The following is a 144,179-nucleotide window of genomic DNA, read 5'->3' as shown; positions in this document are numbered from 1 at the left end:
TTTAAAAAGCCAACACAGAATGAGTAGAATTTAATGAAAGAAAACATTTCTCTGGCTCTGATTCCCTGATGGAAATGATGGGGCTCTATTGTGGGAAAACATAGCTGCAACTCATTTATTAACATGTGTGTCCAAGGCCTAATTATGAGCATTCTCCTTTAATGTAGGGTAGTCGCCACTGGTGTTATTTATAAAGTGCCCATTGAGACAAGTTCAAAACCACAACCTTTATCTGCAGTCATCAGTGAATTTTCTCTGGCTTCTGTAACCACTGGTAACATATTATGACTCGAAAGCCCAAATTTTTGAGTATAAGTCTCCCCATGTAATATTGAAAATGCCTGTAATGACTTGATTAGCAATAAAGAAGAGATATTGAGAGAAAGGAAAAAAAAGAGTGTTTCTATTTTGAAAGATCTAAAAACAGGGTATGAAACAGCTAGCATTCCATTGCTGAAGTGCTTGCACAATATGCACACAGTTCTCTCTCTTGTTATGAGCTATAGTCATTCATAGGAAGCTTCGAATGGCTTAAATCAGAAAACTACCGCAGAAACTTTGAAGCAAGGGCCTGCAGTCAGGGCCACAGACATGGGTGCCTGAAGGCTGGGGGCACAGGGTAGGGGACACTGAGCTGTGGCAGGGATGCAGACATTGGGAAACTGCCTCTGAAGTTGCAAAGGCAACTCCCTGAAACAGAAGGAGGAGAGAAGGAAAAAGGAGAAGGAACCCCAGTGGGAGAAAGAAGCCCAGGGTTCCTCAGTGCTGCTAAACAGAAGAGCCACTTTGCCACCAGAAAAGGGGGTGAAGTATCCTGTCTCTATCAGGCACATAAATGTTCAGTAATTTCAGTAATTAAGGAATTTTTTCCTTAAAGATCACTAAAACTCCCCGTCAGAGTAATGAAAGATTTTTTATTTAAGCAAAAGAACAGTCAAAAACTTAGTAGATCATAAAATAATTAATTTTACCTATTATATCTTCTGACACTTTTCTTAGCATTGATTTTGCAGCATTAACATATTTGCCTAGTATTAAATAAGTTTAAAGGATTAAAATGTTAATTAAAAATATAAGTGCCATGTAAGTTGCTGGGAAGACCGGTGAGCATTGTTTTAACCCCCTCCCCCGCCCCTCTGAAAGAAACTGTTTTGAGGCAACAGTTCCCTAGGAAGAAAACGATAGAACCAGAAACAATTTGCTCCTTTAAGAATTTGAGAATGCTTATGTTGAAACCTCACAAAAGCGGCGTTATGTCCTTGAACATTCTAAAGATCATTGTTAATAGGATCAATTTTTGTGTGTTATTCAACTGGCTCCTTCCTAGCCGGTAAGAACCACATTTTAGTAGAGGGACATGGTGGTGATGGGGGTGGGGGTGAGGGGTAAAGGAAGGCCCAGCCAATTCTATGTGATCAGTTCAGCTGCAATAATCTCTTTTCTCCTTCTTGATGAAGCCACACATGAGAGCACTCTGGTGTCTTTCATCATTATTTGTCACCCTTTTGTGCAGAGCAACTTATATCCACAGCCATTCCAGCAATTAAAATGAAAAAGAACCAAACAGTATTCTCATTGAATACAGAGGCCAGTGCCACCAAATGCCATCCTGCCTATTGAATGTCGGGTATCTAATGCCATTAGAGCTCTGTAAGTATTCTGTGAAAAAAAAACAAAAAACAAATAAATTGTTACATGCAGAATGTAGATAATCATTTAAAAAGATAAAATCTTTTCATGCCTTGACAGTAGCTAGATCGCCTGTAACAGGCCCTCTCTCCCCTCTTGATAATGTGAAGGAGAAGGAGGAAATTGACAGGAATTCAGACTCACATGGAAAGATTTAGAACCTCACATTTTGGTAGACAAGTAGTTATAGAGTGAAAGTAATTCAACAAGAATAAGTCAATCTCGTTTCTATTGAAATACCTTCTGAAAATAACAATGAGCATTTTATTAGCCTGATTTTCATTCTTTAAACACTTCTCCAAAACTATAATGTGTCACCACATTCCTCAGAAAAGTGCATTTAAATTTCCTTTTCCAAAAAAAGGGAAAATTGAAAAGTGAAAGTAAACTAGCTTTCCAAGTCCATGGACAGAGTCGGGATTGGCGGATGATGGCACCCTACGCTGGTGCTGATTTGGATCACACATGCCAGCAAAAGCAGACTCACTTGAAAATTTCTACTTGAAAATTTTCAGGTCCCTCTGATATCATCCATTTTCAATCAATGTATTTGATCTGTTATTCAGGGCATAGCTCTTAAAAATAATATTCATAAAGTTTTCTGAAATACCAAGAATGCACTTTACCAGGTATTATAATACCAACTGTCTATAGGTCCTTGTTCTGTCTTACAATTTATTTGGGGAAATAAATTACGCCTAAAATGGTAATTAGCATCTGAAGTAACAAGTCAACAAGTCACTGAGATTCTGAGGAGGCATCAGGACTTGAATAGATGATAAAGAATCTTTAAGAGAATGTCCTGAGATCTGAAGGAAAAGAAGGAGAGCCCTGCTTGAGGAAAGGAGCAAGGGCATGCTTGCAAGTGGCAAAGGTAATTAAAATGTAGTAAGCACTCATATACAGACTCACCCAAGTGCGTGGGGCCCCCAGAAAGTGATTCATACTTTTACTGCAGTTTCAATGCTTTGTAAAACTGGTTGTCTGACACAGAAGGTCTGGAGCCAGAATTCCTAATAGTGATTTTGCTTTAATGCCAAGGGCAGTGGAAGGGCATCAGCAATGATGGGCTGGCTTTGGTTGCCTTTGACATGATCATAGAAAGTAATTCAGTGACTGAGGACAAAGGTAGGACATGCAGTTTTGTTCAATCTTGGAGGCAGAGAGTTAAGAATTGTCAATTATCCCAACAGGTGAGAGAAATACTAGAAAGAGCAGTTCCGCATCAGTGGCACTTAGGACCACATCAATGACTTTCAGGACCACATGGCCTCATGTGTGGCCTACAACTTGGGGTGGCTGGGGACTGGACAGGTTGTGATCCAGAAGGCAGCTTCCATGTAATACTCTTAGGATGCATTATGGCTGTGAAAAAAACAGGAAAGAAAGGATCTTTCTTCCTTTCTCCCAAAATGGGACCTGATGAAAATCTATTTACAACCCCCTTGGGAATGAAAACTCTAGAACTAGAAGAGTAACCTCTTATATTTAACATTCTCTGCTATAATCTCATAAAGAAAGCTGTGTGAGGATTCACTGTGATTTTTAAAGATCTCTTTAAAATAAATACATAACGTGTTGTAAATGACAACATTTTTTGGCAAAGCCTTGTTGAGTTTCCCCAAATGTGTTTGTTTCTAACAACAGCAACAATAAAGAAGAATTGTAATAAATCAAATAGTCAGCCTAGGTTGCTCCAGGTGGTTCTGCTGCTAAATAATAAGTGAGTTTGTCCCTTCAAAGTTACTATATTTCCTTGGTACAATTTTTGGCAAAATATGTGACTTTGAGATTATCAATAGGGAGTGGCTGGAAATTTGGCTTTAAATTCCGTAAATTTTTGTGAATGCTTAATTGTTTGCTAAGATGTCAGCTGCAAGATTAGTGGAGCTGGAAAAAAAAAGTATGCATTCACATTGGCCCTATGTCTATTTTCAGTGTGAAAGGAACTGGCTGGAGAGTGTTGCAAACACTTGAAGCTATGCATTCTGCATTACAATGAAGCGCTGCTGTATTACACAATACAGTGTTGTGTTTTTTTTTGTCTGTCTTTTTTTTTAAGGGCATCATATCCAAAACCCTTTGAATGCAAAGCAAGAGCAACAGATGACAAATACTAGGATATGCTAAACACTACAACAATTAAATTAAAATGGACTTCTTCCAGACTGAATCTCTGCAATTTCTACTTGGTAAACAATTAGCTTGAAAACTATACAAAGGCTGTTTAAAAAAATACTGGAAGGAAGCTGTCAGAATTTTAAAAACTAACTTATCTTTACATTAAGAACATAGCGTCTGGCAATAAATATACATGTCAATTGGGTATGGGTCTGGTGATATTTCAGAATGTGTCACTTGACTTAGTCTTCCACCTATCTGTGACAAAGAAAAATGTCATCTTGCACATTCACAGTTGGAATTCCTTTTCTGATTATGTTGATTATTACAAATATAGACCCTTTAGTTTTGTTGTACTGTAGAGGCTCCTAAAAATGATGCTATCACCTTCCCTCTCAATAATTCTCTTTTTAAAAGACCAATTAATGTCATTTTTAAAACAACAAATAAAATTTAGCTAAACCACTTGGCATTTTAGGGACAAATAACACTTACATTGGTGATGCAGTTTAAATTTCTGATAATATGTAATGCTAAGTTAAGTGAACCAAGTTAGAATTTAAACTCAGGCCTTTGGATTCCAGTTCTTTAGTGACAATTCCAAATTAACCGCAAACATATGTCTGCTATCTGACATATGGTAGAAAAGGGGCAAAGAGCTATTGAAATTTATATAGAACAGATTTCAATATTCATGGAGTTAGATCTACAGTTTCCCATGGTATCTTTTTTTCTCTTAAATTTAAAATCTCTTTTCTTCTGATCTCCCATAACATTCTGGTCTATGGGACATTTGGTAATCACTGTATTTTGCTGTGCTAGCTACTATATTTTAGTTGTTTTATTAGGGTAGAGTTTTTTTTATCATCTGACACAGAGCCTGATATATAGTAGGTGCCCAATAAATGTTTGTAGGGAGAAGGAATGAGCACAGAACAATATGTGTATATATTTGGTCTTCTAGATTAAGCTGTCAGCCCCTGAAGGACAGAGAAGACATGCTATGCTTTTGTTCTCTTGCTCCTTGTGCCTAGTACCTTGCTAGGACAAGTTATGTGGGACAGGGACAGGGAACATTGAATGGTGATGGTGACTACTATGGAGAGGAGTGACAGAGAGAATGAAGGAAACCAGGAGGGAAGAAAAGAGAAGAGGGAGAAAGAGATACAGAAAGGAAAAATTTAGAGTGGAGAACCAAACTCTGTCCCAGCTTCCTGCCTCAAATTACCTCATACTACTCCCTTGTTTTAGCCAAAGGGAAGACAGAAGGCATGAGAAGAGGGAGATTCAGAAACTAGAAAAGTATGTAATTGTGAGCAGCATTTCAAATTTACCAAGTCATTTGCTAACACAGTAAGTGTAACATTTTCTAAAAAGTTACTTGTTAGTGAATTTAGACTATTATGTTATAAAGTTATTGGAAAATTGGAGTTTAGAGGAAATGAGGAGAATTGCAAAAAAGTAATCCTTAAAACTTGGGAAATTATAATTACTTTTTCCTAATGAATTGTGGCTACAGACTCAAATGTGATACATTTGGCAAAGAATAGGCCTGGTCATAAAACCTGAAAGAAGTCTGTGCCATTATTAATCTGCTACCCAGGCAACACTTTTGGGGCCTTAATAAATAGCCTCTAATTGGCTGAGATTGGCCCACATACCCAGGAGCTGTTAACTGAATACATTTTTTTCAAGACTTTATATCTTTCGTGCATCTGCAATATAGGATTATCCTGCTCATATTATACTATATTTTTGCCAAATATCTCCATGACTCATGAATAATTACTCCATTAAGTTTTCAAAAATATATTTCTGATTATATATATATATATATAATATATATATATATTTCTGATTATATATATATATATATATACCCCCAAATATAAATGAAAACAATAGTTCCTGAATTAAAAATAACTGTTTGATAACAAAGAACCTCTGTGTTCAAAATATGTATTACTGATTCTTAGACTCTAAATAAGACAGCTACTCAGAAAAAAAATAGTACTTCTATTTTTATTGTTAGAAAACCAAGATGAGAGAAAATTTTATTTTTATGTGTTTAATAATTGACCACAGGGTCATGCAGGGGACCCTTTGATCTGTTCACCAGTGAGATTAGAAGCACCCCAAGGGCAAGGGCTGTGGCTTCCCCAGCTCCTTCTCTCTGGAGGCTGCCTTGCAATGCTGATTGCACTTCTAAGGACTCACCTTTCCCCCCCGCAAGGAGAGGTGGGTAAGGCAATGGGGCTCCACGGAGGAGAAGATGAACACCCTGACTCTCGCCTCAGCCCCATTCTTCAGGAGGCCATGGAGAAATTTCTTTTCACCTCAGTAATTAATCCCTCTTCTCCTCTCTTCAATATCTTAAAGGATTTTTTGAATAATGATGATAATTTTATTATTTGTTCATTTATTGCCTCTCATATGAATGGTTATAAAGTGTTTGAAGGCTTTAAAAAATAATCTGAGAGGAATGTAAGCACATTTGGGATGAATCTGTAGGAGTTTAAGTAGGGACATTTGGAAGAGGAAGCACAACTCCATGTTATAATCAATTCTCCACTGTCCTCCAACGGAAACAAAATTGTAATTCACTGACTTGGCCATTGTGCTTATTCCATGACCACAGTCCTCTCTGTGTGTGAGGACTTCCTCTATCTTAGCAGTATGGCTTTATTGCCAACCCAGAACCTCAAACCTGGGGTGTCCTGTTGGAGGACATCATTGAATCTGAGACAAAGATGGTGCTGCCTTAGAAAGAAGGGATGAGCAGAAAAAGACACTTTTGTGAGGAAGTGGAATACAAGATACAGAGGGGAAAGCCAAAGGGGTAAAGGAAAGGAAGGTAGGAGAAGGAGAGAACTGGGTGAGTGATGGTAGGAGACAAAAGTATCAAAATTAAGAATGGGTCATGGGGCAATCTGACTTTGTCAAAGATTTTGCATACAGGTGAATCACATGTAATCATCCTGGACAAAAAGGGGAAAATGAAAAAGGGTTTGTAGGCATAGAGTGAGGTGACATGAATCTACGAATAAAGTAAACATTGGATAAATGAAGATTCCATTCAACTTGATTATGATGAACTACCCAGTAAACTCAATTTCCTGTGATGCAGAGCCTGCTGAAAGTAGTTTTAATCCTTCTGAAGAAACTGGTAGCTGGATTCTCATTCATGGAGTACCATGGTTACCAAGTCTCAGAACTCCAGAAGGGTCTGATTTTGTAACTGCAGAATGCTCTGCCCCAAATGTCGAAAATTTAGAAAGGACGTCCTTCATTTTTGCAAACTCATAGGTGTTCCTAGTTTATCTGGGGAGAAAGTGAAATAACTAGACTTTTGCATCTATGTGTGAGTGGGAAATGTGGGGAAATGGGAGGGCAGTGAGGGGAGATCATGGTGCGAAGGTGGGGAAACAGCACAGAGTAATTTGTAGAAATCAGAAATCCACAGAGAAAGATGGGTCTGGCAGGAAAAGTTGGTGTCATCACTTCAGTGCATGACAAGACTGTAAAGTTGCTTAGTAGCTCTGCACCTGGCAGCCTACTACAGGCTTGTCTGTTATTTTTCTTGCTCCTTAAAATGTCACATCACTTATAGTATTTTTTAATTCTTTGTCAGTGGACAGGTAATTGGCAGAGAAAACCAAGAACAGAAATTTTCTCAGAACATTCTGGTTATGATTTACAAGCTCCTGATTTTTTCCTGTCATGGAGAAAAGTACCTGAGAGCAGGAGCTTTGAAATGCATAGCTGGTATCAGCATTTCTTTGTTTGTATTGAAAACTGCGGCATTCAATCATCCACAAGAATATGCAAGACAAAAATTGGCATAAAATTTAAAGTTGTTCCTATCTAAATGGGATATTTGGAATGTTACCTACAGATCAATCAAAATTCACCAATTCTAAATCTGTCAAACTCTCTTGCTTTGGGATATTATCACAGACCCACAATAGAGAGCAACTATTTTCTTTTAAAATTGTATTTATAGTAACATATTAAAAGTAACATATTATGTAACATATATAAAAGTAACATAGTAGCAACATAACATAGTAACATATATAAAAGTAACATATTATGATTATAACATGTAAAATACTACCAAGGTATATAATGAAAAAGTTATTACCCTCTGCCCACATTGCCATTTCAGTGAGAACAACTTTATAAATGCTGGGCATACATCTTTTCAGGCCTTTCTCCATGTTCATACTAGCATGCACAAACAGATCTATGCATACACATGTTTGTTTTCTACAAAAATGGTGCCATGTTGTATAAATTTCTCTGAGACATGGTTTGATTTTAACCTAATAGTAATATATCACGAATATCCCCCTTGGTTAGGTACACACCCAAATCATTCTTTTTGTAACAGCTGAATAGCAATATTCCACAGCATGAAATCTATCCAATCTTTCATCAGTTGTGGGCATTTAAGTTTCATACCATTTTTTCATCAAGTGTTTTAGGAAATCTCTCAAAATATTTCAAGCTATTTGCTATTTCTTCATAGTAGAAGACACAGCTGAAGTCAGCCAAGACTCAAGGGTTGTTCCCCTCAGTGCTTGGAGTAGGAATTTGAAAACCACATGTAAAAAGATGTGCAAGACCCTATGTAAAAAGAGGTACACACCTAAATATATATAGGTTTGTATTATCAAAATAGGATTTTCAGAGTCTCAGGAAACAAGTGGAAAAAAACCTAATAAGTAAACATGGTTTTGGATTTTTATGGTGCCTCCATTCAAGAAAAACCAAGTTCTTCGCAGTTATCATAGTTGCTGTGAGTTAGAGGAGGCAACTTGTACTTCAAAGAGAGTGGAGGAGAAAAGTATCAGAAACCAAGTCTTCTAACACTCAAAATAGAACAGGTTATATATACTGGTTGAAGAACAGTCAATACTCTAAGTTCCCAATATAGGCAAAGAATGAACTAAGAGGTGGCAATCTGTACCCACAAAAGATGCTGCAAAATGACTTAAGTTCCTGGAACAATCTCTGCACAGTGAGCAGCCCAGGAGGAGGGTTACATGGCTGTGTGTCTATGGCCTCAGGAGGGGCTGACCTACCCTACATCTTGGCATCCACAAACAAGCATGAAAATTGAGAATGAACAAACAATAACACTGACTCATCACTCTTGTGGCATATCCAATAATTCTCATAAATATAATTGTTTTAGAAAAAAGATTTGGGGCCAGGTGAGATATGTCTTTACTGTACATTATGGGCTTACTAGAATAAAAGAAGATTTCTCTGAAAAGGGGAAGCTCTAAATGTGGCAAATGACATAGAGTAATAAAATTAATAGTGGAGAGTATTCAGTTAAATAGCCTATGCTGGTCAACTAGAATTTCAATTTCAACTGTAGTTTGAAATGATAATCTTATTTTGGGCTGATTTCCCCCTTCTTTGTTTGCTTCCCAAATTTTGATAAGTGGGAGTAGGTATCAACTACTGCAAACCCCCTTTCTGTTTAATGATGAAATGTAATCTGGCTTGTATCTGGTGGTGGGGCTGAGGCTGGCTGAGCTATCCACAGGAAGGTGAGGCTACCTTGGATGATTCTGCATTCTGTAACTCTGCAGGAGCTGGGATGGAATAAGGAAGAGAAAAAGGGTCAAAGATCTACTCTGGAGCTCTTCATTGTTCTCCACTCAACTGGCTCTGCCTTTATCTTCCAAATAAATCCTTGGGCGCTTGAGGCTAGATGATGGGGGGTGGGGCAGGAACCCATGGGCAAGAGGAGCAGAGACCTGGCATCACTCTCACTTGCTGTTTTCTAGTCTTCATTTTCTTCTTTGTAATTATAAACTTGAAAATACTGTGTCTACTTCAGCCTTTCTGATGATGTTGAATCCAGCGCACTGCTGTTTCCCTGCTCTTCATGCTGTCCCACACCCCTTCTGTGAAGGAGGCACAGCACATGTTTATCCAATTTTCTTCCAGCTTCATCCAGGGTAGGCATATAGAGATGATGTTCCTGATGAGGCCTCTTTCCTGTGAGCCTCTCTTCCTATCGGAAACAGTGATAGTTCTATGTGTGAGGCAAGCATGATGAAAGAATGCATTTTTAAAAATTGTCCAGGCATTTTGCCTCTACTGTCTATCTAGTTAATGTTTCCTCTCCTCCATGAAACCTGCACTTTGGCTGTCTATTTGTTGTTTTCTGAATGTGTCTGGAGCATTATGAGGCCTTGGGTCTCTGCTTTATGCATCCCCATCTCTCACCCAGGTCAGTAGTTTCCAAGGGCTGGTCCATAGATTTAAGCCAGTCTTTGCTGAAATTTTATGAAGGGAAATGAAGACACACACACACACACACACACACACACACACACACACACACACACACACCAGGATGATTTATTTTTCATGTGGCTAAATCCATCCAGTTTAAAAAACTGTCATTTATTTTGAGATTTAAAAAATACTTTTACTTTTAAAAATACATAATTCTAAATAAAATAATGATTATTCCAGCTGGAATTATTTTTTGGCATTAATTACATTACTTGGAAAAATTAAGTGTTCTGTAAGTCTCCATTAAAAAGAAATCATCCCATGAAATCTTAATGTCTGGAAATTACTCTTCTAAATCTATTACGGTTTACAGTAACAACTGATGGTCTAGCTCCTTCAGCAGGAGAGGGCTGTCTCTCAATAACCACTTTCTATTCTGCTTTTCTTCTGTGTTTGCCACCTTTTTTACTCACTCATTCATTCAAACCTTGTGTCAAGAACTTACTAGAAGATAGGTTCCAAGCTGAGCACTCTGGATATAGTAGTAAGGAGAATAGACGTGATTCCTGCTCTCATAGAACTTAAAGTTTACTAGAAATTGGGAAATATGTGGAAGGAAAAGAATGCATGTTCCCATGAAAAAATATAACAGATGAAGCTGTTTTCATAAAGAGGAACAAGGGAGCCTTTGAAATATGAAGGGTGAGAGTGGGTTATTCAGTTGAGACATGGTGGCGTGGATGATCCTGAGAGGGGCAGAGGATGGCCCATAAGCGGGCACACTTGATGGACATTAGGATCAATAGATAAAAAATGGAGCTGCAGAGGGAGGCAGGGGCCAGATATGGCAGACCTTACAAGTTAAGTTTAGGACTTAATATTTTATTTCAAGTTCAGTTGACAGCCAATAAAGTGTTAAATAGGTGAGTGTTATAATGATCCAATTTGCATTTTAAAAATGAAGGTGAGCAGGATGGAAAGTAGGGTAGTAGTGAGGCTCCTCAGAATCTTTTCATTAATGGTTTTCAAAATGAAAAAAAATGGGTAATTTTAAGAAAAAATCCATGATATATTCTGTGGTGTTTTGTTTTGTTTTGTAAATACCATTAGTATTAAGGGTAGTTTTTAATGTCATAATATTTACAAAGAAGCTAATATATGAATTGCTGTTTTGTATTGGTTCTAGATGCTGAGAATGTATCTTTAGATAAGACATGCCAACTACTTGTGCTTTGGGGTTTATAGTGCATTGGGGGAGGTAGAGAGATAGGCCATTACATTATCTAGTAATAAGAGCTATAATAAAAAATAAGCACAGGGCACTAAGAAGAAAGGAGTGACAATTTACATAACTAATTAATGCAATGTTTGGGAGATAGGAAAGACTTTGAATTAAGTCATGTGTACATTGAAACTAAAAAGGAATTGTGAAATTAAATAAATTTTCACAATGGATAAATGTATATTTGAAAGAAACCCAAGCAGTGAGTAGTCAATATTAAGGAAAGGGTGATTGAGAATGCCAGGGTGCAATTGGTATATTCCAGATAGAGTGAACTGCATGTGCAAAGGCTTGGAAATGAGAGCGCTTGGTGCAGAATAAATGTCTTTAATTATGACAATCCACTGCTTGGTACTTCTCAAATCAATTTATTGTATTACATGATATGAAGATTTAGTGGTAAATCACACGTACACAACAAGTTAAATCACATGAAGTGAGGGAGGGTTAACTAGCTGTTGGGAACTATACATTTTGACCAGCCACTCCAGTAAATGACTTCTAATTGTTTTGCCACTGAGTCATGTAGGAACTGTTTTCTGGTTGACCCTCATAGAGTTGATGACTTGGTCGTACAATACTTTTGATATTCCACACTGACTTGTGTACAGTGTTGGAAACATCAGGTACATTGCTTGCACCCTATGAATTGCAAAGTGCTAACTCTGCAGTGGTGACAGGAAAAGGTAATTTGCTGAGGCTAGACATTCTTAGAAGTAGCCTACGATATTTGTAGTAGACTCCCCAAAGAGTGTCTTCCAAAGAGGGAGAGTTGCAGCAAATAAATAAACTGCCACAAGAGAGAGAGGCAAAGACATGGAGAACAGAGAATGGGGATCCCAACTAGAAATTAAAAGCATTCAAATGAAGAAACAAATAATTGGAATATCAAGCTGTTTTTATTATGGTAGATTTGTAATGTGTTTTAATAGCTAGTAAAATAGATTTGACCACTCTCATTTTTCAGAATTTCCCTGGTATTTTTCATAAAACCATGAAAATTCTTAAAATTAGGTGCTTTAATTTTTTGGTAATGACTCTTAAAGTATTTGTACAGTTTCCTATTTTATTTTTAAAACTGTTCTTGATAAAGACCTAGCATATATATATATATATATATATATATATATATATATATGTGTGTGTGTGTGTGTGTGTGTGTGTGTGTGTGTAATATATATACATCTATATTTATATCTATATCTATCTATCTATCTATCTATCTATCTATCTATCTATCTATCTAGTCTTTCCAGAAGGTATCCATTCATATAATATAAAAAATAGAAACATTTATTGAAGAAGAAGATACAAGATACAAGAAACATTGTACATAGGACAATGACATCTCAGTCCCCTTTAAAGTAGGCACCTTGGGACCTCACACAGTTCTCCCAATCATCATCAGCTGCCCTATCATATTTTCCTGAATCTCACTGACAGTCTGAAATTTCTTCCCTTTCAAAGGTGATTTTAGTTTGGATAAAAGCTGGAAGTTGCAGGGTGCCAAATCCAGGCTGTAGTCGGGATGAGTCACCTGGGTTATTTGATGTTTTGCCACAAAACTCATGAGACATGATACATGAGTGGGCATGTTGTGATGAAGCTGCCAATCACCATTTTCCCATAACTGCAGCCCTCTGAATCACCCAAATAGTTTTTGTGGAGGAATGTTCAAATTTACCACAAAATTTGATGCAGACTCGTTGTTCTACTTGCTCATTTTGAATGCCATGGCCACATAGTACACATGCTCACTCCAGGGTGTCTACCACCCCCACTGACTAGTACAGTGAAGTCATCATTGTTCATGCATGTGCATTCCAGTCCATTCTCCTTGGCTGCCAGTTTACATCAATGGCATGCAAACCATTCTTGTTATATTAACAATGGCTGGACTTTTTCCAGACAGGCTTCACATATACATATATTATATGTACTTTAAAAAATATATACATAACAGATATTTACTTACTCTGAAGATGGACAGACTCAATATTCATTAAATAAGCATTGTACAATTAGGTTACCACTTTTGGTTATTGCTTGTATTTAAAAAAGTAAAGTAAAACTTTAAAAATCAGTTAAATGCACTGACATGAAAACATTTTTGACACCTTTATCTTTCATATTTTAAACCACAGGAGACACAGTTTTTACATAGAATGGGGATGTAGGTGAGATCAAGAATATAAATTTTACTGTAAGAATCTGGGACATATTTGGATAGAGGGTACACATAACCTGCAATTGTCACACTTCACACTTTCTTTTTGAAATTGAGCTCCATTTTTGGTGGAAAACAAAACCTCTTTCTCCATCTCTATGCAATTTACACACTCCAATCTTCAGGAAGAAGCCAATTTAAACCAGCAACTTTGGAGTTATAATAAACTTTACAGATATGCTCAGTGAATAGGAACCTCAAATTTATCCCTAAATGTTTTCAGAGTGGATCACAGACTTTTCATCTTCCTTTTCTCAGTTAGTGCAGCAACATGATTCATTAGATGGTCTTTAGCTACTTGATTACTAGTGAAATGATGTTAGCCTTATTTTACCTGTCTACAAGGATAAAAAAAAATTGTATTAATTTTGAATAATACTTTAAAATTGTGGTTTACTAAAAAAAGCTATGCAAAAATGCTCCTTTTGATCCAGCATTTTCCTAAGATAAAGCTTTTTTTCTCTTAGGGTTCTAAATGTTAGAGGAGAAGTTTGACAATACCTTTGTCTGTGGGTAGTCCTCTCTTTTCTAGGCATTGAAATATAGCAGCTGTAGGTCTCCTAACAACTCTGAAAACCCAGGCTTACATCAGAAGCATTTTGGAGCACTTCCAGCCAAGATGGAGGCATAGGTAGATACACTGTGCCTCCTTACACAACCAAAAGAAAGACAACAACAAATTTAAAAACAAAAAACAATCAGGACTGACAGAAAATCAAACTGTATGGAAGTCCAACACCCAAGGCATTAAAGAAGAAACATTCATCTAGACTGGTAGAAGGGGTGGAGACAGGCAGCCTGAGCAGAGAACTCATAGCAAGGCAGTGGCTAGAGGACCCAGCAAGGTGGCAGATTGCAGACTGGGCAGTCCCACATTCATGTGAAGATAAACCTGGAGGAACAATTGGGGAGCAAGACCGTAAAACTCAGGGTCCCAGCATGGGGAAATAAAGTCTCAAACCTGTGACTGAAAACACCTGTGGGGGTTGAGGAGGCAGCAGGAGAAGCTCCCAGCCTCACAGGAGAGTTCATTGGAGAGACCCACAGGGTCCTAGACTGTACACAAGCTCATCCATCTGGGAATCAGCACCAGTAGGGCCCAATTTGATTGTGGGTGGCAGGGGAAGTGACTGGAAGCTGGCAGAGAGCAGAACAAGTGGCACTCTTCCCTCTCAGACCCCTCTCCCACATACAGTGTCACAGTGCAGTGACGTGTGTTGCCCCGTCCTGGTGAACACCTAAGGCTCTGCCCCTTACTATGTAACAGGCATGCTGAGACTAAAAAAATGGCCCAAATGAAAGAACAGATCAAAGCTCCAGAAAAAATACAACTAAGCAATGAAGACATAGCCAACCTATCAGATGCACAGTTCAAAACACTGGTAATCAGGATGCTCACAGAATTGGTTGAATATGGTTGCAAATTAGATGAAAAAAAATGAGACTATTCTAAGTGAAATAAAGGAAAATGTACAGGAAACAACAGTGACAGGAAGGAAACTTGGACTCAAATCAACAGTGTGGACCACAAGGAAGAAAGAAATATTCAACCAGAACAGAATGAAGAAACAAGACTTCAAAAAAATGAAGAGAGGCTTAGGAACCTCCAGAACATCTTCAAACATTCCAACATCTGAATCATGGGGGTCCCAGAAGGAGAAGAAGAACACCAAAAAATTGAAAATTTATTTGAATAGATAATGCAGGAGAACTTCCCCAATCTGACAAAGGAAATAGACTTCCAGGAAGTCTAGGAAGCTCAGAGAATCCCAAAGAAGTTGGACCTAAGGAGGAACACATCAAGGCACATCATAATTACATTACCCAAGGTTAAAGATAAAGACAGAATCTTAAAAGCAGCAGGAGAAAAGGAGTTACCTACAAAGGAGTTCCCATAATACTATCAGCTGATTTCTCAAAAGTAATCTTGCAGACAAGAAGGGGCTGGAAAGAAATATTGCAAGTCATGAAAGGCAAGGACCTACATCCAAGAATACTCTATTCAGCAAAGCTATCATTTATAACAGAAGGGCAGATATAGTGCCTCCCAGATAAGGTCAAGTTAAAGGAGTTCATCATCACCAAGCCCTTATTATATGAAATGTTAAAGGGACTTATCTAAGAAAAAGAAGATAAAAATATGAACAGTAAAATAACAACAAACTCACAGTTTTTAGCAACTACACCTAAAACAAAGCAAAAAAAAAAGCAAACAAAGGAAACAACTAGAACAGGAACAGAGTCACAGAAATGGAGATCACATGGAGGGTTATCAGCAGGGGAGTGGGAAGGGGAGAGAGGGGAAAAGGTACAGAGAATAAGAAACATAAATGATAGGTAGAAAATAGATGGGGGAGGTTAAAAATAGTATAGGAAATGTAGAAGCCAAAGAACTTATATGTATAACCCATGAACATGGACTAGAGTGGGGGAATGTGGGTGGCAAGGGGTGTGCAGGGTGGAGGGAAATAAAGAAGGGAAAATGCGACAATTGTAATAGCATCATCAATAAAATATATTTAAAAAAGAAAAAAATATGGCAGCTGTAGATGAAAGGTGGCATTTACTTGTGGATAGGACACTTGGACTATCCATGGTCCTTTCATCTGATATTGGTAACCTACAAGGGGCAATCAGTGTGGACATTTCATTTTCACATATAAAAAGTGTGTTTATGTGTTAGTGTGTGTGTTCATATGCCCACAAATGCACATGATTTTTCAAATATCACATTAAATTATTTCAAGGTTAGGATATTGACTTACACTGCATAACTATTTGGTGAAGCATATTTCCCACAGGGTCAGATTTCAATGGCTAAAGAAACTTGTGGTTTTTTAAAAAAATTATTATTATTATTATTATTATTTTTGTATAGTGTGGTCACTCTCTTTTTCATTGGATTACTAGGGGATTATTAACATTGCTCTCATTGAAGAAATGGGAACATAGCAGTCTTAAAATGTTGAGATACTACTAAATTGCCTAAGTTACAAAAATGTTTCTTTGTCCCTGTTTTTATTAGGCATGGATGTCACATGTTCAAAATTGTGTGTGTGTGTGTGTGTGTGTGTGTGTGTGTGTGTGTGTAGGTGGGGAGATTGCACAAAGAAAAGATTAAAAAATTGCTAAGCAGGCTACTTGGACAAATATTTACTTTCCCTACATCACTGACTGTTTCAAGAGTTTCTGAAGACCCCTTATTCTTCACGGAGCCTTTGCTGCTCTATCAAACCAGGCTTTACACAGAAAGCTGTCTTGGCACCCAGTCTACTAAGAGCTAAGGTAAGAATTTTGACTTATCACTGGGCAGAATCAAAGATTCTTATCCTATCCAGGTAACCAATCTCCTGCCTTTCAGTTAAAAAAAAACGAATCAATTATGCTGTAATATCAACAGTGTATCTAGGGGAAAGGGAGGAGGTCCTCCAGTGCAGCTTCCTCTCTCACTTTCTTTTCCCCTCATCCTCAGCCTGTTTTGGGCTTCTGCTACTGATGCATCTGGTCACCTCTGAATTTTAAAACAATCTCCTCCCTCAAAATGAGATTTGGGTTTCATCAAAGGGCTGACATGGGGAAGGCCATACTTTATTTCCCTTTCCTTTTTTCTTTTTTTTCTTTTTTTTTAAGATTTTATTTATTTATTTTTAGAGAGGGAAGGGAGGGAGATAGAGAGAGAGAGAAACATCAATGTGCAGTTGCTGGGGGTCATGGCCTGCAACCCAGGCATGTGGCCTGACTGGGAATCGAACCTGCGACACTTTGGTTCACAGCCCGCGCTCAATCCACTGAGCTACGCCAGCCAGGGCTTATTTCCTTTTCTTTAAAATTCCTCACTACACACTAGAGCAAAGATAGTGTCATCGTAAGAGTTTGGGAGGAAACTAGAGGTTATTCCATGGGGAGAGGAAAAAAATAATGGGAAAAAAACAAGCAGATTCATTGTGACTTTTTTTGGAGAAGAAGTACCAAAACCTTCACGGGTGTTTTTTAGAGGTGCTCTAATTCTTAGTCTGTTTCCCATCTGAAGGTCAATTTTGAGAGAAAGGAGAGAGAGGCAGAGGAGAGAGGAGAGAAGTCACATAGAGCTCTCAAGGCCAACAGAAGGGTCCTAGGTGAACCTAGGTGAGCCCAATCAGGTTCCTTTTCATTGTGTGAAGGGAAAATATGTCTTCATTTTTTTCTGTAGTTTAGGTGTGTTTAGGGTAAAACATATGCACAGGTGTACACAGACAGAAATATACACACAAAAACTCACACAGAGATGTCATGTGGTTATTGAGTGTATGAATTGTGGCTAGTTCTAATAGAAATATGTCATATGTATAAAAAAGCCATGTGCGATTTTGAATCATTGACATTAAAAATTAAAAAAATCTCATTACTAATATTTTTGTTATCTGCTAAAATAATATTTTGAATGTATTGAGTTAAATAAGAGATATTATTAAAATTAATTTCATTGTTTTAAGTAACTCTTTAACTTATCTTCTGGAAAGCATGAGATTACATAGATGGCTTACATTATATTTCTATTGGACAGTGCTGGCTTAGAGCTACATTATAGAAGAGATACATTTATTTTTTAAAAGATTTTATTTATTCGTTTTAGAGAGAAGTGAAGGGAAGGAGAATGAGAGGGAGAGGATTATCAGTGTGTGGTTGCCTCTTGTGTACCCTGTACCAGGGACCTGGCCCACAACCCAGGCATGCACCCTGACTGGGAATTGAACTGACGATCCCTCAGTTTGTAGCTTGTGCTCAGTCCACTGAGCCACACCAGCCAGAGCTAGAAGAGATACATTTTTTAACAGCAATGCAATTGGGAACGATCTCTCCTCTTTAACTTTATATGAAGTAGTTTTACTCTTTTCACATTCTTCTGCCTTCAGACTTTGGATGACGATGAACTTCAGACTAAGTTTTGAATTTACAGTTTTATCTTTACTTTGGATCAGATTAAATTTCTAGGTGGATAGACATTCTTCTAATATACTCCTATAAACAGAGGGGCACATATGTAATTTGTTTTCCCTTTCCCCAGTGTCAAAAAGAAAAAAAATGGGCCCACATTAAAATGGAGCCAGAGCTGCAGGCCAGAGGAACCTCCTTATGTGTCTTTGGTCTCAGATGTTTGGAATGTTAAAACAGGACAAAGTAACTTTCAGGCTGGGTCTAGAAAGGACACATTGTGCCCCAAAGAACTGTTTGCAAAGATAGTAAGACAACAGTTATTGTGGCTATTGGACTGAAATTTAAAAATACTATTTAGAATCAACATCACTATATTACACTATCTGCACCAATAGAAATGCCTTCCTTCTACTGATGTAACCATTTCACTTTTACTTCTTACAAATACCCATTGCCTTTTTCTCCTTATCAGAAGACTATTTGGGTGTCTGCCTGAATCAGTGTGTTCTGAATAGCTATTCCTATTGATCTCAAATAAATGCTTAGTGTTTTTCATTTTGAAAGGCCTTTTTATTTTCAAGTCAAGATCAGCAAATCTCTCCTTGTTGGGTAGGATGGGGATATGGAGAATTGTTGGCTTTTTGTCATCATTACCACTATTTATTTCATGCCAGCTCCTGATAACTTATCTCAAATTCTCCCACACACATTCAAAAAGGCCTTGCCAACTCTGTTTTAAGGCTGAAAATACTAAGGACGGGAGAAGTGACTTACCAAAGGCTAAGGGCTAGGGAGTACTGGAATTGCAATGTATGAGGCCTGTCCAGAAAGTATCCAGCCATGTACTATGACAAATAGAGACATTTCTTTAAGAAGATACAAGATAAAGAAACATTGTACATAGGACAATGAGCCTCAATCTCCTTCAAAGTAGGCACCATCGGGCATCACAGCATCTCTTCCACTGTTCAAAATACTCTGCAAAATCCCTTGTTTTAATCGCCATCAGTTGCCCTCTAGGATTTTCCTGAATCTCATTGACATTCTAAAATCTCTTCCCTTTCAAAGGTGATTTTAGTTTTGGGAAAAGCCAGAAGTCACAGGGTGCCAAATCTGGGCTTCAGGGAGCCTGAGTCACCTAGGTGGTTTGATGTTTCACTAAAAATCTGCACAGGACATGATAGATGAGCAGGCGCATTGTTGTGATTAAGCTGCCAATCACCAGTTGCCCATAGCTGCACCAGTTGTTCATAGCTATCCATAGCTTTGGTTGTACTGCATCTCTCAACTAATGAAGAACACTGAGGTAGTACTCCTTATTAATTGTTTGGCTTGAAGGGGCATACTTGTGATGGACAACACCTTCACAGTCAAAAAACACAAGATTGTGTTGATCTTTCAAGAACATGGTCTTGATATTTCTGTAAGTTTTGCCACACTTTCTTCAGGCATGGAGAACCAGGAGACTTCTGTTGAAAGGACTGGGCCTTTTTTCCCATATCATAGCTGTAGACCCATGATTCATCTCTGATTATGACCTTGAGAAAATCTGGTTCTTTGGCAGTGGCTTAAATTGCCATTAGCAACTGCAGAACTATGTTCCTTCTGCTCTGGTAGCAGAAGCAAGGGACAAATTCTGTCACAACACATTTCATGCTAAGATCCTGAGTCAAAATCTTGGACACAGTAGTTTTTGGAATCCCCAGATTAGCTTTTAGTTCTCACACTGTCAGTTACCAATCTTTGTTGATATCAGTCTGTACATGTTCAACATTCTCAGGTGTTCTGCTTGTTATAGGCATTCCAGAATGTGGATCACTTTCAACAGATTCTCTATCATATTTGAAGTGCTTATGTCACACTTTTATTTGTGCTATACTAGCTGCATTGTCCCCCAAAACATTTTGAATTATCTGAATAATTTCCGGGGAGGAATGTTCAAGCTCAACACAAAATTTGATGCAAATTCCTTGCTTTACTCACTCAGTCATTTTGAATGTGATGGCCACACAGTACACATGCTTACTTAATACTATCCCCCCACTCTCACTGACTAGTACAGTGAAGTTGTCATTGTTCACACATGTACCTTCCAATCCACTCTCCTTGGCTGCCAGGTTATAGCGGTGTCATGCAAACCATTCCCATTGTATTATCAATGGCTGGACTTTTTCTGTACAGGCTTCATAAGTGCCAAAGTCTCCATTTTTACTATTCTATGCACCTTCAAGTTAGAAGAACTGCATTACACATTTAACCTCATGCTCATAATATAAAGATCAATGAACTATTATTAATTTGTATGTATCTTGTGCATCATATGAACATTGGGCAATAGAGGGAAAACTAATTTCTCAGACCATGGAAATAAGGATGCAAAATGGAAAAGGATTCTTTGGGTTCAAAGGCAATAAGTATAAAAAGAAGTTCATACATTTTGAAACAATAATGATTTTATAAACAAGAAAATTAAAAATCTTCAAAGAAAAAATACTCTTATGTTTATTATCCTGTATTTAAAGTTACCCTTTCTTAACTTTCGAATTACTGAATTAGTTGCATCTTCCCGAACACCCTAGATAAGATTTTTATCCAAATTTGTACTTGCTCTATTTTCTAATATGCAAAATGTCTAATGTATACATACACATGACAAGAATACTTGGTAAACCCTTGGTGAACATCTACCTTATTCCAAGTTTTTAAAAGAAATTTTTTATTGTTGTTCAAGTACAGTTTTCTGCCTTTTTCCCCCATCCCTCCCCACTACCTCAGCCCTTCCCACCTCCCTTCCCCATTTCCACCCCCTCTTTATTGTTGTCCATATGTCCTTTATAATTGTTTCAGCAAACCCTTCCCCTTTTCCCCTGAAATTCCCTCCTCTCTCCTCTCTGGTCACTGTCAGCCTATTCTCAATGTCAATATCTTTGGCTATATTTTACTTGCTTGTTAGTTTTGTTGATTAGGTTCCTGTTAATGGTGAGATCATATGGTATTTGTCTTTTACCACCTGGCTTATTTCACTTAGCATAATGCTCTCCAGTTCCATCCATGCTGTCACAAAGGGTAGGAGTTTCTTATTCCAAGTTTTGAGTTATGTGCTGAAAAGATGTATATGACTGAGACATCGTTCCTTCCCTCCCAGGAGTCAATGTCTGGCAAAGTAGGACCAAAGCATTGTGGGAAGTGCTATGGTAATCAGAGGCACTTTGGGAACCAATCATAAGAGGGGCATTTGGTTGGCAGAATTGAAAGATGGCTTCCAAGATTTCTACCTTCTGGTGTACACACCTTGGGTAAGCTCTTCCTTTTAAAAGTATGCAGAACCTGTGAATATAATGAGATAGCTCTCTCATAGTTAATGTTACCAATCAGGTAACTTTGAATTAATCAAAGGGAGATTATCCAGGTGGCCCTGACCTAATTAAGAGAGCTCTTAACAGGAACTGGGCTCTTCCTGAAGTTAGCGATATTGAAAGTGTGAGAGGGCCTATGGAGGAGGCCACCTGGCCAGGACCTGAGAGCCTCCTCTAGAAGCTGATGACAGTCTGAATCCCAGCTTTCAAGACAACAGGAACCACAGTCTGAAAATACAAGGAAATGATTTCTGCCAACAAGGTGAGGGAGCTTGGGAATGGATCTCACCCTAACTGAGACTCCAGATGAGGACACAGCTGGTTGACACCTTAATTTCAGCCTGAATAGAGAACCCTGCCATGCCATGCTTAGACTTCTGACCTACAGAACTGTGAGCTAAGGAATAAGTGATTTTTTTAGCTCTTAAGCTTACGATTATTTATTATGCAGCTATAGAAAACTAATACACATCCCTAGGTCAGTCTAGAAAGTTGGTTGTGTCCAGGAAAGACTTTGCAGGAAGAAAGAATGTCTGAGCTGTGTCTCGCTGGATGAATAGAAGTTAGGCAACAAGTAAGTGAGTTATTAAGTATGGGTGGTACCCTTGGAGCAGAGAATCTCAAACTTGCTCACACATTGGAATTACCTAGAGAGATGAACGTAACTGATGCTTTGGTCCCACTCCCCTTGGGATTCTGATATAATTGGTCAGGGATGCAACCTGAGCATCAAGATTTAAAAAACCTATCCAGCTGATTCTAAAGTGCAACTCAATTTGAAGACTGTGTTTTAGATAAAGTAAAAAAGAGTGGAACTACAAGTAGCTTGGGATGGCAGAGTCAACGTGTAGGGTGGAATGGGGAGCTAGTTAAAAAATATAAGTAGAGGCAAGATAGTTAATTTAAAAAAAGATAAAATCTAACTTAAGCTTTTGATGAAAACCTTGAATAGAAACTTAACTTGGTTAGAAAATTATGGATATGTGTGGTGTGCTAGAGAATGGGAGTGCAAGTATTCTGTGGGAGTTGGGAATATTCATAATTTTCACAGCAAAATTTCAAACCTGTCTCATGGTATTGAACACAGTAGGTGTTCAATAAATATTTGTTGAATTAATGAAAAGATTGGGGGTCCTTGGGAGAGAAGCTAGAAGTATAATGTATAGTCTGGAAAAGCTTCATATCTATCTTATAATCTGTGTGATTGTACCCATAATGTTTTTTCTTTCAAGGCACAGTACTTTCCCCAAAGATGAATCATTCCTATTGTTTGCCTCATTGCTATCATCTGGGATGGGAGATGATCCTTCATTTTCATTACTACAGGCTTGATATGGCTAACAATGCCAACAAAAGAAAAGTAGATCATGAGTTGCTTCAATAGCTGTATAATGTTCAGTTCAAAAGACAGCCCTACAGTAAGATAGGTAGATGAGCTCAGGATATAAGAGGCATATTTGACAACAGATATTTAAACAAATTATGTCCAGGGTTGTTGAATGGCTGAGGTTAGTTGCATGAGCTCCATTCTCCTTTACTTAAATGTTTACTCTCCACCTAGTACTGGGCAACCGACTCTGCATCATTATTATACAACACTTCATTTAATCTTCACCAAACCTATTGAGATAAAGGCTAATATCTCCAATTTACATATTAAAAAGGAGAGATCACATGATTTCTCAGTGATAGAGCCAGGATCTAAAATGAAACCTGTCTGGTCACAAAATTGGGTTTGGCCATGATGTTAGGAGTAGTTCTGTTTGGGAAGGGTAGTGCCAAAAACCAGGGAATTCTTCCAATGCTACAAAACATGTTCAATCTTTAGATATACCACAGTAAAGGATTTTATTTCTAGAAATGGACTGACTCATTGGTTTCCATTTTGTGTAAAGTAATGATGTAAAATCTGTTTTGGAATTAATGAGTTAACATTTGGAGAATTTCTTGAGTTATATTAAAGTAATTGCAGTTTTTTTAATTTCTGAAACAAGAACAAACAGATAAGAGGTTCAAATGTGAATCATTCCAAAGTAAGTTAATTTTTCAGCTCAGATGGTGTCATATATAAATATATATGTATATATGATTTTATAAATACAAAGGATTATTAGATATGTCCATTAACTTTGCTCTATAAATAATGAGCAATGCTTTCTGTACATATTTTCATTGGTATTTAGACTATTCAATTATGATTGTTCATTAATAAAATGGGAAAAATAAGTTTAAAAAAAGGTTTTTGTCTGTCTGATCATCTCTTTTCAATGCAAACTCCCAAAGGCATCCTACCTTTTAAAGTGTTTGGCATTTAACTATTTGGGCATTACATGTGGCAATATGCTGAAAATAATGTTATGATTAGATTCACTGCTTAAAAATTTGGATCATTTTATGCATTTATAATAATGTATAGATCTAATAATTATGTGTAGCTCTAATAATTGTGGTGCATCTTAGAATTATAACCATGTGCTTATTATTTCCATGTAACTTTTAAAATTTATTTACAGTTTTATTTTTAGTTTGGATTTTGACACAAACATTCTTCTGTTTAATTCACCACAGGCTGTGAAGTTTTGTCTTAAAAAGTCACATGTGAATTGTGTTGAGGTGACTGGCAGAATATGATATTAATAGGTTATTGACTTGTTAGGTCTTAAAGAGCCAAAGGGAACATCCTTTGCAGCCCTTGCAATGCACTGGAGGTTTGTTTCATTGATTGGTCTGTTTAACCCATCATCTCCAGGCATTTAAACAATGATATACACTTGACAAACCTAATATTTCATTTTCTGTCTGGGGACCATGAAACAGAAATTAAAGGAAAGAAAGACAAATGGACAGATATACAAGCAGAAAATGATGATAAATGTGAGAGAGAAGGAAGAGACAAATACAACATAGACCAAAATTTGGATCAGTAAATGCTGGAATCAGTAAATGTATGACCTAACAGTAAATGTAATTCCCAGGAGGTGGGTAGGGAAAAGGATTGAACATTTCTTCTTTGAGCCCAGTTCAGACTTAGATATAGAATGGCCAACAAGCCAAATAAGAGATCAAATAAGTGGCTTTTGTGTGTGTGTGTCTCTGTGTCTGAGAGACAGAGAGAGGCTATTATTTCAAGTGTTATGAATATTTCTGTAAAGATCAAATCTAGGCCCCTTATTTTACCTAATCTTTGCTTTTTAAACCTCAAAGGAGGTGCTGTGGAGTGAAAAATACTGTTTTTTAAAAATTAGGTTTTTCTTTTGTCACCTACTGGAAAAGGAGATGCTTTACAACAACCTGCCTCTAGTCCTTTAAATCTCTGCCTGGTGTGATAGAGAATGGAGCAAATAAAAAATATATACAGAACAAAATATTTCCCAAAGACTGGTTATTCTGTGGACTTGGCCTGATTAAAATTCCATCCTGAATACTCAGTGTCCCTGGAAACAGGATAGTCATTCCTGGCCATGTCTTAGGAACACAGGATGAGGAGGTCTATTAGGTTAACTGACAACATGTTCGAGTCACTTAATCTTCTGGGAAATGCAGGATATTGAGGAATGAAAACTCTGTGGATCACATGAGCCACACCTTCATTCATACCCGCCAGTACCTGGAACTTTCTGTGATAAGTGACTTTTTAGCTTTTAAAGTGTATGTCTTATAAAAATATCTGCTTCTGTTAACAACTATAGAGCAACAGCATTAAAATACTGAAAGTATACTTACTCTTCCTGAGCTCCTGTAGGAACTTCAAATATATATATCATTCTATCACCAAATGGTTACTCCCTATTTCTGTATGCGTTAGCTGCTGGGTGTGGGGTGTGTGGAGAAGTGGGGGTGATGAGAGAGTTATCAGAAAAAAGCAGTTCCTTCTGGAGAAGTGAACAGAACTATTTAAGCAGGAATTACAGAGTGTGCATAGATTTTTCCTACTGTGTGACACAGGAGTCAGGGACGGTAAAAATCTGGTGGGAATGAGAGAAGTTTATGAGGGCTCCTAAGTGGTGGGATTTGGGTCACAGGGGAGGTAGAGGAAGCAGTTCCAGCTGGAAGAGATACCTGCAAAGGCAGAGAGATTGAAACTGTGTGAACTCTGGCAGCTTCATCCTTTGAAAGTCACTGAGCTTCAATGCAGGTCTGGTGTTGCCTTCAGGTTCAAATCCCTGCTTCACCAGCTGTCTAACCCTGGGAAAGCCTTTTCACAGGTGCAGGCACCAAAGGGTGACAATGAGAAGTACATCATCAGTAAATATTAGCTACTATTGCTGTCTTAGAAATCAATCATTTTAAGGTAGAGAAACACAATGGGGTACACAGTGATTGTAACTGCCTTCAGAATTTCTCATTTCTATAGCATAAAAGGAGCACACGGAAAACATAAGTTTCTAAGGCCATAAATCAACAAACTTGGAAGACTCCTCTCTGCCTACCTCCTGTCTTAATGTTACTGTTTCTTTGTCACCTCAGTTCACTTGATGGGGTTTACGTAAGTATAAACAGGCTTAAAGTCATAAGAGCAGGGGTTCTCTACTAAGATACATAAAATCATAATGTTTTATCCACATCAGTGTTCTGGGCCTTCATAATCTAGCACATCTAATCTGGGTACCAAAGTCACTAAAATGATTTATTAATTCAATGAAAAAATTAGATAAACAGCCCTGGCTGGTGTAGCTCAGTGGGTTGAGCACGGGCTGCAAACCAAAGCATTGCAGGTTTGATTCCCAGTCAGGGCACATGCCTGGGTTGCAGGCCACGACCCCCAGCAACCACACATTGATGTTTCTCTCTCTCTTTCTCTCTCCCTTCCCTCTCTAAAAATAAATAAATGAAATATATTAAAAAATTAGGCAAACATGTTTGACTTCATTTACTCACAGAAAATAAATTTAAATTTATAAACTATTATTCAACTAAATGAATAAACTATGTTTAATTAAATCAATAAACTATGCTTATTGTTTCAGTCACTTATTCAAAATATTTGTTGTGTTGTACCAAGTACTGTCTGAGAAGTTCAATTAGAAAATGCACTTTTATTTATTTATTTTCAGAGAGAGGGGAACAGAAGGAGAAAGAGAGGGAGAGAAACATCAATGTGTGGTTGCCTCTTGCATGACCCCTACTGGGGACCCAGCCTGCAATCCAGGCATGTGCCCTGACTGGAAATGGAACCAGTGATCCTTTAGTTTGCAGGCCGGCACTCAGTCCACTGAGCCACACCAGCCAGGGCAGAAAATGCACTTTTATGTTGAAGTCAAAATAACCAGAAAGAATTATGATTTTAGATAAATGTTTAAGTAGAGCGGTAAGATAACAAAGTTACCTTCCAAGGGTTTAACATAGAGAAATTAGTCCAATTTTCTTTATTAGAGCTCTATTAGACAAACATACATTTTGCTTCAATTTTTAAAATAAGGTTTGTGCAGTGTTCAGTAGAATATTAGGTCAGTTCTCATTTAGCTATGCAATGTCAGATAATGATAATAATATTGGAATACAAACTTTGACATCTGGAACTAAGTAGTAAAATCATTTGTTCTGAAGATAGAAACAAGGAGGGTATTAAGCCATAAGCTTCACCTGGTATCTTTCATTAGAGTCTGAATAAAATTCTTCATTGGAATTTGCAACACTGCTTGTAGTTCATCTTATTACTTTTACAGGGGACAAACAGCCATGTAATTAGAGTGTATTTGCAGTATTACACGCTTATTTGTAGCCTGAAGATTAGATACCAATTGGATGTTATCATTTAATGGCAAGTATAATTACCATGAAGCTTGTTCTCTGCATCTAAGAGTTTACATTTCAATGCTGCTACAACTATACAATTATTTTTCAGTTAGCTTATATCTGTTATTATTTAATAATTACATCCATACAAGATGTAATAAGATCATTTTAAGTCACTGTTTTAAAAAACAAATCAACTATTCACAAAAAGCACACAAAAATATTTAACATAGTGCTTTCTATTTTTATACTAATTTCCAATGCAAGTTATCACAACCATATATCTAGTTTCCTGGGAACAAGCATCAGTTGTGCCTTCAAGGATTTGAAGCTTACTATAATAATAGTAATACTGCCATATGTTTGCATGGCTGTGCTTGTTTTCAAAGTGCCTTTGTGAAGATTAAGTTTCACACTATCCTCAGGTGTTAGTGAGGAAGAGGGGATTAGGAGTTTTTTTTAACCAGAAGGCAGGAGAGTTATGTTCAGAATCCTGGGAGCAAAGTCAGTACTTATGGGTAATAAATAGTGTCCTTCCCATGTGGCTGTATGTTGTGGACGTTCAATAGTAGTATAAGCATAGCTTGGAAATGATCTCTGAAGCATTTATTCATTCATTCATTCACTCATCCATCCATCCATCCATGTATTCATTCTCATTATGAGTGCCAAGAGGTATGCAGAGAGGCTCACTCAGGACAAAGCTGGCTGTGCTGGGGAAACTGGGAAGTGAGGTTAAAGTCAGACAGAAGCAGAGATTTCAAAAGATTGGAGTCAAGACGGACTAGGAAAACATTTCTGAAGTCAATGAAAGGAGGTAAATGTGGACTTGATAAGCCACCTGCATGTCTCAACCACTGGTAAGTTGGTAAATGTTTAACCACCAGCTCTCCAGGGATTCAAAGCTATGGTTTGTAGCATTTGCTGATTTTCATGGTGTAAATTATCCCACCAGGGCTCATTTCAAGCTTGCAAAGTGATGTCCGTGATGGAGGAATTGGGCAGACCTGCAGTAGCACATAATTATGTTGTATTTCCATCACACAGATACAATAGATTTAAATAGCCTCAAAAGCACAGGTCCTAGTAGAATGTAAAATTATTAGTTGGTAATGGGTTTTGAGCATTGATTGTCTTTGTTTTATATAGCATCTTTAATTACCAGTTCATAAAATTTTATTTTGAATAATGGCTTTATCTGTTATCTTGCAAAATACCCGAAAATTTAACAACTGGTTCTCTCCAGCTGGTGCTAATTAGTCTAGCACACCATGTGGACCACCCCCTTTCTAAAATATAAGGGGAATCAGGTGCTTGGGACCCATATTAGTTTGCTAGGGCTCCCATAACAAACACCATAAATGGGGTGGCTTATATAACCAAAATTTATTGTCTCCCAGTTCTGGAGGCCAGATGTCTGAGATCAAGGTGTCAGCAGAGTTGGCTCCTTGTGCGGGCTCTGTTCTGTGTTGCTCTCTGAGGGTCTGGTGGTTTGCTGGCAATCTTTGGTGCTCCTTAGCCTACACATGCATCAGCCCGATTTCTGCTTTCATGTTCACGTGATATATCGCTGTGTACGTGTCAGTCCCTCTGTCCATATTACCCCTTCATGTAAAGACACAGTAATATAGGATGAGGGCCCATCCTAATGACATCATTTTAACTAATTATATCTGCAGTGTCCTAATTTCCAAATAAGGGCACATTCTGAGGTACTAGGGGTGAGGCTTCAATACATGAATTTTCATTGGACACAGTTCAACTCATAAAGGCCCTGGCTTTGAGCAGTTTCCCTTCTCTTTTCTTTTTTTTTAAAAGATTTATTTATTTATTTATTTTTTAGAGAGGGAAGGGAGAGAGAAAGAGAGAGAGAGAGAGAAACATCAATGTGCGGTTCCTGGGGGCTGTGGCCTGCAACCCAGGCATGTGCCCTGACTGGGAATTGAACCTGCGATGCTTTGGTTTGCAGCCCACACTCAATCCACTGAGCTACACCAGCCAGGGCACCTTCTCTTTTCTTAGAACATTATGACTTCCCTTAGAAAATAGATTGATCATTCTACTGACTCTGCTACCTGCAAACTGCTACCGACTCTGCAGAACCCAACTCAAATTGTGCCTCCTCTTTAAATCTTTCCTGGCCCTTTTCCTGTCCTCCCAACCCTCAAGCCACGGTGGCAGACTTGTGCTCGTATGTGCTATGGGTACCTGGTATAAACCTTCTGTTACAGTCGAGTGCACAGGCTACCCTTAAGTCAGAGCTAGGTTTGAATTAGTGTTGCATTCATTTCCTGGATGAGCTGTACAACATCTACACTTCTGCTTTCCCATCTATAACATTTGGGTATTAGATTTTCAGGGTTGTTTCGAGGATTTAATTAGAGAATGAATATAAAGATGGCACAAACCAAGTGCTCAATAAATGCTAGCTGTCACATCGCTAATGATCCCCGTCCTCTCCAAGGTACACATGCTATCTCTGAGGTTTGATGTGCTCTTTGTTTGCCACCAGGCGCTGAATTCCTGGGAGCCTGGGGCTAAGTTATGCTTGCCTTTATCTGCTCACAGACATGTGGCTGCTACTCAAAAAATGCTGGTTGAATGAAACTATATAATTTTAATAATATTTTGTCTGTTATTGATAATAAAAGTCTCATCTTCTGACTCATAGTTATCTCTTCATTATACCTCAACTTAACAAGGAAGTGTGTCTTTTAAAGCTGATCTGAGAGTTTAAATATTTCAGCTATATTTCTGTCATTATATCAATGTAAAGTCTAAACTATGACATGGTCTTGTGACATTTTTAAACTTGAGATAACTGGAGATTTACATAAAGTTATAAGAAATAACACAAGAGCTCCTGTGTGTGTGTATGTATGTGTACCTTTTAGTCACTTTCCAAAAATGGCAACATCTTGAAAAACTATGGTATAACATCATAACCAGGATACCCTTTTGATACAGTTAAGATATAGACCATTTCCATCACCATAGGGATCCTTCATGTAGTTATACTAGTCACACCCATTTGTCTGCCACCAAAATATTTTACACAATGTCTGTCCATTGTATATTCCCACCAGCAATGTGGAGATCCAGTTTCTCTGCATTCTCGCCGACATTTGCCATTGCTGGTGTTTTTCATTTCAGCTATTTTTGTAGGTAGGTAGAGATAGCTCATGTGGTTTTAATTTGCAATTCCATAATGGCTAATGATGTGTGATATATTTTCATGGCTTATTTGCCATTTTTGTACCTTCTTTAGTGAAATGAATCTTCGTCTTTTCTGCCCATTTTCTAATTGGTTTATTTTATTGCTGTTTTGTTCTGAGAGTTCCTTATGCATTCTAGCTACTAGTCCTTTTGTTGGATATATGCGTTACAAATACTTTCTCCCAGTTCACAGATTGTCTTTTCATCTTTCTAACAGGGTCTTAGGCAAAGCAAATGTTCTTAATTTTGATGAAGTTTAACTTATCAATTTTCCTTTTATGAATTTTACTTTTGTTAAAAATCTAATAATCATTGCTCTCACCCTTTCTTATATTCCAGTAGCCCTAATAATAAGTCTAATAATAATAAACCCTAATAGTAAGTCTAAGACTTTTGTTAAAAGTCTAATAACCCTTTCTTATATTCTGAAGGGTTTTCTCTTTTGTTTTTTAATGCAAGATTTATGCTTTACATTTAAGTCCATCATCCATTTTGAATAAATTTTTGTGTAAGATGTGAGATTTATTTTTAGGTATTTGTTTTTGTTTTTCCTATGGCTACTTTGTTGAAAAGGTTATCTTTTTGCCATGGAATCGCTTTTGAATCTTTGTCAAAAATCAGTTGTGGGAGTTTGTTTTTAGTTCTATGTTAATCTATGTGGCTATCCCTTGGCTAATACCACCCTGTCTTAGTTATTATGGCAATAAAATGAGCCTTGAAACTACTAAAACTGATTCTTCCTATTTTATTCTTTTTCAAACTATTTTTAGCTATTACAGTTCCTCTGTCTTTCTGTATAAATTTTTGGAATAATCTTTGTCTATATATAAAACTATTGCTGGAATTTTGATAGGAATTATATTAAATCTGTTTACCACATGGAAAGAATTGACATCTTTGTTAGGCCTTCTGACTCATGAACAAGGTATGTCTCTCTCGATTTATTTAGATCTTTTTGATGTACTTCATTAGCATATTTTTTTGTAGATTTCAACATACAAGTTCTGAACACTTTTTGTTAGATTTACACCTATTTCATTTTTTCAGTAATTAAAAATAGTATGATTTTTTTACTTTTGGTGTTCATGTTATAGTATATGGAAATATCATTGATTTGTGTATGTTTATTGTATATCTTGTTGCCTTGTCAAATTCATTTATTAATTCTGGGAGTTGTCTTTTGTAGACTCCTTGGGGTTTCCTGCAGACAGTCCTGTAATCTTCATAAAAGGACAGTTGTATTTATTTCTTTTCTTTTCTTTTATGTGTTTTATATAATTTTCTGGCATTATTACACTAACTAGAATTTATGGCCAGAATTTCCAGGCTCATCACATCATCTTTCTTAATACCAGGGGCAGAATTTATTTATACGGTGAGGAGGGGGAAATCTATATTTCCTCCTCAGCCTTTGTGAGTGTGGGTTGGGTGGAGCTATAGTAAGTTTTCAGTCTTGTTGGGCTGCCCCTTTCCTGGTCTTTCAGGTGAGATGCCAAGTGTTTCTTGTGCTTTTTCCTTCTACACCTGTGGATACTTTCAGACTGGTGAGCTCTCCAGCCTGGGATGTATAAATAGGCAAAACAAAAACCCAGTGAGCAACTAATGTGGTATTCCTTGGTTGTGGGGTTGCAAGTAAGACTTTCTTTTCTTTCTACCTATCAGAGACTCCCTATGTTGGCTTTAAATATATATATAAATATATATATATATTTATATATATACTTATATGTATAGTATATATATAATTTCCAGAGTTTTTCATTATACTTAGTGGGAGGAATAGAGAAAAGTATGTCCATTCCCTCTTCCTGAGAGTGGTAATCCACCCTCACAGTTTTAAAGATAATGTGCTGTGGATACATTTTTAAACATTTAAAAAATGTTTGCTTAATCTTCCTAAGTAGGTAATCTTTAATTCTTTTAATAAATGTGATAGCTTCAGAATTTTAAATTTTAATCAAAAGAGTAAGAAGCAACTACCCAGATTAATTCTAAGTTTCTATAGTAAAAAGTGTGAAATAATTAAGTGGCTAAAAGGATAGATAATTGTGTATAATGTTTTATCAGCTAGAGAGAGACACTCATCAAGTACTCACTAAATTCATTCTTTTGTGGGAGTATAAGAAAACCATTGCAGGAACGATAGCCTGGTTTTCATCCATACGTTTCTCATATTGCTTCTTTGGCGATATAGAAGCAAAACATTTGGGATGAGACAACTGGGTTTGAATTCTGAGTTCTGCTAATTATTAGCTTTTTAACCTCTGGAAAGTTTTTAAATCTTCATTTGTAAATCGAAATGAGGGTGGGTGTGAGGATTAATTGAGATAGTATGTATACAACTCCCAACAAATTTCAGCACAAAGCATCTCCTCTACAAAGGGTACATCTCTATGTTTACAGGATTAGGGGATCATGTTAATTCAGGTGAATTACATCCTCTAGACCTAAGCAAGAGTCTTTGTAATTTGTTATTTTAGAATAAAATGTACACTGAGGAAATACCAAAAGGAAATTGCTTTAAAGACTTGGAATCAGAAGTGTAGCCTACAGAGCAAAACAACCAGCCTGCGCCTCACTGCTTAAAAATCACATCTGCTCAGAGAAGATGAAAAGGGAGGCAGCGTTCTGTCGTTAGGTATCTGTGGAGCAGGCCATGTAGAAAACTTTAAAACCAACAACAGCAATTCTATTCCAACTTCCTTTTAAAACAATGGTAAAAATTCTTTACATTTGTATGCTGCTTTCCAGTTGACAAAGAGCTTTCACATACATTATCTTGTTTCAAAGAGACTGGAAGGCGCCTTTCCTGCCCTGATTGATGCTTATGAATGTACTACTTTCCCCTGGGCTGCAGTCATCAATAGTCAATGAGAAAAAAGGCTGGCATTTTTGGAAATGCTTTGCTGCCAGGTAACTGCATTAGCTCTGCTATTGTTGAATGGAGCCGCGTATTAACTGTGCCACAGGATATCATCCGTATCGACTAATGAATATTTGAATCCTTGTTCCTCGTGGAGCGGTGTCTGTGACCCACTCGTCTCTGCTCATCCTGAGCCCTCCCTCAGGACCCATATTCTCAATGAAGTTCTATCTGACGGTTCTAGCCATTTTGGAAAAACCTATACTGAATATACTTAAGTCCTAAAGAAAAAAAATGTGGAGGGTTTACCATAAACAGGTAAACTGTTGTATGGGATAAGAATTATACTGCTCTGAGGACAGAAAGTGATCCCATTTGTTGAGGTCATGGGAGGCATATTTTGTCTCCAAAGGACTTTCCATAACAAAAGTTATGGTGTGCCTAATGAGCTGTCTTTCCTTGGAAGTATTTAACTTAAGTCTGGGATGGGACAGAAATCTCTTAGAAGGGGTTCCTGCTGTGTTTGGAAGTCTGGGGCAGAGAATTTCTAAGTTGTCTTTTGGTTCTAGATTCTCTGCTCCTGAGGACCCTATTGGTTCTATTATTTCATGCTTTGAGAAACCAACCACTCCTTAGGTTCTCTATTTCTCTTGATGTCAAGCAGTGGTCACAGCCTGTTGATTGATAATGGAAACAAAACAAATAAGACAAAAACACATTATGCTCTATAGGAAAGTTAGTAGCAGATGTAGAATTGAAGTTTTCAAATCAGTCTCTCTGAACCAGGGATATTCTCAATTGTTCTTTGTTTTAGAGTTATGCAGGATTTTTTCCATCTTATCCACCATGTCTGACTTCTACATATCAGGGTGCTCTTGACATTTTTGCCACCAAAATTCCTAAAGCTTCAGCCTGAGTTCCAGATTCCAACAGGCTAGTTTCAACCAACTGTTTTAATAACACACCGTGAGTCAGCCAACTCCCCTTGTGAGGACAAAGGGACTCTCTCTGTGACTGAGCCACGTTCATCATGCCTTTGGATCTGTCACCTACATGGATGAAAAGTAGCCACATGCCAAACCTGAAGAGCTCAGAGAAGGCCTGCATGATGGCCTTACAAACTCAAAAACACAAAGTAACCACATAGGATGGTCTGAAATTAAAAACTATCCAACTAAAAGCTTTGAGTCATGGCAGGCAGTCATGTCTTAGACTAGAATTTTCCCCGAGAAAAGTCAACCTGTACCTTCACTGAGCCACTGAGCTCATCTATTGTCTTTCTGCATTTACAATAACATACCTTTGGAATGTCAAGATAACTTTCTTTTTCCAGGCCCCTCAAAGCCCAGGCACCGCATCAGGAGACCACAAATCCTGTCATTGTTATTGTTACCATGTTAATTGCTGATTGTTAATGATCCTATACCCACCTGTGTAAAAGGGGTATGTGTCCATCGTTTTACTTTTTATCCAGTCCCAGAACTACTCTGCACCCTCACTTTGCTTTTTCCTGCCTCCCTAATCTATCACCAGTGGACTGATGTAACCCACTTATGTCTTCTTTTTTATTGTAATGTAAAATAAGATGCAAAACTGCTATTTTCTGGAGCATTTTCTCAGTCCATTGAGGTTTTGCTTCCTGGCGATTGTTATCAGTTTGGCTCAAATTGACTCATACAAATTCTTAACAGGTTTGGACATTTCTTACATTGACACCTATAAAGGCCCATTTCCAGAAACTAGTTTTCTTATATTTGTTTTGGTGGCAAGTAGCAGTAACCCAACCCTAAACAGCTGAAAGCTAAAAAGATGTAATGGGGAAGTGGGGTGAAGGAGCTGACCTCAAGGATAGCTAGGTGAGTATCATGTCTAGACTGTAACTCAGTTTTTCGGAAACAGTGTAGGTAGAAGAATTAAAGATAAAGGGATTAGCAATAAAGGGATTATTTTTAATATTAAAAAACTAAGCCAAGTTAAAAATATTATTTCTATTTAGGGATAAGTATCATGATACATCAGTATGTTTATCTCTCATAACATACAGCTCAAGGCAATAAATATTCATCTCAGTTTATCTCACTTGTGATTGCCTGTTCAGTGTCTGCCTTCCTTGCTAGTCTGGAAGCTCCTTGAAGTCAAGGATTTGTCATTCACAGGTGTACCAATGACACTATTACAAAGCCCAGATATTTGTTGATAAAGATATTTGTTGAATGAATGCATGAATGGATGAATGAATGCATACATGAACCAAAAGTATAAAACCTAGCATAACATGGTTGAAAGAATTTGGATTATAGAATCAGATAGAGTTGCACTCAAATCTGAGTTCTGTCATCTTTTGTATGTTCTAGATTTAATGCACTGCTTAACTTTTAAGCCTTAGTTTCTCAACTGTAAAATTTGTATAACATTATCTGTGAGCATTTTGTGAGAATGGAAGATGATGTATTTAAGAGACCTGGTACTAATAGAGGCTCAATAAATGATAGTGTTATAGCGAAAGTCTCTGTGCAAATTGTTATAACTACAAGATCAAACTACTGAGAATGGAAGAAAGAAGCATGAACATATCACTTTACTGAAATGATAGGGTACATTTTAGAGGTGGGTACACTGTGCCATGGGAACATAGAGAAGGGCCACATAGTGAGCAGAGTCACCACATTGCACAACTTCAGAAATCGCATGCACATTGTAGTCTCTATGAGTGGAAGTTACTGCATAGCTGCCATTCACATAGCTAATTGATTGAACCATATGAAATTGCTGATATTCAACCATGTGACATCAAAAATACAAAAGAGAATGTGCTCCCTGAAACTGAGCCCCATGGAGGCCTTGAATGGGAAGGAGGAAGGAATTGGAAATTTCTTAGTGGTGGTCATATTCTGGAAGAGCCATGGAAGGCAAAGAGTAGCCACTGTGGTAAAGAAGTGGAGCCAACAGACACGAAGCAGCAGAGGCTTGACAGAGCACTGCGAGGAGCAAGAAACTCAGTGTTTCTGAGGCTGGAGGTTGAGGTAAGGTGAGAAGGGCATAGAGCTGGAGAGGTAGGCAAGGTTGGGTCATTTAAACTCTACAGAGACTATAGTTGTGGAGCAAAATTATAAAGTGTCTATTAGGAAAGATACTAATTCTAGAATCCCAAAGAATCCCACTGGTCACTAAATTAGAGATTCCATCCCCGCAACCCCTCAGTCTATGTGAGGCTGGCCCTACAAACCCTCTCATAGCAATGTATTCTTTTCTTGTATAGTGCTGGCCACATTTTGAGATTATAGAGTATATTTATTTGTTTACTTACTAGATTATAAACTAGTGTAGGAGGGCAGAGGCTTTATCCAATGTGTTTAAAATTACCTATCCTGTGCCTAGCACAGTGCCTGGAACTAAGTCAGAACTCAGTAAAGACTGGTTGGAGCAATTAGTTGGTAACAAATACAACTTTTTCCTGTTTTACAGTTTCTTCCTGCTAGAAGAACTTTAGGAAAGTCCATTTGAAGGAACCTATAGGAGCACCATTTCTAGCACTTGTCCCAATTAAGTAATTTGCACAATAGGGGGCTCTTTAGCCCAAGTACCAGATGTGTGACGAGATGGCTTCCTTCCCTCCCTGCTTCTGAGTGTTCTGGACCCATGCCTGTGTGACACCAGGTGACAAGTAAGGGTTGGCCAAATGCCAAGAAAAAGAAACGCACAGAGAACTGTGGCATATTTTTCTTAACACACTAACTCAAGGCCTCTTAACTGGAGATGAAGAGGTTTCAGTGTTAGGGATAATAAATGAAGAAAACATCTTCTTAAATTTTTACTAAACCGAAGGCCATTTGTCATAGGATGTCATCTGGGAGACACATCAGTTACCAGAATACAGTGTGTGATTCAATTTGGCAGGCATTTGGATATTGTAAGCACTTGAATTAGGTCTTATACTACGTGCGTAACCACCAAAGGGAGTGGTGATGCTTGTGTTGTTTGGCTCTGAGGCCAGAGATCTTTGATTAATATCAAAGATCGGCTGGCTATGTGACAGTGACTAGTTCTTCATTTTCAAACTGAAAGACAAGTCCAGAAAATTTCCCCTCACATCCAGTTTTGTAAATTATGTTCAATTTACTTCTTTGAAAAAGTGAAAACAGCTTAATAGATGTATAAAATGTGACCACAGAGACTCCTCTGAAATGCCTACCTCTCTGTAAACAGAACCTGGGTGCCTAGTCTTTCACAACATACACAAACTAGTGACTTGTACAACACAGCAACTGCATTTTGCTCCCTTTAAATGCAGAAGTCCACTTTCAACGGTAACATTTAATATTTGATATTGAATATGTGATGGAAAGAAGTGAAAGATAAACCACTTAGTTGTGGAGAGGTAATATTCATTCAAATGAAAACACTCTGAAAGCCTGCTGTTGGTAATTACTCAAGAGAATTTTGAATCTCATCCTTGAACATCTGCAATGTCTTCTTTTCTTCCTCAAAGACAAAGTCTACTTCTTGTCTTGGGTAGTTAAAACAAAACATGTAATGTTAACCTTAAAATGAGCAAAATTTTCATATTGAGAAAAGAGCTAGGAAAAGAACCTTGTATTTGAAACCTCTGATAGTCCTTAAATATTGCTGCTTGTAAGAGGCAGACCATCAGTGTTTTTTCTAAGGGGCTTCTTTTTTAGCGTTTCGGTGAAATAGAGTTGGATTAAGTTTGTTGCTGTAGGAAGATATAAAGTGGAAAGCCAACTAGACATGGGAATGAAATTTCTTAAAATTATTCCATACAGTGCTAATTTGTACCTATAGAGTCAGGGGTTGGGCAGTGGGGGAGCATTATTTTCAGTCAGTGAAACCAGAAATCCCTGTGGAAGATCCTACTGATGCAAATCCTACCTTGGGCCAGAGATTATTGTGAGATTTAAGTACCAAGGAAAAAAAGTAGTTGCTTTATCAGAAAGTCATTAGTGGTAGATGTTACTTTAGTCATTTGCAAGAATTAATTAGGCATCTGACATTGTAAACTGAGCAGTTGATAGTGATTTGTGCATCCAAAGCAGAAGTCCACTAAGTGATCATTTAAAAATCAGGCACTTTTCTCTAGGAATTCACAGATTACAGCCCCATCCACAGAGCTGGAATGATACATCACTGTCCTAGAGACTGCATGAGCAAAGGGTAAAATATCCAGTACCAGGGTGTATCTGTAGAATAGGAAACCCTGAGACACAAGACACATCTTATTAGGAAATTAACCAGTTAGCCCACACTGTACTTGCATTGCAATTCATTGCAAGGTGTGTTTCAACACAATACATGGAAATTTTTACTTTTTTTCTTTTCTTCTGAAAAGCTGCTGGTTTTAGAGCTAACTGCACCTGTTGAGAAAGGAAGAAGCCCAAACTAAAGACTTTGGCTTCCTGCAGATGGGTGGTAGGGATTCTGCAGTTTCTGCTTTACAAGAGGTTAAAAAATTGGCTGGGAGGTTTTAACTTTCATACTCTCTGAACTCAGCTGGGTGGATCTACAGAGGTAGGACCCTTCCTTTCTCCATAATAGTGATAACCCTTGGAGGTAAGAGAAAGAAGCCAGTGCTGATATGAGACAGGCAGGGTGGCGAGGGGCTTAGGGAGGGCAGAGCAATTAACTCCCATCCTCCAATGTAGAGAACCTGGTTTCCCTTGATCTCACAGTAGACATCAGCCAGTGGCCAGGATTCTTTACAGAGAATGACGCTGCAATACCAAAGAGGAGACCTGCCCTGGTCCGGCGTTCATAGTGAGAGAACTTTGATAATGAGGCCCGTGGATAAAGGACTGAGATCCTTTACAGCGGAGGGAAGTGCAAATAGGGTGCGTCTGAGCTGATCTCTCAGAGCCACTTCACCTCTGAACAGGTTCGGAGCTTTCAAGCCCCTTGAAGTTTTAAAAAGGCACTGATTTCAGCATGAGATGTTTGCTGCACTGTGCTCAGCTGGAATGAAACGAAGGGGAGGAAAAGTAGCTTCTTTCTTGCATTCAGAAAGCAGAGGCCAATTGAATGGATTCTACTTAAACTGATTGCGTTTGTAGTTTTTGAAAGAAAAAAAAAGAAGCCAAGAAGTTTAAATCCTATTCACTAAGTTCACAAAAACAAAACCCAGTTACAGAAGGATGCTGAGAAGTGCACACATCCTTACAAGAGATGGGCAATTTAAAACGAGCTTCATTAAATAAGTCCCTTTCAAACTGTCTTAGAATAATTCAGTAGCTCATACTTCTCTCCCTTGTTTTAAGGGCCTTCTTACCATAGGCTAGTTTAAGTCAAATGTTCTGCATGATTTTGTAAGTTTATAAGGGCTTATTGATTCAATGACTTAAAACCCAAAAGTCTTTTTTCAATTTTCTCCTTAATGAGTAGAATGTACTTCTATATGTCCCCTCCACTTGACAAATACCAGGTGCCCTGTAAGATGGAAGCCAACAAAGTGGTAAAAAGTGAAATCTGGTTACTTTTGATTTGTTTGCTCATCCTGCTCCTCTGACATCTCCACTCAGTCACAGAACACCAACAGGGGCTCTTCCCTCTCTTTCACTTACTTATCTTCTGCTTATGCAAAATGTTATACATTTATCCACTTGCTTAATTCATACAAAGCTTTAAAGCTTACTCAGCTACCTGAATCTCCTTTATATCTGTCTGCTTTAGCATTCTGGGCCTTGGTCTGAGGCCTCCAGAGGTCAGGAAATTGGATATTACCTCACTTTGTACAGGACCTGGGAGAGCACCATCTATAGTCCTGTGCTTAACAAATGCTTTTAGATGATGATGACAGTGATGAGCGGATGTCATCTTGCTGGTACGAGGACTCTTATAAAAGAGTGGGTCAAATGTGTATGCTATTGTCTGTTGGAATCTATATTTAGGGTGATGCACTGACTAGTTCAGGCTACTGAGGTCCTGTATGGTGTCTAAGAACAGGACTGCACTTAGTTAAGTGGTATGAAAGTGTCACTGGGTTACTTAATGAATGCACAGAGAAGAGTTTCCAGTTTTATGTAATTTTTAATCCATGTAAAATGAACTGGACATGGAATGGCACTTTATAATATTTGCAATATGTGAGAGGTTTATATTTTATAAATAACACTTAAGTTTTTCTACTCATAGTTCATGCTATTTGAGTGTATAGTGGTAGTGGTTATCCATTTTTATCTCTATTGCACAGATTAGGAAAATTGCTTCCAAGAAACTGAATGAAGTTGGAAACATCTCCTGCTAAAATCACCCAGTGAAGTGATATTAGAGGTGAGACAGGAGTTCACATTCCATAAATACTACGCCACTAGTTATATTATTGAACAGCAACCACGACACTTGGTGGCTTTAACTGTCTCTCCCCATTATCTCTACATTCTATTTAGGTCATAGTAATATCTAATAAGCAATTTTTTTAAAGCATGGGCAGTGAGCCAGCTTGAAGAAAATAACACAACTCTGCATAAGCAGTGGTATATGTCCCCTCTATGGTGCTTCAGGACATGTCTTTATATTAAGCAATGAATGGCTGGTGAAAATCACAGTCGTCGCAATATTATGCTACTGAAAGATGAGTAAGAGGGATATTGGCAATAGGCACCTGGTCCCTACCTGGGCCAAACTGGCTTTCATTTTCAAAATTTATGGAAATTGATTACCAATATAAGCTGCTGCTGCTTCCCTCTTTCTTCTCCTTTTCCTCTTGCTCCTCTTCCTCCTTTGTATTATTATTATTAAAGTGACTGAATTTCAAACCCAGTTTGGAAGAAAACTTGGATGTCTCCATCTCTAGGTCTTCCTTATCGAACTAGTTCTTTCTGCCTATATTCTGCATATTTCAAAAAAGTAGCCAAAATAATCCTTTTAGAATATTAGACCATGCCACTCCTTAGCTGAAACCATGAAACTCAGAGTAAAAGTCTTTATATGGCCCATAAAACCAAGAGTATCTGGCCCAGCATTAGCTCCCTGATCTTCGCACACACTGCTTCTTTGCTTCTCTGCCTCACTGCAGCCTTACTGCCTTCCTAGCTTACTGTTTCTTGGGTGCACCTGGGGGGCTGTCACCTCAGGGCCTGTGCATTGGCTGTTCCTTCTGGCTCTAACACTCTTCCCTAGAGAATCTGCAAGCCTCATTTCTTCAATTTATTGTTCAAATGTCTCCTTGTTTAAAACTGAACCTTGACCTTTCCACTCACTCTCTCATCCCTGTGCCCCCTCTTATCCCCATGACCCCACCTTCCTTACTCTGTCTTAGTTTTCCTTTTATCCCGGATAGCACTTGGCTCCTCTGTCACACCATGTTACTGTGTAATTTTCAAAAAAAGTTTGTTTAATTTTCTATATATCTTTTCCTGTTTCTCCCCAGTGTTATAATTGATTAAGCATATACCTAGCAATAAATTTCTCTAAGTGCTCTAACATACTATGTTTCAATTACATTTTTCTTCCCCCTCTCTTATGTACTTGTTTGTTTAACTGGAAGCTTTTATTCCTTAGTCCTCCAACTTCTTGCTTGAAGCTGGACTGTTTGTTCTTGAAAATTTTCATCATTGTTCTCCTGTGTTATATCTCTTCTTCCTGGCTCTTATATTATTACCTTTTCTTGGGGTACTCTTAAGCCTCATAAGTACTTACTTCAGTTACTTCCTGAGAAAGAGTAAAATTTTTGAGAGCTGACATGCTGCGATTGCCTTTAGTCTGCTTTCATGCTTGTTTACTAGTTTGTTTGGGTATGAGGTTCCAGAATAAAATAATTTGATTTAGACTTCTGAAGGTAAGGTGCCAATGTCTTCTGGTCTCCAGTGGTGATACTGAAAGTCAGGTGTGAGTCATGTGACCAATCTTTTACAGATTGCTATTTCTATCTCTTTAGATGATTTTAGGATCTTTGCTTTATTCTCATTCTTTTGAAATAGTATAATGATGCATTATGGTGTGGCTTCTTTATAATTCAGATATTATATACTTGTGGTGTCTCTCTTTGTTGGGAAAATGTCCTTGATTTTTCCTCCATTTCATTTTTTCTCTCTTTCTGGAACTCGTAGTTCCCCATGTTGGATGTTCTGAGTTAGTTGCCTAATTTTTTTCATCTTCTTCAATTGCTCAGGTGTTTTTTTCTTTGTGTGTTCATTCTATCCTCTGAAGGATTTTTTTAGTGTTATCTTGCATTCATTCAATTGAATGTCTGATTCTTCCACACATTTAATGTTCCACATGTTCCTGTTATTTTATTTTTCCTATAAAATGATATCACATTCTTGGTTCATAAATGTATATTAATTATATGTTTTAAAATATTCTTTCTTCCTATGTTATTTGATTCTTCTGAATTTCTCTTTTCTATTTCTGTGTTTTAGCATTTTCATTTTATTCTGACTTTCTCAAATGTTTGGTGATCCTTAGCTTTCTTAAATATTTAAAATTGAGACTTGAAAAGCTGATAACAGTCTCTAGATGTGTAAGTAAACTTTTTTTTTGTTAAATGTAGAATGGTCAGTTAGTGACTATTTTTTTTTATGTTGAATCCCAAACAGAAGTATCTGTAAGCCTTAAATATAAGTATCTTTTTCAAGGTCTTAGCTTCTCCAGAGGAAGTTGTTTTAGTTTCTGTGTAGATGATTATATACACCTGGCTACTGACAGGCTTGTGGAGAAGAAGGGAGCTGGAATTTGATCTTTTGGGATGCACACTTTCGTATACTCCTTTAGTTTATCATATGAGTCTCATTCCTGCCTTCCACTATACTCAGTATTTCCAAGTCCAGACCATGTGAGGGGCGATTTCTCTAGATAATATACTTCCAGGCTCCTGTGAGAGTAGGAGAGGTGTCTGGCTGCTCAGGAACCCTGAGGTCTACATATTCTTCACATGGATCTCCTTTGTCCTCTTTCCCTCAGCATCTGGTACCTCTACATCCTCGGATTTTCTGGGATACATGTGGAAAAATCTTGCTTCTCATAGACATTTTCTCCTTTAGCTCAAGATTTGGTTTTCCCCACTCAACTATGTCGATTTCCATTCCTTCTGCTTTTTCTATTCCACAATTTGTTAGATCTAGTCCCCTATAGTCTCCTTTCCCATTAGCTTTGCAACCCATGTGTTTAATGTTTATTTCTGTTCTGTGATTTTGTAATGTTTCTGAAGGGAATTTAGAACATTATATGAAACCCAAAGGTACCTATATGTGTTAATTTAAAAATGATTTACTGAGCTTCTATTTAATTCAAGGAGCCCTAATATTAATGCACAGTTACAATAAGATGAAAGAAAAGATTTATGTGTCCAAAGATAAGATCAAATATATCAAAAGGAAGAAGAAAAAGCAAAGCTGAGCTACTCTGGGTGAAGAAAGCTGTGGCAATTGACAAAATAACTAAGTTCCAGGCTGATATTAACCGGTGCAGAGAGAGAGAACTACATCACCATTTGCACCTCCTTCATTGTTCAAAGGAAGGAAGGACACCGCCACTAGGAGGTAAAACACTTCTAGCCTTGAACTTTGAGAGTAATTTGTTTATGTCCAATCTTTTCATTATTTTACTGGTAGAATGATCTTCCATCCCCACAAATCTATTTGTATCATCCTTTAGCTTAAACCCCTTCTGTAGCTCCCATTGCCTGGACATGATACCTAAGCAGCATATGCTGCCTGTGTATTTTCATGCCTACCTTTCTAGCTTCATCTCCTGCTACTTCCCTGGATTTAATCTATGAGCAATCGCACTGTGCTCTTGTCTCACAGTGAGTCAGGTGCACCCTCTCCTCCAGGCCTGTGAACATACCTTTCCTTCCCTTAGCTCATCCACCTGGCTAAATCTTTGCCTTTTAAAATTCACTTAAGATTTTATTCTTTTTTATGGCTGACTAATATTCCATTGTATATATGTACCAGAAAATAAATTGATGGTTTCCAGATGGAAGGGGATTTGGAGGCTGGGTGAAAAAGGTAAAGGAATTAAGTAGAAAGAGGAATTGACAGGGATATAATGTATAACATAGGAAATACATATATATAGAGAGAGAGTCAATAATATAATAATTATGTATGGTGTCAGATGGGCATTAGCCTTATTGGGATGGGCACTTTGTGAGTTATATAAATGTCTAATCACTATGTGTATACCTGAAAGTAATACAATATTGTATATCAACTGTAATTGAAAACAAGTTTAGAAAAAGCCTCACTTGAGCTTCTCCTCCTCTTCCCTTGCCTCCACTTCTCCCACGCAGGTCTGTGAGCCTCTTCACACTGATCCCCTGGCATCCCGTGCACACCTTGTCAGAGTTCCTGTCTGCTCTGCTAAAAACACTGGTTTGCTCCTCTCTGTCTTCTTCTCCTTGGTCCATAAACTCATTAAGTACAGACACTATGTTTTTTGATCTTAGAATTCCCATTATCTGCCAGAATTCCTTGCGGAACATACTAGACATTTAATAAATATATTTGAGTGAGTAAACAATAAATGAAATTAATTATGTAGCTTTCTGCAGTCTTACTACATGACTAAAGCTTAGACCTTCAGGGTAGAATAGGCAACCTCTCACAGAGAAACTGTCTCAATTATCAACTGTCTCAAACAGAACTCAGACAGCAACTAAAGAGCAGAGAATTGCAGGCTGAAGTTGCCAGCGAGAACCTGAAACGAAGGTGTTCAGCATTGTTGGCTGAAAGCAGAGCCCTGTGCTGAAGAGGCCAGCTCATGTTTTACTGTGGGAATCTAGGCCTTCCTAGACTCTGTGCTTGACTGAGAGCCCTGCGATTCTTATCTCAACAATCACCTCTTGTTCTTTACATCCTCAAGAACCTCTGAGTCGCCAGGCTCTGGGCTCTTCCTGCCACCCAGCACACCCGCCCCTTCTGCCCGTTCTCAGATTCTCTGATTCCCCCCTTTGAGTGAACAACTATTTGCATTTGTTATATATACGCTTCAGACACTTTTCTAAAGGAATAAAATATTTCAGATATGTCAGAAGCTTCTTTTGTAGCTATCCCAAATCCCATCTCCCTTTCTTCCTCTACCCACCCAGGGGTCCATTCAAAACAATTGTAATACTTTTGCAGATTGACAAGGTAGCAGGGAATTGGATTAAGAAAAAGTTTCTGTTCGACAGCACAAGACAGAGGGAACTAGGTGACTATCACAAAAACACCACTAGTTAAGATAGAGCAGATTTATGAGCATGAGTTTGTACCTTAGGCCTGTCATATTTTTTCACCTTTATGTTAGTTAATTGCAGAGTAACATAAATTAACTTTGGAACACAAGCAAAAATGGGAACTTTATTTATGAATTTCTTGGATTTCTTTACCTCAAGCCAAACAACTAAATTGCTACTTAGCATAAATTATTTATGGGCCCTGGCTCAATACCATCCAGCACCAGCCCCCGGAGGTATGGGAGATATAAAAGATTTAAAGCATCCCTGCGACAGTGTTCAGGCGGCCACAGAGCCGTGTTTCTTTCCAGAAGGGTCCACTTTATTTTGTTGTAAATAAATAGAGGCTGGGTTTCCAGGGAGGGAAGTTAGCTTCCAGCAGGACGAAGCTGGTGTTTTACATATGTTAATTACACACCCTTTTATGACAGATAGACACAGTGTTTGCATAGAGATTTCTCAAAAGACCAGTAGACGAAAATGGATCTTTTCATTTCCTCACACGGAGTCCTTTCTTTCATTTGATCTCACTTCAAAATATGAAGTTTTCAGAGCTTGCCTCCCATAACAAGTCAATAAAAAATAGCCCTATCAATACAATTTTAGCAAGAACAAATAAACATCTTCAGCAATCTTGATTCCATTTTCTTTTAAATTCAAACTCAGCAATGCTGCTCTGACACCTGTGACAAACCCATTGTCATTTCCTATGTTGTCTGTCCATAGCTCTAACCTTAGCATGTCACCCTGTGCTCCAAATGCCCTTATACACCTTGTTTCTCAGACTCAGTCTGTTTTTAAGACAAGGTCATTATCTTCTTCTTTATTAGGTCAGGCATATTTCATTTGGTTTACACAGTGTTGAAGAGGAGAAAATTTCACATAGAAATGTCAACTTTTAGCTTCTCATTCAAATTTCAAAATTAAAAAGTTTAGCAATTTTAGGTTATCTTCTCTACTGCACAGCTGTTTGCCTAACCTGAGTGGTTCCTGCCCCTTCTCCACTCCCCAGTTTGCCACAGTCCCCACTACTCCCCGGTGTCCACACCCAGAGTACTTCACCCAGTTAGGTTTTCAGTTATTTTCCTCACCCATGAAGACATTTGCATTTTTGATTCCCAGTTTGGGACCATGGCTGATATTTGATTAACTTTGTTTTTCTTGGGTAACATTATATATTATAAGTTACTAAATGCAAAAGAAAAGATGATCTTGACAAGCTATAGCAATAGGCTTATAGTTGTGACTACTGTTTTTTAGGATGCAGATATACAGATATACTTCCACTTAAAAGAAACACAGATTAGGCATATTTGCTCAATTTTTCGGAAACCACAGCATATGTAACCACATTCCTTAAACAACAGAAAATGCCTCAACAGCATTAGTTTTCCTAAACTCTTGGTATAATATTTAAAACGCCATTTGACTCAATCACTTTCTTAACCCCACCCCAGTTGGGTTGTTTGCTCTCAGGTGTTCGAAGCACAGGCATGCTTGGGCCCATGCCGCTGGGTCTGAATGGACCCGCTCTCCCTGGATTCCAGATCTGGAAGTGTTTCTTTCATCCCCCCAAGCATCGTCTCTAGAGTTCTCTTCAAAAGGCTTTGAATTTGGTGGCATCACTGTTTTCCTTTTACATATTCAGTGGTCTCTGCCTAAATTTCAGGTCAGAATCAGATCCTAGGTGTCCCCCAAAAAGATGGTGACCAGCTTAACCTGGAAAGCTTAACTCAACCCTCTTGCCTATTCTTTTATCTTAAGGGGAGTTTGCAGAAGGGTAGAGGGGAGTGAGTGGGGACTCTGAAATCAGACAGACCCAGATTCCGAACCTGAATTGGACCTGCCTTGTCCTCAGCTTTCTTATCTGTACAAAGGGGGAAATAGCACCTATTTTGAAGAGTCCTTGAAAATGTAACTGCTAATATATATTTTAAAGATATTCAGTGGAAAAATTTATTTCTATAGGTCAGCATCACATGCAGAAAAAATCCTCTGTTCCACTCCCTGCCTTCCATTGTCGATGAAGAGTCAGAGGAAGTCCTTTCTTCATCTTGCCATCTTTCTTTCTGCCACAATCTATGATGAAGGGTCATGTGTGCCCCAAATGCCTTGATTTTGTCCTATCCAAGTTCCACCACCAGGAGCTATTACACAGCAGGGAAAATATAAAGGTGCTTCTGCAGACCCGGGTTCCATCAGAGCCTGGGCCGAAGCCAAAGAAGAGACCATCTCTCTCATGAACACGGAGAGGCCCCTCTCTGTGAGGGCCGAGAAAGCTGCTCTCCCATCTCCCTTTTCCTTTCACCCCCAAGGAGAGGAGAATAAGATTCCATGTGAGTGATTTTTCCCTAAACTAGCCATATTGCACATTTTTATAACAAAATTGCCCGTGTAGATATTATAATAGATAATATGAATGTGTTGTACACATCTTACATAAAACATAAAGAGTTGCTGTCTCTGTCTCACATGCATTTAAAAAGCTCATTTTAATATTTAATGCTCCTAACAGTCATCTAAATCTCAAAAGGTAAAAGGAGAAATATCATATAAAAGACCCAGAGTCTAAAACAAATGTTATTGATATAATCTGGAATTTACCTCACTTCCCTCACACCCTAAACACACCAACTCTCATCATTCTATCTTCTGGAAAGCACAAATATAGCAAACATTTCATATGCCATTTCCTCCTTTAGAGCTCAATGAAATATTTTGAAATAGAAGTTATGAAAAATACAAGGGATAAGCACTCATATCACCCAGTATTCATACATAATTTTTAAAAATTCTACGTGTTGCACTTTTTAAGACTCTGTGTTGTGAATGTTAAAAAATATAATTAATGTCATAATGTATTAGACAATACTTATCACTCTGCCAGTCAGCCCCATGACTCTGGGACCTGGGTGACCACACACGTGGTAGCACTTAGGGATTGCTCTCTGCAGCAGCTGCTGTGCCGGGCGCTTCTTCCGCAACCTTCCTAAATCCATTGGCTGGCCCAGCTCTAGGCTTCACTTGTGTATTGGATGATTCCTTACAAAATGAGTAGAATCTTTATCAGTGGAGCCTAGGTCACTTAGGTCATTCATTTAAGCTTTAAATATCTGAAAATACTGGGACAATTTTTCTGTATTAATCATGATGAGTGTTATGGACTGAATGTTTTGCACCCCCACAAAATTCTGTTTCGAAGCCCCTAAACCCCAAAGTGGGGCCTTGGGGAGGTAATTCGATTTAGGTGCGGGCAGGAGGGAGAAGCCCCCACAATAGATTACTTTCCTTATAAGAAAAGGAAGAGAGTGGATCTCTCTCTTCTTTTTTCCCTCTCTCTCCCCCATGTGACAATTCAGCAAGAAGGCACTGTTGGCAAGGCAGGAAATGGGTCTCACTGGAACCTGACCATGGTAACACCCCAATCTTGCACTTGCAAGCCTGTCGAACTTCGAGAGACAAACACGTGTTAAGGCACCGAGTCTCGGTATTTTGTTACAGCAGCCTGAGCTGACTAACACAGTATTTCAGCATCTTTTACATGTGCGTGCATGTGTGTGTTCACGTGTATACATTCTGTCCCATTGGGCCCATGGAAACTTGCTTTGGTCTGCTTTCTTACTGTGTATGATACTATGGTTTCTGGGGGGAAAACCCTTCTCTTCCTCAATTGCAAAGTAGAACCAGAGAATGGGGAACAAGAGAAAGGAAGGGCAGCAGAACACTTTTTTAAAAGCAAGCAAAAAAAAAACAAACAAACAAAACAAACAACAAACAAACCCAGTAATTTTTCCTCTATTTAGTGAAGAATTAACCCTTAAAGATAACCAGGGATGCCAAAAGATTGCTTAAATTCTTTATGTTCACAGTTCAGAATTGGCCTCAATTTCTTTCAGCTTCTTCGAAAAGATTGTCTTTCCTTTGCTTAGCATCACATTGAGGCTGCTACAATCCGTCTGACTCAGTTTTAGCTGGAGTCTGTAGGTCAGCAGGTGACAACAGGATATGGTCAAGAGAAGTTTTGAAAAATGCACTTTTTTTTCTATTAAAGCAAATTCAAAAGCCCTGCCTCTTCTTCCCCCACACACCCCCAACCCTTGATTCAAAATGTATAAACTTTGCATTTAAACTTTGTATGTGCCTAGCACACATACAGCATGTAAAGGTCTCCTGGGTAATTTGGGGAAATATATGTATTAAAAATGAAGTTGTGAAAAATTGAAAATTGCTTTTGAACATCTATGGTATTAAAACCCATATATAGCTATTTTCTTACTATTTTAATATGGAATTTCTGCATGAGAGTTAACTAGCCATTCCTTTTAGCTTCTGAGTAGAAACAAATCATGCTGTCTATGGTTATTTGATTTTTGTACATAGGTGCTAGCTCTTTATAATTTGTGCTCTGATTTTTACTTTATTTTATTTAAAAGGCAAAAACATTTTTAAATGCTTTTTAAAGGGTCCTGGTATTTTAAAAACATACATATAAAGAAAGTCAGTTTTGAGGTTGTGAGTCTCAATTTCAGATGAAATTAATTCTACTTAGTAGCTGTGAAATTTGAATTTTTGCTGTGGGGTGAGGGGAGGCTGGGAAATATACAGTTTTTCCTGCCACTGTTCCCTTTTAGCAACAGCAAGAGATAGGTCTCCTGATTACTTGCCTTCATTCTTCATTTTGGCCAAATTGACTTTTCCATGTGACCTTCACATTGAGAGGTGGCCCCTAAAAGGTAGCTCCCTTCCTAGCCTCAGACACACAGGATCAGGCATGAGGCCAGAAACCCCTGTGAGAGGTGAGAGTTGTTTAGGAAAGGAATTTCGGGAGACTTGCCTTCCAACAACCAGGTGAGCTCTCATCTCAAGGTTTCTTCTCTCCACTTGTGTGCAGTTATGCAAGCCTTTCTTTTCTCTTCCAGAGTTTATCTAAAAAAGTGAAGCAAAACAAAACAGTGGGGAAAACAACAACAACAACAAAAAACTACCAGTTTTGATGACAGTGTTAACCATCTAATATTACATATATTCAGCTTCAGAGTTTTCTGAAATCACCTCCGTGTATGAAAGGTGAATGGATGATGTGACTTTCATAATTTTTTTTGACTGCTTGTTCCTGAAATGATATGGTAAGTGGAAGTAACAAGTTACCAGAGCAGCAGACTAAGTTCTCAGGAGCCTAAGCTCACCCTCTGAGTAGAGGGAGTAGAGGGGAGGAAGTGTACGCAGAGGAATGCTTCCTCCCAGTGAGGGGAAATCAGGGCAAGGGAAAAAGAAACACCATGGGAAAGACACAGTGTGGTGTAGGAGGAAGATTACTGGATTTAGAGTCTTAAAACCAGGGACTCAGCCTCTGCTCTGCCATTTACTGGTGGCACAATCTGGGGTTACTTGGGGTCTCCATTCTATGCTTTCTTGATTCCTTCAAGACAGGCGTATCACCTATAGGGGACTTCTGCTGTTCCCAGAGTACAGTGAGGGCTAAAACACTAACTAACGCAGCTGTTGGTCCATCTGGGCCAAGGTCCCCTTGGAATCCCAATGAACCCAGGCCACAGTTAACTGTTTTCCCTAGAGGGTTCAGTTTTCCCTAGTATTGGGGTTTGCACAACTAAGTCTATTGGAAACTTTGGGGCCAGGTAATGCCACCTTGCCTCACAGTCCTCAGCTTTGTCAGTGCCCTTTGGCCATCTGCCCACTACCACAAACTGGCTGCCCCCAGACAGCCACGCTTGCTCTCCAGCAGGGGCTGCTCATCTTTCTACGTTCGGGGTTGAGCTGGGAGGTAAAGTCTGTGTCCTCCTCATTCTCTAGTGTTGGTCCAGGTCATTACACCCCGACCCCTCGGCAAAAAACTACCCAATTCTTTGAGGCTTCATGCATCCCCTTCAAACAGCCTCAAATATCCACCAGCTGGTAACCTCAACAAATCTGGTCATGACTCTTCATTCACCAATGACTTTGGAGCCTGGTTCTCTTCCACACACTCCAGTTCTGACATGATCCTGGTACCTCTGTGCTGTGTGAATGTCCTGCAAGGCTAGATGACATTTTTTTCATTTCCTCATTAATTCAACTTCATATCTCCTTACTGTCTCTGACTTTTCTAGAACCGACTCCATCTGTGGACCTTTGAATTCAGCGCTCTAACCACAACCACCTCTTCTTCCATTACTTTTCATCTACTTTCCCATCAATCCTCAGGGTCATTTCCAAGTGTCAAACTAAAAATTATCTGGAATGAGGCTGGAGACCAGGCATAAGAGAAATGGGACTTTCCCCTTGATCCTGCAGTGAGAAAGGTTAGTAGTTTTTTATGAAGTCAGGGATGTGTGAGTATTTGTTTGTAAGAGTGGACACTGGAGAGTGGAAAAGGAGAATAGAGTTACATCTTGTTTATCAAGTGATTTCACAGTAAAAGTTTGAACAACAATTCTGAGGGAGGACTCAACATGGAGTGGTTTTGAAATGCCTAGTGAGTAAAATACATTGATATAATTTACTTCATAAGAAATTTAGTTCTGTAAAGTTTTAGGTTATCAGGTGTGATTTCTGGGATTTTGATGAATAATATATAGGACCACATATATAGGATTTTGATTTCTTTAAGACTTTTGACAATGTTTTTTATTATATGCTTGCAGAAAAGATGAAGATGAATGTATTGCTTTAATTTTTCAAGATTCCCCCTTCACGGTGTTCCATTTGATCACAAGTGACAAACTAAGTACATGTGGCTCACACATTCTTTCTCATCCATTCACTCATTAATTCAATGGATGTTCAGAAGATACCTATGCTGCACCTGGTATTAGATGGGGCTTATCTATGTCTGATCAATTCTTGACTTGCCTTGTTGACCATCTCATTGCTCACAAATCTAAGGAAGTGAAAAGGGAAATAGTGGCTCTGGTTGTAATTATTACCAATAAGGAAGGTTTTCTTAGTGGAAAGAACTATAGGATAAAGGTAGCTTATCATCATAGAGTCCACAAAGCCAAGGGAGAAATAATCATATGTGTGTCTTCAAAATTTGAAAAACAAATTTAATACCTCTTCAGAGAGTAGAGAGATATGCCCTCAGGGTTTGAGATCCTGATAGATAAGAGGGGTGGGGGGAAAGGGGTGGGGGGAAAGGTGTGTGGGGAGGAGAAGTAATCTGGCGGTAAATGGCGAGTGGCAATGATTGATATAAAAAAGGCACATTCTATGACTCCCGAGGAGCACCAGTAGAAACAGGAACATACCCAAAGATGAACACACCAAAACGCAGCCTCACTAAGGGAAAGCTCCTTGGAGGAAAGTTCCTTTATATTTTAATATACTTAGTAAGAAGCACAAGAAAGAAATTGGTCAACTACTTGGGAGTGGTGGTGTCAGCCTAACAAACAAGAGAGTAAAAGTAAAGATTTTTAGGCATAATTTCACCTTTTTATTATCTCAGAAAACAAGAGACTTTCAAATGAAGGTGTTTGGGAGATAACTAGATATACAGATCTGAAACTTAGAAAAAGTTCTGGTCCAGAAAGAAATATTTTAGAGTTTCTCTCCTGTAGTGACAGGAGATAATTGATAATTGTCAATTATCAATGAATAATTATTAATTGTCAATTATTATCAAGAGCTCAATATAGGTATTTGAATATCCATGTTAACTCTAACATTTATTTAACTCAAGTCTGCAGCTTGGTTTCAGTTTTTTAGCTTACCAGAGTTTACACCAATATACTAGGATGTTCACACATATATCTTCCCCCCATATCAATAATCAAATCATAAGCACCTCAAACACAAGGACTCTAATTTTTGCTTCTTGGGCTTTGGCATTGATTCAGTGATTGGCACAGAATGAGAACTCAATAAATGTTTGTTAAATCAATAAATGAATGTGCAGGACAGACATAACAACACATAATTATGATATACCATGCTGAATACTATAGTAATGATAGCATTAACGAAGTTCTCTGAGATTCTGAGGAGTGGATACTGCCTGGGCAATTCTAGAAAGGTATCATGAAGAGTTGATGTTGGATCTAATTATTTAAAGATGAATAATTTGCCACAGAGAGAAGATGGGGAAAGACACTCCAAGAATTGGGAGATCTGTACAAAAGGGAGGAAGAATAGAATGGCATTCCAAACATTTACTGTGGCTGGAGAATTCCACGCAAGGGTGTGTGTATGGATGAGTGGGGCTCATCCAGGGCTTTGGGCATCTTTGCAATCTGGAAGGGCAAGAAAATACAGGTTGGGCAGTGACAGAAGACATGTGGCCATTTGCTTTGCTCACAGTGGTCTGAATTAGGCCAGGTTAATTGAGGCACAAAGTGGCATTTGTCTGGAGACACAATGGTAGGTATTTTTAAAGTGTTAAAAAGGACTTGAATCAAATATGTACCTGTGATTTTAGGCTGGTGGAAAAGCCTTAATGCAGAGGTGGTGAAAGCAAAGTGCCCTGAGCAGGAGCTCAGGAGATGAGGAGTCTATTGATTCTATTCCCAGTTCTTGAGGCCCTAGCTGTAAAACCCTGGGCAAAGGCCTCCTCGTTCTGGATCTTAACTGAACACTCCTCTAGGGATCCCTGTTAATGAACTTTGTTTTCCATCTTCAGCACAGAGCCTGGCTCGTAGTAAAGTTCAATAAAGGATAGTTAACTAGAATAGGGCTCTTTCTCATTTATAAAATGAAACAATTAGATTAAAACAAGACAATCAACAATGAATATTGTAGTCTTGACATCTTATGACTTCATGGTTTTAATTTCTAATTTTTAATAGCATTAATAAACCCACAAACAATATCAACATATTTGTGTAATGCTTAACTATTCGCAAAACACTTTCACATATTTTATCTCAATAAAGTGAATAATCCTGAAAGCTAAGTTGAATTGCTCACATTTTAAGGAAGAAACTGAAACTAGTTAATTAATAAAATAACAGAGCCTGGATTTAAATCCAAACCACCTGATTGCAAATACCATGTATCTTATCCCACCATTTTGAGAGCCATGTTTTTCTTGTCTATGTCACATCTCTGTAGCATTTGCCCCTCTTCCCCCTGTAGTACGTGACATTGCAACATACCCTGCTATGGAATTTTAGATGAGAGAATGCAGCCTATTTGAAAAATCTGAGACATAGCCAACATGTCTAGTAATAAAAATAATAATGACATTTTGAAAACCTCTGGCCTTTTAATTATCAGCTGTGACACTGACTACACATTTGCAGCCGTCTGATCCTTTCCCTGAAGAGCATGATTAGCCCATTGCACAGAACTGCTTGCAGAGACAACCAGACATCCATTCTGCTTTCTACTGTGTCTGTCCTCAGTTCCTTGAGGACATTTAATGTTAACGCTGGCATCAGCTTTACAGACATGAGGCATTAAAAAATTCAGTGTCAGTGAATCCAAATTCTGAAAGTGCACAGGGAAGTCCAGTTTTAAACATTCCATCAGAGTTCTTGGGTAAAGGCTCAATTACATTAAATTAAGCCGCCAGCTTGCAAGGCTCAAAAGAGTTAGTAAGCAAATACAATGTGCTCTTTTACAATAGTTTCAAGAACTATAGGTCAGCTTCTACTTCTGTTGGGAAAATAACATTAGGGGAACATTTGTAAAGGGCCTATCATTGTCTTGATAAATTGATACTGAAACTGGTAATCAGTGAAATTGTAGGCATCCTATTTCCTGTTTGAAGAGAAGTGCGGCCAAGACACAAAGACAGAGTCCATCTCAATTTGTCCTAGTATTTCCTGATTCAGATCTCTCAGGCTAGTATCTCTTACTTAGTCATACCTTAGGTGTAGCTTCCAGGGAATGTCAATGATACAGTACACGATAAGAAGTAATTATAGGAGATTGGATTAGCTGATTTTCCCTTTATAAAAGCAGGCACACACAATGGAACTTCTTATTGCATAAACAAATGAAAAAATCTTTAAGTGGATTCCTGACATGCATCTTTAGAATAGGGAAATTTTGTTTGCAGGGCAGTGCAATATCTTTCAATTACTAAACCCACAGGTACTCTGCTGTGCGAGAGTTTCTAGAAGGGAAAAACTAAAATCTTCAGAATTGCATTGAATCCTTGATTTTTGACAGGAGAGGAGAAAACATTCATTATCCTGCACTGTCTGAGGTGTCAGGATATGCAAATACCCAGTTACAGAGACATTTTGGTTCACAGATAACTGGACACGCTTTTGTTAGGAATGAGCCTTAGGTGCCTTTCCCTTTGCCTCTCTGTAGTGAGTGAGTATTTCTGTGGTTAGAGTTGGGAACTCAGCACAGTCACCAATGCTACAATTAATTGTCTGACTCTAACACCATGAGCCACGATTGTCTCTGTTCTCCTGAGTAAAGGGCATACCCTGTCGTTAATTTTCCCCCTAGATTTCCTACTTATTGCAAAGGAAGTACTGCTCCCAAATTAATGGCAGAGACTGTCCCCTGGTACCTGAAGGTCTGCAAGTTGTGGTTCTCAAAGCAATGGATTAGGCAGCCACAATATATGAGCACAAGCAGTATTTGAAGGCATTTTAATTCTCTATATTCCAAAGTTATGGACAAAGATACCTCAAAGTGGTTATCATTTATTTTCAGCCTGAAATGTCTTCTTTCCTATAATATTGTGCTATTATGTTTCTGTGAGTATGTGCTGTATATACTATTGAATAACTATGAATATCATTGATTAGCTTCTGATTAGGCAATCATTTCTTTCTTACCTGCAGGTTTCACATACTACTTGGTTAGGCAGAAACCTGGGTGCCCCTCTTTCCCCCTGACCTGGCTTATCTGTAATACGTTGCAGCCCCAAATACCCAATACTTCAGATTCTTTGGCTAAAATCAGTGCTAAAGCAAATGATGATTTCTCATATTTATGTAGTTATTGAATCATTTTTACATCTCAGTCCTTCTCTGATTCTTACAGCAATCTTGATTGTGAGCTGGCCAAGTATTCTCAGTGATTTTCCATGGATGAGTAAATAATGTTTCCTCACGCTCATCGGGACACCTGCTAATCTCATAACGACTATTTTTTTTTAATGGTGTGTGTGAATTCTGGCTCTACCACTCAGAGTGATGTAACTAATATTACCCTCTGGTTTAAATAACTGGGAAAATGCTCCCTCTTGACTTATATCTGGATTCAAATTAGATTCAGTTTCATTGAAGAAAAAATTTCTAGTAACCAGAAACCCTGATAGCTGGTGATAAAACAATTGGCCTTATGTTACTTCAAAGGTTGGGTTTAGAAATCTTTTTATGTAGTTGGTGGCTATTTGGGTTTTTTTTTTAAACTCTCTGTTTAGGTCATTAGCCAATTTTCCTATTGGATTGTCTACTTTTTCTTTTTTTTTCTATTTAATTTGTAGTTTTCTTATGCCTGAAACTAATATAAGGTTATATGTCAATTATATCTTAACAAAAATATTTCCTAATAATCCTCATTAGATGAGACCTGTTATATAATATTTATGTATTAATTTATTAAAAATAATAGTGATAAACCCATACATGTTAACACAATCAATATATTTAATAAAATACATATATTTTCAAGAACAAAGATCAATATAAAGAATGGTATAGTTTTAGATTTTTACATCTTACATCTTTTGCAAATCTCTTTAACTCCTGGTATATGGAAGAAAACAGAGTACACCAGCTTCTTCATTCAATTTGTTGTGATATATATTTTTAATTTTAACTTAATGGTGTGAATATACCAGAGTTATATTCAGCTATTATCCCAGAGATGGGCATTTACTTTGTTTCTGGTTTGTGTTTTTGTTTTTGCAACCATAAATAATGCTGCAATAAATATCTTCATACATATTTTTTAAAGGATTAGACAAAAAACTTTCAGGATTTACTAATGTATCAAAAGTGTAGTGTAAATCAGATCTTTCCATATATGTTATCTCATTGGACCCCATGGTAAGCCATGAGAATGCTAGGCTCAGACAGTTTCACTCCTGATTACAATTTCAATTATAGACCAGGGAGGCAGAGGCAGGACTGCTGATTCAACCTTTGCTAAATACATCTGCTAGACAGGACCCAGGTAGGCATGTGCAGGAGCGACCCAGTTCACTTAATAGGAGCTGTTTTTCTGAACCACGCAGTTCTCTGTCCTACTCATGGCCATTGGCTGCTGGCTCCATGCCCACTGTAGGCCTGAACACCTTCCCTTTAAGACTGGAGGGGCAAGTTGTATGGCTGCAGCATCATGTGATAAAAACTAAGAAATTGTCCCTTCCTTCAATCTTAAGTCTACAGGGTTCTCCATTCCACAGATTTGTGATGGTATGTTCTCCCTAGGTCTCTGGCCCAGAATATGATGACTACTGCTGAGAAATTCTGGTCCATGCTTTATAAAAATCAAAATGACAACCCTGTGAAGTTGGCAAGGGAGCAGTCCTTTTCCTTTCATGGATGGCGAAATCAAGTCATGGAAACATTAAGCAAAATGCTTAAGATCACATAGTGTATGCTATTTGTGTGAATATGAAGGTATGTGGATTCAAAAGTGCCACTAACATTCCTGGGGCCATTTCTTTTATCTGCCTTGGCTTTTTAATTTTTTTTTTTTTGGTGGAATAGAGCATGTTACTGAAAATAGATTTTTATGTTCTGAGAGGTCTTAAAATGCAGATTTGATTAAAACTCTACTTTCATGCTGTTCAGAACTGCTCTGAAATTCTTTCAACTGAAATTTTGGTTTACATCATTTTATATTGTTTATACCCTTCAAATAGGATATAAGTCAGTTTACAAGAAATATCTTTATGTTATTGAAACTATTAAAATAAGAACAAAACCTACAATAAAGTCCAAGTAAGTGAACATGGCAATTTTTTCTTTCTACCTGTCTGTCTGCCTTCCTTCTTTGCCTCTTGAATAATTCAGTTCAAAATCTATCATGTGGGGCTGACCAAAGTAGATGTTCATGAGGGGCTGGGGGTTGGAAGGCCTTGGCAGAAGCAGCCTGGCCTGAGTTGTCAGGTTCTGCATGGATTGACAAAAGATGTCCCTTGGGTGGACGATGGCAGTGGCCCAGACTGAGGTAGTGGAATCTGGGTAAGAACATGTTTAGATACAAGACAGATTAGAGTAATAAATATACCAAGGATAACATATTAGTTATATTGACTAATATAATAAAGATAATAGAAAGTAGGTTTCTCATTATTGGGGAATAGAGTTAAATATTGGAAAGGGAGGTGACTAGAATAAACTCTGTGATATTAGATTAGATATATTATATGCATATATGTATATGTAAATATATGTATATGTGTATATGTGTGTGCATATTCTAGCAGAAGTGACACTTGCTTGAGTGTGCTTAGTAGGGTAATAATATGGTAATATTACATAATAACATGTAATAGTTTATCATTTTAATTTGAACATATCAACTAAAATGTCATATGGTGTGCTTGAGTGTGATATTGTTATGTTACAGAATTACATGTTTATGATTTTGTAATAAAAAGGGGACATTATTTGTGCCAGACCCATGCACACACACACACACATACACACACACATGTGTCTGTGGGCAATGACACCCCAACAAGAAGAACCATATTTAGTTCCCAGATCTTGGTTTCTTAAATATAGTTCTTCCCTAAAAGGAACAAGGTATCCTTGAGAAAAAAGGTTTTATGATTGGGTTTGAGCAAGTAAAACCTGTATGCCGGAAACTAAGGAGATGTTCTAACAATGATGAGCACATGACAAAAAGCCACAGGTGCCATTTGAAGGGGGTTTCACTGACCAAATCTGGGATAATTTGAGCTTCAAAATAACCAATACATATATAAATATATAAATGAATAAATGGTGAAAAGAGAGAGTTCATGACTATTAAATATAGGACTAATTGAATTCAATAATCACCATTTGTCAAACATCAATGGATAGTAACATCAGTAGGTAAAAGTGATGAAGTGATAAAGAGTGGAATGATTACCTCATCTCAGAATATCTTCTCCTAAATACTTCATCTATAAGTAAAAAATTCAAAATCATGTACCACCAGGTAAGATATAAAAAGAATATAACATACATTCTGTAACATTTATGCCCCAAATTTTAAAAACCTCAATCTAATCATGCATAAGTATCAGACAAACCCAACTTAGGCACATTCTAGAAACTGGCCCGTATTACTCACAAGTGCCAAGGTTATGCAAGGCAGTGAAGAAATGATGAGCTTTTTGAGACTAAAGGAGACTAAAGAGACACAACAGCCAATGTAATGCATGCTTGCGGACATCCTGTTGTTACTGAGGACATTGTGGGAACAAGTGGTGAAACTTCAGTGGCATCTGTGGACTTGATGATGATAATGTATCAATGTAATTTCCTGATTTTGATGGTTTTATTGAGGTTCCATAGGACAGTGTCATTTTTTGTAGGAATTACATACTAAAATATTCAGAAGTGATGGAGAATCATGTTGACAAACTTAGTCTCAAATGGCTCAGAGAGAAATGTTTATTTATTTATTTTTTGTATTATACTTACAAGTCTTCTATGGTTTAAAATTTTCCAAACAAAAAAGAATTTAAATTAAGGGGCAAGTAGAAAGTTGTGTCAAAGTGTCTTAGTTAAAAATACACTCACATTGAACATAATGGTTCACCTTCATGTTCCAGTCATCAATGCAACAAGACAAACAACAAAGTGCACGAGAAGTGGATGGTATGGAGTTTTACCTTGGTAATGCTCATTCGCTGTAATTTTTCTGCATGATGACTCGATTTGCACAAACAATTACTTACTGTTATTATACTTTCTTTTCAGTTAACTTTCCTGCTAGTTTTAGTCATATTCTGAAGTAATTTAAATTTCACATAAACTTTTTTTTTTACAGAAGGTTGAAGCCATTGCTTTTATATACCATGTCATGCAAGTTGGGATTGTTTCTTTCATTCTGGAGAGGGTTATTGATTGGTACCTGGGTATGTAGAGGGCAGACATTTAGATAAGACAGAACAATTCTTGGTATTTCTACTTAAAGATAATAAATATTTCTGATTGAAAGATACACTGTGCTATGACATGTATTTGGGGAACTGAATGATTATTTGTGGATAATTGTAAGGATGAAACAGTTATGTAGGGAGGATTGGTTATGCTATACAAATAGTAAGCCTTTTTCATGACATATCACACCCACATGTATCTAATTATCAATAAGAGATATTCTTTATCATGGGCACTCTACCAGCATTATCTCCAATCGTAGGCCAGCCCTATGAAGCAGGTGTAATCTGTGCCCTCTTTACAGCTGAGGGTCAGAGTGATTAAGCAATATGTCAAAGGCTATAGATAGTGTGCAGTGGAGCTGGGATTCGATCCCAAATCTGACATGATCCAAAGCCTGTTCTTTCCACTATGTCTGTGGTCTCTGTGATCACTTTCGTTTTACAAGCTCAAGGGAAATTAAGCCTAAGTCAGGTCCTGAAAATAAAGCTCAGTCTCTATAATGTTTTTAAGTTAAATATTAACAGTAAAGGATTGCTGTCAGTCTTTAGTGCTTGAGCACAAGAAATAAGATGTTCCAAGGACCCAAGCTAATTCCTATTTTGAAATAACACACAGAAATATCACATTAGCTTTTTCAATCCACCAATGCATTTTAAAGTAAGGTGTGCATAATGAAAATGTTTCTCACATGTAAACTTAAGTGCTGAAAGTATCATTATCCTTCCTCCTCATTAAAATTCTGTACTAGGTTCTTGACAGACCTAGAGGCATATGATTCATAGTGGGTTGTATTTCAGTCCTCACTGGGAATATGGCACAATCTTGGGGACCACGTGGAACTCGTGCAACAGAGAAATCTGTATCCTGAGATTTGGATCATCATCCTATCCTTGGCATTGTGCAAATAGCTGGCACTTTGCATTTGGACTTAGGCAGACTCAAATTTTAGCTCCATGTTTAAGTAATTATACATGCATGTATGCATGTGTGCATATTGTTCCTACCTCATTCAAAAATAACAATAAAGGAAAGAAAAAGAGAAAAGTTGCAGAAAGGAGATTCGAGGTGGCTGTCTCTGATTCTAGCCCTGTATGCCTTCCATTCTCTACTCCTTTTTATTCTCAGTTGTAAAAATCACAGGGCTCATATTAGTACTTAATATGTAGGATAGTTCTCGGGTTTCAATGAGTTAGTACATACACAATATTTGTAGCAGTGTCTGGCTCATCGTAGGTAGGCTCTATGTGTGTTAACACTGTTGATATATTTGAAGGGATTGACACATAACAGGTGTTTCTAAATGATAGTTTTACTTATATTTCTTTAAAAAATTAGAATGAGTATATGGAATTTTTATTTACCTTTGCTTCCAAGGACCAGTATAGGTGTTAGTGAGCAGAGATGTATCCACCAGCACTACTGCAGAAGATTGGAAGCTATACTGGACATTTATTTGCCTTCCACTTTCGGATGTTGCCAATAGTGACGTAAGGTACTGTTGATATACTGGTGAGGTGATCTTGAAAGCTGTGTTTGCAACATGGATTGTTTTCATCTTGTTATATTGTTTCTGTGCAAATAATATTTATCCCTCTGGATACAAAATCATCCATGTGGAATAAATAATACCTTGTCTGTGTAGGTGTACAATTATTTGAAATGTAAGCATCAAATGTTTGCTTGCTTGAGAGTTTTGCTGTAAACTGAGAGTTTGATATGTTTTTGAGATGATGTTGACCTCCTTTTATTTTTGGTTACCAGGAGTCTCTGGCATTAATGTTGGCCGTAGTCTGTGGAAGAGTGATTTGAAGTCATGATTAATCATAGCACCATCAAAGGTGGGCTCTAGGAGAAACCTTAGTCATCCTCTGACCCTGGGACCAGCAAACAATGGCCTGCAGGCCAAGACCAGCCTGCCACCTGCTTTGTGTGGCCTGTGAGCTAAGAATAAATTTTTACATATTTTGGGGGTAAAAAAGCAGAGAAGAATATGTGATAGAAATAATATTTACTGTATGGCTATTTTTTTCAGAAAAAAGAGTTTGCTGACACCTGATTTAATCCAACTCTGTCATTAAAAAATGAGGAAATTGAGGCTAAAGGAAGTTATGTAGCTTTATTCAAGGTAGTACAGCTATTGAAGACAGATCTGAAGCTTGGTCCAACTCTCCTGCCTCCCAGCCTCAAACTCCAGCAGTAACCCTGCTTTTTCAGTTAGCTCTTCTCTTCTCCAGGGTCTTTACCAAGCTAATTAGAATAATTGCATTTAAAGAGATAACACTCATATTTTAAACTTCTGTGACATCTCCTGCCTGAAGAGGTTCAGGCATCTTTACCTGGGTCGAATCAATTCTGCCAGTGTACGAATTGCTTCCGGGTGATCAACTGGCCCTTGGTAGAAAGAGCAATTATATATTATGTATTATGGTATTACACATTACTGGGGTTAATAAAATCTGCAAAAGGTAAGAAATAAATGCACTTAACCTATTTATGGGAAACAATAAGATACTTAATAAAAGAATGATGTTGTATCTTTATGCTCCCTATCGAATTATCAATGCCAGAGACTAAAGGATGTAGCACTTCCGTGTTAACTACAGTATGAGCTTTGCTAGATAATGGGGAAGGTGGTGGTGGTGCTCTCTCTGAAAGACTTGGGGATATACTCAAAGTTTCTGGCAAGTTGTCATGAAATTATTATCATTTCGAATTTAGACAATGGATATTTGGAAATCACTATAAGCATGACATATGGGGATATTATATACTCCTGAGAGATTGTCCAGGCTTGTCAGTTCCAAAATAAAAATTATCCCTTTGTGAGTTGAAGATAAATTTTCAGTGCATCCCCCCACCCCAAGATATTTGGGATAAAGCATACTTCAGAAAAGAATGCCCAGGAATTTAAGATTTGTCTCTTTAATTTAAACTTGTTCCAATTCTGTACCAAAATATCAAAGATCAATTTAATATGTGAATCATGTCTATAAATTTACAAAAGATTGCTAACTTATTTAGTTTATGTGTTCATCATCCAAGATGTTTACTCAAAGTCCAGTTTTTCTCCTAGTGGATGTTTTATTAATCCAAAAAGTGAGTCAGGAAGTTTTCTTTAAATCAAACCTCCAAACTAGATTCACTGTCAGTATTACTGCTGCTTCAATCAACACTTGCTCTTCGGAAATGATGCAAGTGGGAATGTCAATGTAATTGGCTGGCAGGCATTGGATGCTAACTGCGTGGAGATGCCCTGTTGAACTAGCAGGCAGATGGATTTCTTGGAGTGCCTTTTAGGTGTTTCTAGTATAAACATTTTTCAGATCAACTAATAGTTGATAAGGAGCTCTTTAACTACATAGGTTATAAGATATTGCTCAAAAGCTGAAAAACATATGCAGATTTGAGTACATAAAAATGCTCTTTAGATTTGATCCATTTCTGAAAAGAGTGACTTGAATTGACATGAATATTCTATATATGCTTATATATTATATCCCTATATATCCTTATACATTATAATAAAATCTTAAAAATATGGTTTTTCTTGTGATTTCACAACATCTATAGCTGAATACATTAAAGCTATATCTTATAGACATTTAATATATGTCTCCCCCCCCCAATTTCCAAATATAATGGGGGAAAAGCAGTAGAACATGACTTTCCAACTTACTATACAAGAGTCAGTGAGATGCATTTTACCAGACACGACATGTAACCTTTACAGAACAAAAATTACAGTCAATATTATTTAGGCATACAAATTCTGAAACTGCAAAGAACATAAGAAGTATGAGAACATGACTGCAAAGGTAACTGAGCAAATTTTTGGATATAGTGCATGTCTTGGTCACACCTAGGCCAGAAAGCTGTTTAGAGCCCCCTGTCTCAGCCACAGGCTGTTTGTGCCTCGCATGACGCCAGCCCCAGGGATTGTGCCTGTCTCTGTCATGTCTGGCAAAGCAGCTTGTAAAAAGTCAGCTCTGGCTGGGCCAGCCAGTCGGAGACACATGGGAGATGAAAAAGTCCAGTAAGCCAGGATGCCTCTTCCAGGCTCTTTATCATGGTTCTCAAAATGTTGGAGATACAAGTAAAATCAATGCTTGGGCATTGTTTGATAGTTGCCAATTTCAGTTTGATGTTTGGAAAAATGTTAAAACAAATGATTATTTTTATATTGCTTAAACACATTTCCTTTTTTTATTGGTTTTTCTCTTTGAGGTCACATTTTCAGCAAATCATACTCCTCAGAGAGATGGAACACATTTCACAGAGCTACAGAGTCAGTGCTCCTGGTGCTCCAGTCTCCGGGGCTGGTTTCGGGGAGGTCTTTCTTCCATCCTTCTCTCTCTGACTACTGTCCCACTTAGGAATGCTCTCTTAGGGCTTCAGGACAAGTTCACATGCACACGTAAGGAAGTTTCCTTAGCTCTAAGCCCACTCTGTAGCTAGAAAAGCCCTGGTGAAGCATTTCATTTCTGTGAAGTCATACAATGATGCACTTTGTGAGGAAAGATTACTATTTAGCATCAAACACCAAAGCATAAAGCAAATGCCTAAAATACTCATTTTGGGTGTTGTTGCTTCCTGAGGTGCTGCACTTGGAAGAGGCTTCCGAGTGAGGGGCACATTCACCCAGAACTGAATGTTTAATATTGTTTATTTAAGAATACAATTTGTTGCCAAATGAGTATATGAGAAATTCATAACAACCTAACTGTGTCAAAGTCAGTCTTAACCCCTTAGGAATTATTCCCATTTGGTTGACAGCTCTTGTAATGTTGCCTTTGCACTCAAGATCAGTATAGTTGTGGTGCCAGTTGAAGCACTTACAATCTATAGAATGTCACATTTTGAAGATTTTAATATTTTAAATGTCACATCTTGAAGATTTTTAGCAGACTTACTATTTTTAAATGATGATGTCTTTAATCTCAATCATATGACAGGGTATCTTTTGGTAATGAGTGACTAGAACATTTACATCTTAAAACACATTTCATGGTTCCATGCGCTGTTGCTGCAAAGCAAACGGACTGCTGCAGAATGGTTACCTAGTTTTCCTATTGATTTTTCTATCCAGTATGATACTGTGATTATATATTACTTGGTGTTTCCCTTTATTATTCCCCGGATATTAACTGTGTTATCTTAAAGCATTTAATTCTATGGTGCGAACCTTAGTCCCATTGCAGAGCGCTTGCCTATGTGTCATGTTGTCACAATTCACTCCCTGGTGTAAGTCTAGGGGGTAAGTTGCTTTTATTTAGGAAAATAACTGTGTGCTGAATTCATCACAAGTTGGAAAAACAGGTCCTATTTCATTCATTGAACAGACCATACGTATTTCCGTAAAACGTAGTGCCATGTAAGCCAAAGCTCTGTGTGATCAGCTATCTATTGTAAAGTGGTAGGATAATAACTGTGAACTTCTTTTCCAACCCAATAAAATTTAGGAGTGGCACATTGTAACTTGGTTTGAGATATTTCCCCCAATATTTTCTTAAAGCTTCATGTATGGAAAGTGTCTTTGTTTTCACTCCATTTTGCATTTTGCCAAGAAAAAGTGACAAAACAGTACTTATCATCTTCCTTCAAAACATATGGCATGTGCCCACGGAATATTAAATGATCTTTTACAATGACAACAAATGTTGTGATATTTCATCTGAAACTCCCAGAATGTAAGGTTTCTTGAAGCAGGCAGGAAAAGCAAAAAGATGGTTCAGGGGGATTGGTTTACTGGTAGAGATGGTAATAAAAACATCTGCTACTTCAAATCTGAAGGAGTACTGTGCATTATGTATGTATAAGTGAGTGTGGCAGAAAACATTGTTTGGACTTGGAGATGCTAAATAAGATTCTGTAGCTGGTTTGGTGTCCTCTTGTTTAAAAGAGATAAGAAACTGAATGCACACAATTAGTCTGTCTTTAATTATTTTTTTCTATTACCTCTCACTGTAGCAGAACAATTTTCCAATGATTTCAGGGTACTGGAAAAAGGGCTTCCTACCTTTCTCTTTTTCTCACAAGCCTCTGTCTAAGGAGGGAGGAGCCCTTTATTTGATCCCTGAGGTTAGGAGAGGGATCTGGTCATGTGTGACTTGGGCTTTCCCACCTGTCTTTGGAATCCACCTGCCCGGGTGTGAGTTGTGTTTTGTTCTGCTCCTGCCCTGATGTGAGAAGCACACCTTGTTGAGGTCCGCACCTGCTTTCAGGCCTAGTCTTGTCTTTTTTCACTATTGTGGCTCAGCAGAGGTTTCCATTTTAGTTGGCCTGGTAAAAATATCTATTTTGCAGGCCAAGTTTTTTCCTTAGTGGATGGTCCCAAGGTCTAGACTTGGTGGGGTGGGGGTGTCAGTGGAAGGATGTCTGACTTTAGCCACAGATTAAACCATATCCCCCTACTTTTTTTTACTAACAGTAAAACTGATATTTTGATCTCTATCTGTTCATATTCAGGATCTACCTCTTAGTTGGCTTAGAATTTAGGAGGGAAATGGACATTACTATTTATCACTTCTTAAGCCTAGCATTCACCATAAGGACGAAATGTTCTTTGATATTCATATTTGTATTGAGATCCTCAAGAATAGTGGCTATTAATAACAGATCCATGAGAGCAAATTTTTGTTTTTCTAACACCACCACACTCCTTCCATATTAATATTTATTTAGATATAAAGAAATTCTAAGTAATAGTTTGTGTTTTAGAATATACTACCTGTAAGTAAATGTTAAAATTGTAATTATAGCTGCTGACTCTCACTTCACTAATCCTACATTAAAACATATCAGTTGGGGGGTTTTTAATAAAAGACAGGAGAAAAATTTTAATGTTATATTAATAATATTTTTAATATGTTCATATTAATTTCTGTGGAGATCAATATTCCACACAGAAATCAGGGGTCTGTGGGATGCACATGATTGCTACTCCTGACTGACTATTTTTGACTCTTTGGGTTTAGCAGACTCAATATTTTCATTGCTAAGCAAATTATTTCAAAATGAAAAGAGATTCTTTTGTTTAGCATGTAAGGAGCAACTACCATGTGCTAAGTAGTGTTCTAGGTTTGGGGTTTACATACGTGAAAATATAGACCAAAATCCAGGGATTTTTGTTCCCAAGGAATCTCAGATTCTAGTGATGAGGAAGAGACATTAAATAGTAAGCATAATAAATAAGCATTTCTAGTATTTTGGAAGGTGTTAAATATTAAGGAAAATCAGCACAGCAGAGTGAGGTTAATGGGGAGGGGCAGCGAAGGGGTGGGAGCTGCAGTTTAGATCTAAGGTCAGTCAGAGTAGGCCTCATTGAGGGGGTGATGTCTGAGCAAACACTTAAAAGAGATGAGGAAGCAGACCACATGGATATCAGTGAAGAAGAATATTCTAGGTAGAGAAAACAGCCATTGCAAAGGCTCTGAGGAGGGGTGTATGTATGGAGAGGAGAGAAAGATGAAAGACAGGGAGGAAGGGAGTAGGGAAGGGGAGGGAATGGTGGTAGGGAATATGACCCGAAAGAAGTTAGGTAGTGAGTTGTTGTGCCTTGTAGGCATGGTGAGAAATTTGAAGTTTTCTTGAGAGAAATAGAAAGTCATTGGAAGATGTGATAGAGGAGTAATGCATTACTTAAGGTTCATAGGATCTTTCTAGCTGCTGTGTTGAGAATATACTTTTGGGGGACAAGACTGCAGAGGGAGACTAGTTAGGAGGCTCTTATTATCATTAAAGTGAGAAATAAGGTGGCTAGATCAGATGATAGCAGTGGAGGTGGAGAAGCGGTTGGGTTCTTGTTGTATTTGGAAGTGGAGCCAATAGGGTGTCCTGATGGAAAGGATGGAAAGTGTGAGAGAAGGGGATGAGTGGAGGACAGCCCCAGGTTTGGCTGTGCTGGAAGGGCAGATTTTCCGCTCACTGAGATGGGAAAAGTGGTGGGTAAAACAGATTGGGAAGGGATGAGGGTAGGAATTTAGTTTTCAACACCCTAAATTTGGAATGTTCATGGAAATCTAAGAGAAGGTGTTGAAGGCACTATTAGATATACGAGGTAGAGTTCAGGCGATGAATGCAGGCTGGGGATTGGGGTCTGGAAGTTGTCGATACAGAGACGGTGTTCAAAGCCTGAGCACATTCCCTGAGAGAACACTCTCGATACCTATAAAAAGGAGACTTTCTAAAGCCCCGTGGAAGGTTAGCTCTTCTTTTCAACCAAGTTTGAGGTGTATGAAGATTAGTATTTTAGAAGGGATCATTGAATGATGAAGACTTTCCTGCTGAAAATTGACATTAAAACAAACAAAAAATGCCTTCCATATTATGTGCATCTCACCTCTGCAATTAGAATGGAAAGGATTCAGAGAACCCAGTTAAATTAGAGAATGTGAGCCTAGTAGGCGCCAGCTTCCACCACCGGAAGTTCTCTTCGATGTTCTTAACCCTTTCGTACTTTTGCATCTTTGTTGCTTGTGGCCATGCCCTATACTGACTTGCTGCCAAGTAAAGAGGTCTCACAGGTCCAGGGGTCAGAGGAAATAATGACTGTTCTATTTAATAGTCAAGCCCCATCAATGTTTACAGTGCATTTATGTATTACACAAAAGTAGCTTAGATACAACACCACAGGTCTGAAAGAGTTAGTTCCTTCCTCCAAGAGAATACAATCTTAAGGAGTTTCCACATTGGGAGACTGGCTTAAAATAACAATCTACACAAGACTTTCTGAGTCAGAAAACTATTTAAAGAAGAGAGTGCTAAACAGTGTTTCCAATAAATCCTGGTAACTCTTTTGCATTTCAGCATATCACAATAGAAAGGGTGAAGTAGCTATCTTTAGATTACATGGCAAGATGGGTGCAGAGCAGGGTAAGACTGCAGAATTTCTCCCTTTCCGCTGTGTGGTCAGGCTCCAAGTGACAAGCCTCAAATGTCAACAACTGCATGACACTTGTTCTAACACTGTCAAGCTGACTTCCCTGAGATTTACCTTCTTGGCAGAGAGTCAGGTAATATTATTACTGAGAGAGTGGCCGCCATCAGGAGCCTTAGAAACAGTGCTTAAGTTTTCAGTGCCCAGCAGAAGAGAATGCCAATTTTAAAAAAATCAAAGAACAAGATTTTGCCAAGCCTAAACTTAACATAATTTTTCTTGGAGAAATTGTCCTTAAAACAGTCATGAAAATATTTCCTGTTATAGTGACTGCCCTCTTTCATGGAGATTTACAAATGGTATATAGAGAGGTGAATATAAAACTTGTTCTTCAGCACCTTGCCTGAGTCAAAGGCCAAAGGTCAACAGTTTGAAAGGGGTCAAGTGGTACCATTCACTATGAAAGGTGTAGAGAGAAACCTTGTCCATGCTTTCAGGATGTCCCTGGCTTTCCTCCCTTTATATTATAAATTGTAACCTATTGTTCTCCCCCTGTTCTTTTGAGCATCTTCTCCATAGGGGGTTTGATCTGAGCTCACTGGGGAAACTAAGGTCTTGGGATATAGGAACCAAGAGAGCACTGGTCATAAATGCTGGCAACGGATGGCCCTTCTCACTCAGTTTTTAGCCTTGCACATGTGTGCTATTTGAGTGCATATCACTGGTGAGAAGGGGATCTGTTCCTTCCGAGAGCACAATCTGGGAACAACTTTTCTCATTTACATAGAGTAAAGGGAATACTAGTCAAATCTTGTATCTGCTACATATCCATCTACCTTAATAGTCTAAGCTTTCACCAGGAAGGTGGGAGGAGGAGGGGTGGGAGGAGGAGAGGGTGCTGAGTCACAAGACTCCCTTCAGCTCATATACCTCTGGTTTTAAGAGGATAAAGACAGTGATTTTAGTTGACACACTTTCTCATTATTTAAAATGGGTTAGTCTGGGAGTAGGCACCTTTGTGCTTTAGGCCCCAAGTTAAAGTTAAGGAAATGATTTCTAACATCCATAGATCAACAGCCCGCTGAGGAGCTGTGCAAGAACAGACACATCGTCTTTATAGTCCAGTTTCTCAAACACTGTGTTGGGCTGGGATACACTTGATTAAATGTATCTTGTGGGCCATGCAGGTGCCTCTCAGGTTGTCTGGGGTAACACTAGGAATAGAGCAGCCTTTGGAAACTGCTGCCAAATGAAAAAGCTTGATGTGATATCCAAAAAAGCTCTCATTTGCTCTCTTCAGACCTCACATAAGCTTGTTAAATTGGGAAAGCTCAGCAGGTGGTGTGTCTGAAATATTTTTATTTTATTTTTTGATTTAATCTTTATTGTATTTTTTCCATTACCATTTAGTTCCCTTATACTCCTCTCCTTGCAGCATTCACCGGACTGTTGTCCATGTCCATGAGTCCTTTTTCCTTTTAGCTCAATCCCTCTACCCCCTAACCTCCCCATCACTAACTGTCATCTGCTCTTCATCTATGAGTCTGTTTGTTTTGCTTGTTAGTTCAGTTTGTTCATTAGATTTCACATATGAATGAAATCATATGGCATTTGTCTTTTTTTTCTTTTGCATTTGATTCTTGCTGCTCTTGCCAAGGCGTGATGCCTTGAAACTGACATAAAGACAACCGAAGCTGCTTGGTCAAATTGCTAGCCTGAAACAGAGGGCTGTGTGAAATGTTCGCCCTGGCTACACAGTAAATGTTTTCTAAGTAGTCCTACCCCCTCTCCTTGGGGGAGATTTTAGTTGAAGGGCCCTAAAGTCTGTACCTCCAGCTACTGAAGAACTCTTACCTACTTGTAGTATAAATGTTACCCACCCTGAAGGAAAACATAAAGTATTCTCATTAAAGATTGAATGCATGTTATGTCTACTTGCCTCTCTGTAGAGAGAGAATACACACTAGCCTTCCCACAGTGAGTGTTCACTCACATCTTTCCTCTGTGGAGCCAGCCCAAGGTCACCTCATTGCCTATCATCTGTATCAGCTGATAGACAGCTCTGTCTCATAACCAGGTTTTGAATAGTTTGGGGCTCCAACACTCCCAGTTTGGGTGATAAATGCTTGCATCTCTCCATACTTTGGTCTTGGTTTTGACTTTTGTGCAATCTCTTCAGGCGTACTTATCTGCCTCCTCTTCCCCAGACTGTCCTCAGGCTAAGCCATCTCGGGCTGTTAGTGCAGCTTGCTACCTGCCTCCAGGCTTTGGTCTACGTAATCCCCAACATTCAAATGAAAATGAAAACCAACCTTTTTCAAGGAGTCTCTAAAAAGAGCAAAGGTTCTTCCCACTAGTTAACTTGATCTTCCTATCTCAAGTCCATTGCAGCAAAGAACCCTGTCCATCTCCTGTCCTCTACTTGAATCCCAGAGGCCTCACCAGTGCCATTCTGACATTGCTGCTCTGGGAGACTGGGAGGGACTTAAAGCTGGTGACTTCATCTCATGTCTTTCTCCCCAAGACCCTGGCAATACAGTTTTCTGGACTAGATGCAAACACAAACGATCCATCTTTGTGTTTAGGTATTTAATCAGAGGATCCAGGCAGCTGATTTTTAGGGGAGGAGAGGGAACTGAAGCAAGGGGTTCTTCAACATGACTGCAAGTAACTGAGCACTGACAGATGAGAGCAGTGGTCTACAAACTTGGTTTACTATTTCCCTAGCCTTCGCTTGTCCACTTTTGTTCTGTCATTACACACACCACTGCAGACTGTCACTAAAGTTCCAGTTACCATTAGAAAGGAAGAGGGAAAATGTCAGGGAAATCTTGAAGGGAGACAATAGGAGAAGAGGATTTTTTGAGGCAGCTACTCAGGATGTATGGAAGGTACGTTTGCATCCTTTAGGAGCAGCTTGCTGATAGATGGCTCACAGATGGGAGGCCTGAATTCCACCCAATGCAAGCCATAGACCATTGCTGGGGGCCTCCTTCCCTTCTCACAGAGCTTGGCTCTGTGTGAGATTAACCCCATTTTCTGGACCTCCATTCTCTTCAAACAAAGCAGAAATTCCCTAAGCTAGGACAGATCTGGGATACAAATAACCTTTGACAACTGTCTCCTTTGGAGAGATTGCAGTGTTCTCCAAGTATTAACATATAATACTTAGGTTTTCTTTCTTTTTTTTAAAAAATATTTTATTTATTTATTTTCAGAGAGAGGGGAAGGGAGAGAGAAAGAAAGGGAGAGAAACATCAATGTGCGGTTGACTTCCACGTGCCCCCCACTGGGGACCTGGGCCTCAGCCCAGGCATGTGCCCTGACCGGGGATTGAATCAGCGACCCTCTGGTTCTCAGCCCACACTCAATCAACTGAGCAACACCAGCCAGGGTACGTAGACTTCTGAGCCTGGGAAATTTCCTAATCCAATGATCACCCTTGGGTGATCTTCAAGAGCCCCTCCCATTTGGGCCCACTGGGTTTCAGCAAATTCTAAGGGTGGGGCAAGAAGAAAGGCCAATGTGTTTTTAACTATAACTTTCTTTAGTTTGAACTTTTCATAAGAAAGAGAAAGAACTCATTGATTACTAAACGTGGAAGTCACTGGGGTCTTGGTTTTTGAATTCATTCAGTGAAAGTATTTACTTAAAAAATGAAAAAACACCAACTTACTACTTGATACAGCACTGCAAGAAGTCATTTCATGTTTATAATTGTTAAATTTTAAAAAATTGAATGAACCTTTCAAAGTGAGTAATTTTTTATTTGAATTCTACATCCTTATGTATTATGTAACAATTAGTAATGATGTGATGGATAATTTTCTTTGGAACAGTTCCTGATTCCATTACTCAACTACTCGATCGACCAGTAATTATGAATCATATCTTTAATTAGCTGCTGCTCTTCAGAAACATATGAAAGCCAAGGGCATAAAGTAATTGGCATAAAAGTTTTCCTAATTAATTTATCTGTCCGTGTAAGTAACCAGGGCTGGAGTCTGGGGATCATTTATAACTCCGGGAAGGCCAGCCCTAAAACTCACTGTCGAAGGAGATTTATATTTGTAAGTTATAAAAAGACAACAAGCCACAAAATTGCATTATCCCCAACTCTAACAATACAGCCCATAATGTGCCGTTCAGAGATGAGCAAAACGTTCCTATTGATCCAATTCATTTTCATCATATCCTCCAGTGAATCTTTCAAATCTCTCTTGCCTTTTCCTCATTCAACATTGTAACAGTAATCAAGCACATTAAGCAATTCATTAAACAACAGCCCCGCTGACCACAGGGAGTACTGCAGCTAACATTCATTAGGCAGCCAATAACTTTATTTAAGTAGCAAAGGGCTTGGGAGTAAAAACCAGCTCCTTTGTCTCTCTGTTCGGAAACGCACACTTCAGCAACGATCAAGGCACACAGGCTCTGGCGCACAAGGTGCTTTCAAATGAGGGTCTGTCTCTGCGCAAAGCGAATTGAGGGTAGGGCGGAGGTGTCCTGATTACGTTCTCTCCTTGCCAAAACGGCAGTCCAAGACTTAGCTCACTGCTGAGCGTGGCTGTGGAAGATTTATGTGTAGTCTGGAAACAGAATGTTCAAATATTGATATTTGGGTGCCAGATTTTCAGATCTGACTTTTAAAATGCTAAATGGAGGCTATATGGCTTCAGAGAACCCTGGCTAGCTTTGTGTGGTAATAAAAGTGATGGATGCATTTTCTCTCTTGACAACGGAAAGGGAGCTGGAAAAACAGAAGCAAATAGCACAAATTGCTTCTTCAAATGATAATTAGAGACATCCTAGAGAAGACCTACCTGTCTCTTTGGGATTTGGGAGGAGTCTTGGGGACAAATTAAAAGAAAAGGTGACCAAAAAAGTGAAACCGAGGTTATATTTTTCAGAGACAGGGCACCTTGCCAGTATCCCTTGGGGTTTGGGCTTCTAGTACTGCTGTCCTTGAGCATTTTTCTTTATCTGGCAAGCTATTTCTTTATGAAAAAAACTTGAAAATGTTATTATATAGGTTAAGTCTTCATAAATAACACCATCCATGGTTAGTTGAAACTATTTTCAGAAAGGATTTTTTTCCCTTGAGGGGACCAAAGGGAATCCCTTTTTCACAAGGTATTATTTTATTGCCTGAAGAGTCTCTAGAGGAAAGACATGAGAGTTGCATTTCTAAGACTTTCTCTCCTCCTACCTCTAAAGAGGGCGCTATGTCAAGATTAAACTTCAATTGATGTTTCTCCCTTAACATGCACTTTCTTCTAAACCTTTATTCTTATGGGTATGGTGTTGGCCATTCTTTCTAGCCTGTATCTATTGATTAAGCTACTGACATTGCACCATCAGTAAATAAAATAAAATTGTCCCGGTTTAGACTCTGCTCTGCAACACAGCTAATAAAAGGAGGCTTCGTGGCTGGACTGATGTGTGACTCTCTTCCCTGCCTGCCGTGGGGAAGACCTGTGGTCAGAATGGAGCTCATCCCATGCCTGCGTGATTTCTGAGATCATTCTCTGGGTTTCTGAGAAGGGGGTTATATGCGAGGCATGAAGTGGAACAAAATCCTGAGCTAGAGCAAAGGGAAGACCAAGATTCAAACTGGGAGACAATAAACCACCAGGTGCTTCCAGTAACCAGCAAGGATCTAAGATATCACCTTTAGAGAAAAGTGCTTTAAAAGAAAATTGACAACTGCAAGTTTTGCTTCCTCGTGGATTGATGAGGAAGTTGATTTTGTGTGTTTAAGAACATGCACTTTGTGTACATTTTGGAGCCACTGGATTGTACTTTTTGGTCACAATGATCACATAGAATTTCAGGTCTCTGAGGGAACACACCGTTGTGCCTCCTCAGTTGCGCCACTGCTGAAGTTCAGGTGGTGGCTGAGAGCAAGGAGTGGGGAGAAGAGACATTGTAGTGCCACCATGGCAGAACTGCAGAGGACTTAGAAGTCAGGGTAAACATGGCTTTGCCTTGAGATTTACATCCCCTTTAACCATGAATTGGTGTGGTCAAATTCACTTTTAATGTCAATATGCTGAATATAGTCATGATTTCTCTCTGGGTAATTTGATGGTGTTATGTCACTTTCTTGCCTTAATGTTTGGACATATTGTAGATAACCATTCAGGAGTCCTACTTAATAAAATTGTATAGGGATAGTCAAAAGTTCTTTAAAAAGAATAATTTTTTAACAGGAAATCTTTGGTGGCATCTGGCCTTAATAGTGCTTAATGATAAAAAAGGATAACATTGTTTGAGTGCATAACAAGTGTTATAAGTTCCAGGCACTGTAATAAGTTTTGCATACAGTAATTCATTTAATCCTCTCAATAACACCGTCAAGCGAGTACTATTAATTTTTGTATTTTGAAATATATGAATCTGGGAATTAGGTAATTTGTATGATTCACTCAAGATCCAGTAATGGCTGCAGCTGGCTAATATGAACTAGGGGAGCCGACTGTGCTTACCTTTTCCCTACTCCCATGTTCAGTGGCTTCATGGTAGTAACTTGAAATTGAACTTGGTAGGAGTATTTACAGCAGGGAAATGGGCAAGTGCTGCACATCAGGTCCTTCACTCCCCCAAATCCTGTTATTAAACATTTGTGAGAACACCATTCCTAAGATCAAGCAGTGAATTAACAGTAGGATCAGAATTTGAAAACCAAGTTCGTGTCTATTATACCACTTCACTAAATTATCACTCAGTTTGTTACATTTACTAAGCTTTTTTCCTACAAAATACCGCACTTGATGCTTTGGAGCAAATATTAATTTTTGTCAAAGTCTGCGTCTGTTTGGAAGACCAAATGCCAAGCTGGGAACACATCTAAGGACGTCCAGCCGCTGTCCGCTCGTGCAGTCTGGCCATATCAGCTGGAGGAGGAGACTGTTGAACAGCCCTCAGTTCCAGGCCATAGGCTCAGAGGCACAGATTATGTGGTTGTTTTCCCAGAACTCTCCACCTGAACGTTGACAGGCTAGGAACATTACAGAGGAAAGGTGCCAGATCTACTGCTGTGGGAAATAAGAAACGAAACAAGGCACAGGCAGAGACCGGCACGTCCTACGTGCAAGGATCAGTGTGAGTCACTGCAGGGTGAGAAACAGAAGAAGAAACTGAAATTTTTGTTCTGTAGATGTGTTGTAAGCATTACAGTATGTTTAAAAGGTTCTCTTTCTTTTAGACTCATTGGTACTGAAATATTTACAGACAAAAGGATCTGATGCCTGCAATTCATTCAAAATAATCTGAGGGTGGGGCAAGTCACGGACAGGTGGGAATGCAGATGAAACACGATTAGCCATAAATAAATTAAATCCTGTAGCTGAGTAACAGATGTATGAAAGTTCATTTTACTATTCTTTTTGTTGTTTTTTGTATTTGTTTGAAATGTTTATAATAAAAAGTAAAACAAAGCAACAGACCACTGGCCTACAAAGGTTCAATTTACTACTATAAAATCGAAGTACAAAATCTATGCCAAACCTATGCCAAAGCACATCTAAGTTTATAGATATTAAAATAAGGTAATGAAATCTTAAAGAGGACCTAAATAAGAAATGGTTCATCTAGACAGACATCATTTTATAGCCAAAAGGACTGAACGAAACAGTAACAGGGGTCCAAAATGGGAAAGGTCAGGATGTTAAATAGGTATTTATGTCCAATGGATTCATTTAAATAGAAGCAGTTTAACAAACAGCCTACTTATTGTTGTTTCAAGTTATGAATTAGGACTGCTGTATTTGTTTTTCTTTTACTAGTTTAATTTTCAAATTCCACTTCCTGATAAGAAAAGGAAGACAGTTAATTAGACACGCTAATAACTTTTTCCAAACATTGTTTATATAGCATCTTATATAGCTTTCTAAAAAAGAACACTGCATGCAAAAGGCTGGCCATTCATCATCCAAACACAATATATATCTTTTAAAATGGTGAGATTTTTAACAGTATTAACAGGTCACTACATTTAATACTAAAGCTTCATCGACAACTTTTCAAGTAAACTCTTAGAGAAATCTGAAGTATTTCTCCCTAATAATTATCTTTTTCCTTATTGATGAATTCTTACTCCTCCTTTATACCCAATCCTTGATAGCACTTTTCTTTTAAACTCACCAATTTTGTTCTTGTGAGTTAACTTGGAGCTCAAATGCCCTTGGAGCTCAGATTTTGATAGCCCTACATTTGAGGGGAACTAGGGGTTAAGGACCCAATCACTTTTTTCTCAGCTTCGGCGCTGACTTGTCTTGGTCTCAGCCATATAATCACCCAACCTAGGTTGCTAAAATTAATTGAAAGAAGGTCTTAATTTTCAGCACAACACCATCAATCAGCTGAAGAGGTTTGTTGTGCTGCTTCCCCAGTTTCTTTGCTTTGCTTTTCCCCATGAAGCAAGTTACATTCTTCCCCTTGGAACTTGGAACTGGCAACTATGTTGCCACAGTCTCCAGGACATTTTTCTTTTCTTTTCCTTCTCCCTGCTTCCTCTTCTTCCAACCCCCTTCCTCCCTTCTTCCTTCTTCCTCCTCCTCTTGTTCTTCTTGTGCATCCAGTACAACTTATCTCACTCATCAACCCTCAGAGAAATAAAAGAGGTATTTATTTTAAACTTGCAAACATTGTTTTCCTTTAAGAATCACCTATAACTTCAAATTATTTGGTGCTCTCTCTGGATCAGGCACTCTGCTGGATGATTTAAATGCGTTAGCATTTAGCGTTCAGTTATTATTTCCCTTCTTGATGTAAGGAGCCGGGGATTAGGGAGAGAAAGATGAAGTAAATTGCCCACCCAAGGTTACAGAATACTGGAGGCAGACTCCCTGACTTGCATGGGCTGTTTCCTGCTATCACTTAGAATAATTAAATGTTTCTCAGTTGTCCTCTTCAGCAACAGTTTTTACCTCTGTCCTTGCTTAGTCAATATGAATTACATCAGAATAGCAAAGTTTATTTACAATGAATCAGAAAAAACTGCTTTCTTGATAGGGATCATTATTTTACAGTACTCTTCAAATAGCAACTTTCTCCCAAGGTAGCACTCAGTTAATTATCAGCATGGTGGTTTGCTACCGAATTTCTCAGACTATAAGACGCACCCCCCCAATTTGGGAGGAAGGGGAGTGAGTCTTATAGTCAGAATGTAGCTTACCTGGTTCACCGTGGGGGTGGGGGGCGGTGGTGGAGTGGGGTCACAGGTTATTAAATATTTTACCACATTTTTTGCTTCAAAAAAGTTTTTCCTATTTTCCTCCTCTAAAACCTAGATGTGTCTTATGGTCTGGTGCTCCTTATAGTCCTAAAAACACGGAACTTGTTGAGCTGGCATGCTCCAACCTGGGTAACAAAACAAGGACATGCAGCACAGCGTTCTGCCTGCTGGTTGCTCCTAGGAACATGTGCAATCCGACATACTCCTCCACTCCCACAATGTTAGCTTCGTGCGATTAGCTCCTAAATTTTATCCCTGCTTTTTACTTTAAAAGAATCACTTAAAGACAAAGTGAAGGCGCTGGAGAATAGTAATTGTTAAATGAAGCCTTATGAGGCGAAGAACAACCTTCATTCCTGCTCCCTGGACTGGTGAGGTTGTCTGCATCGAGAAGAGGAGGAGGAGGAGCCCGGGCTTCTGTCTTTGGTGGAGTGTGGCCGAAGGTGCAGAGAATGGATATGCTCGTATGGGGCTGTGGCCTGCAGAGCAGGGGGTGGGAGAGCTTTGGAAACTAAACTGAACAAGTCGGAGGGTTTGGGAATAGAACCAAGCAGTCAAAGAAACATTTTAAACCAGGAGCTTGTCACAGATAGTAAATTTTTATAGTCCTTCAAAACTGCTCTTGGTTAAAAGAATAAAAGTAGTGAAGTCACTAAGAACAGGGATAGAGGGATAGAAATAAATCCAACTAGGGGGAAACACTCATTTGGAAGTAAGACCTTAGCAGGAAGTGTGACTTTTGAAAATACCTGTAGAAGAAATAGCAGAATTTGGGGACCACATGACTGTTGGTAAGAGAGGGACATATATGCGCAGTCCATGGGTGTGTGTGTGACAGTGTTGATCCTGAGACTGAGTGGAAGGACACAGTGAAAAAGAATTAAGAGAGAGACGAGAATTCAGTCTGCAAGCTACAAAGCTGGACAGGACAAGCAGACTTCCAGCCTTTGTATGGAAGACAAGAAGAGATATAGCATCAAAAAGCTAGGCAGAGGTGAATATTGGAAAGTATATCTAAAAGATAGAAGTATAAATCATCAAAAATAAAGTCTCTCAAATTGGTTTATAGCTTGCTTTAAGATGGACTTTGTCTACAACGCCTCACAAGTGGCTGACATGCTAACAGTTTCATCGCTTTATGGAGAACATAAAACGCTTTGTGTCCCTTCTTTCAATGAGATTTGGGATTAAAGACCAAACTGTCCAAGTAGAAAAACTATGGTGATTTTTTATTAGTGACAGTGAAAAAATATGATAAAAAAACATCTGGAATAAAACATGTCTTACTGATTAGCTATAATGCCGACTGCCATATGCACAGAAATACATGAATTACATGTGTATATAAAGCTGTGAATATATCTTGGCACATCTCCTGGAAGAGATGCCAAGTTTTATGTATCTATCTATACATATACTCATATAGACACACATATGTACAATCTGCACTGAGTTGTGTTATATGGCGCTCAAATGTTTGTTTAGTCCATTAGACACTAACAAGCTATTGAATAAGTAAAATCAGAAGACAGTGCCAATTGAACCTCATGTGCCTGCCATGGTGGATGTGCAGACCCGCCTCGAGGCAGGAGTTAGATTCCTGCTTAGTACCAAGCTGTGGACCCTGTGGCACTCGGTAAATATTTGTTAAATGACTGTCTGACTGATTAACTGTCTAGATGACTTCTCGCCATTCCTTCCAGCCCACCTGACACATGGCCAGGGCAGATTTTAATGTTCGAGAATGCCCAAATAAGGACTGGAGAATGACTGCACACATCTGTGTTGCTAACTGGAGATATAAAGGGACAGACGTTATCTGCATACTTTCCTCCTCAAATTGCTAATGCTGAATTAGATAAGACCCAGGACCCTGTCAGTTTAATTATTGGAAGGACCTAAAGGATTTTGTTATAAAACAATGATCCCTGTAACACAGCTTTGTGCTGAGGAATTGAGAATTGTATTAGCATGTTCGAGTACACAATTTCTATTTATTCAATGATCCTAAGAGTCAAGTCTGAGGCAAAGGCAAACAGCATTTAAAATAAGAGAAGATAGGAATTTGGTCTTATGGGCTCTTTCAAAATAAAATAAGACCTTTTGCTGAGATCCGAGATGATATGGTAAGGTATTCTCCCTCTCTCTCTCTCTCGTTCTCTCTCTCTTTCACTTTGGAGGCTCTTTATTGGTTCTAAGATTATTCAGGGATATCTAATATTTTCCACATCCAGTCTTTTTATTTCCTTTTGCTACCGTATTTTCCCATTTTTAATTAGTCCATTGATTTTTAAGAGCTACAAATGTCTTATAGGAAAACTTTCAATAACATTCTTCTTGGAAGCAATTCATTTTTGTGTCATTTATGTTCTACATTTCCAGTGCATTTTGCTGCTAAAATAATTCACATAAGGCACTGCTAAAGCATTTGTATTTCTGATTGCTTATTTCATCTTCGATGAGGGTTACTCCCAGCCAGAGATGTGTGTTTCTCTTCCAGATATCATAAGTAAATTCTTTGCTTTTACCCAGGGTTTGTTTTGCTGTTGAGAAAATATTCATCCGTAGACATTATTATTGGGGTATAGATGGAGGATTTTATCAGTTTAATTGATCGGCATACATTACTGCCCACACTTTGAGTATAATCACATAATTACACAAATTCCAGGAATAATTATGAATCAATAAATACGTTTCTGCATGTGTTTTCTGTTTTCTCTGAAGGAAGATGTGTGCTTACAGGTAATGCATATTTGCTGTGTTTATGACACACAGTGGCACATGAACACACATATTATCTTCTAAAATTGATATATATAAAAATTATTTCATGATACTGAAAAATTATATTCAGTATGAGGTTGAATAGTGGAAACTTAAAAATATTATTAAAGATATGCTCAAAAGCTCTTGTGTGAGCAAGAGATGGACCTAAGGCCAAGGTTTTCAACTCGTCAGTCTCCATTCCAAAGAATCGGGTCATGTATATATTTTTGTTGTTTAAAATTAAGTTGGAAGAGCAACACACTGCATAAACTTTCCAATATTTTTCTTAATGCAAAGTTCCTTTATAATTAAGAAATTTCATGTATTTGTTTCAAAATCATGGCAAGTTTCACCCTGGCTCGATACCTGAGTTTAGAGTTGCTTGAAGTTTGAATTCTGCTACCCTAAACTGAGGATGAAATTAGCTTGGGCTCTGTGAGTTTCCCATGATGCAGGGACTGCTTTAAAGCATGAAAGGCATGAGAAAGCCTGATAATTGTCCCACATAGGATTTATCATGTTTCTGTGGAGAAATATTTAGGAAGAGATATTTGTACCTATTCATGGGGACGATCCGGGCATTTTTGAGTTATGTCTGTCTGAAACTTACATAAAGGGACTTTGACAATGGCGATAAAACTAGTGGGACAGTCTATAGAGCTGGAGTATATAGACTGAAGAAACAAGTCAGTAATTAATTATCAGCACTCTTTCAAAATGAGTTTAAGCTAGTACATAAATAGCAATCTTTTATAGGTTGAGCAATAAAAACCAGAAAATATTGTTTTATACATAATATCAAAAGGAAAAAATCATGAAAACAGGCTTGGATATTGATAGTACAATGCAGTGACCTTTTCTGGATTTAACCCCCTTGCTTCACTCTTGGACAGCATGGTACAATCATAAAGAAGGTGTGTCTCTTTATACCAAGTTTTTGTTTCTCTCAGTCAGTTCAGGTAAACCCTCGGTTCTTCCCCCTCCCCCCCAAACTTTACACATACTCTAGTTCCTACATCAAAGCACCTTTGACTGAAACTATATAAAATCCTTGGCCTCCAACCAGAGAAGGCCTAAATGCAGGAAAGTAAGGATAAATTAAAGTGACAGGGTCTCAGCAGTGGAAATTAGTGCAACTCTTCTAATTGCATGTCTAGCCTGAATGATGGGATACTTAATTCTTACACATCCCAGACAATTGCTTTATACTAACATGAGCTCTGGGAAAAAGGCAGATTCCACAGACATATGGAGCAGTAGATGGAGTGGAAAAATAAATCAGAGGCTCTAGCCACTCTGGGAAAAAAATGTTTTATCTACATTGTTAATAAAGGTGTTGCCACAGTCAAGCAATGTTGGTACTGTCCTCTCGATCTATTCTTTCCGTAACAACTGAACATTAAATAATTAAATGGCAGAGCTCCAACCTGCCTGTGTTAACTCTTGCACCACAAAACAACAAGAGTAAGATGGGGAAAAGCATCATTCCTTTAGCAAAAAGCTAGGACACAAGCCTAAATATGAATCCCAAGGGACAAGTGGATCAGGAACAACAGCACCCCCTTCTTCCACTCCTCTGAGGACTGCTAATAAAAGCCTTCAAAACTAGCATGGGTTCTTATATCTATTTAACCTCTTGCCCCAAGAAGCAAAGAGCATCTGGTTAAGTGGAGAGTAAAAGCGCAGCAACTTTTCATTATCAGAGCTCACAGGCAGAGTGTGGGGACGCTGGAGCTGCCAAGCCTGGGTTAAATGCTTGTTGCCTTCACTGCCTGAGGCCATCTAGCGTGTTTAGAAATGATTAAGTACTGCAGCCTAGAAAGGACCTGTCCTGAGCGTTCATCTCTGACTTCCAGCAGAAAGGAGAGGCTGGCAATGACAGAGGCAGATGGATGAGTCTCATTAGTATGGCGAGGCAGCGAACCAGACTGCCTCACAGAGCTGTCCAAAAAGAGGGAGCAAATTAAAATAGGATCTGGGAAATCCAATGAGCAAGTGTTTTAACTCTCTGCTACCTGGTTTCTTCGGCTGGGTGGTTACACAGTTAACGTGGCTCCCTCTGAAACGCTGCTGCACCATGAAATGAGAGGATGGCTTTGCAGACTCACAGTTCCAGTCCGCTGTCTTTCTGCGTCCTTTAGAAAATGACTCTTGCATTTCCTACAGCAAACAACACAGATGATTTTATTCTTAAGCATCCGTTCCTGCTACAGAGCAGAGCAGGGTGAACAGAGGAGGGGGAAGAAGCTCCGTTTACAGAGAAGGTAAGAGGCCTTGCACTTGGCCAACTTGGAGGTTCAAAGGATCAAAATCCTGCCCCGGGAGCCAGGGTTCACAGGAACACTCCGAAGTCCCTACTGGAGAAGTGGCAGCTCTCTTTCAAGTTCTCAAGTGAAGGGACCTTTCAAAATGAAGGGACTTGGGTTGAGCTTGCATAGAGGGCTGCAACCTGAGCGCAGATTTTTAGGGACAGGAACTTAGCAAACACAGACCTGAGAGAACTGTTCCAGAGGGCAAGTGGCTTACAGGATTCTGCGATATTCTCTTTGTGTAGCTCTTACATCAGAGTGTTTGAGGGGACCCAGGGCACTGCAAAAGGTTTTGGAAAAAGTTGGTAGAAATTGTTTAGTCATTCAGTCATTCATTCAGCAAACATTTACTCTGTCCCTGGGGTGATATGAGGTCCCGGAATCAAAAGATAAAGAAGATACAATATATTCCCTGCTTTCCTCCAAAGATCTAAATCTAGTAGGATAAGGCAGAGAAACAATAACCATGTGGGAAGTATCTAGAAGAAGATGGCATTGCTCCAGGAGGTGAGTAAACCCTAACAGACAGATGCATAGAATTGACCACCAAGGAGCTTCTGGTTTAGGGTAAGAGCTAGACATGTGAACAATCAATTCTAGATGAAGGAGGAAGGAAGAAAGTGGCAACTAGAGGAACACCAACCCTGTGGTGAGAATCCTGATGCAGGAGCAATTAATTCTGCCTGGGTGCAGAGCAAAGGGCTCCCAGTGCAGCTGGCATTTAAGTTGTGCTTTGCAAGGTCCATGGGAGGCATACTCTTTAAAGAAAAGAGATTTATAAGTAAAGACCGTTTTTGTTCAAGAAGAGACATATATTCCTGTCCAAATATATTTTTGCTTGATCAAGTTTGCGTCAACATTAGGCCTTACTTCATCTCAGCTTGTTCCAGTTGATTGTGAGCCAAAAAAGGAAACAGTCTGAAGCTCCACGAGGAGAGGAGACTGGAACTGGCTGAACATCTTTCTGATGCTGTTTGAATTGTGTGCTCCTCTCATTGTAGCTCACGGAAGCTTCATTTGGAAAGAGCTGCTACTTTTCCTTCAAATGAATACCTCTGATTCATTTTCTAATTTTAAAAAAGCAAGAAAACAAACAAAAGTAAGTAAATTATAAATGATAATGAAACAAGACTGATGGGATTTTATCTAGCTTTGGGTAAAATAAGTTCCTCTACAAGTAAAGAAAACTTCAGATCACAGAATCCAAAAAATGTCCAGGTTAGGAATTTTTCCTGAGGAGTCCTCATTTTCAAAATTGAAACTCGAAATAGGTGAGTTTTCAGTTGGTGACCTAAAAGAGAAATCACAAATGAACTTGCTCCACATTTACAAAAGTATGCACTATTCATGGACAGTAAAACTGCTTTTGGACAGAAAGGATTACTGTCACTTACCAACCAAACTCAATAACCCAGCTGTAAACTTCACAGGTCGGCAGCCACCTTTCCCTGGAGTTAACATTAAACAGGAAAAGAGCAAACATCCACGTGGTGGTGTACAGAACTTCTAAAGCTGGGGCTGGCTGATAAATGGGAAGACACTGTGGGGGAGAGGGCTTAGTGAGTTCCTATGAAGGCAGAAATAATACATGCCCATGTGTGTGTGTACATATATATATATATGTATATATATATTAACATAGTTATGTATTGGCTTCAGGTCACTATTACCATTCAGTCAGACTTTCCTTGTACACACAAGTAACTCCTTTGATATCAGGGCTTGAGTGGCTGAGCCAATTGACTTTGTATTTTAGAGTTGCTTCCTTATCCCACTCAGCCTAAGAAGAAACCCTTGCTCATATTTATCCTCATGTAAAATGTACATGGATAAATCATTTAACTAAATGTAAGGTGTCAGAAAATGGTTCATACAAAGAAAATAATATTATGCAGTATAAACTCCCATTAAGTAGTAATGTGGCTGACATTGATGGAGAGAGATTAAGTCTAAGACTCTTTTGCTCCTGACATTTGTTCAAATAAATAAAGGCAACAGCAGGGAAAAGTTGATGCTTTCTTCTCATTTCGCATATAAATTTCACCCACGTGATTTTTTTCAGTCCCATTTATTCACAGTGCAGTATCACTGGATATATTACATGAATCCTGGAGAGCAGCGATAACTGTCAGTAAAGCGAGGTCATAATTGACCTTTATCACTGAAAAAAGGTTGGCTACCTAAAGATAAACTTTCATGTTGAATTTGGAATGTAAAGAGGAGGGTTGAGGCCATAGAAGGAGCACATCTGAATAGGAATCTATGAATATTTCATGTCTGTTAAGAGGTTGGAAACTAGGTATGACATTATCCTGACCCCTGTCCTGAAATATTTTCAAAAGAATATTCTGATTGGCAGCAGACTTCAGCAGAAATACTTTTTTTTACTTAGTAGAAAAATTGAATTGTGGTAGTAAAATTTCTGTTCTTAAAGCTTTTTCCCTCAATGAACATAAGCTGTGTGCTTATGTTCTGGAAGCACAAAGCCAATCAAATTACTCTCCAGGCTTCAGGGGTGTCCACCCTTTTGTCATCTCTGGGCCACACTGGTGGAAAAAGGGTTGTCTTGGGCCATACATTAAATACACTGTGACACGTAATCACAAAAAAATCTCATAATGTTTTAAGTAAATTTATGATGTTGTGTTGGGCCACATTCATAGCCATCTTGAGAAGCATGAAGCCTGTGGGCTGCAGGTTGGACACCCCTGCTCTAGAACGACCTTACCAACATGTCAGGTGTGGGCTCTGCTGCCTCTGACCCAGACCAGTGACTGAGATGTGGCACTTCTGCTCTAAACTCCCGCACGAAGCATTAATGAATATTAAGTGGACACTCATCTGATTAATTGAATGTGTTGTCCTTTCTACCCCAAAGTACCTAGGTTCTGTTGGGCCAGAAATTAGTTAATACAAAGTGATTTACTGTGAAATGAACAGGTGTCAAATGCTATGTGAGACCCTTTGAACACTTCAAATAATAATGTCAATAGCTAACATTAATAAAGTACTAAATAACTTGCCAGACATTTCATAAATTTCTTAAGCATACAACTTCACGTAGGTATCATTGTCATTTTCATTGTACAGATGAAGAAATTGAGGCACACAGAATTCCAGACATCTTTCTAAATTCACAGAGTTAGTAGGTGGTTGAAACTAGAGGTGACAGATTTCTTATCCTTATGGCTGCATTGAAGATCATCTCAGCAAGCATATAGGGAACAATAAAGAAGTTGTGTGAAGAGATCTGATTTCATGCATGTGATAAGAAATCCTAGAAACAAGAAAGAATAGTTTTTAGAAGGGAAAAGAAGGAATAGCAAATGCATTTGGATGTAGAGTGCAGTAATGAGCAATGATGTCTTGGTGGAAGCAAATAAAAATCAAGAAGGTGTTCATTTGATTGTGCTAAATAGTTGCTTGGTATACAGTTGTTTGTATGGAAAATAATACAATAATTAAATAACAATACAGGAATAAACTGTATTTGCCCCACCCTCTATCTTGCGTGTTGTAGGTTTTTTCTGATTCACAGCAGCCTTAAAAAATAGTATGTGCCAGGGGCAATCTGGACAGTCTTAAACTAAACTCTAACCTGAGATCACATGAGACTGAATCTGGAGCATTTATTTCAACCTGGAACCTGCTCAGCCTCCTGGATGTCCCAGCCTGGCATTTGGTCAGGCCAGACGTGCTCTTGGATTCCAAGGCAAGCCTGCATGGCTCTCTGCACTGAATGTGGTGGGGATGCCCTGGGCATTATTAGAAGCCTAAGAAGACAGGGAAGGATGAGGTGTGGGACCAGGAGTTGAGGGATAAGAGTGTTGGTGTCATGTTGCAGGACTATTTGGACCAAATTAATAAATAAAGCAAGCATAACATGCTTCTAATCAATAGCCTCGTTTCGAAGGTAGACATTTATACTTGGTGCGTAGTCTAGACGACGCTGCTTCCTTTAGGTTGAAAAATCTAACCAGGAAATCCAAACAATGAGAACTGCAAAGGCACAACATTGAAAGAAATAGATCCACTGGAGGTTTAAGAGGGCCTTTGCTGTCTACAGACAGTGTAAAAATGCCTTTAGGGTTATAAGGGTAAAATTAGACTCTTTCAGGAAACCCATAAACCTGCTCCGGGCTGAAATTCTCCAGTTGGGCATAAAAAAACCCACAGTTTGTGTATAGTTCTGGTTATGAGTTAACAGGTGTCTGGAAATGAAGAAATGAGTCACAGTTCTGTGATAGAGTGCCATAGAATTTCAGAGCCAATAAATTTTCTTTGAAAAAAAATTACACTGTTCTATCACTATTAGTTTATAATAAAACAGAGCTTAACCTGCAAGTTAATGAAGAAAGCATGTTTACTAATTAGGCTTTATTCTTGTCCCATGTTAATTGCAAAATATCCATCCATCTCATTTATGAATATGTTAATTTATGTCAGAGAGACACAAGTTTTGAGTATGCGAACTCTTCTTTTAATTAGATCAAAGGAAGGTCCATCTCAGTTTTGCAAGATGGATTCCAATTTTTAATCAGCCAAATAAGTTTGACTCCTAAAAGGCATCTTCTTTGACAGTTGGAAAGCACTAATTAACAGACGTAACTGTATTAATTGCATTATATCACTGAATTCTTATCAGTTAGCTTATGTTGCCTGCTTGCTAATGCAAACAGTTGTGGCTTTGGTGAAGTCAACTTGTAAACATCTTTCTAATGCTAACTAGCAATCAATGCATGTAAATTTTCTAATGTTTCTTTAGGGAATTCTACATAATAGATGTGGTCTCTCTTTTGAGTTATGCCCTGCTATTTAGTATAATTAATCCTTAAAGCTGCATCTATCATATTATCAACTTCCTAAGAGATAAAGAACACACTTTATTTGTTTAAGAACAAAGAATTGTAATAGTTTCCTTTAGGAGTCCTTCTGCAACAGGCTAAGTGGAAATCTGTGACCTATCAAATAACTTTAAAATCGTGACAATTAAAAATTTGTACCTTTAAAAGAATTTGTGAGAAGACTTTAACAGGGAGAGTGCTGTTGGCCTCAGAGACTATCAACTGTTTTTTATCACAAAACCACAAGGAGAGCAACAACCATTTCTCTGTGCAGGCCCAGCCTCACTGGACCACACACCAAGTACAACAGACCTGCCTCGGGCTCTAGCGGATAAAGGCTCATTTGCTATATGTCCTCCTTCTAGAGCCACAAGGAAGGCTATCACTGTGTGTTGATTATGAAAGTATTTTTGTGAATAGGGACATATTTGTTTCTTCTTTTTAGGTGTGTTGCTGAAATGGGTTACTTTTCTCATGCAGGTGACCACTGGTGTTTTCAGGTGACCTGGATTACCTTCTACCAGTGCTCTTAGGGAAATTCCTCCATGTCCTGTGGAACATGTCCACCTTGGAACCTTTGGTTAAGTCTTGATGATGAGAGCTTAATATTTGCTCCTACTGTACAAATTACTTCCAGATGAAAATATACAGGTTGGGTTAGTCATAATGATTAGTCTATGTCCATGAGACTCGTATAGAGAAAATAAGAATCACACAGAGGCTGACAGACATTGGAAATAGCTGCACTGCAGGTAAGTCACACCCAGGGGAAACTATTAGGACCCAATTTTGAATTATCTAAATCCACATACAAGCAAAATCCTAGAGTGCTTGGAGAGACTAGTTCTGCAGATTTGCTAGGCATTAAGTAGCCTCACTTGCGTATGTCTAGTTTACTTTTCTGCAAATTTGTACCAGATTTTGAAAACCATGTAAGTCCACCACAGAGAGGGAAGTAAAACTGACATTTATAAAAATACCACCCTTGCACTTCAGACGTACCCAGGTCCACACACATACCCACTCCACAAACTAATTGTGCAATGCAAAAATGTCACTGTTTTTAGAGTAGGCATCTTTTTACATAAACTCATTTATCATTGAGTAGTATGATAATTTAAAGATAAAGTTTTCACTTTGTCTTTTCCCTTGTGTTTCTACTGTTTCTACCTCCTTCCTCCAACCTAACTAGGAAACAGAAAAAATATCAAAACTTGGTGGATGGAGCTGGGAAAGACAATTAAATGGAATAGAGAAGGCCAAGGCTAGGTGGGAAGGGCAGCTGAAGACTTCCTGACAAGCAGTTTTCATTATCACCAGTTGTTTCCTTGTAGGCATTCATTAAAATGTCAGCTGCTTGAAGGTAAACCAATACATTCCTTCTTTGATGCCGCACGGGAATTTCTCCACAGACTGCGGAGTGAAAGAAGCGTACGTTTAGGTATTTGGGCTCTGCAGGCTCCACATTTACACCTGACTACTTGTCAAGAGGCCAAACATACAATGTGCTTCATGGCAAAACATTTCTAACACATGGTTCTACATTCTACGATGTCCCTGCTCCAGGAAGCACTGGATACGAAGAGCAAGCCGTCTCGTGAACTCTAGCATAAATCTCTAGATCCTGGCACTGCCAGAACTTCCCTGCAGCTATAATATTTGCGTGTGAAAAGTTACATTCCCTCTCTTTATATAGACTTCTCAGAGGGAGAAGCATACCAACTGCCAAGTCCTTTAACCAAAATGGAAGCAAGTTCTTATTAGAATTTCAGCATCAAATTTAATTCTAAATGAGGACTTTTTTTTAAAAGGAATCTTTCTTTTGCAGATTTGCTGGTTTGATTCCCTAGTCAGTTGCCCACATTACTGTATGCTCTCCATATATTACACATTTGTCCTTAGAGAATACAACTGATACTAGTGGTCATTCCAAATCAAACCTGGGTTGCTTTCATTCTTTAAGATTCTTACATAGATTTTACTAAGTGAATGCAAACTTTCATTTACAGTTTACCCTGTAAGTATTTATAGTTTATCCTATAAGTATTTCTGTGCCAGAAACTTTTCAAATGCAAAGGTAAACACTGCCTTTACATCTAATTAACAGATGTAAAAATTAGTAAGGTAGAAGTAAAAGCCTTGCAAAGAAGGATCCAGCACCTGGGACATGTGAAGGATGTTGGCCCACACCTGATTAATTAGCTGCTCAGACATGTCCCGAGTTACACTCAGGCTGCGCAGCGTTTTGCTGGTTTTAACAAACAGCACACGCCCATCTATTCATCTGTCATCCCAAGGCCAGAATGATGAGATACGCTGGTTCTGGTGTGCCTGTCTTTTTTTTCTCTCTTTCTCTTTCAGTTTTGTTTATTGAAAAGGCCAGGTGATTAAGTGAGATCCATCTAGGGAATATTTAGGCATCTACCAGGTGGCTTTTGGGACAGGCTGAACTTTCTTTTAGCAGTGGAAGAGCTCAGGAAGTGATAATAATAGCACATGCCACCAGTTCCTTAGAGACCTGTTCTCACCAGTCCATCAAAGACCGGTTCTCAGAGTCTCCCATTCAGGATCTCTATGCAGGCCCCTTCCCCACACCCCGAGACCCCCGCCTCTGTAGTCCATGCCCACTGACTGCTACCTACTGTGCATGGCCTGGAGCTCCTCGCAGCCTGGGGATTACTTTCATAACTTAGGACCCAGCTTTTCTTCAGTTTCAATTACTTCTCTCTCCAGCGTTTTCTAGAATAGTCCCTCTTATAAAATTTATTGCTGAATCTCATAGGATTTTATTTACATTCTTCACTTGTGTTTTCCTCATAACAAGGGGTTACATAAGGACTATTTACCATCACCTTATTTATTTGTTTATTTCTCATCATTTCCAAAAAAGAATTTTTAATGATCAGATCATCATCTGTCTTTTTAGCTAATAATTAGTAATTTAAAAAATTTTCAAGATAAAAGGAAAGGTTTTCTTTTAATAGGTAAAAATATCTCTTTACAGGATTTTAAAATGGATTCTTAGACTGAATTTGTTAATGAGGCTAACACGTTTAAGGTATTCCTCTCAGCATTTAATTTCTCACACCCAAATCCAAAAAGACTCTTCTCTTTTAGATTTAGGAGCCAGGATGAAATGGCTGATTTGAGGTGGGGAGAGCGTGGGATTCAGAGCCATTCGGACCTGAGTTTGAGCCCCAATGCACCCCTGCCGTTTGCCAGGCACAGGTCTCGGGTTTTCCAGTTTCCCACCTCTAAAACGGGGATGTTATTAACTCCTCCAGAGATTACTTCAGGGAGATGTGAGTATTGATTTTCAAAAGTTATAAAAAGAATCCTTGAATGGGTGACCACTCCAACTTAGCACTTGCCTTTACTATTCTCTACGTCTGGATTTTTGGGTCTAGTAAGGTGGGAAGTCAGCCAAGGCTGTGCAGTTTCCGGTGATGATGACAAAGATCCCCAAAGAGCAGAAGGACCTCACCCCCTGCCTCGCTGTGCACAGACACGCCCACATTTGTCTGGCACAGGGAAGGGCTGAGGACACCACGAATGACTCAGTTTGGCCCGGGCTTCTTCCCTGTCCTCTGAAGCTTGGAGGGACACCAGGCTGGCCTTCCTGAGTCAGGCACTACTGGGGTGTGAGATTGCTTCATACAAGACTTACAAAAGGACACAGGGAGAGAAAACACACTCCTCCTTGCCTAGAAAACCTTACAGGTTCTGTAAGGATTCCAATTCCAGAGAAGAAAAAACAGCATCAATCCACAAAACCCATTTGCTTCTAAATTTCTGCTAAAGAGGTCGGTCTAGCTATGGGCAGAGATATGACTGGCTGAAATGGAAATGGCTCTGTATTATTTGTTTATTCCACAAATGTAACATTTATAGAGGACCTATTTCAGTGCCAGACACTGCCAAAGTGTAACAATAAGTAAGAATAAACACAGTCCCCGCTGTCATGGAGCTTATGGTTTACTGAGAGAGAAAAACAACCCCCCAAAAATAAAGGTAAATAAAGGTAAATCTAGCATACTGATAAAAGCATGAGTTACGGGTGTATGGTATACGATCAAGCTTGTGAAAAGGAGATTTGAACTAGTTGGAGAATAGGTAGGAGGGAGGCTGGTGGTCCGAAAAAGCTTCCCTGGGAGTTTAAGATGGAATAAAAGCTACCTTGCAGGACCAGAGGAAATAGCAGGGGCGTGACCCAGGGGCAGAGGGACAGTGCAGGCATGGCAGCCCCTCCCAAAGCAGACCCATGTGGCAGGAATGCAGAGGTGGGGAAAGCAATGTGTGGGATGGGGCTGGAAAGGTGGGTGGAAGCCAGGTTGCCCAGGTTTTCACGGGCAGTGTATGCATCAGAGTTGCCACAGTACAGGGACATGAGTGAAAGCATTGTTTTTATGGCCAGAGAGCCTGGGTTACATCCTGCTCTGCTCCTGCCCAGCTGTGTGACATTGGGCACATCGCTTGACCTTTCTGAATCCTGATATTTTCAGTTTTATAATGAGGTCGATAATGGGACTTTTATGCAAATGTAATGAATCGATCATTGTAAAACCCGTAGGGTAATGTCTAGCACAGAGCAAGCACTGTGTGTTAGCCATTATTATTATTTTGCCATTTATCTTAAGGGTGATGGGAAGCCACTTGTTTTGTGATTGCTCTGTGGAGAGTATGATCAATCTTTCACCCCAAATTGGTTTGGAATTTGAGACTGATGATGCTGCATATGCACCAACAAAGAGACTACAAAAAGTTTATTACCTCCATGGTGAGGCTTACTAGAGAGAGCAGAGCAGGCATCCAAGCCACTCCACAGTGGATGGAGTGAAAGGAAAGGTGAGTGGCATTGTTTTTAACTGTGGTTACAGAGGGCAGGTATAGGCTAGAGATTCCCACCGACAGGTCAGGCTTCTGTATTTTGGACTTCTCCCCTAGCACCAAAGGAGAGAGAGCGGTCAGGTTTTGTTATCTGCTTACCCAAGTCTGGAGCAAAAGAAGGGAAAGGAAAAAGGTAGGACTCAAAAGCTCTCAGTGGTCTAACATCAAAAATGGAGTCATGCTCTTTATTCTACCACCTGTTGATGTAAGGAATGTCCAAGCCTGTAGAGAATTTTTGTAAGAGTTTATTTGAGCCCAAACTGATGACAATTATTAGTAAGAAATATCTCAGATGCTTCTGAGAATAACAGTTTTACAGTTTCTTGAATGCATTTGAAATTAAGGAACGAACAGAGGGAAGAACAGATGAGGGTGGGAGAAAGCAGGGCAGGGATTAGATTATGAGATAGTTAAGGTTTTGTGCTCTCCCAAGTGTGGTCCTGTCTTCCAGTGGTGTTCCCTGTGGCATTTCAAAGGTGTGTTAACCTAACTGCACAACAATGGACAGGGTAGGCCTGAAAACCTTTCACGAAAGAAGTTACAGGCTTGGGGTGTGATTGCCCACTGTGTCCTTCCCAATGAGGAATTTGTGATTTATCACAATATCCCTTTATCTCCCACACACCTAATGTTTTAAGGACGAATGTTTCCTGGTCAGGAAGATCAATCTGGCTGCAAGAATTTATCTCCCCTTAATAATGTACCTATCTTTCTTACACTCTTCAAAAAATAAAGGATTTTCTGACTTTCAGGACAGCAAAGGGGTTCTATTGACTTGTCGAAATATTTTATCAGCTGGATTGTGGCTGTATCATATTCTTGTAGTTCTTAGTCATATGAATTAATTAATGAAAGTTATGCAAATACTACATATCCCATTAGGAATACAGTTTCAAATAGAATTTTACAATATGCCAAATATGGACTAAGGTTATTGCAGTGCTTTTTTATTCATTGAGGGTTTTTACATTTGTGTTTAGTATCATTTCAAAATGACTGAAAATAATAGGTGCTGCTTAACAGGAAATGGTATAATTTTTATACCTTTAGTTGAAATATACAATCCTTTTTATCTCTGCTTCCTATCATTGTTCTTTTGTCCTCTATTAGCTTCAAGTAGGCTAAACTCTTTGAATTCAGCAGAAGCAAGAGCACACGAGGGGAGTTTCGCATTTGTCTTTAGTTCAGCTGTTACGGGATCATTCTGTGTTTTTTTTTTCTTTGGCAAGGTGGGTTATGCCGGATTGAAAAATGAACAAAGCAAGCTGATATTCTGCTCCCCCCAACCCCTGCCCGGAACTTTCTTTTAAGGATTGAATTAACTCACTCCAAGCAATGAATCTACTCTTTGACCCAGCCCAAATGTTTGACTATAGTCCCACGTAGCATCCCCTATGACTGCATTAAGACTCATTTTAACTTTTAAATTTATGTGTGGAACCAAACTCCATATCTCACCTTGCTCTAAATCTTTCCTCCTCCTGGCTTCCTCGTAAATGTTAATGTTTCACCCACCAAACTCTCAGTCAATTAGACGTGGAAAATCAGCCAACCTCTCACTCTTCTTTTTTTGTTGAAACTGTTGCCAAATCTCGTCAATTAGGTTTTGATTTTTAATTTACATTTTTAATCAAAGTAATGTATGCACATGGTTAAAAATTAAATGGTTTACAGCAGCATTTGTGACAAAAAGCAACAGTCCCTTGTTCCATCCTAGGCTTGCTCATCACTTCTCCTTTTATTTTTTGTCTTTTTTCTGTTATAATGTTCTTAGTACCTACTTTATCCCTATGCTATTACTTCTTGACTTATCAACTTTAGATATTGTCTGTTGACCTCCTTGATCATAAGTGAGGGTTTCTATCACTCACAGCACCGCTTTTTTCTACCTTTCCACAGCTAGCTACAATGCTAGCTTCAGTTCCTTTACTGGTTTATTCTAGAACCTCAATGACTTTGCTTAGGCCTCCACCTTTCGTTTCATGAAAACACAGACAGTATTTCTTGAACTCCATATGGAGAGATAAAGATATTGGTGCTAACAACTTTCCCATCGCCTCTAACCCCTTCTACTTTCACATCTCTGCCAGTGAATGACATTATTTTGATATTGTAAAAGTCAGTGATACATCATTCTCTTCTCTTGTAACAGATAATTTTCCATAATTTGTTTACCAGTTAATTATAAGATGAAAACAAACACCATTTTTATTATTATACCTTTATAGATACTGTGCACTTGCAGAGCGAAATTCTCTCTGTTCTCCCTCAAGTACCATTTCATTGTGTTCTTGTTTCTGCAGCTCTGCCCTAACCTGCAGAACCTTTTCTTCATACTAGTGCTACAGTCTTTAACTCGTCATGACCTTCAGTTTTTCTCTGTTTGAAGCCACAATGATGCAAGATGAATCTTTCTAAAACATAGCTCCATTTACATCAGCTATTTTCAAAATCCTTCAGCAGTTTGGTTAAAATATTTTGTCAAAATTGTTAGATCAGCTTTCAAAACCTTTTACCAAGTTTGTCTTTTGTGATTATGTTCTTATTTCTGCCTCCATCCATCTGATGCCTTGAGTTTTCTCTGTGAAAGCCTCCATCCCATCCCATTTTTGACTTTTGCTCACAGTCTGCCCTTGTCCTGGGAGTCTGCCCCTCCCCCAGCCCACAGATGAAAGTCTACTCGAAGGCTCAGATCAGTGTCTTCTTCATCCACAAGGCCATCTTACACAATAATTTTCTTGTAGTAGGATTATTGTCTTGTACCATTTTTACTTTTGTTTCTGTTTAGTACTTTACTTGGGTTGTGTCTTTAAATACTTAAAAAAATTCCCCCATAATATCCATCATACTGGGCACTAATCATACTTACTTATTTCAAAAAAATTATTAAATTGATACTCTTAAATTTTTTCCTGCAGTGTTAGAAACATTGTATTACTAGGGATTTTGTATGCTTTTAACAGGCAGGAAACACGGAAATTCAAGAAATATGTTTTGTGATTTGTAAATAACCTTTATTCCCACAGGAAATAAGCAATATTTATATATCTGTATCTATATCTATGTTCTAACTATCTATCTATAAAGGTAATAAGGTAATAAAGGTATAAAGGTTGATGGAAAATTTTTAGCTTTGAAATATGATTAGTGTAACTATGTCTTTCTCCTGCTGTGGACTCTAGAAGGATGTAGCAATTCAGAACACATGTGCAGTTGACCCTTGAACAACATGGGTTTGAATGGCATGGGTTCACCTATACATAGTATTTTTTCAATAGATTCAGGAAATGTATTTTTCTTCCTTATAATTTTGTTAATATTTTTTCTTTTTTCTAGCTTAGTTTATTGTAAGTATGCAGTATGTAATACATAAAGCATACAACATATGTGTTGCTATACTGATTATGTTATTGGTAAGGCTTCTGGTAAACAGTATCTGTGGATTCCCAACCATGGATCAAAATCATTGTTGGTTAAATCCACAGATGTAAGACCCAAGGAAAGGAAGGGCCAACTATAGCTAAGCTTTGGGGGAGTCAAAAGTCATATGTAGATTTTGAACTGTGTGGAGAGTTTGCATCCCTAATCCATGTGCCTGTATTGTTCCAGGGTCAATTGTGCTACAATTTCCTCTTCCCTGTTCAGTGTCTCTGTATGTGGATGGCTAGTAAATAGCTTCAATAGTTAGTATTTGGGTATTTTTTCCTCTCAATTTCCTGATGTTTCAGAGGAAGGCTTTCTGGGGTATGGACATAACACAATGACTCTGCGATCAGTGATAAGCTCTCTCTACCTGTGATGGTTCACCTGTGAATGGATGTTACTAGTATGAACCAGTTGAATTTCCATGACCCCAGCTCTCTTTCTGTAGGAAAACGGGGTTCTGAACCATTTCTATCATGAACTTTATCTATTTTTCTCATATAAATGCAGGTAATTTTGCAAACCCTTATGGATTCTTAGAAGCTTCATTTTAGAAACTTCTTTTTTTCAGAGAATTTTTTTTTCAAACATATACACATCTTTCTTTTATTTCACCTTGCTAAGAACATACGAACATAAACTCAGTGAAGCATCCTTGGCATTCATTTTATAGACATAGAAATTGGTCTCAAAACTATAACTAACTTATTAGCCTTCTCATAGCCAAATATGAGAACTAGAACCCAGAATTCTTGGCCACTAGTAGTGCTCATTGCATGATGCTGTGGAACTTTATATGTTGTAGCTGCTCAGATTCACAACTAGCTACCAAGTTTAATTTAATGATGAAAACTAATCTCTGCTAAAGAGGAAGAGATTCAATTTAATATCTGTGTGTATCATCTATTTGTCATAGAGGAGACAAGTTCCATTTATCCTACTCTACTTCTATATCTGTAGCTTTCTCTTCTCTCCCTTATTTTAGAGCAAAATATTGAGCTGTGGAGATTAGTGTGGTGTCCATAACAGCACATTCCCTTTTCATTCATAACTAACTCTATTTCACAAATTCCTGGTTGCACCATGTGTTAGCTGTTCATTCTTGAGTACATTATTTTGGACTCGGTTCTCTCTATAAAATAGGAGTAGTCATTTTACTTACATTATATGGTTGTGCAGGTGAAATGAATTAATATAAAGCACTTTAGGACAGTGTTTAGTATAGATAAGTATTGCATAAGTGTTTGCTGTTATTTAATTTTCATTATTATTTATTATTTTGAAAGCTCAGAAGAAAGTAAGGATGGATAACTGTCATGGCAAGATAGCAGCCTAGCTCAAATGGTTGTGCCCTCTTGGAGTCATTCATTCATTGGACACAGCCATTGTCATTGTAGCTTCCCTGCTTGTGTCAGTAGTGCTCTCTTACGTGTTGCATGACCTCTGAGGTCTGTTGTCATAGAGAGAACACACATAGGTCCATGGCCAGGGCCTTGGCTACTAGGTTCCCATCTCTGCCCCCCTTTTGTCTCCTGCCAGTCATGCGCATGCTTATCCCTATTTGTGATCTTGGCCTCTCAGTCTCCCCAGCTAGGGAGTTATTCCCCCGTGACAAGCCGAGTCTTCCCAACTGAGTCAGGTATGCTCCCTTTAGTCAGCGGCAGGGGAGGGAGGTGAGGCAGGAGTGCGGGTGAGCAGGAGATGGAGAGCTGATGGCTGGGTGGGCCAGGGGGTTATTCTTCACATAGGGTTTTACATATTAATGGTCTCTCCTCCTGGGAAGAAGTGCTAACCTGTTAAAATTTCCATTTTAAAATTCATGATCAAGAAAAATTATCTATCCCAGAGAGAGTGTTTAGGGCCCACCACTCTGAAGCTATTATTAGGATTTATAAGAACTTAAAAACTCTAAGCTGTCCAAGGCCTATTTGGCTTCTTTTACTCTAATGGAGAAAAATAAAACAAAACAAAAGTCTACCATAATAAAAAGGAAGACATTCAACTTTATTTTTGCCCCTTGAGGTCCCCTCTGAGTCATGAAAGAAGTATTGATTTATCTCTCTATTTATCTATCTATTTATACATATTTATTCCTTTTCAATCTACGCCTAAGAACTAACCCACTGAAGTCATCTTTCTAATGTACCATTCCATGGCGTTGAGAGTGAAGTGTCCTTGCCGTCATTAACACACATAACTCAGGAGTGGAAGCAGCCACTTTTTAGTGACAGCCGGTCACTGGGTCTACCTGCCTCGCATGTCCAGGCAGTTCTGGGGCAAGCTTCAAGAGAAGACCCAGGCTGGCCAAGTTTGTGCCTAGGGAGCGAGGAGTGTGGCTCCCTCTTACAAAGCGTTAAACAATGGGGTTAAAACAACCCTTTTGGTCACTTGGTTTTTAAGCTTCTCCTTCCTCTGGCAGGAGGGACCAGACTGTGTGACCATGGAGAGGCATTTGTACTCGTCATAGAAAATGACTGGAACTCTGCAGCCGCAGCCGGTGCCATCACCCCTCCCTAACCCCAGAGGGGAACTTCCATATTCTGAGCTGGTGCAGAGCAGATTCCTGAAGGTTCACTGGACAGTGACAGTCCTGTTCAGATGTCATCGAGAGGCTTTCCCTCTTTCAGGCAGCAGCAACAGGCAGGATTCCCAAATGGCCCCTACGATTTCCTGCCCTGTGGTGTGGACACACTTGCCCTATGGTGTGCGAACAGTTATTCTATTGCTGTTCTGGGGGTGAGGGCATTTAGCAGAGGTCAATAAGGTCTCAAATTAGATAACCCCAAGAAAGGACGACTATTCCAGGTGGGCCTGACCTAATCAGGTAAATCCCCACAAAGGGACAGAAGTTCTTCTGAAAAAGATTCAAAGTGTGGGAAGGATTCCACGCAAGGGAGAAGATTCTTTGTTGTTGGTTTTGAAAATGAAGAGGCCACACAACAAGGAATGGGAGTTGCCTCTTGGAGCTGAGATGAGCCCCTGGCTGACAGCCAACAAAATAAATAGGGACCTCCGTCCTATAACCACAGGGAGCTAAATTCTGCCACAACCACCTGAGCCTGGAGGACTGTAAGCACCAGAGGCTGATGGCTGATGCCTTGATTTTAGCCCTGGGAGACCGCACAGAGAACCCGGTGGCCCTATGCCCAGACTTCGACATATGGAAACAGTGAGTAAATAAACGGGTATTGTTTTAGGCTGCTAAGTTTGTGGCAATTTGTTATGTAGCATTAGAAAACTATCCCAGTGGTTGCAGTATAACATGAAATAATATCATAAAGTAACCTGCCAATACACTCTTGGAAGTGTGCAAACGTTTTGTTTTGTGAGAAAGTGAAGGTGAGGCTCCCTGTCTCTCCTACTGAAATAACCCCACCAGGTAACTGACAAGTCCAAACCTCAGAGCTGGTGAGAGAAAATTAACTTTATCTCTGCCATCCTATCTGGCCTTACAGCTTCGGATTCAAATGAAGAATAGAAGAACACACTGTAAACTCAAGAGGTATTTAAAATGTGCATGAGGAAAAAAATTTTAGGCATTTCAGAGAGCTTTCTATACCTCTTTGTGTGTTTTAGTCCTCGCAGCTGCCTCCGCACACTCCCTAAGTGCTCGCAGTTAAGCACGCCCCTACCTGAGACCACTGGCTGGGAGGGAGGGGGCCTGCCCCGAGCCTGCCCTGACTTTCTGGGGGAGCAGCCTATTTTCACTTTTGACAACTTCCCAGATATTTGTCACAGACTACATGTTTAGATCTTCCCTCCTCTCTAAATAATCCTTGTCGATAGAATGTATTTTTATAGGTAACTGAATCACTACTGCTAAACTTGTGGTATTAATGAAGAAGTCAGAGCTGTCCCTGTAGGGCTGTAAGGGAGTACGAGAGTGTCTGGTGAGAGCCGGCCACTTTGCTGAAGGAATCATTGAGCACAGTTCATTGGATTGGATTATCCAGGTTGAGTCCTGGCACTTGTCAGGCTCCCCTTTTTGCTCCGTGTGGACGCAGGCCAGTCATGGGGCTGAATTCTGAAAGTGGCTGCTGGAGACGCAGTTTGCTACCATTTAGTTATACTAATACCACTTCACTGCTGGTTAAGGGGAGGTAGTGAGATGTTCTCCATGTTATTGGAGACAAATATTTTGCTTATTTGTATGCAAAAATGATTATTTTGTACTGAAGTTAAGGTCTAAAATCTTGTATGTGATGCTAAGCCACTTTGTCTTATTTTGTTGCTTGAATGTCTCTTTCATGGTTGGCAAGCACCGGTCACTTAAAACCTTTAACTTTGGCTCTGTACAAGCAGGACCACATGCAACATTTAGTTCTAAGGTGCATTGTATTAAGTAAGAAAAGGCAGTCTGGTAAGCTTACCTAAGATTGTGCACCAACACCAGAGAGCAAGCACGAGGCTCCTTCTCCAACAGCTGAGCCAAATGAGCACTGGGGCCAAGCAATTAGTGCGACACAAAGGCAACCATTACAGTATCAGAGCCAGCCTCCATTGTCTCATAGCACCCTGCAGGCTTGACAAGTTTTCTCATGGGCCGCAGCAACTGAGATTTGGAACATAAACAATTTATGTGTCATGTGACTGGATCGGCCCTTTAGACATCCACTTGCCTGCTAAGATCTCTGGACCCCAGCCCCAACCACCAGGCTGGGGAATCCCTGGGAATGGTTCACATACAGGGGATTGAGATGAGAAAGAATGGGAATATATCTGTTGGTATTTTGGTAAAGTGCTCTGTTCCAAAAGAGCTAAGGCCTCAAGTAGGTGGGAAAGAAAGCAAGGGAGGCTGCCGGAGGTGGCAGCGGGAGAAAAGATTCTAGCAGTGGGTTTTGGATTTGAACAAATCTCGGAGAATCTGGCCTGGGTTTTCTCAGATTGGAGATGCTAGGAGGAACCTGAGAACGCAGTCTCTCTGTGCTCTGGGGTTCCCTGTCTCCTGGATAAAGTAGTGAGGTATCATTCTCCACCTTGCGGAAGCCTCAGAAAGCCAGCTCACCATCGTCCTGCCACCTGTGAGTGGGCCACAGGCGCTTCCTGTGCCCAGAGGTGCTGTTTCCTTGGGCTGCAGAGCTGGGACCCAGGCATTTTTGTCTTTGCTCAGATAGGATGTACGTAAACACACATAGCAACACACCCTTCAAAGATAAAACAATATTGTGAGCTCAGATTCATTTTCTTACCATTATCGAGGAGAATTCCTTTAAGTGAATGAATGAACACCTCAGGCAGAGGGACACATCCGAATAATCAAAATACAGTTCTGAACCTCCTTCTGCTCAACCACAAAGTTATCATAATTATTCAAGTTGGAACAAACATGTCCATTTAACTCTTATATTTCTAATTATCCACTTTTATGTTTCACTGATGAAGCCTGGAAGCAAAAACGCCTTTGCAGCAAGCTTTCTGGAGGAATCATTTTCCCTCTGGAAGGATGCCCTCAGGAATCTATGGGAGCTATGGAGCCATCTGATTGATGGCACGTGACTCGTCCATAATGACCTTTATAATGATGGACAATCATTCCCTAGATTGGTGCTGGTCATTGACTAAGGTCTGGAGTAGTATTTCAGGCCATTGCACAGTGCGAGGGGATGTGGGACTATTGGTTGGTAATAGTTCACTCGAATTTGCCTGTGCATGGAAGTCAGAGGCTTCAGAGGCTTGCTGTCTGGTTTGTGATATCCCTGGTGGGGGGGCCTGTTGTGCTATAACGGTGCGATATATTTCACTTGACACCATATTCTAAATAACAATTGCAATAACCTAGAAACTGACTGCATTTCAAATTACTTCCTACAATAGCCATTATTAATTAATACTCATTCAATTTTTCCGCCACTGTACATTTCATATTTCTCCTTCTTCCTTCCCTGATGAACTTATTACAAAAGGCTACAATTTATTGGAAAGAGAAGTTGCTTCAAAATTGTTTTCTCCTTATTAATTCAATTCACAATACACATGACCTTATTTCATCCAGGTGGATCTCTGTGTTAATTCATCACAGGACACTGTTTGGGTTATGACAAGGCTTCTTTAAAGTGCCTCGTTTGTGCTGCATTTTAGCCAAGTCAGCTACAGGTTGCTGACCCAGGCTGTACATTGTATAGCAAAATAGTTAATTCCACACACTCTGAAGTCATAAAGATCTCTGTCAAATGCTGATTCTACTGTTCACTGGCTTGGTGATTTCTGTGGTCTCTAAGCCTCAATTTCCTCATCTGTCACATGGGAATTTTATTTACTAGGGTCGTTTTTTGTGAGGACTAAATAAGACCAGGTATGTGAAGTCCTCAGCAGGATGTCCAGCCCCACTGTACACCCTCAGAGATGGCTACTATTGTCTTTGTCCAGCTTCTGTCTAAGGAATGCGGTCATTTCTTCAGAGGCTGCAGATAGAACTATCTTCTGCCCTGTGCGTTAAAACTGCCCCTGGTGTAGTCTTCATGATGGTCACATCTATGCCATAATTTGTCTACCTTCAGTAGCCCTTAAAATGTTCTCTAACCTCTCTTAGCCAAAGAGTCGAGGTAACATATGCTGAGTTGAACTGCCCAGTAACGTGGGTGCTCTCAGGCAATACTGCTGGTGAAGCAAAAAGGGATGAAGGCTGGAGGACAATTCAGAGACCCATTTCCAGCACCTTCCTTTCAAACTCTGGTTTCCAAGTGCCCTTCATACTGCCCTACAGTGGACGGTGAGTAATGCTTGCTGGCTCACAGCGTGCCCAGGCTGCAGTGCCACCACAGACAGCAGCCTCCCCTTGGAGTTGTCTGACCAGCATGCAGCCTCTCTGGGACCACAGAACAAAGCAGCCAATGTCATACCAAGTTCTGTGGAAGAGGGTTCCGTGGCCAGATAGGTGTGGGGAATGCTGTGCCTGCCATCACTCTGGAGAATTCAAAATGTACCTTCACACATCAAAGGTGCTAGACTTGTGCTCAAAAGTCCTCTTTTATTTTTTGTTTAGTCAAGCCTTTCCTCAGAGGTATTTGACCAAGATATCACCTACTCCTCCCAGGAATATCTGAGTAGAACATCTTACTCTCTGGGATATTCTGAAATAGTGGTGTGGTCTGCTTTTGTGAGAAACAGTGATGACCATTTTACCTTCCTGCCTGGAAGAGATGCCTCGGTGAGGGGAAGGGTAGACATTTTAGTAAAATGGCCTATTAATCAGAATTTCTCTTCTAAGTTCTATAGATTTTTTGTGAGAACAGTGTGCATGTTTATTATGGATGTAACATCACTTCGAACTGGTCTCATTTCATGGCTGGATCCTCCATCTCTGCCCAGATTTGCTTGGTGAGGGGCCTGGGAAAGCAACAGCCATGGCCAGCGAGCTAGTGACTGTGCACATGTGTCCCACACAGTCATGAACACTGTAATTACACAGAACAAATGATTCTGATTGTAGTTCTAAGTACAGTATGCATTTAAAAATTAGAAAATAAAGTATAACAATATACCTTTACCAAAACAAGACAAAATGAAAAGACCAGAAATAAACAAACGAATAAACTACCCTGTCTCCCTGGATACAGATGTTGTCCTCCCTGTTCAGAAAAAACCTGATTAGATGGAAAGTGCCGTCTCTTCTCTGTGGCAGTGCTGGGCACGTAGGGCTCGGCCAACTGTCGTGAAAGGATATTTGAGAAGAAACAGAAAATTAAGTTGCTTCATGGATACTTAGTTTCACTCTTCTGAGGCTTTACTAATAAAACGATTACCCACAATGTGATCATTTTTAGCTGCATAAATATTAGAATTGAACAACTCTAATCTTTTTCTTTCCTATCTTTCTCTTTGTACACACATATGCTATGCATTATCTTTGCATCGGCTCTATCTTCTGCATTAGATATGCTTCTGAATTATTTCAAAAGTTTCTTTTAATTTTAATCAGGATCAGGCACTTGAATAAAATGAAAGTTTTGTCTTTCCATGTAAAAACATTGGTATGTTTTTATGCCAGTGATGTTAATCAATCTGTTTATAAGGTTCAGGATAACTTTTGCCAAATTATGTTTCAAAGCTCTTCCAAGTGTTAAAGAAATAAGTGATTAGTATATTAGCATCTGGAGCGTGAGACCGTAGCTTCATAATTAATTTCCAGGGCATTTCAAAGTCAAAAAATGGAATCAGTTCTGAGCTGAACTCAGGTAGAATTCTTAGGTAAGATGTTATTTTTCTGGCCCTGCTAAGTCACTTTCGGTCTTGCCATCAATTTCTTGGTCTGCAAAATAGAGGGTCATGACTCCTTTACGCAGCTTGCATTATGGGAACATGTAAGCAATTAGTCAAGTAGTATTAAAACACAGTTTGGATTTATACAAGAAAATACTGGGTTATTGAATTAAATAATAGATTTTTCTTCCTTTCTGGGATGTGGGCAATGAGAAGTGTTAGGATTTTGTCTTAAATGTAAAAATCACTTATCTTGATAAATAAGCTATATCTAGGTTTGGGAAGTTTGGGGGAAAGCACTAGGAATGTGCATCCAGAAAATTTAGTGCCTGTCAACTCTCTTGTGGGTTTGTCCTTAAGGGGTACTGGGGCCACCTCAGCTCTGACCAATGGTCAAAGCATTGTGTCTATTGTGTTTGAGAGACCGTCTAGCATTACTTATTGACAATCGTGTGGCTCTTATATCGTCCATGTTCGCAGGTACCCTAAAGTCACCACTTTAAATTGTTTCACTCATGAGTTTCCAAGCAGGAAACTTGGTACCTTACTAACTTCCATATAATGAGAAAATGGCCACAATTATAATACATGTGTAATTTTATAGAACTTATAGATGTAAATATCATAGGAAGGACGTATTATCTACTTAGAGAGGAATAATAATAATAGTATTTTCTCAGATCTTTGGGCTGAAGCTTCATCATTATAACAACACTACAAAAATGGATTTTGAAAAGTAACCCTTGGAAATAAAAATAAACAGAGTGAAATGATTGTGTAAAAGAACACTGTTTGAAATAATATGTTCATTTCATCTCTATAGTTCTATTTGAAAAATTGAGACTTTCTGAAGCAGAATGACAGCAAATAACACAGTAGAATGATTTGGCTGAGCTACATATTTGGGTGTGAAAGTGAATTTCTTTAAAGTAGTAAATACACTGTGGATTTTTAAAGTTGAGATTTCCTAAAAGTTCTATCACATCTAGACTTTTAAGGCCATCCCAAACAAAATCTGTAATTTATTTTCCTATTACTTTTTTATGAGGTCTTATAGCTACCGCTTCTTTTGTGATTTGAGATTTACAGGTTAGGTCCTGTAAAGGGCACTTGTATGACCCCGAAGGCCGAGGTTGTATATCTTGCCTTTCCATCTCTGGTCCACCAAAATTAATGAGGGCATCCTTAAGTGACAGTCTCTCTATAATGTTCAAGTGACCAGAGTACAAGAGGTTAAATAATTTCACCACCACTGTTCCTGAATCCAGCCACTATAATCAAGTGAATTGACAGAGGAGATAGTGTCAACAAAGCTCACAGTCCCTTGTGTTGGATTTCAAATGGGAGCTAAAACATTGCCAGGATTCCACTTGGGATATCATCAAGAGTGTGGTACCTTTACTTGGAGTTTTATTCGTGTTTGCAGTATTATTCAAAATCAAATGCACCACAGTGCCGCTGTCACTGAGCGACCGAGCGTGCCCTTGCTGTCTGACTAAGGGAGAACCCAGCTTCAGGGTGCGGGCTGTTCAGCAGCATGTGGTGCCAGGAAGGGCAGTGCTGCGGCTGCCTGGGAGAAATCTCCCCATTTATAAATAGCCCTACGTTGCCGGTGCCGTTTAGACTCCTTAAAGCATTTTTAGCTAAAAATATACAGCCATTCACAACAGAAAATTTGTTCTCTCCCAATCTTTTATTTTTTACCTTCTCATTTACTACATAATAGAAACAGCACTTCATGCTCCAGCATTCTTTTCTTTTAATATCCTATATTGTGCAGCTCCTTCTTTTTCTTAAGGTCTCCTTCGAACTACAGTAACAATATTTGGACTTCAACATAAAATATTATGCTTTTATTCCAAGACAATGACGACTCTACAATAAAAAAATAATAAAAAAAAAGAGGAAAGGACCCCAAACAAGCCACACCATCCAGTTTCGGCCAAGCTGCCAAATCCTATTACAGATTCAATCCTATTAAAACGTTCCCAGGTTTAAGCCTGCTTTGGAGTTTTTCATAGGAGTGCATGACCCTTACCCAAACCCCTACATGTGTGGTCAGGGACCTCAGGATAATCGTAAACTGCCTGGACTCCCATTAATCTCGCACAGTCAGATATTAGTGCTTGTAAATCAGCACCTAAACAAGGACAATAGTTAAAGCCATCAATAGTCTTTTAATGAGGCAGATCAAAAACAAATGAAAGCAGCAGGACACTCGGATTTGCCAAGGAGGGGAAGGGGAAGGCCATAAGCTTTGTCTGATTTCTTACTGAAAAAAGTGGATGGATTTAGTCCAGGTCCTGTCTTCTAACTATTGCATCCAGTGTTTAAAGCACACACACACACACACACACACACACACACACACAAACACACAGAGCAATATTATTTCCAGGAATTTCCTTTATTTTCTTTGTTTGGGATATAGCAGCTGTCACTTTCTTCCCTTTCTCTCCCTTTCTTTTTATAGTTCCACAATATATATATTGACATATGTACATTAATGTACACATATTTAAAAGAGGAAGCCATTGCAAATAATAACTGCATGTCGACACATTAGGCAACGATCAGTTACACTTTGTCAAGAATTGTAATTACTTATCTGCATCCTTGCAGGCATTTTATGTGCTTTTGAAATCCCCACAGATGTTTTTTGTCTATTAGAAAAGGGGGGAAATATCTTGTTTTGTAATTCCTTGTTTTAAAGAAGGAGAAAAATAAAGCAAGATAGGATTTATTATCTAACACGCATGTGCAGCAGCATTATAATGGTTGCCAAGCAACCTAAAGGAACCATATCATAGTAAAGAGGGGGGCAAATGAACGAACAGATGCATGGGATTAGATATAGAAAGGGGAGAGAAGAGGCTGCCCTGAAATGAGCTCACCTTGGCACATGACTTTTTGATTGGGATTTGCTCATATTAGGTATATTTACCTTAAATATCTTCATTTGATTTTGCATGGGATTTAAATTTTTGCTATGTGTTTAGTTTACCATTTGGCTGAAAAAAGAAGAGGTGTGAAAGGCTTGTAAAATTCTTGTTCTTTCATTGTCACCAATAACATTCTTTCAAGACAATATTTTAAGAAGCAGAAAGGTACAGAAACAAGAATTCTCATGCATGTGCTTTAACATCATCCAAGATAAACACACACATTTGAAGACAGTAGTGTTACTTCTTTGGTAGTGTTATCAAAACATATGTTTACTTCAAATTGACAGCTTACTTACTGAACCACTTTCATTGCCATCATTTAAAAACCTCACTATGTATAAGTTTGTGTATATATAATATATGCAGACACACATACATACATACATAATGAGTATAGACCAAAAATAAAATACCATCTCTACTTCCTGCCAGATTACAGGTGTTTAGGATGAACACTACACCTCTTTTTTCAGAAGGGTGACAGAGATGCATGGGGTGCACCTTAAATAGTTTAAATGATTATATTAAATACGCCTGTTCTTACAGAACAATACACAAACTACTCTGTACATTTGAAGTATGAAAAGTTATAATTTCATGAAATTAATAACAAATATCCCTAAATAATCAACCCACAGTGGTAGAGGCAGTAGTAGAGGCAAACCTCACTGCTAAATTCTAGGAGGCAGCCTGGTATCAGCACACCCTGGCAGCTCAGCCCAGTTTCGTTCAAGAAGTGGGAGGAAGTACACACTATTTTCAAGCTCATTTGAATTCTTTAAGAAATGAAACACATCATAAATTAGTAAATGTTTTAAGAGTGACTACCAAGTAGAGAACATTCGATTGGGAAATGCCACCATGACAATTTCTGAAAATGCCAGATAGGAATTGTTGGTTCCTCAGAACTAGCCACCAAGGAGAATGAAAGGCCTATTTGACTCAGCAGATGTGGGACAGCAGAATTCACCCCACCTTAGAGGACTTCTGTCACTTCCTACCTCACGGCAGCTGCATTTGTGAGGACTGCTGGCCTTGTAGGATGTTTACTGGGCCAAAACTGTTGTTGGAAATAATTTTTTTCCATTTGGACCATGTGGGGAAATTATAGCCCTGTAGTTTCCCCAAGAAATGGTATGTGTAGTTGCATTTTAATCATAGATTGACATTAAGCTATTGGGGAATTATACTGTGTCTACTAATATAAATTCTACCTCTCTTGCCCTAATGAGATCACCTTACACTCGCTGGCACTGATGTAAACATTTAGAGCTGAGTGCTCAAAAGAGGCTGGAGTACAAATGGTACATAATTCATTACCCTGGGAAACGCGATTTCAATGCAACATAATGCAAGGTGCTCTCAAGCATTTCTGAGGCAGGAAGAGTGAACCACAGTCATGGTGAAGTGACTGTTTACATCAACCTGATTCCACTTGTTCTTTACCAGAGCTAACAAGGCTTCTGCTGTATTATCACATCCACTTCTACTTACTGGACTCCACAGAGGAGTCCTTGCAGCTAGAGGAACAAATCTTTTGTTGCATAATCTATGAACCAGTGGAAACTAGTGTAAAGAAAAAAAGAAGATCCTGCAAATTCTAAAGCACATTCCTATGAGTTATTTTATAAGGTCTCACCAACCTGGATAATTTGCATTTAAAATAACAAACTCTATTTCCCACTCTTACTTCTCTACCCCTTTCACTCTTGTTAATAGCCAAAAGATGGCAACATGTTGCCCATCATTCATTAGTGACAACTTCAGTGGAGCTAAGTCTGCATTTCCACTTCCCTATGCATTGTGAATTCCTCTTGGTACTAAATGTGGATTGATAGCACTGTGGCATTTATTAACAACAGCTACAACAACAAAATGCAATTTAAAAAAGCTCAGAAGATTAATTATACAAATTATGGTGTGAAGTATCAGAATTCCTCTTTGATGAGGAAAAGCATACCAGTCTAACTGCAGTGACACTGCAGAGCAATCAAGCTCGGCAAGTGGTATCAGAACCCAAACACCTTGTCCCTCCAGCCATTAGGCTTTCCTGGAGATTTTCCAGGAAAGGAGTGGGGAATCTTGGGGCTGCAGACTGAACCTAATGTCGGGGAAATGAAAAAGGGCACTAATGAACATATCTGACAAGGTTTCCACCATCCCAGACATGCTTTCAATCTCTTCCTTAAAGCTTGCCCTAATAAAGAGGGCAAGGTTGGCTAAGTATCTGAAAGTAAGGTTGTTCATCGCTGTTGCTCCTGGGATTTGAAATGGAGTAGATCCACATCCATGAGAGTTCAGGGACACCCTTTCCTGAGATGCTTTTCAAAACCCACTACAGACATTTGTCTCAATCATTTAATTCCCCAAACTGTATTTCATTTAAATTCTCATTTTGAAAAATGAGAGGGTGCAGCTTTGCCACGGTTGCTTGCAAATGAGATTTGGTCCTATTTTTTTTTAATGTTCATTATAAACAGGGTCGACATTTAAAAGCAATAAGCCCCATCAGCTTCCTGCTCCCACTATGTATTCTGCAACTGGGCTATCATTTTCCTCTGCTACATTGTTGATTAGCATTATCAAGATACAGTAATAGCCTCGTTCTGTCCTAAGTACCAAGATTCATTTTCTTGAAACAAGGGCCAAGTCCCTTTATTAAAAAATAGAGGTCCACTTTCAAATTTGATTAAAATGACCCAGGAAAGTATAGGCAAAAAAAAAATGTTTAGAAGTCCCTAGAGTTTGTTTAAAGTAAAACAATTATATTGGGGTAACGTTTGCCTTTGGACACAGTATCTGTGCATCTGAGAGATTTTCATAGCTTTGGTGTTGCTAATAGTACTTATTCTCCACTCTGGTCTTTCTCTAGGACTCTGTGCCCTCATGTTGGTGTGTGACAGGAGAAATGTGAATTCCATTATAATATAATGGGTGCCACTATCCAGAGAGATAAATGTTGATCTCTCATAGAATTAAGACTTGTAGAGTGAATTTATAGATATAATCAACATGTACATTGCCTATGTAATTCAAATACAAATGATTCAAAATGAGACTGAGGTGAGCTTAAATTTATGTAACTCCTTGAAGAGATTCAGTAGGGAATTGCAATTCAGTTTCACAAGTGTCTATCTTAAAAAAACAATTCATTTATTTATAAATAAACTTGTATTAGAAATATATAGAATTACAAGAAGAGCACAATGCCCCAAGTTGGTAAAGTTACCAACTGTTTAAACATGAGTTTGAATCCAAGTTTTTAAACTTAGAGCTGTGTGGCTTCAGGAAAGTACTTAACCTTGCTGTGGTTCAGGTCCTTCCTCTGAGAAATGCTGATAGAAATAGTTACCTCACAGGACTGTCTCAGAATTAAATGAGATGCCCATAAAACACACATTCACCATGCTTAGCACAATAGTAATAATAATAATAATAATAATAATAAATAATAAATTATTATTATTACCTGGATCTATACTCACAATAATATGTGGCTGGCTATTCTAACAAGACGTAATGCTACCAAACATCAAGTCGTAAGCCTGAAACAAATAGAAGTAAATTTTTACACTTCCACATGATTCCAGAATAAAATTTCATATAATTGTTGATAATGTCCTCTAAAACATTGCATCTGCTGAACCAACATCTTTCTATACTTCCCTTTCCCAGACCAACTTCTCTCTTCAGTCTTTTGTTTCTTTCAGTGATATCACCTTTACACTTTTAAGATTAAAATTACAGTTTTGTTCATTTGTTTATTCTTCCAATAGTTACATGGCCTGCCATTAGGTATAAAACACTATTCTGGGTACTGTGTATGTGTGTGTGTGGGGGGTGTGAAATACAAAAATACCTGCCAGATTTTTCTTCCTTTAAGACTATTTTATGAGGAGAGATGGCACAAACCTAGATACCAATAATTCAGAGTTCTTTGTGATAGCAAATGTGGCTTGCAGGGAGCTCTGCTACAACTCTCTCCCAGCCGCCATGGATTAATCCCTCCCTGCCAAACATTTACGTGCACCCTCAGTTTGCTTCTTTGCATTATATTACCAACGTTTATTATAGTCTCTTTGTGACTCCACGCATCTAACTCATTAGAAAGTCTCACAAACTACTTCAACTGACCTTAAATTTGTCCACTTTTCACCATCCCTATGTCCCCCATCGTTTCTAAGCCTTTATCATCTGTCTTGGTTATGGCTAGACCTCATAATTAATATCTTGAATTCCATTCTTGCTTCCTGGAATCCCTGCTTTCCATAGCAATCTCTTACATATCTAAATGCAATGTTTTCAGTTCTTCAAATGGGCCAAGAAAATATTGGCTCTTTGGTTTTTAAAATAACTGTTCCTTCTATCTTGTAGGCTTTTGCCCCAAGCTTCATGTGGCTGCCTTGTCATCCATGAATCAGGTAAATATCCTTCCAATTCAAATTAGTCAGGCAGTCACTCTATCACATCACTCTATTACAATTACCAGCATGAAACACTGCCATCTTTCATATATGTGATCGTTGATTCGAGTCTTGATTGTCCCCCAAGTAGAATATGAGCACTTTGAAAGTTAGGCACCTTGTCTGTCTTGTTCACTGTTATATCCTCAGAACTTAAAACAGAGAACAGTTATAACTGGCATTTAATAAATATTTGTTGAAGTAACAAATGGTTGATGATTATGTGTTTGTTTCTACTAATTATTTTTGAGGTTCTTGAATTAGGAATCATAGTTTATTTGGTTTCAACTCACTGGTTTCTAGAGGTTCACAAGAGGTTAACTGCTTTGAATTGAATATATATATATATATATATATATATATATATATATATATATATATATATATGGGTTATATGGGTTATATAAAGCTGACTGGTTCTGAAAATCATCATGGCCACTTGAGTAGATGACAAAAGATGATGTATTTCATTTCAAGCAGTGAGTATAATGTGCAAAAAGGTTTGAAACTGGGAAAATTTAGTGAATTATTAAAGCAGATAGTAAGCACTAATCCAGACAAGCTGTAGGTTGTCTAAGAAGGTTATATAGAATACAGATGGCAGGAAAGTTGAGGCATATGCTAGGACTGACCTCAAAAGCCAAAGAAGGCATATGATATATTAAGTAGGCAGAAGAGAGAAATGAACAGTTATTAGAGTCAGTGGATTCACAGCTCTGATTTGCAAAGGTTGAATGGCAGTTTTATGCAGCAAACATTGGAGGGTGTGGACAACTATTTTGCATTCATATAGACAAAAAAGTTGGCAGTCTAGCTACAGCACATTGGCCATAAATAGCAACTTCCAATGGGCCTAGTTGCCTTAGGTGGCAGCCATGAGCATGGTTTTGTAGGGAATTCTGTTTCACCACTTTGGTCAATAGCTCTGTGATCTCCCCAAGAGTCACAATTTGATGTACAGCTTTTAGGGGTGCTCCATTCAGACATGCTGTTGGGTCACCTTGTAGCAAAGGGACCTAGCTTGGTTGGAAGAAGCAGGAGTCACTGTTGGCTGGTGTGAGAATAAACATGAAGAATTGGTAGGTGTACTGGAAGTATTTACTCTTTACTCTTGACATGTTATTGTAACCAACATCATTTTATCAGGGAAAAATATCTCTGAAGCCTGAGAAAATGGGGATGAGCAACTTAAAAAGGAGTCATTGTAATAATACAATAGCTCTGGTCCCATTATACTTGTACTGCCCCAAATGGTCATTACAAGCTGCATGAGTTACCGAGTATTTGAAAAGATGCTAGTGTGAATTAGGATGTGTGAACAGTTTTATTTTACTTTTAAAGTATATTTTATTGATTATGCTATTACAGTTGTTCCATTTTTTTCTGCCCTTTATTCCCATCCACCCTGCATCCCCCTTCCCACCATCATTCTCCCACCTTAGTTCATGTCCATGAGTTGTACATGTAAGTTCTTTGGCTTCTCAATTTCCTATACTGTTCGTAACCTCCTCCTGTCTATTTTGTACCTACCATTTATGCTTCTTATTTCCTGTACCCTTTTCTCCATCCTCCCACCTGTCCCTCCCCACTGATAACCCCTCATGGGAACTCCATTTCTGTGATTCTGTTCCTGTTCTAGTTGTTTGCTTAGTTTGTTTTTGTTTTTGCTTTTAGGTTCAGTTGTTGATAGCTGTGTTTGTTGTCATTTTACTCTTCATATTTTTTTATCTTCTTCTTTTTCTTAGATAAATCCCTTTAACATTTAATGTAACAAGGGCTTAGTGATGATGAACTCCTTTAACTTGACTTTATCTGAGAAGCACTTTATCTGTCCTCCCATTCTAAATGATAGCTTTGATGGATAGAGTAATCTTGGATGTAGATCCTTGCATTTCATGACTTTGAATACTTCTTTCCAGCCTCTTCTTGCGTGCAAGGTCTCTTTTGAGAAATCAGCTGACAGTCTTATGGAAAGTCCTTTGTAGGTAACTCTTCTTTTCTCTTGCTGCTTTTAAGATTCTCTCCTTATCTTTAATCTTAGGTAGTGTAATTATGATGTGCCTTGGTGTGTTCCTCCTTGGGTCCAACTTCTTTGGGACTCTCTGAGCTTCCTGGACTTACTGGAAGTTTATTTCCTTTGCCAGATTGGGGATGCTCTCCTTCATTACTTTTCAAATTCTTGCTCTTCCTCTTCTCCTTCTGGCACCTCTATGATTCGGATATGTGAATAAGTTTTAAGTAAACACCATATTTTACAGATTTAGTAAGAAAAATGAAAGTGTGCACGCAGAGGAAAGGCTGTGCAAAGACACAGTGAGCTACCAGCTTGTCTGGAAGCCGAGGAGAGGGACCTCAGGAAAAACCAACCCTGCCAGCACTTTGATCTTGTACTTCCAACTCCCAGATTATGAGAAAACAATTTCTGTTATTTAAGCCATCCAATCTGTGGCATTTTGTTATGGCAGCCACAGCAAACCAATACACCTGTTTTTTTTCACCTTTAAAAATGTGGCCACTAGACACTTTTAAATGACCTATAGTGTTTGCATTTGTGGCTCACATAACATTCCTGTTGGACAACATTTTTCTCTAAATCCATGCAGGGCTGGCTTTGTAGCAACAAGATGATTTCATGGATCACAGAGAAATAACTGAGAAAAACAAAAGAATAATGCTGGGTTTTGTTTGAGGAAAGACAGAACTGATATTTCTGGCAGTAGGAGCTGGTATTTCTGGGGTTAGTTCTCTCTAACCCAGGGGCTTCAGTTAACTTACCTCACCACTTTTCTAATGGGATGTTTATATACAAAAACACTGATAATAATTTTTGAAAGCTGACCATTGAGAAACTGATTTGGATAAACATAATTTATCTTGGGTCAGATTTAGTGAGAATTTTGAGAAGGTATGGCATGGTGAAGAGAAGTAAGTGATTTTGGAGCATGATCCAAACTTTAGTGGGTATAATGGCAAAAGCGCGACTGCTGGGTATGGCAGCCTGGGAGGGTGGAGGTGTTTGGAAACAACTTGTTTACTTGGAACATGGGAGAAATGACAGGGGAAGGTTCAGAAAAGAAGAAGCAAAAGATGACTTGGCTTACTTCCTATTTCACATGGTGTTAAAAGGGCCAAATGAGTTAATATTAATAAAAGGCTTAGACCAGAGTCACGATTTCATCCTGTTCCCACTTCCTTACCTAATCCTGGGGACTTGATAACAACAGGCACCCCTATCCCAGGAGGGAGTTTGGTGGGGAGAGATGTCTGTGATGTTCCCAACTCTGAGGCCTTTCCCAGGAGGCTTTGGTGCCACACACCTGGAGAGCTAGGGCAGAACTGCAGGTGGCATCCCCAGGGCAGGCATCTAAATAACCTGTTTGAGTTTTCCTCATGTGGCTTCTAGGGCTGCTGGTTGGGGTCCTTTGAGAAATGCAATTTTCCTCTTCATGTCACATTTGTGAATGCTGTAAAGGCCTTCTTTAAGGACATTATACAGATTCTGCTTTGTCTTTCATGTCCAGTTCTCTCTTCTTTTCCCCTTTTTCTGCATAAGAAAGCTAGATGGATTTTTAAAGGTTGGTCTAAGAGTTAATGTATATGATGAAACGTATGTGTGAGCAAAGGCAGTTTTGGGATACCCCAACTGGGTTTAAGAGATTGATTCTAGATATTGAGTAATTGTGGAGTAAAAATGAGCAAGAGGCAAAGAAAATATTCTACATTCAAAATTTCCTCTAATTAAAAATTGTAAAGAAATTACAAAAAAATGTACAATATAAGAGTACCTTAAAAATAAGAGTAAAAGTCCAGGAATCATGTAATCAGGGTTACGCACAGTCCAAAAGTCTAGCTAATTAGCTATGGTCTCCAAGCAATTAGCTTCCTGAAGGCTGAGGCATAAAGAGAAAAAAGGATGAAATATAAAACATCTTTTCCTTAAAAATGATAAAGATGACTTTTTACTTAAAAATAAATTACAGCCCAGATGCTAAAAGGAATTGATCATAACTGTCTACTGTACATGCTGTCTTGTACATAGAAGTGCACAATATATTTTTGCTGAACTTAGAACAGAGTGCCACTTGGCATTTGGCTATCTGGCCTTGAACCTCATATTTTTTAGCTCTGTAGCTGTAAGTAACAATATCTGCTTATGAATTGCTCTGAGTTCTCCTCCTCTTTTTCTTCTTCCTCCTTCTAAGAAAATATAGTTGACACATCTACTCAAATAAACAAATATTTCCATCTTGGCTGATATATTTGGTCAATAAAAAAGTGGTTAGAAGACAAGATACGGGCAGATTCACTTATTTTTTCCACTAACTCTATCATTTAGCACCGTGCGCTTGCATTTAAAAATATTGAAAAGCATACATTTTTATTTGTTTTTATGCCACTCCCTATTCATTTATATGTGATGTTCAATGTAACAATTGTGTGCCAGGGATAGCAATTCAACTGAGAAGTCCTGAAGAGATAGGTAAGGCATTTGTTTCTATTTTATCAAGATATGAAAAACAGTACCTTATCTTAAAAATAAAAATATATGAGCTGTTTCAACTGCATATGTTTTTAAGTCCAGTTAAGAGCTATAAAAACATATTTATACATATAGCAATTCTATAAATCTTATTCTCAAAAGTAATAAATAGCCACACATGAAAGTTTATTGGCATGACTATTTTAGGTGTGTACATTTATTTTTAATCCAGTTTGTTAATTCTGTCTATATAATGATCTTTAACTATTCGTTTTATATCTCATCGTATTTTTGACCAGTCACTTATGCAATTTCCAAGGGTTTGGTACAATGTGGGCCTTGTGATTCTATGTTTTTATTCTTCCACTTGTCTCTAAAATTAGATGTAACAGGTGCAAAATATCCCCTTCCATGTATTTCCAAAGTCATTTTCTTACACACACACACACACACACACACATGATTTCTAGAATCTATCACTTTTCTCACTTGGGCTTCCATCCCCAAATCAAAAGGCACTGAGTGAGCTCACTAAGTGGAATGTAAATTGAAAAAGGAAGTGAACTAGGAAATAAATGGGCACAGACCATGTATGTAGGTTTCTTTGCACTGTGATGATTTCAGAAAGTAGGTGAACATTTTAATAACTCAGTTTTTGATGTGTGGTAGAGATATATGTGCCTGATTTTTACAACATCAGAATTAATTGAAAACTTTTCAGAGTTCTGAAGGTAGTCACAGATGTATTACTAAAACCCAGCACTGAGACACACCATTAGAATCTCTTGAAAACTGAAGTTAAAAATGAGCCTTGTGTCAACTATATTTTCAAATCAAGTTCTTTCACACGTCATCACCAAAGTGTGGTGCTGTTCTTCACTTTGCAGTAGGGGAAGAAAAAGCACATGTGTTGTGACTGCCGAAATATTCCCACGCTGCTTCAACTCCCCTGGCTGCCCTCCCTTTCCCTTTATGCCTCTTCTAAGTCATACTCAACCCTGATACTGCTTTTGAACAGTCCATTTTATTGCATTAAAATGTAATATTTAGAGCAAAATAATTAATGTATAACCTCACAATCCAAATCAAACTTTTCTTGGGGGTTTCAGAAAAGTTTGGTCAATATTACATTGAATTCCTTAAGCAATGTTTCATTCACAACACTTTCCCTCATAAATTAAAACATCAGGGGGAAGTTTCTTCTGTCTCATTCTTTCTACATCTGCCCTCAGAAAGCATGTAGTAAAGTAAGAGGGCTGATATGGACATGGGTTTTGCTAGTTAACTTGCAGACATATCCTTTGCAACAGGCAGTCATTGTTAATAATGGGAATAAAGCAGACTTTCAGAAGACCATAAACATCATTACATCATGGGAAGAGACTTCCAGTTGCAGCTCTTAAAGGCTCATTTTCTTAAACTGATAATAGGCATTCTAGCTAGCTTCTTCAATTCAACTGACTGTCTTGGTTTAGTTTCTTATACTGGAGCAATGACATGGTGTTAAATTTCCTCCAAGTTTAATGGAGAAAAGGACTAAAAGCTACCCATTCCTGATCTTCAGAAGTCTTGTTAAGAGTAAGCTCAATAGAATACCAAATAGTGTATTTACAGGAAGCTGAACTATCTTTTTACCTGGCGTTTGAACCAAAAGGCTTCTGTAATTTCGAAATCACATTGAAATTGCTAACACTATAGGTTAGTTAGAGCTTTTTTACTTTGAGGGCATAGAGAATGCAGTTTTTATTTCCATTTTTATACTTTTTTGGGGGGATGTCACTTTGCTATTTTGTAGGGAGTGCACTGTGAATGTCAATGACCTGTGTCTTCTATTGTCTTGGTGGCCAGGGAAGTTAATTTAGAATGTATCCTTTGTGTATATTTTTCACCCAGCAATTTTCTGGGTTTTCAATCTGTGTAAGAATTAGGAAGAATTTACATGTCTGTGTCCTGGGTAGTGGGCATCCTCATAGAACTAGTTTTTGGATCATTTCTAATTAACCAGAATACTAATAAAATGTGCTTATTTTACTCCCTTTCTGACAATCTAGAACAAAATTAAGGCATATGTTATTTTGGGGAGTCTGCTTACTGGTCACATAACCAACATTTTTAGTTAAATTTCTGTCAGCTGAACTGTAAAAAAATTAAAGATCCAAGATAAAATGTGCTTCCATGCTTCAAATCTGACCAATTCCATTACGTGCACTATTGGAGTATGAAACCTTTCTCCTTGATCAAAATGCTGGTGAGGATCTATACTTTTTCCCCTTTTACATGAATACTCCAGGTATGAAAAAAAGAGTAGAGAGGCCAAATGAAAGACTGAAACAAGCAGACATAAAGTGACTTTTTACATTTTTTAAGTAGGTCAGAGTAAGGTATATTATTCTTACTGCAAAAGTCAGGTTAAGCCTCTCAATTAGGAAAAGGTGCATTTATAGAGTTCTTCCATTTTTATTGATTTTTGATGTCATTTTTAAAATGATGAATAACCATATTGTAAGAAACTGGACCCAAGGAGCATTTCTTTCCTATCTTTAGTTACTGCCAAAGACTATGGTTCTGTCTTTCACAGGTCTCAGGAATATTACTTTCTAGAGCAGCTGGAATGATAGGCCCATGAGAAAGGGTCATCATCTTTGACATTTATGAATATATGAGTGTCCTTGTCCTGGGGCTCTGCTGTGCACCTGAACATAGCCCATGCTTCAGACAAAAGCAAGGTCTCTCATTTGGAACAAGGATAATCTGTTTAAAAATCTAAATCTCTTATAAATGGCTGACGTGTGCAAGAATCTCATAGTACATAGCTCTTTGTAAGGTAATTTTAAAAGAAAATGATACACATTTTGCTCAGCCAAGCAATCTGAAAGTTCAAAAGGTAAGAAGCACTTCTCAGCATGAAACTGTCAAACATATTTGAAAAGAAAGTTAATTACAATTGGCATTTCCAGGCCTTCTGCTGGCCATGGCTATCTTACCGAAAGGTGACATTCGTGACATCCATTGGATAGGGGCTGAAAAATGAAGAGTATCAAAAAACTGAAGCTCTGCATATCTGTAACAGGGTGAACAACCCTAGGGCACTTGTTATTTTTACAGCTTTGTGCATGTGAAGTGACTGAGACTTGGCACAACTGGATACAGAGAAAATAGTGGTGTTCTGGGAGGTGGTCTGGATTCTTCCTTTCCATGGGAAAGAGACTGGAGAAGATTGATGGTCAGGCAAGGACAACTTTTCCTGTTTTGTTCACCTCTCAGTTTTCCTTCCTGGGCTTAGATTTCCCTCTGATGGCTTCTTGGTAACTTTTCAGCTGTATTTGTTTTTCAGCTGTATGTGAGAGAGAGAGACAAAATGAAAGAAAGGGATAAGACACATCTAATGATTCAGCTGAGCTGGGCCTTGGCTCGCTCCCAAAGCACTCTGATAATAGGATATGGCTGATCTTCCATGTGTTTCTGAGCTGATGGAGATACAAAATGCCAGTTAGGTTCTGAGAGGCAGCACCGTGAGAGCCTGGGCAAAGCCAATCAACCTTAGTTGTAATTATTTAGCATTGTGCTTACCGCTAACTATCTCAAATTGGAGTACATCTATTCTGGTGAGTGGTTAGTATATTGCAAACAGGAAAAGCTAAGAGAACAAGATGGATTTTATCCCAGGAGCATCGATTTTATTCAATATATAGGTAGAACATATCTAGTATTAAATAAGTATATATGTTATGAAGGTAGGAAGCAAACTTTCACATCTGCATTTTAGATTAAATAAAGTATTTTAAAGAATTGCATTGCTTTCACTAGTTCCCAGATCCCCTAAGTATATATTTAGTTTTGGGGAAAATTTGAAAGTCACTGCACCCTAATACTGCAATTATTAGTTAAAACTTCATGTTTAAACACTGCTGCTATGTGACATTTAGCAATTGATCTGATATTCCTTAGAAAAACCCACATTATGGTTTTAGTGCACAACTCTAACCCTTGGTAACTGTGAGGAACACAGGGGTAACACTGGGAACCTTCCACCTGTCAGGAAGTTCTAGGTACATAAACACTGAAGACAGAAGAGGTCACTCTGAGCCAGCCAGATGGCCCAAACAACCCAGCAAGTCTGAGAGGCAGAGAGACATGAGTAAGAGACACAACTAATAGTGTATTTAGGGTAAGTGACAATTTCAGTAATAAAATTGTTCACCAGCTGATACCAAATGGTATTTTTCAGTGTTCTGATAGAACCTAAGTTAATGTGATCATCTTCATTTGGGCCAGAAGCTAATGATGTTGTGATGTCACTGCGGAACAATGTATAGCATTATACAGTTTTTCTTTTGTTAGGCAACCCAGGAAAAATGCTGGTGAGATGCTGCATTGCTATGGGATTCCAACCATGCAGACGTCATAACCTACCGATACTTTCAGATGAAATGATCTATTTGAGGAAGATGCTCAGAAGTGACAAATGAAATATTTCTTAATTTTCCATTGTATTTATAGTCTGGTTAGCATTATATTAGGCACTCATATTTGAACTTTCCTAATCAATTTCAAAAATAATGCTTGAATGATAACTTTAAAATGCCATATCCACATGTTTTCAAACAGCTTCTATTACTTTGGCATATATGAATACCCAATTTTAATACACACTCTTAAGTTTTCTGTGAGTATTTATATAACTGTGGGGTTTTTCTAATGGTTTTGCTCAAGCAGAAGTTCTGCAGAATAACAAGGACAACAAAATCTGTAAGCCAAGGGATTTTTGAAAACTATTTTCAGGGTTGGTTTAAATAGTTATATACATTCTGGTAAATGACAAAAATATACATTGACAAAAATCATACACATTTTACAAATAACCAAATGTAGGCATTATTATAATATCCAATCTCAAAGAGAATGCATTTATTTAATTTAATGAGGAATTCATGATTTTCGATCCTCTATAGAGTAGGTTAAAAACTAACTCTTGGCATGAGGAAAGAGTATTGATTAACCTAGGAATCAAAACATTAAAACTGAACTATATTTGTTGTCATGCCAAACCGGGTCCTAAAAAAATAATCTGAGACAAAATATAAATAAAGCTAATTTGGTTATTTCAATTTGGCAGAAAAGTGATGTTTCAAGAAGGAAGTAGCAAATGATTTCTTAAGAAATTTCAGATTAGAATCTATTGGCTCTGGGGATGATTTACAAAAGCTTAGTGTTCTGATTTATGCTTCAGGAAGTAATAGCCATATTGATACATTTAATAAATGTTTTTTGAGCACCTATTATCAGCCAGTCACTGTTCTAGGCCCTGGGAATATAGCAGAGTGGGGGCAGGGAAGCAGGCAAAATCCTCTGTTCCTACTGAGATACTTTTAGTGAGAAGACAGTCAACAACAAAACAACACCTTCTTTTATTACATGGTGAGGTGTGCCACCCTATCTTGATTTCACCACTCATTTGAAAATTCTGGATATGCTGGTGTGTGAATCTAGTAATTCTGATCTTCAGGAAAGGTAGAACCAGAAAGCTATCTGTGACTTCTTGAACAGGGAAAGGGAGAAAAATTAAATTCCAGTAACAACTAGAAAAATCTCAATCTGATTTTAAATATTTCCTAAGCCATTTGTTTGAGACTAAATTAACATGCAAAATATTCTCTGTAGTTGATGTCTAATGTATTGGAATGTTTAAATACAAATTATAACTTCCATTCTATGCACTGTGTATTAGGCAAAACTTTTATATACCTCTAATTCTTCTATCTGGTATGTAGTACTTTCATATGGTATTCTTTTCAGTTTGGAAGATTCTATAAAATGTTGTAAAATAAAAATAAAATTTCATTCTTGGTTATGGCTTAGAATCACTATTATTATCATCCTGGATAACATGTGAAGATGTAGTGATTCTTACTGCAGTCAAGTAGCAGCTACTGGCAAGGGCACAGATGATCAGTTTTAGACTTGCGTGCCGCTGAATTCAGCCAACAGCTCGCTCATCATGACTCTAACAGATTTTTCTGCTATTCGGACCACTGGGAACCTTATGAACCAGTTAGTTTTGCCCTCCTTCTTATGACAAAGTGCCAAATACTGTCAACATCCAAGAAACCAAGCACCAGAATCATTTGCTACTGCAATAAACTTACTTTTAGAGTATAAAACAAAGAAAAATAAAATTTCCCTTAATAATGATAATTTTTAATTGTCCTTAAGATTTAAAAGCTCTGAAATTTTCTGGGAAAAATTTCCAGCCAAAAGATAAGATATCTTTGATCCAGATATACTAAATAATGTTCTCTCCTCTCATCTCTCTCTCTCTTTCTCAATAGCTGAGTGCTTCTGCCTCTCTTCTCTCTCTCTCATTTCTCTCCTTTTGTTAAGGAGCAAGGGATTATATCTACTCTATATAAGTAATCCCATAATTTTAGGAGTGGAAAATACCAACCCACTTTATAAGTAAAGAAAATGGAAGCCAGTGGTTTGGTCAAGATCCCAAAGCTGGGGAATGGTAGAGCTGGTCTCTAGTTCTAAGTTCCTAACTTGTGATTCAGTGTTTTAGTAATGCACTCCCCATTGTTTTTGTCTCTGTTAATGTGATCCTTTTAACTTCTATGTTTAGGCATCATGATTTGACCAACTTGGTCAAATAAATAGAATATCACCTTCATTAAGGACAGAAGTGTTTGCTATTTTGTTTATAATTCTATCTTCAATACCGAATACAGTGTCTGGCATATAATAAATGCTCCAAAAATGTGTATGTAGAAGGGATTAATGATGGTCAAATTAATGCATTAGTGAATGATGTTGCAATTAAGCTATTGTCTATTTTATCAAAGTTAAGCTAGGGAGAAGTGGCAATTCTACTGGGAAAAAAGTTAACTTGCTATAAATAAATCCAAGAAATCATGAATGGAGTAGTTAATATTCGGAATATCATTTGCTTATTCAAAATTTGACCAAGCTTGGCAAAAAGATCAAAAGGTATTGTGAAATATAATACAAACAAGTGAACAGTGATTAAAATGACACTAAGAATCATAACAATAGCCAAAATATACTTTGCATGTAGAAAGAAGGCTGTAACATGTGTGTGTATATTTATACATATATATGTGTATTTACCCTTGCCTGCACAATATTTTTATAAGGTTATAAGCATTGAAAAAATATATTTTCATTTCAAAAACAGTCTAATCCAGGGAAGTCAAACCACTTGTATGAAGCTAAAGAAAGCCAGAAGAAGGGCTGGGAAAAGAAGGAAAGGTGTGGTCTCCCTATATGTCCAATTCTGTTTATGTTAGACCACACTGCTCCTGGTTTCATTTAGTCAAAATATTAAAATCTGTCAATAGGCCACCAGCTGGGCTTTAAAATCTATTTTAAGCAGAATGAAGAAGCACATAATCATTTGTGTTTTGACAGTCTTCACAAATGAGAAAAGATATTCAAAGCTTTAGTTTCATTGATATTTGTAACATGACTGTGTAGGGTCATATCTTAGTTGCTGAGCAATAGAGGGAGTATAATTGAAAGCGATGACTGACTCTGCAAAACCCACAGAAAAGATCCATGGTGCACAGGAGTCATACAGCAGCTGAAGAAATTGCCGCGAGCTGCTATCAAGGTGATGACAGAGAATGGCATGAAGCTAAAGGCTGGCTTCTACCATTAGATTCCCGTACACAGTTTCTTTGAAAACAACTGGGGCTTCCATGGCACTTCTGAAACCAGACATTTTTTTTCCACAGAATTAATTTATCTTTGACATCATGAATCACAAAACACATTTTTTGCTTGGACACAGGCATGACATATAATTCACTTTCTTTGTTGTTGTCCAGAAATTCCCTTCAAAGCACTTTGGACACAATTGTCAAACAAGCATGATTTGCTGTATGTGTGGTGTTTTCCTCAAAAGTTGGAATTTTCTTTGTGTTTTCCTTAGAAAGGGTAACTACATTTCTTTACCCTTCCTCTGCAACCCGAGTGCCCTCCTCACTCCCACACCCCCACACAAAGACACTCCTTAATTGTATTACTGTTAGGCTGACCTCCAACCCCAACTAAAATGAGGACAAGGCTAGTTTTGTGTTTGGTGGGATAACAATTTATGAGCAATTAAAAATGAAGGGACACAAAGCATTCATCACAGTCTCAGCTAGACAGGCAGCTGAGGTCAAAGGCTCCAGCAATGAAGTGTGCACAATATATTTTTATTTCTGTTTTCACTAAGAAGGAAACGGGTTAGCTAAAAATTATGGCATGCAGCCTCCAGTTCAAAATAGGTGCACTTAATCTTTAGAGACAGTCCACGCTTGGCCAGATAGGTTATGACAGCACATGCAAAGACATACACAAATACACACACACACAACCTGAGTACCAAACAATATGATGTGGGAAAATGAAACATTTTCTAGTTCAATTCACATACAATTTCTAAAAGAAAAATGTGCTAAATAAATATTCATTATGATTTTATAGCCAGGTAAACAATATTTCTTTCCTCTTGCCCCTATTGTGGAAAACAAAATAGAAGATTTTAAGGTATAATTCCTCTTGGCACATTTCTCAATCTGTTTGGAATAACATGAGAGTGTTATAATTTTATTTTCCTGGGGCATCGGTGTATATTACATGAAAGTCCAGATTAGTGTCTTACGTGCTGAGTTTCAAAGTTACATATCAAAGCTCTAAAGAAAACACCTTTCAGTATAATGCAGTTGGTTTTTAAAATTTGTTTTGTTCTTGAGACACTACAGTATCCAAATTGGGTGCTCATTTTCTGATTTAAGGTCTAGGCCTGACACGAGTAAAGGCACTGGTGAATTCACTGCGTGTTATGCTGTTCATGGATTTCACTGTTGTTTTTTAATGTGCCCAATTTACAACAGAAAATAAGGCTTATAGCAAGCAAATCATCGGTTTTTATTCTGATTGTAGGTCTGCTCACTTAAGCAACATGCTGCAGTGTCAGAATAAACAAGAACCAAGTGGTAATTGTTATTATTAGATGCTACCAAGGTGATGCCAGGTATATGTTTAAAATTCTTCCAATGAAAGGACTAGAAATTTCACTATCAAAAATTGGAAAAGTCATTTACTTTCCTTGGTGATTTTCTGTTAGAAAAGCAGAATAAATTTTTAAAAAGGAACTCAATTTGCACCTAAACAATGTTAATTTGCAAGAAGAATTAAATCTATCAATAGCTAATTCAGATTAGCAGAATCTTTCTCTCACCAGAAAATATCAAGGTCTTTCATCAGTCCTAAAATCACCAGTGTGTGCTGTTTGTTCTCCTCTATTAGCTTTAGCATTTGTGAAGGCATATTCAAGTACCTTATTCATCACACACCCAAACACACACCCTTATGTAATTTTAAAATATAACAGCAACTTCTGCAGTAAGCTTCAAAAAGTTCAGAAGCTATAGATAAAAATTATTTCTCATAATCATACCTAGTCCAACAGTCCATCAATTATTACTGATAAAATTACAGTATAAGTGCTTCTAATATTTTTTCTATTTTAATTCTGTTTCTGAGTAATAGCATACAGTATTTTTTCTTTGTTATTCTGTGACTATTGTGAATTACTTTGATTGATGTTCTAATGTTAAACCAATCTTGAATACTTGGGATAAACTGCACTTTGTGGTGAGGTACTATTTTTTACATATATTGCTGGATTTTATTTACTCATATTTTTGTGTCTATACTTATTAGAGATATTGTTCTATAATTTAATTTTCTTGTAATATCTTTATAATCTTTTGGGATCAAGGTTTTGCTGGCCATGTAAAATGAGTGCAGAAATATTCCCTCCTCTTGTATTTTTGAAATAGGAATGATATTTATTTTTACTTGCATGTACAAGTATGATAGAATTTACCATTGAAACCATCTGGGCTTGTAGTTTTCTCAGTGAAAAGATTTAAATTATGAATGTAATTTCTTTAATTGATTTAGGGCTGTTCAGATTTTCAATTTTTTGTTGTATCAGTTTTGGTAAGTTATGTTTTTCAGGAATTTGTTCATTTCATTCAAGTTGTTGAATCCTAAAACTTTTCATGATGTCTCCTTACTATCATTTTTATGTGTATGGAATTTGTTATAAATTTCCTTCTTTCATTCCTTATATTGGTATTTTGTGTTTTCTCCCTTCTTTTCTCAATGAGTGTTGTTAGAGATTTATAAATTTACCAATCATTTCACAAAACAATTTTGATATTATTGATTTTATCTATTTTGTCTATTATTTTATTTTTAAGTTTTTTATTATGTACTTATTATAACTTACTTCATATGAGTTACCAATCATAATCTGTTCTTTTTTCCTAGCTTCTAAAGAGGATGCTCAGATAATTCTACACATCTGTTTTAAACTATAGGCATTTAAAATCACTAATTTCTCTTCAAGTAACACTTTAGCTATACATCACAAGTTTTGAAATGTTGTACTTTCATTATCACTAGGTCAAAATATTTTTAGTTTTCCTTGTGATTTCTTTAACTCATGAATTATTTAAAAGTGTGTTGTTTAATTTGCAAACATTTGGTGAATATAGTTTGTATGATTTTGATCCTTTTTTTAATTAATGAGACTGGTTTCATTGTCCAGCATATGACCTATTCTGGTGAGTGTTCCATGTAGATTTGAAAAGAATGTACATCCTGAAGTCATTGGGAGAGTGCTCTAAAATGTCAATTAGGCTAAGTTAGTTGTTAATTGTTTAAGTCTTTTATAGTTTGTTCTCACTTTTTCTTTACTTGCTTTGTTGATTACTGAGAGAGGGCTATTAAAATACATTTATTTTTATGAAAATCTGCCAAGGAGTTTTCCAAAGCAGTTGTACCATTTTGAGTTTACACCAGAAATGTATGAGAGTTCCAATTGCTCTAAATATTTGCTAATGTTTGGTATTTAAATGTTTTTAAATTTTATCTCTTTGAGTTAAGTGGTTATACAATGTGGTTTTAGCCACATAAAATATATAGTATATATTTTATATATATAAATTCAGAAGCTACAGGTAAAAATCATTTCTCATAATCATACCTAGTCCAACAATCCTTTGATTATCGCTGATAATATTTTGGTATAAGTGCTTCTAATATTTTCTTCTATTTTAATTTTATTTTTAAGTAATGCCATATTGTGTGTGTGTGTGTGTGTGTGTGTGTGTGTGTGTGTAGAGAGAGAGAGAGACTGCTCAAATCTTTTGACTATGTTTATATTAGGTGATATTGTTGAGTGATAAGTTCTTTTTTCACTACAATCTTTATTGTATTTTTTCCATTACCACTTAGTCTCCTTATACCCTCCTCCTCCCAGCAATTGCCACACTGTTGTTCAAGTCCATGAGTCCTTGTAGTTTGAACAGAAGTCAAAATAGCTTTATGTTGCTTTCAATTGGGGGGAAAATTGTCTTTCACAATTAAGTATAATGATAGTTGATATATCTTTTTAGATGCCTGATAATAATTTATAATAGTAAATTATTTTCCTAGTCTGTTAAGATTGTTTATTATTATTATTATTATTATATTATGAATGGATGTTGCATTGTATCAAATTCTTTTCTACATCTATTGAGATAGCTATATGTTCTCCCTCTTTTAGTCTGTCAATATGGTAAAGTCTAAAAGAGGAAGTCTTCTAGTGCAGTCTTCCAGACCTGAGATTATCTTTCTGGGAAATACTTTTGTTTTTGGTTGATTTTCTTAATAGATAAGATTACCTGTTTCCCCAGAATCAGAAGACTACTTTTTGTGTCAGAAAAGTGTCAGTGGTACATTGCTTTTGGTCTTGTATAAAAGGAAGGTCCATAGCTCTGATTGATGTGTGCCCTGTGGAAACTAATTAATTTAATATACTCATGCAGAGCCCACACTGTGGATGGGTTTCACCAGGTACTTCTGCTCCATTCTTAAATTCAGGCAGGCCCTGCCTAGTTGGAACACTGAAGGGGCTTCTCTTGTCTTTCTCCTGCATATCTTATGGAACCCTATAGAACATTGCTGGCCAATGAGTATGAAATTTCCTTCTGTCTGGAGCTCCCAGCTACTTTAAACTGCCATATTAGTATATGCATGGCCTTCAAGATTTCACTTCTTTTCTTCTTATCTACTTTTATTGAGACAGAAAGTCCTCCCATCAACTGCCACATTTTGTGTCCCATCTCTTCTTGGATGAACTTTTTAACCTTTGGGATTTTGGTCTCCTGTTGTCTTGTGACCTCATCTCTTTGATGGGTGAAAACAATGAATTTTGAAGATTATCAGTTTTTGAGCCATGTTTACAGTGGGAGCAACATTTTCTTGTGATTTTATCCCTATTGAGCAGAAGCAAAATTTCAGTGCAATCCCTTCTGTGAAATGCTTTGTTCGCTTAAAATATGTCATGAATGTATCCTCATGTTAATAAATATTTTCTGAAACATGATTCTTAATACTGCACAGTAGTTATTCAATTGTGGCCTAGTTTATTTTGTATCCTCATCTTTTAATACAAAGTTTTGGGTAGAGTATATACTTTATACATCTTTGTAGAACTAAACTAGACTTTTGAGTAGAGCTGATAATTATGTTTAGTTAAAATAAATCTCAACTGTAACAAATATATTAGACTAGACTGAATAAAATCAGTTCTGTTTTGTTGCTAACTATGCAGATATATGAAGAATGTGGTGGTGTTGTGCCTTAGCTTAGCTTCTCTCAAGAGCAGAGCTTGAGATGGCCAACTTTTGTGGTGCTGTTTCATTATGGAACTCAATCCCATTGGGAAAATGACACAGAGATGAAGGAGAACCAACAATATGAAGCATTCCAAATTAACTGATTTAGTGAGCGCAGAGTATTCTCAACTTTATTAAGCAATGTGTGTGCATTTGTTTCCCATGAAATACTTGTCAATGTGAAGAATAAGATTTAAGCAAGAATCTTTCTAAACTAAAAAAGCTCTCGGAGCTGGAAGGGATTTTTGAACTATGCTCCTTCCTCACACTATTGCCAATTTTATGGATGAGCAAATTGAAAGCTGGAAGGTTAAAGGCCTTGCTCAAAGTCATACAGCTAAATTATTTTATTGCATCATGAGTCTACATGGGATATAACACACAGGCAATGTGGCTCCTTTATTTGTCCGTTCATTCATGCTCTCTGCAAACATGAATTGATCACCAGTTTTATAGCCAGGCACTATGCTCAGTGCAGTACTGTGCTCTTTAACATTTCTGATACTGCATACATTTTTGTATCCTCATTAATACTGGCTTGCTCTCTTGCCGCTCCAGGTACAGACATGAGAAAATCCAGACTTGTAAGCATAATTTTCAGAGTCTCACATCACTTCTGTTTTTGTATTCTGAGACCATTCGACATGTCTGTTACCATAGCAAGTACAATATGAGTATCTAATGCTACTCTGGAACCAACATTGGATAATATCCAATGTAGAAGGATATATTGAAAATATTTAGAAGTACCTATGCTACTCTAATTAAGAGAAAACTACTCTTTAATAGTCTTAGCTTTTTAAAATTGTGATGAAACTTACTTCAGCTGAAGTAGTAGAGAGGAGATTTCTTCAGGTGTTATATCGACCAAACGTACTCCAATTAATATCAGTAAGTTGGAATATTAAAATAAGAACAGTGCTTAGATGTGGGAAAGGACAGTTTTGGGGTCATATCAGACTGGAATTTGGTAGTTCCCAACTCTGGCTGTACATTAGAACCATATGGGAGCTCAAAAAAATACAGATGCTAGGGTTCCATCCCCAGACATACTGACTTAATTGGTTTGGAGTGAGGTTTGGGTGTCAGAATTTTTTAAGGTAAGGCATAGCCATATTAAGATGCACATGTTGAAGATGCCAATAAGAGCAAGTTAAAAAGAAGAAAAAATGTTTATGTTCCAGTAGAAGGGCTTGACTATATAACCAAAGGAGAATCCAATACATAACTAGGGCTTAATTCAGATTAAGCAGATGCCTGGGCAGAGAGTGGAAGGGGCGTGTATGGGGGCATGTATGCAGGTATGGACTCAAGGCAGAACACTAGGTGACAGGCTGATATAATAGGACAACTGGGAGGTGAGGAAGGTCTGGAATAAGGTTAAGAGAGGAAAATAAATGCAAAGGAAAGGAAACGTTTCCTTTCTGATTGAAACAGTAAGTAAACAGAAAGGATCATGTCTTTTCCCACCTCTAAACTTGTAGTCTCCCTCTAAACTCCATTAACCAAATTGCTATATATTTCAATGCAAATGAGACACTTTCATTATTCATATAAAGTGACTATTTTACCCCCAAAATAATCTTTCAGAGAATATAGTTTGCATATATTCTAATGAATAGTTGAAATTTTAAAAAATAAATGCTAACATATCTAAACCTTAATGAAATCAACACATATTCTGATACTGAAGCTCCTTTTGGAATAGATTACAGCATTTACACCTGCATAATTAAAGATTTTTAACAGACTTCATATCAAGATAAGATCCTGAAAAAATAATGAAAACATGCCTTTGTGGTATGTAGCTTCTACACACCAAGCTTTAGCAGCAGAGACAAAAAGATTAGCTCACCAAATTTAAATGTTTACTATAACTTGCACTTGTGAAGCCTAAGTGCAAGTTCTCTGTCTTTAAAAAAATGAAAGGAAATCAAACATCTCTCTGACTTTAGCCCTACCAGCTGTACTTCAGCTCCTCCATTGTGCCATGGCTCCTCCCCTCCTTCTTCTGCTGAGTATTGAACTGAGTGGTTCCAGGGCAAGCCTACTCTGGGTCCAGCATTTCCTGGGCATCCATCTCTGACCACACTACTCATTCTCCAAGCTTTTACTTCCAGATGGATTTTTCCTCAGTGTCACTATCACTGTCTGTAATTACACTGCCGTTGTGTGATCAATGGACTGGTGTCTATCTGTTAGATTAGACTATAAGCTTTAAGATGGTAGGAAATGAGTCTGCTCTACTTACTTCTATATTTTTAGCACCCCAAAAAGTGCTGGACACAGAGATGCACCAGGGTCTGACAGTCACAAACATAGAAACCACAGCTGTTTATGTTTTATAAGAGAGATAACTGAACATGAAAGAATGTCATGGGACACAAAGGAGGGTAGAAGGGTGAATTTGGAGCTGCGAGTCAATAGCTCAACTAGCATGCCTGGAGAAGTGCCTGATACATAGACATTGTAGAATTTACATTTGATATAGATGAATAAAAGGGTCAGGAAAGGCCAAATTAAAGAATGAATTCAGAGGAAAAAGGTAATGAACAAAAAATAGGATGTACTTGATGCATTCCAAGAGATAACATAAGAATATTAGTTTAGGGGGTCTGAAATCAGATGTTCTTACTCTAGGGCCATACCCATTCAGCTGTGTGTCCTTGAGGAAGCCACTTAACACCTCTGTATCTTAGATGCCTCTTAGGTGCACAGTAGTGTTAAACAAGGTGTGCTGTGATTTCTTTTCCAGCTTTGAATTTGCAGTCTCTTATAGTTGATTCCTTGTGATGTCTGGCGTTTTGGGTTTTTCACACATTCTGCAGGGATATGCTAAGCTGCAGCAAGTATCTGCAACAACTAGCAGGGAAAGGTGTGTTATTAGGAAATGTGGGCAGAGAGTGGAACAAACTTGAAGACAGCATCTTACCCCTAGCCCAGGAAAGGTCTGAATGGTCCCTCTTCTGACAATTTACACATTCTCATATTACTACACAACTTATAATTTTGTATTTCAGAGGGCTATTTAATTGCCTTTTGATTTCCCTGTTGGTTCTTGAAGTCTGAGATCCTGACATCTTCATTCTTGAATTCCTAGCATCTGGAAAGCATCTGGCACACGATAGGTGCTCAATGGGAAATAGGATTTAGTGAAGAGCATTAGACAGAGAATTCTGTGTAGGATTGATCCCATTTTCAGGCTTCCAAATGGACCTAGTTCGATAATGTTTTTTATGTATTCCTGCAGAGGTGATGGTTTTGGCATGTACACCAAAGCATTAACAGTGTGTTTTTTTTTTTAAATCAAGGAGAGTCACATAGATGGACAAAAAGAATTTGGGAGGAAAAATTCATGAGTGGATTATCCATCTTTAATGGGTCTTCCTACCTCAGACCATGTCTAACACAGAACTTGTGAAATAGCCAGGAAAAACCATAAGACATACTGTGAAGACTTACAGTCTAGCTGGGGGTGGTGGTCACCATGATCAGTATGAAACAGAATCTAAGAAAGACAGTATGCCAGAAGATTTTGTGTTTTTTTTTCTATCTTTAAATTGTATTTGGAATCTAATTACCAATCGCCACCTCTATTCTGGCTCAAGCCGCCATCGTCTCTTGGTCTCCCACTTACACTGCATGGCAATAATCTTTTCATTGACTTGCCTGTGACTGCCCTTGCCTCATTTCAGTCTGTCCTAAGCTTGGTGGCAGAGTGACAGAAGTCTATATCAGACCACGACACTTCTCTGTTCATCCACTAAAGCCTCCATCTCTTTAAGAACAGAACAACTATCTTTACAATCCTCTTTCAGTGACTTCTGAAGGCTGCTTCTGGTTGGTTACTGCTCTTCCTTCCCTTACTGTTGAGGGCCAAGAGTCTCACTCTGAGATGTACAACCTCTGGCAAAACTAATCTAAGACTCAAGAATGCTTAGAATTTGTTGTGTGCATGTGTGTAGTTCAGCTTCTTACTGTCTGTGAGAGCTGCGTGTGTGGCTTTGGAGTCTGACACATATAAGTGGAAATGCTCTTTTACTGCTCCCTGGGTGTGGGACAAGTTATCCCATATCTCTCAGCCTGTTTCATTTTCTATGTAATGAGTTCGATCACACTTCTCTCTCGGGTTGTTGTGGCTTCAGTGATATCATGACAATGAAAAGGATTTAGATCAGCATTTGTCACATAGTAAATGCACAATTACTAGTTCCTTTCAGTTCTGTTTGTGTTGGGATTGGGCACTTAAGGTGCAAAAGAGCAGGTCAGGGGTAAATGCTTAATGTAGGCTCTCTAAAAAGTGGCAGCTCTGATCAAAAAAGAGGGCTGGGTCTGGTTGAGGTGAGCTGGATAGGAATGGGTTAAAGAAGCTAACAGGCTGCCCAGCTGGACCATTCTCAATCAAGGGCTTGCATAAAAAGCCAGCAGGGACAGAAGTGGGGGCTGGCCATGCTGAGAGTGCCTTTGGAGGCCAGCAGCTGAGAAGTTGCTCATCTCTTGGTTCAGCCTGTTGTCAAACCCTGGAGTGGGGGGTTGTGGTGGGGAGGGGGACTGTGAGGCTGGATGGCCTTTGTTAAAACCCTGAGACAGAGCACAGTGTTTTATATTCAGCCTGACAAATAAAAGACCAACCTGAACCATCTGGTTCTGCAACATATGGGAAACACAGATTTCTATTGTAGATGACCAAAATATTAACCTATTGAATCTTAAGGCATTTGACTATCATGAAGAATTTGAATAATAGAATAAATAATTCTTAGCGTTGTCACGCTGATGAGGGGAAGGATAGAAGAAAAGGTTTAGGTGTTGCAAACAAAGTGATTATTGATTTTGGTACAGTGCTTTTCATTGCCGGGCTCTCAATTGTTTAGAAATATTAACTCTCTGATCCTCAGAATATCACCAGCAGGGAGGGAGGACTGCTCCAGAGAAGGGGAGAATGGGGAGAATGAGCACACATTAGCTGAGAAGTCAGGAGGCTGCTATTCTTGAGCAGGGTGGATCAGAAGTGACAATGAGGCTAAAGTGCTGCCTTCTGTCCTTATTTTTATACTATGTCTTTGACTCATTGTGAAACAAAGATTAAACACAATAACCAGAGCCTGTTTTTTAATTGAACCCAAACAAGAGCCCTTGAAAGGCCTGCTGGTATGTAGGCAATTAGTTTAAAAATGTATCAAATCATTTGACAATCATTCAAGGGTTTTTATTTTTCAAAAGCTTTTTTTTTGTTGTGTTTAAGGTCAAGCTCTTCAACCCTCAGTAACAGAATGGGACAAAATTAATGCAAAATTCTACTATGAAAGTAGTCTGAGAGAAAAATAGCATAGGTTGATAATTTCCATTCTAAGCCTAAAGCATTGCACAAACTTGCAGTTGAAGGGCAGAATGCACGAATAACTGAGGACAAGCCCAGTGGACATACTACAGCCTGATTTTAGCCAAACATTTGGAAATTCTTAAAACTTACCCTTCAGTCTAACCCTAATGGACTTCAGTAGGCTTGAAAGTGGCATAAAGCTTTATTAAGTTGATTTTTAAATGGTAGGGGTAAATTCTAACATATCCAAAAGTGAGGTGGTACACATTCAGTGTTGGTTGATTGTGTTGCTGGTTTGTAAAGAGTGCTAAGTGACATCTGCAAAGACAGAAGGGTAACAAGTGTCAATGCTAACTAACAAAATGTTTAAATAAAGAGGCCCAGAATAATCAGAAATATTAGCAAAAAGTTAATGGGCAACAGCTCGAAACAGTAGAAATGCATGTGTGAGAGTACACTGGAGCTGCAGATGTTCAACCTGGATTGACTTTGTCACGACAGGCAGCAGCAGAGTGGATAATAATAATGTCTGGTATTCATAAAGCATCTGTCTTGGGGGATTTCAAAGTGCATTGGGTGTGTTTTATTTCATTCAGCACTGCCCCCTTTTGTCTGAAGTAGCCCAAATGGTGGCCATGGGGGATGTGGCCCGCATTCTGGCTGGAGACTTTATCTTGTGTTTAATGACATTGAAGCGAAGTGTCTGGGGCAAAGGGCACTTCAGAGAGCTAAGAGGCCTAGCAACAGTGCACTTGGAAATTTCAGAAACTGGACTGTGATGGTTCTCAGCTTGGTTCTTTGCTCCTGATTTTGATAGGGGATGAAGAGGTGACGGGAGTTAAAAAGTTTAGGAATAAATATTATCTGAATGAAACTGAAGCTCATAGAAATGGAATGTTCTTCAATGTCACACTGCATTTTGGTAAAGGGGAGTTAGATTCTCTTAAGAGTCAATCCTGGGCTTTCTTATTGGGTGTCTGCATAATGATGCCTTTAACATTGAGGTGGCAATCAAAGGGGGTCAGCAATACAGGCCATGGAATAAAAGAGCCAGTGTATCCACTCAACTGTGGTACAGCCTCCTGGGAAGTGGCTATATAATTTGAATTCTTTGTTGTCAGAAAGATGGAGACAAGTTGGAGTCAGAACAGGGCTGGGGGAATTGACTTGAGTTGATGGTGAGACACACTTAGTCTAGAGGTAAGAGGAGTAATTGAGAACAGTGCATGACTAAATCTCGGAGTAATGGGCTAAAATGAAGAACCCTTTCCAACAAAAGAAATCTTTTGGACAGTATGACAATTCTAAGTCCACATCCAATTTTTGGTTGAAAATAACATGTATAATAAATTCCATCTCTGCTTTCTGACTGGTAAAAATACATCTTGCAATCTATGATCATGATGCAATCAACAAACACCTTGCAAAGTTTAGTGTGTTGATCCTTACTATAAAGCATCCAACAATATGGAAAGATTAAATTCTATATGATTCCTGTGGAGAAACAAAATTCCTGTATTTATAGCTCATGCATTTCATCAAAAGGATGAGGATAAATTCAAAAAAGACCAGAATCATCTTCTGTGCAGCATAGAGTCAAACCTTAGCAATCTAGTTTTGTATTTTCCCACAAGCTCCCAAGATGAGGGATAACTGCTACAGAGAGAAGTAGAAGTTGCAGAGATGTTATAAAAAGTTGAGCAGTTTGGCTCAAAAATCATGTAAAGTATCTTGATATATGTATTCAGGCAGAGCTTGTGAAAAATTTCTGAAATAAACACTATCATGATTCTTTCAGGAAGTGGTGACTGTAACCAATATAAGCTACTTTCCATAAGATTCTGCAGTGGTGTTGAATACATCCTCCCTTTTTGTGCTCATAGTAAAACAACTGATTAGAGAAGGGGAAATAACAGTCAAACAGCTGCATTATTCAGAAAGTGCACAGAGACAATTAATGAAATGTGATCAGTCTCAACATTTATCATGTTGCAAATGAAAATGTGAGTAGGATCTTACTACCTAACAAAATCTGGAGCATACCGAAAAGTTCTGAACACAGTGCTAACTGTGCTGGTGCACACATATCTCTTTCTTTTCTAGATTTTTTGTTAAACACATACAAAAAATGCTCCTGAACAATAAGTAGAGCTACTCATATGCCAACTCCTATTAATAATGTATTATAGTGAAAAAGCATTTGATAAGGTACAGCACCCACTTATTATAAAACACTCAGCAAAGTGGAAATACAGGGAGCATTCCTCAACAAAATAAAGGCCATATATGAGAGATCTACAGCCAACATCATACTCAATGGACAAAAACTTGCAGCTTTCCCACTAAGATCAGGAACAAGACAAGGATGCCCACTTTCACCACTCCTATTCAACATAGTATTAGAAGCCCTAGCCACAGCAATCAGACAAGAAAAAGAAATAAAAGGCATCCAAATTGGAAAGGAGCAAACAAAAATGTCACTGTTTGCAGATGACATGATAGTGTACAAAGAAAATCCTATAGACTCCACCAAAAAACTACTTGACCTAGTAGATGAATTTGGTAAAACAGCTGGATACAAAGTCAATACTCAGAAATCAAAGGCATTTTTGTACACCAATAATGAAACATCAGAAACAGAAATCGGAAAAAAAATCCCATTTGATAGAGCAACAAGAAAAATAAAGTACCTAAGAATAAACCTAACCAAGGAGGTAAAAGACCTGTACTCAGAAAACCATACAACACTGAAGAAAGAAGTTAAGGAAGACACAAAAATATGGAAGCAGGTACCATGCTCATGGATTGGAAGAATAAACATCATCAAAATGACCATACAACCCAAAGCGATTTATAGATTCAATGCAACCCCTATTAAAGTACCCATGACATATTTCACAGATACAGAACAAACATTTCAGAAATTTATATGGAACTATAAATGACCCCAAATAGCTGCAGCAATTTTGAGAAAGAAGAACAAAGCAGGAGGGATCACAATACTTGATATCAAACTGTATTATAAGGCCACTGTAATCAAAACAGCCTGGTATTGGCATAAGAACAGACACATAGACCAATGGAACAGAACAGAGAGCCCAGAAATAGACCCAAGTCTCTATAGTCAATTAATATTTAACAAAAGGGAAATAAGCATAAAATGGAGCAAAAATATCCTATTCAACAAATGGTGTTGGGAGAGCTGGACAGCTACATGCAAAAAAATGAAACTCAATCACCAACTTACACCATACACAAAAATAAATTCAAGGTGGGTAAAAGACTTAAATATAAGTTGTAATATCATAAAAGTCCTAGAGGAGAACATTGGCAGGAAAATCTCAGACATTCCATGCAATAATGTCTTCACAGATATGTCCCCTAAAGCAAGGGACGTAAAGGAAAGAATAAACAAACGGGACCTCATCAAATTAAAAAGCTTCTGCATGGCTAAAGAAAATAGCATTAAAATGAAAAAAGAGCCAACCATATGGGAAAACATATTGCCAATGACACCTCGGACAAGGGATTGATCCCCAAAATATATAAAGAACTCACATGACTCCACTCCAGGAAGACAAAAAAAATACCAGTTAAAAAATAGGCAAAAGACTTGAACAGATAATTCTCTAAGGAGAACATACAGAGGGCCCAGAGACACATGAACAGATGCTCAGCATCACTAGCCATCAGAGAGATGCAAATTAAAACCACAATGAGATACTACCTCACACTGGTCAGAATGGCCAACATAAACAAATCAACAAACAAGTGTTGGAGAGGATGTGGAAAAAAGGGAACCCTAGTGCACTGTTGGTGGGAATGCAGACTGGTACAACCACTGTGGAAAACAGTATGGAATTTCCTCGGAAAACTGAAAATGGAACTGCTTTCTGACCCAGCAATTCTGCTGCTGGGATTATATCCTAAGAGCCCTGAAACACCAATCCAAAAGAACCTATGCACCCCAATCTTCATAGCAGCACAATTTACAATAGCCAAGTGCTGGAAGCAACCTAGGTGCCCATCAACAAATGATTGGATCAAAAAACTATGGTACATTTACACAATGGAATTCTGCACTGCAGAGAGAAAGAAGGAGCTTATAGACTTTGCGATAGCATGGATGGAACTGGAGAGCGTTATGCTAAGTGAAATAAGCCAGATGGTGAGGGATGAATACCATATGATCTCACCTTTAACTGGAACATAATCAACAAAAGAAAAAAGCAAACAAAATATAACTAGAGTCATTGAAATTAAGAACAATATAACAATAGCCAGAGGGGAATGGGGAGGGGACAGTGGGAAGAAGCGTTTTCAGGAACTACTATAAAGGATACATGGACAAAACCAAGGGGGAGGGTGGACCAAGGGAGGGAGGTGGGTTCAGAGGGGATGGGGGTGAAAGGTGGCGAGAAAATACAGACAACTGTAATTGAAAAACAATAAAATAATTTAAATTAAAAAAATAATGTATTATAATGGTCCTCTTTTAATGAAGTTTTTTTTTATCACTGACCTTGCAGATTTTATCCAAAGTATGCCTGACCTCCCAGTGTCATGATAGGACACCTCTGCTCAATTTCTAAACATTATCAGGACTGCTCAGACATGCAACCTCTGTGTCCCCAGAAGTAAAGCCAGCTCCTCTTTGTTTTACAAGAAGCCCTTTCCATATAGTGATTTCTATTTTCTTTTTTTTTCTTTTTGGTATAGGAGTCATGATTGGATCAAAAGACTAAATTAAATAATAGACCAAGTGATAATATGTAGCCATTTCTTCAGTTTTCCCACTCACTCCTGGTCAAATGAGTTGGCAGCCTCTCTAGGCTGGTTTAAACTTAAACAATTACAGCCTTCCAAACTAATTAGGGAGCAGAATATTATAGGACTTGCAGAATTTGGCAGCTATTGCTAAAAATAATAGGGCAAAACTATCTGCTATGAAAATGACTGGAAGCTTCCAAGGATAGCAGTGGTCAACCACCAGCATGGCCCTGAGCAGCTCTGTTTCTCTTTGTGCGCCTGCTCTGCATTTTTCACGCTCGGTGATAGAGGAAGCCGTGCAGCCTTCGGTGCCAAAGCGATGCCACCTGCGCTTGGTGTAATTTACAGAATCAATGCATCAATGCCTTCATTATTTCCTCTATAAAGCATCTTTTACAGTTTTGAAAGTTCTGAAGTTAAAACATTGTCAAGTTGTCTCTAAATATTCCATCATGACGCTGGATTTTTTTTTCTCCTAAGGAGCTGCTTTAATATAATTTCTGAAAGGAAATAAATACCATGAATAAAAGCTTTCTGGGAACAGTTCATAGACTGATGAAAGTGCACACCTACTGATTGATAATTTTGAGGTAAATATAATTAGGAATTGACAATACAGCCAAACAGAAACAAAACATTAGGTAAAGTGTTGTTATTATCACATATAGGAAGGGAGGTCTCAAAAAGTTGGGTGACTTCTTCCATGTTTCTATAACACATTTGAACGTGATGAAATAGTTCTTTCTTTCTATCTTTTTGTCCACACACAAATGAGGATCTCTGTCTTTTACATCACAGGGAAGAAACTCTGGAACTGGCTCTGAGTGTGGGAATAATCATGTACAAATTCATTTTGGTTCTTGTAGCAGAAGGTTTAATTATTGAACAACCAGAAACACCATAGACTGATTCATAAAGCAATCTGGACACATGCCCCCAGGACAGAGCTGGGCTGAGGTCACAAGGCATGTGCACTGGTGGAGATACATATAACACTATTTTCTCTAGTATGTCTTTTCACCCTCCTGGGTACTTACTGAAATTATCGAAAAGGACTCAACAATGGGTGTAGGAAACAGAAATGCAATCATGATACATTCAGGATTCAGTCCTTTAAACAAAAACATCCTGCCGCTAGCACAGAACTAAGCACATACAGATGCTGGATAGAAATTTGCTGATGGGTTGAGTTTTAGCCAAACTGAAAGTTGTTCTCATGTATATCTGGAAAATATTGCTCTACATTTTTCTTTCTTTTTCACTGGCCCCCGCCCCCCCCCACCCCCCGCAGATTGTAGCAGCACATAATTGAAAGTCACTTGACTGTCACTATCGAGGGGAACTTCACAGGTCCTGACACAGACCTTTACTGACTGGCATGGAAATTAAGCCTTACCTTAATTCGAACATTTAGATGAAGGTGATATTGTATAAATGGCAGGAGAGGAGCACAATATTTTTCCTTTTCATTTGACCCCCTTGCATCACTTTACCTTCCCTTTCTTTTACATTTTAATGTCTCAACATAGCTGTGTACAATTTCTACCTATACCTACTTTTGTATTTTTATTTTTCAAGACCTTACAGTTTAGCTTTTATTCCTACCACCCTGTCTGCCAATATAACCAATGCCTCAGGCTATATTTGCTTCCCTAATTCCCATTATGCTATACCCCATCCAATTATCCCTCATGTCTACTTGCCAGCTTCTCTTCCTTTAGGAAGCTCCCAGTGCCAGTGTTTCCACTTTAGTTCTCTTCCCTTCTCACCACTACTTGTTTGCTGATGATCAGCCTTTGTTGCTAGTTGAGACTTTTGTTCAGAATTCCAGACCTGTATGCTCAAGCAGCTACTGGGCATCACCAATGACATAACCAAGTCAAGTTGTTCATACCTCTCCTCTCCTCCACACCCCTGCCACCACTGTCTTTTATTCTCATTCCAGTGCATGATTCTCTCATCCTGTTGGTTATCTAGGAAGGAAGTGGGTGGATTCTTTTGCTTCTGTTCTCTCCTTCATTCTTCATATCCAAATGGTATGTCAGTACACCCTATAAACTTTGCTCAAATCTCTCTGTCCCCCTTGCTAGTGATACATCCACATCCTCATTATCCCTTTGTGTACTATCAACATGGTTTCTCTTCTGGACTCCCTTCTGTCAGGATTATCCTCTTCTAATCAGTTTCTACCTTGCTGCCAATTTCTAAAATGCAAACCTGATCATGTTACTTTCCCCTTTAGAATTCTATAGGGACATCCCATTGCCTACAAGAAAAACTCTTGTATTGTGTATATAGCATATGAGATCCTCCATGATCTAGCCACTGCTTAGCTCTCTGATTTCACCTTCTAACATGCTTTTGTATACTTTTCAGGTTCCAGTCATAGTAAAATATTTGCAGTTGATTCCTTTCTCTTCTTTCCTTTTCTCTCTCTAGGTAGTTTCATCCAGCCTTAACCCTTTGCCCAGGATAGTTCTCAAAATTACTCAAAATTACATCTCCTACCTGGACCTTGCTCTTCAATTCTAGACTCATATAATTATCTATTAGATGTCAAATAAACTTGATATGTTAAACTTAAACTTAATATGTTCTAAACCAAACTCCTGATCTCTCTAAAACCCATTTCTTTCATGGTTTTCTTTATATCAAGATATGGCAACTACTTATTTCTGGTTGGTCGAGACAAAATCCTTGGAGTCATCCTCAGTACCTCTCTTTCTCTCACACCCCATTCCAAAGTCATAAGTAAGTCCTACCAACCCTACTTTCAAAATATATCTGAAATCTGAGTTATGAAGTAATCCCAGTCACCATTATCTTTGCTCATTTGCTGTAGCTCCCTTACTGGTCACCCTAGCATGTCCTTGTCTCCCTTCAGTCTCTTCTCATTAAGGCAGTCATTGTGATCCTTTAAAAAGTTTGTCAGATCATTCACTGTGCTTCTCAACACCCTCCAGTGGTTCCCCACCTTACTCTGTGAGAGCCAGGGCTATCTCCAATTGCTTTTCCTTTTTTCTACAGGATGTTCATTTTCCTAGTTCCCATTGAGAGATTTATATACACTGGTCCCTGCATTAATTAGAATCCTCTAACCAACTCATTTATCAATTAATTGTGTAATATTTTTGTTTCACACTGTTACACAGAACAGATATTATTTAAACTTTAATGTGCTTCTCTGCAGCTAAACTGTACTGATTGAGAGTAAAGGAGTGTATCTCACATTTTGTTTTATCTCTTATCTCATGTTCCATAGTATAAGATCCAGAAATGTTTTTTCACATTATTGGTTATATTAACATTATGAAATAAGAGTTGCTACGCCACAGAATTTTTTATATATATAAAATATATATACTTACATATTATATAATATATAATTATAATAACATATAATACAATTATAATTATATATTATAATCATTATATTATTGTATAAATATAACATAATATATTAATAATATAATTATATATTATATAATTATAATTATATATAACTAACGAAAATTAACACTTCTGCCAGTAGAACATATATATGTATATATATGTGCATATGTATATATATATATACACATATATACACACACACTATATATTTTTTTCTACTGACAGAAGTGTTATTTTGGTGGTCTAGGAGCCCTAGACCTTGTTAATGTATGAAGGAGAAAAAGCCTGATGTGCATCTCATTAACAATGGCCACAAAGCTGACCTGAAAGAACCAAGAGTTGAATCCGTCTCTTCTGTCAATATTGATGTTAGAGCCCCTGAAAATACTTCTGATCTGTAGCCATCTAAATTACATATCTCCTTGAGATTAGATGGGTACTCTACTCAGAATTAGACTAGTAGCCCTTGGAGAGTGTACTTTTGGTTCTTAACCTTTTTGTGTCATAGATTGCTGGAGGTTTTGATGAAAACTGTGACTCTTTTCCTCCCCACATGTCTGTACACACAGTCACCTGATATTTCTATAATTCTGGAGCTCAAGTTTTCAAAAGCCCATCCACGGATTTTCTAGGGCTCCACAGATCCTAGGTTAAGGATCGCAGAGTTTAT

This window comes from Phyllostomus hastatus, unplaced genomic scaffold, assembly GCF_019186645.2.
Source record: "Phyllostomus hastatus isolate PE091 unplaced genomic scaffold, TTU_PhHast_1.1 phas_contig_40, whole genome shotgun sequence".
Taxonomy (NCBI): Eukaryota; Metazoa; Chordata; class Mammalia; order Chiroptera; family Phyllostomidae; genus Phyllostomus; species Phyllostomus hastatus.
The sequence above is the reverse complement of the archived record's forward strand: the minus strand, read 5'-3'. Positions refer to the sequence as shown.